The sequence below is a fragment of the Globicephala melas genome, chromosome 6 (genome assembly GCF_963455315.2).
Source record: "Globicephala melas chromosome 6, mGloMel1.2, whole genome shotgun sequence".
NCBI lineage: Eukaryota > Metazoa > Chordata > Mammalia > Artiodactyla > Delphinidae > Globicephala > Globicephala melas.
This window is the reverse complement of record NC_083319.1, coordinates 10,500,673-10,622,568: the sequence shown is the minus strand read 5'-3', so window position 1 is coordinate 10,622,568 and position 121,896 is coordinate 10,500,673. Positions and strand designations below refer to the sequence as shown.

At 43.4% G+C, this 121,896-nt stretch overlaps 1 protein-coding gene, 1 non-coding gene and 1 pseudogene across 6 annotated transcripts; 2 read left to right on the top strand and 1 right to left on the bottom strand.

Moving 5' to 3' along the window:
- The first annotated feature begins 970 nt into the window (after window positions 1–970).
- On the top strand, window positions 971–74,207 carry GAPVD1 (GTPase activating protein and VPS9 domains 1). Of its 5 annotated transcripts, XM_060300437.1 has the most exons (27): window positions 997–1,105; window positions 25,985–26,011; window positions 26,284–26,501; window positions 27,299–28,142; window positions 29,664–29,750; window positions 31,640–31,774; window positions 31,921–32,110; window positions 36,137–36,297; window positions 38,540–38,669; window positions 39,761–39,886; window positions 41,849–42,022; window positions 43,882–44,022; window positions 45,301–45,435; window positions 45,898–46,017; window positions 49,412–49,489; window positions 49,619–49,989; window positions 53,305–53,392; window positions 54,380–54,460; window positions 57,845–57,967; window positions 59,412–59,541; window positions 61,636–61,745; window positions 62,435–62,594; window positions 63,619–63,806; window positions 64,285–64,498; window positions 66,695–66,767; window positions 68,038–68,235; window positions 70,180–74,207. In XM_060300437.1, the coding sequence occupies exons 3-27, from the start codon at window positions 26,317–26,319 to the stop codon at window positions 70,318–70,320; spliced, it is 4,383 nt and encodes a 1,460-aa protein (XP_060156420.1). In that variant the 5' UTR covers window positions 997–1,105; window positions 25,985–26,011; window positions 26,284–26,316; the 3' UTR covers window positions 70,321–74,207. The 5 variants fall into 5 exon arrangements, with proteins under 5 accessions (XP_030714534.1, XP_030714532.1, XP_030714537.1 ...); XM_030858674.2 differs by lacking the exon at window positions 25,985–26,011 and having other exon boundaries at window positions 971–1,105; window positions 38,540–38,606; XM_030858672.2 differs by lacking the exon at window positions 25,985–26,011 and having other exon boundaries at window positions 971–1,105.
- Window positions 74,208–100,809: 26,602 nt separating this feature from the next.
- Window positions 100,810–100,900, bottom strand: LOC115854686 (U6 spliceosomal RNA; annotated as a pseudogene).
- Window positions 100,901–120,996: 20,096 nt separating this feature from the next.
- Window positions 120,997–121,113, top strand: LOC115854693 (U5 spliceosomal RNA). Its single transcript, XR_004040097.1, has one exon. It is a non-coding gene; the product is annotated as a U5 spliceosomal RNA (small nuclear RNA).
- The last annotated feature ends 783 nt before the right edge of the window (window positions 121,114–121,896 follow it).

Below are 121,896 nucleotides of genomic sequence, written 5' to 3'. Positions count from 1 at the left end.
GAGGATGACTGAATGGAAAGCAGTCTGGGAGCTGAATCAAATCTGAACTTGTTGCAAAACTGACGCCTTTTTTTTTTTTTTTTGGTCTGGAGACTCCTAGTGTTGGACGATATAATCATTGTGTTCAATTTTTTGAAAGACTATCAAGTGCAAAACATTCTATATTGCTCCAGGCAGCATAACAACTAGCAATGGAAGAAAGTAAAAGGGAAGTAGATTTTGTTCAGCAGAAGAACTTTCTAACATTTAATGCTGCCCAACAGTTGACCAGGCCTCCTTATTTAAGGAAGTGAGCACCCTGAAATTTGAACTGTTTGAAAGAGAAGTTGGATGACTATCTGGCTGGAGTTCCTGCCTGGGCCGGAGGTGGACTAATGACCTTTAAGCTGTCTTCCAATTCTAAGGTTTCTAGGACTGTTCAGCTCAGTTAACTTTATATTTGAATATATATGAATTGTTTTTATAAAAAATTTTGTATTAGATAAATTGTCAATCGCCCTAAAAAACTGTATGGTCAAGTAAAATTTGATAAAAGGAGTGGGAAATCAGATTTAAGACTGAAAATCCAGATAACACAAAGGCAATTAATGACCCTTTTGACAGAAAGGAAGAAGAGTGGTGTATGGGTGTGTGTGTTTCAAATGATGTGTTCTGGCCAAGTGACACTTGTTATCTAAAACATAAATGCTCTAAATTGTTTTACTTTACACATACTTGCTCAGCCGGATTATTCACATCCAGCAGTACCGTACGCGGAAGCAAGGGCGAGTGTTTGGTGAACAATTTTCCGGAAGCCGTTTCGCGGTACCCCAGTAGCTCAAGACGGCTCCAGCCTTGCAGCGGACTTGGGTGGTAAAAGCGGAAGACGCACCGCTGGCTGCCGGCCTGAACTACTAGTCCCAGGGGCCCCCGCGGCGCCGCGCACGCGCCATGGCGTGGCGGCAGCGGCGCCGCAGGACGCAGGGAAGCCAACTAGCGAGTGGCGGCGGTGGCGGCGGCGGCGGTGGCGGTGGCGGTGGCGGTGGCAGTTCGCCGCGAGGGCAACGGCTCCGAGGCCGAGTGGCGGTCCTGCGCAGACATCGGTGCCCTCCTCCGCATGCTCTTGGTGAGTGCATGTCCCCGATCCAGCTGCGCGGAGTGCGTGGCTCCTTGCCTGGCGGCCGTGTTGCTTCGGCCTAGGGCCGCAGCCTGCGCTGACGGTGGGCCGCCGGGTCCAGCTGACCCCTGGGCCCTTCTCTGCAGTGAGGGGAGAAGTGGGGGTGGGGGCACACGGTTAGGTCCAGGGAGAGATGTGGCGGCGCTCAGGGGCCAGGGCAGCCTGGGGCGGACTGGAGGGAGGGACGCGTGGGGGATGGGATGGGAAGGGACAGGAGGACCGCGGGGTGGCTTCGGGTGAGAGCCAGAGGCGAGCGACCTGGCAGCCAGGGAACTGAGTATGGGAGGCGAGGAGGAGGTGGAATGTCTTCTGAGTGCCGCTGGTGAAGATGTCTTGCTTCGGAGACTCTTGACAAGCTGGACTCACGGGTCGGGCAGCCCACCTACCAAAAACGTACACACCATACTTGGCATCTTTATACTTCCTGTTGGAGGTCTGTAAGTGAGGAGCTGTTGGTTGCTTCCATCTCCTTTCCTTCAATTTCGCCTTTTATTGACTGGCAAAATTTAAATGGGTGCTGGATAGGCAAGTCATAGAAATAAACAGGGTTCTGTGTATACATCTGCGTGAAAACAGGGAGGCATGGTGGTATGTTCAGATGAGAGCTAGATCAAAGGAGAAATCAGTGTTTTTATTTTAAAATTTGTGGCAAAAATCAGTTTGAGCAAGGTTTTGAACTAGAAAGGATTTTTAACCTGGGATTCACCAGTTGGTGGATAGAAATCAGGGGCTCCTTGAACTAGAATGGGGATAAAATCATGTTTTTATTTTTATTATCTGATAACTGTATTATCATTTCCTTCAATAATGAATGTAAGCAACAAACCGCAGTAGAATTAGCAATGCCTGTGACTTTGTCACCAATAAAAATTACAGATATTTTTGTGTCATGTTTACAGTTGTTGCAGATATCTTAAAATATCATTTGTGATATACTCCAATAAACATTTTAAAAATATCATTTATGCTTATAATTTTTTTGAATTATGGTATTACTGAATCCACTGTTAGATCTTGTTACTTAATGTGATAATAAAGGTGTACATATATTGCAATATCAGGGTTTTTTCATTGTTTTGCTAATATTCAGTATAATTAGTTGTTTTTGTAATCGCATATATTTAATTATGCATTTAAAAGCAATCTGAGAAGGGGTCCATAGGCTTTACCAGACCACCAAAGAAACCCATGGCACAAAAAGATTAAGAATTCCTGAAGTAGAAATAAGTTTTGGGGATCTATAAGCCTGCCTGGAAGAATATGTTTCTCATTAGATAAGAAAAAAGTCAAGGCAGATAGGACGATAGTGTCGATGAAAGAGGGAATTTTGTAATCAGGGAAGTAAGAGAAAAGATTTGACTGGGATCAGAGTAATAGTTTTCAAAGACAGAATAGACCACAGATATTTCTTTCAGGGTACTGGGGAATCAGCAAAATAATCTGAGGAAGAAAGGGAAGTGAGTACTTTGGCCCTTAGACTTTTGTGTTAAGGCATCTCCTAGTTCCAAGTGATTGAAGGGGTTGAGCCCTCCAAGCTCTTGTATAAGCCTGTGAAAGAAAATTTTAGCATGTGCTGGTTTTCTTTAAGTCATGTAGATAGTGTGGCTTTTAAAGGAGTGAGGATATTCTAATTTTTCTGTCTTTTTTTTTTTTTTGGCTGTGCCGTGTGTGGATTGTGGGATCTTAGTTCCTCAACTAGGGATCGAACCCCTGGCCTTGGCAGTGAAAGCTCTGGACTGTCAGGGAAATCCCCATCTATCCTTAAGTGAAAAACTGCAGGATCTCTCTTCAAGTATATTTTCCTATTGCCATTCTTCTTTCCATATATGATAGAAAGTAAACTTGCAGATTATAGAGTTGAAGAGTTGATACGTCATTTTCTTGAAATTCCATTTTAAATTCTTGTAGTTCAGCTTCATTTTGGCATCAGACTTCTCACTGACAAATCACTTTTAACATTTTTTCAGAATATTCGTGATTTGAAATTTGCACCTGTTTGTAAAGCACCTGTCAACATCTTGTGTGAGATTTTTTTTTCCTCTAAAAGAATAGCAGTAATGAAAAACCACTACGGCAGACTATTTGTGGAAAAGATTAAGGGGAGGGTATGGAGAATTGAAGAAGAGTATTTTGTGAAACAAATATTGGTGCCGAAATAGTTTGTGTTGAATTAAACACACCGTATTACAAATCACTGCCTTGGAGAGGTCTTGCCTGATAAACCTTCTGGGTCCTTACACTGCCCCCTTGGCCATTCTTTCTCCCCTGCCCCTTTATTTTATTTATAGCATATATCTATCTGGCATCATATTATTTGTATATTTATTTTATACATAAAGGGTCAGGAAAATTTAGATTGGGGATACTACTACTGAATGAGAGAGTGGGAGACTGGGGAGTGCTGTGTGGAGATGGCATTTGAACTGGACCTTCAGTCATAGATGTGATTAGCTATAGGGATATTGGAGAAGGGCTTCAGGTGCAGGGAAAAACTTGAACAAAGACAAGGATAGAGGAGTTTGTAAATCAAATAAACATCTTAAGTCAGCTTGCCTCCCTCCCTCCATCCCTCCCTTCCTCTCTCCTTCCATCCATCCATCCAGTGTGTTAGGGCTGTAAGAGGGAAAACGGGAGAAAAGATTATGTATAAAGGTGGCTTGGGACGAACAAAGGCTGAAAACTCTAGGCTCCCCAGGTGATAGCATGTGACCGTTTGCCTCCAGGTGGATCTCTCCCTCCTAGAGCCCACAACAGTGAAATTGCTCACAGGGAACCTGAATTCTATATACTGAAGAACCAGAGAGGCAGCCTGGGGAAATGAAAAGAGTCTGGGCTCTGGAGTCAGATAAATCTAGTTTTGAATTCCTTGTTTGCTTCATGATAGGTGAATGATTATGCAGTAAGTTATTTGACTTTTCTAATCCTGTTTCCTCAGCTGTAAAATGGAGGTTGATAAATAGCTATCACACAGGATTAACTTCAAAAATAATAATATATGTAAAACCTCAGGAACATGGCTTTCACTCAGTAATTGGTAGTTACCTTTTGGTGTTCCAGCTTTCAACCTGGTTTCGTCCTTTTCTACCTTCATACCACATCCCTGACTTTAAAACAAGTGCTACTCTTCTGGTGCCTTCCTGGCCACTGTCACAGCGTTGTCACTTCCCACTTCACCCAGTTGGCTCCACTGTGAGTTTGTGAGCAGCTTTCCAGTGATGGCACTTATCAATTTACCAGGTGATGCTGCCTGATAATGGCATTCTGGAAACAGCAACAATATGTATTAACTCTTATTTGGTGAAACTAACAATACAAAATTTGCCACTCTTTAAACATGATGCGCTTTAGTTTAAATTGGTTTATTTGGGAAAAGTACCCCTGATATTTGCAGAAAACTGAAGCAGGGAAGTGGATATATTCCCAATTGTAAGATGTTTCACTTTTACTTATTATTATTTTTTTTTAGGAGTGAGAGTATTGGGGAGTTGGTTATACATTACAATTCTCCAAGATAAAGTATGATTTTTTTTGGGGGGGTGGCGGGTAAAAGTCTGATGTAAGTGGAATTCTTCTTACTTGCTTTGGAAAGACCAAAAAAAATTGAAAAAAATTTTTTCTTAAATGATTAAATTTTCCCCTTCAACTTTATGGTTTTTTCACCCACACATTTCCTTCTCTGGAGTTAATTTTCTCTTAGGTAAGAAGGATTTCAGTTATGTGTTTTTTTACATTTGAACTACCTAAACTTGTGTTTGTATAGAATTATTTGTGGCCTAAACTCTTTAATCCTAATCAAGATATTTTCATTTGTAAAGGAACTAGGATCAATACTTTCTGTATTGTATACACATTTTAGATGAAACTTTAGACACTAAATTGTTTGATTTCTGGTTTTTAGAACTATAGATAATTAACGTGTCCTTCTTTATGTTTACCTATATTTCCTTATTTTTTTAAGTATGTTTCAATATGTATTATGATTTTTTTTTTTTTTTTTCGGTAGGCAGGCCTCTCACTGTGTGGCCTCTCCCATTGCGGAGCACAGGCTCCGGACGCGCAGGCTCCGCGGCCATGGCTCACGGGCTCAGCCGCTCCGCGGCATGTGGGATCTTCCCAGACCGGGGCATGAACCCGTGTCCCCTGCATCGACAGGCGGACTCTCAACCACTGCGCCACCAGGGAAGCCCTGTATTACGATTTTGTAAAAACATTTTCAGAAGGGAAGTTCTTCATTGCTTCTAAGCTGAAACCCAGTTTTGAACTTTGCAATGCAAAGATCAGAAGAAGTGGTGAACATCTGTTGATACTTCAAGTTCTCATATTTAATATATATAAATGAACAGTTGAGCAAATGTTTTTAAAAAAAATACAGACTTCTGAAGTCTGTATTTTTTTTTAAGTTTGAAGATGAACCAGATAATTGATAAGTATTTATACCTGAAAGGAAAATATAACTTAATACTAACGCTGTAATTAAATTATGTATATTAAGCCAAAATTATCTTCATATTCACCTTTTTTGTCAGCCATTTTAAAAAGATAAGGCTCTACATAAAACAAATGAAATATTGCCATTTGCAGCAACATGAGTGGACATAGAGAATATTGTACTTAGTGAAGTAAGTCAGAGAAAGACAAATATATCACTTATATGTGGAATCTAAAAATAATGCAAATGACTCTATTTTCAAAACAGAAGCAGACTTACAAATATAGAAAACAAACCTATGCTGACCAAAGGGGGAAGGGGGTGGGGGGATAAATTAGGAGTATGGGATTAACAGATACAAACTACTATACATAAAATAGATAAGCAACAAGGATTTACTGTATAGCACAGGGAATTATAGTCAATATCTTATAATAACCTATAAGGGAAAATAATCTAAAAAAAGATTTATATATCTAAATCACTTTGCTGTACACCTGAAACTAACACAATATTGTAAATTAACTATACTTCAATAAAAAGAAAAGAAAAAAATATAAGGCTTTAAGCATACTTTAACTGTAAAAACAGGCAAGATGTCTGTTCATTAATCTAAGATGTCTGTCTGAAAAGATGCTTGCTTGGGCTTGCACCCATGTAATGCCTGTACACCCACGCTGGAGACTAGTGGGAAGCGTGTCATCAAACATGTTCAGTTCTTCTTTTTTTTTCCCTTACCTAATTTATGTTTTTAGTTTATTTTCTGTGAATTTTTGAAAGGATTAATATTGGAAAATTTAAAAGACAGAAATTTAGTTGGGATATTAGCCTATTTCCTTTTTTTCAGGATCAGAACCAAATTATCTTCCCAAGCAATCTAAATTTTATCCAAATACATCTATTTTAAAAGTTTTTAGGACTTAGGCTAAAGTCATCTATTTTCAACCCACTCTGAACTGTCTCCTTTCATTTTCGAACGCAGAACTCTGACCCATTTCTTGATTTTACTTTCACTGTTTATAAATCCTGACTACCTGACAAAAATACATTCGGTCTAAACGTCATAGCACTTAAGGCAGAAATGCAAAATGTTTACAAATATGGATTTCTATGTCAGAAAAGCTTAGGAAAGAATAGATTAATTCTTTTCGCAGACTTTATTTCATCTTTACCTCCTTTAGAACCAAGGAATCTAACTTCGATTTCTCTAAAATAAAGTGCCTTTTAATATCTAATTATTCAGGGGTGTGGTGGGCCAACTTGGATTCTGATGGAACGTAACTTATTAAGTAAGTCTCCCTCTGAGTAAGTTTCTATTCCATCATTCCAAAACATCATAATAACAGTAATGACAGTAATCGCTAACATTTATTGACTTCTATTTATTTACTTTTTATTTATTTTTATTTTTTTTGCGGTACGCGGGCCTCTTACTGCTGTGGCCTCTCCCGTTGCGGAGCACAGGCTCCGGACGCGCAGGCTCAGCGGCCATGGCTCACAGGCCCAGCCGCTCCGCGGCATGTGGGATCTCCCCAGACCGGGTCACGAACCTGCGTCCCCTGCATCAGCAGGCGGACTCCCAACCACTGCGCCACCAGGGAAGCCCAGACTTCTATTTATTTTTGAAAAGGTATTTAACTAACAAGATTTTCTTCCTTTTTTTTTTTGTTCTGGAAGGTTCCTTGTAGGTAGAACACAGTGATAATAATGCTATTTGCAGTTTAATAATAAATAGTTGTAATTTTATGAAGTACCATTCTGGTAAATGTGATGACATAGACATGTCAGTCTGCTGTTTACATGCTTTCCTTAAATTTGAGGGTGTACCCTTGGATCTTGAAACAGGCTTTACCAGTATTACAGCTCAGCAAAAATGCAGCTGAAGCTCAAAGTCCTCTTTCTGCTCTTATGTTTGGTAGTTTTGTACACCCACTGTATATATGGAAGAAGCTAAGTTTATGCTGGGGACCAAAGCTTCCTCAAAGCATGTGGGTGGTGAAATCTTCCTCTCAAGAGTTCTAAGGGTTTTAGGTTTTTTTTTTTAACTATTTGGTTTATCTTGATCTCCAGATTTATATATGTCTTAGTGAGATGTCATTAGAGATTGTTGAATAAGAGGGAATTAGATTTGGTGGTATATAACTTCAGACTAATAAAATTAATGAAGGTTTAAATAATTGTGAAAGTTCCTGATATGCATTCCAGATTAGGTGGATATTTTTGTGTTACTTATTGCCTTTGGGGAAAAAAAAGGGGTATAATTTTAATACCATTGCAGTTCTCCTTGTTGGTGTGTAGCATGTTATTGTTGAATTATACCGAGAGATTAAGTATTGTGTCCTTTTTGTTGGACTTGAAAATTTCACATTTTTTATTATTCACAGAATTTGTCTGGTCTTGAGTGTTTAAGTAATTGTACTAGCAGATCTTTCAGCAGGGGAGCTCTTAGTGCCACATTTTTATTATGTTTTCCTTTTTTAAAAAATTTAAATTACTACAGTAATAAATGTTCTTTGTTAAAAAAAAAAACAACAACTAAAAGCAATGCAAAAATGAAAGCTTTTTTCCCCTGCATGTATATGCATATGCTATATGATTTGGATTTTTTCTTTCCCCCCCCCAAATTATAGTTAACACTTGTTCTTGCTAAGTGTTTTACATATGTTAACCTGTTAAACCCTCACAAACTTATGAACATACCCTACGAAGTAAGCTTCAATTTTACATCCATTTGCAGATGAAGAAACCGAGGCAAGGAGAAGTAATTAGCCAAAGGTTGCTTAGCTAGTGAGCAGCAAAACCGAGATTTGAGCTCAAGTAGTCTTACTGTGGGGTTTGTTTTTTTTTTGGGGGGGGGAGGGGTTTTGTGTTTTAACACCTGTACTGCCTCTGGGATCTTACCATGCATATCGTTCTGCAGTTTGCTTTCTTCACTTAGTGGTACGTGGTAGATACCTTTCCATGTACCTCTACCTCCTTCTTAATAATTATGTAGTATTCCATGGTAGGGGTGTACCGTAACTTACTTAATGTCTTTCAAACTTAATCTTGTTTAAGAGTCCCATTAGTAATGATTTCAAGTAATATTTTAAAAAGCCAAGGTTTTATAATGGAATAGTGAGGGTACATTAGTATTTACTAAGTAATGCATATTAGCTGTCCAAGTGTTTTGATATTCTGTCAGTTGTGTGGTCTAATAAAATCTGAGCTTAATCCACAAGCCATTTATTATGCATGAATTTCATTATTTTTGTGGTTTGTCTTTTTTAGTTCTGGAAAATTAATTAATGTATTGGGGGTAAAATTGACATCTGTGTTTTATTCACTTTTGGTAGGGTCTGGAGTTTTCTGTAATAACAAGAAGTCTTATACTGTTAATTTGAATTTTGGATACTATCTAGCTTTATATTATATACTTATATCTTCAAAGTAGTGTGCCTTTCAGTTCCCTGTACTTGTGCCAGGAATAGTTGATACTAAGTCCATTCTTTTTTCTACAATGTTTTACTTTTGTTTCAAAAATACCAACTAAAGATATTAAAGTATCACTTGTTTCCATTTTTTTCCCCCTCTCATGATACACGTTTCTTGATTGTGAGGAAATATCTTTTTGGTACATTAATAATTATTTCAAACATGCTCATTGGGAAGTTAGTAGATGTTTTCAACTTAAATTTAGTTACTGTTCTTCAGTCATTTGGGAGCTGCGTTAGCAGCAGCTTGACTGATTCCTAACTGGGATATTGCTCTTCATCATTCAGTCACTTATTTATTAATTTTTTAATAAATTCAGACATTGATTCAGCACCTGCTAAATGCCAGTTCCTCTGCCAAGTAATGGGGATACCAAGATGACTATGTCCCTACTTTAGGGAACTTGGAGTTTTGTTGAGAAAACAACATTTTGTTGCAAATAGTCTATGAGAAAGTATCTGAGTCAAGAGATTGGTAAAGGCTCCTCAGTTTGAGCTGGGCCCTGCTGCCTACCTGGGACTCAACTGACCACTAAAAGGAGTAGGCAAAGGATTCTAAATAGAGGGTATGCAGAAATCCAGTCTGTGACAACGACTGAAAAGTGTCATTAGAATGTCATGTATCCCTATGAGAATGTGGGTCCCTCAAGAGCAGACCTTAAACTGTCCCGTTCATCAGTGCCTAGCACTTCGTAGGTGTTTAATAAACATTTTTTGAATGCATGAGTGAAGGATGTATGTTAAAATAAAGCTTACTGTGCTTGTCTGTCCATTTTTTGGGAAAAGATGAGTTCATTATTTTTAATACCTAATGATTTTTAGAGTTTGTAATTTAGCAAAACATAAAATGAATAAGAAACTGTTCCTGCATTGGAGGAGGTAAGTCTTGTAAGGGGAAACACATTTAGACAAACCATTGTAATTCAACATGATTATATTTATAAAAAAATATTTGCAAAGGACACCCATCTCTGGTATGAATTGGTTAGGTCCCTTAAAAGTGGTGGGTAATTAAAATAAATCTTCAAATTATTTGATTGATAAAATACAGCTAACATTGTAGTAGGTCATTAAAAAATGGCAGTTAGGTCCTTTTTTGCCCTGTCACGTTAGTATAAATAGTACATAAATACTATGATGAAATGTACCTGTTTAATGAACAAAAAAAGTAACTGACAGTTCTGTCAAGGTGTAGGCATCAGTATATAACAATGTTAACCATGCTTAATCCTTGCGTAACATCATGATTTTTCCCAAATCTGCAAACTACTTATACTATTGTTTATTTAAAATGTCTTTTTTTTAAAATTTGGACACCTTTAAAAATTTTTTTAAAGCTTTATGTTATTACCATAATGAAAGGCTACCATCTCTTGCCCTAAATAGAAAGCAACTTGAATATAATAAAAACAAAGCAGTGTTATAAAACCTAGCTTGCTACTGTTTGCAGAAGGTGCTGAGTTTGAGACCTCTGTCTTTAATTAAAAGAAGAGTTTAGCAAGTGTTAGGGAAGTGTTGAAGACAAATTGGCACCTTGCTTAGATTTTCTGCATGATGTAAACAGAAAAACTGAAAGAGACTTTAAAATGGGGTAACTTTCCCACTCAGTGTCATAAGGGAGGAAGGATGCACCCTGTTTGTTGTCAGGAGCAGTTCTCCTAGAGCTTCACAGAGGGAAGATTTGGGGGCTGGGCCTTAAAGGAGAAATCTGAGTTCACTTGAAGATAAGGAAGATTTGAGCCCCTTAAGCCTAGATAATAGCATCTGCAAATGTTGGAGACTTTAAGATATAGTATGGCAGCAAAATCCGATTTTGGGGAAGTGGAGAGATGGTGGGAGATGAGATAGGAGTTATAAAAAGAGGGATTTATGGTTGAGAGCTTGATACCCTGTAGCATATTTTAGACATTATCCTGTAAGCAGTGGAGAGTAGCATGACAAGGTTTGTGCTTTAGGAAGATTGCTTCAACAGTAGGAAGGAGAGACCAGGAAGGAAACTATTGAGATGATGAGACTCTAAATAGTTTGAAGGATTGGGAGGAAGATGATAATCTTGAATTTTCCGAACCTTTTCCAATAAAGGGCCATTTTGATCTTATGCGCTCCCACATTGGAAGAAGGCAGATGATACGCTAAGAGTATAGATCACTTTGACAATATTGGTTACTATCTGAGGTTACCTGCTCACAGAAAATCCCTGTTAGCTCATAGAGAAAGAGAGTGAGGTGACCAAGAAGTTCTGGAACCATTTAGGGAACTTGGATCTATTTGGAGATTCGTAGAGTGTAAATTATGGGAAAGGAATGGTACCCATAATTCCTTGTTTTTCCATTGAAAAACTGAATTCCAGAAAGATTATATTAATCACTAGAGATTATATAGCTAGTTTTGAGCTCATTGTATTTTACTTTAGAGTGCTATACCCAGAACTGTTAGTACATTTACATATTTTTTAAATGTTTATTTATTTATATATGTATATATGTATTTTTTTTTGGCTGCGTTGCGTTGGGTCTTCGTTGCTGTGTGCGGGCTTTCTCTAGTTGTGGCGAGCAGGGGCTCCTCTTCGTCGCGGTGCGCAGGCTTCTCGTTGCAGTGGCTTCTGTGTTGTGGAGCACGGGCTCTAGGTGCACAAGCTTCAGTAGCTGTGGCTCACAGGCTCTAGAGCACAGGCTTCAGTAGCTGTGGCTCGCAGGCTCTAGAGCACAGGCTCAGTAGTTGTGGCGCACGGGCTTAGTTGCTATGTGGCATGTGGGATCTTCCTGGACCAGGGCTGGAACCCGTGTCCCCTGCATTGTCAGGCAGATTTTTAACCACTGCACCACCAGGGAAATCCCACATTTAAGTCTTAAAAGATACTTTAGATAGGAACTTCCCTCCTGGTCGGGGAACTAGATTCCGCATGCGTGCCACAACAAAGACCCAGTGCAGCCTAAATAAATAAATAAATACTAAAAAAAATTTTTTTAAAAAAGATACTTTAGATAGCACCTGCTATGTGTGTGTGTCTTTAATTATCAGGGTAATAATCTAGATTACTCCCTAGTAACTTTTTCTAAACTTTCATATACCATTTCTTTAGTAGAATTTAGGTTATTTAGTCCTGAAGTCCAACTAAACCTGACTTTGCCAGGCAGTTTGAAACTTTCCAAGAAAGGGGGAGTTGTTCAGCTACTGACTGACATATTAATAGTTGTTGAAAGAGTGGGGTGATTAGAAGAAGTAACCTTGACTGTAAATTAAAGCACTCACTCTTGGGAGGCAAATGGCTTGGTGGGTAAAAGCTGGGTGAACCAGATACACCTGGATTCTAGTCGCAGCTTTGCTAGTTATTAACTTGACCTTGGGAAAATAATTTAATTTCCTCAGTTTCCTCATCTGTAAAAAGTGGCTAAGAATACTTACCTTTAACGAGTGTTACACAGGTTAAATGAGAACGTCCATGTAAAGCACCTGGTTGGTGCCTAGTACATGACGAGCCTGAAATTCATGGTAGTTATTATTGTTTTTATTTCCTAAGCACCTATATGCTTTACTACCACCAGTCAAAACTCTCGTCTTCAGGCTCAACCATTACTGCTTATAATGGCTTTTTTAAAAGTTTGATATTAAATGGAAATTAATATAAAAACTGGCTTTTCTTAAACAATTCTGGCTAGGAAATATATTTGCCTTGCTTCAGTTGACAAGGATTTAGTGCAAAATGTAACATAGCTGTGGAAATTTTGTGTTAGGAAGTTTCTGTATTTCGTTTCTGATCACAGTGAACTGAAAGATAAAATATTCTTAGTGTGATAGTTTAAACATCGCAATGTGTTACCAGATGTAAATGGGTTCTGGGACATCATGGGATACCTGCTAATCCTTCTAGATGGTGGTTGTTGGAGACTGCTAAATTACAGTGTTCACATGCATTTCTCAAATTTGTATATCTTTTTCATACTGAAAAAAGTTGCTAAATTGGATGCTTGGTTTTAGAATTATGTTATTTATGTAGTTTATTTATTTATTTTTTGGCTGTTTTGGGTCTTCATTGCTGTGCGAGCGGGGGCTACTCTTTGTTGCGGTGCATGAGCTTTTGATTGCAGTGGCTTCTCTTGTTGTGGAGCACAGGCTCTAGACGTGCAGGCTTCAGTAGTTGTGGCACATGGGCTCAGTATTTGTGGCTCGTGGGCTCTAGAGTTGTGGTGCACGAGCTTAGTTGCTCTGCGGCATGTGGGATCTTCCTGGACTAGGGATCAAACCTGTGTCCCCCGCATTGGCAGGCAGATTCTTAACCACTGCGCCACCAGGGAAGTCCCTGTTTATGTAATTTTTTTAAAAAATCATTTATTTATTTATTTATTTTTGGCTGTGTTGGGTCTTCGTTTCTGTGCGAGGGCTTTCTCCAGTTGCGACGAGAGGGGGCCACTCTTCATCGCGGCGGGCGGGCCTCTCACTATTGTGGCCTCTCTTGTTGTGGAGCACAGGCTCCAGACGCGCAGGCTCAGTAGTTGTGGCTCACGGGGCTGGTTACTCGGCGGCATGTGGTGTCCCCCAGAGCAGGGCTCGAACCCATGTCCCCTGCATTAGCAGGCAGATTCTCAACCACTGTGCCACCAGGGAAGCCCCTGTTTATGTAATTTAAAAAATTTAAATAGACTTTACTTTTTAGAACAGTTTAAATTACAGAAGAACTGAGATGATAGAACAGGGAGTTACCATATACCCAGAATCAAGTTCCTGTTATTATTAACATCTCATATTAATGGTGCATTTGCTACAATTAGTGAGCCAGTATTGATAATTATTATTAACTAAAGTTCATGCTTTATTCAGGTTTCCTTAGTTTTTTTTTTTTTTTTTTTTTTATTTTTTATTTTTTTATTTATTTTTTTTTTTAATGTTTTTATTTTATTTTTAAATTTATTTTTGTCTGCGTTGGGTCTTTGGTGCTGTGTGCGGGCTTTCTTCTAGTTACGGCGAGTGGGGGCTGCTCTTCATTGCGGTGCGTGGGCTTCTCATTGCGGTGGCTTCTCTTGTTGTGGAGCATGGGCTTTAGGAGCGTGGGCTTCAGTAGTTGTGGCGCGCAGGCTCAGTAGTTTTGGCTCACAGGCCTAGTTGCTCTGCGGCATGTGGGATTTTCCCGGCCCAGGGCTTGAACCCGTGTCCCCTGCATTGGCAGGTGGATTCTTAACTACTGCGCCACCAGGGAAGCCCTCAGATTTCCTTAGTTTTTACCTGATGTCCTTTTTCTGTTCCAGGACCTCATTCAGGATACCACGTTACATTTAGTTGTCATCATCTATGTAATTTTTAACTGGATCATCTTACACACATTAATTTATTTGCAAAGCATGCTTTATTCTCACATTTCAAAGCCATACCTGTGTGTGGCATATGATGTTACTAAAAACGCTCTTCGATTGAAGATAGTTGGCCTTTAATTTCACTTCTAATAAGCCTTTTACAAGTGTAGGTTTCATCATGTTAGCAAGTTGTCTGTCTCACCTCTTTAGTTATGACTCTGATATTTACCACTTATTTTCATGGGAAAGTTCGTTTCGGTCACTTCTGTCATGTGATGGACGTGGAGTATGTCTCATTGTGTCCTAGTGAAATGATAAAAATTACCCCACCTCTTTTTTTGGGTGGGTGGTACCTGCGCCGCACGGCTTGTGGGATCTTAGTTCCCTGATCAGGGATTGAAGCTCGGCCCTCTGCAGTGAAAGAACCGAGTCCTAACCACTGGACTGCCAGGGGATTCCCTACCTTACTTTAAAAAAAAAAAAATTATTTATTTTTATTTTATCTTTGGCTGCGTCGGGTCTTAGTTGCGGCACGTGAGATCTTTTTTTAAAAATTAATTAATTAATTAATTGCTGCTTTGGGTCTTCATTGCTGCGTGCGGGCTTTCTCTAGTTGCAGCGAGCAGGGTCTACTCTTCGTTGCAGTGCACGGGCTTCTCATTGTGGTGGCTTCTTTTGTTGTGGAGCTCGGGCTCTGGGCACGAGGGCTTCAGTAGTTGTGCCTTGCAGGCTGTAGAGCGCAGGCTCAGTAGTTGTGGCGCATGGGGTTAGTTGCTCCACAGCATGTGGGATCTTCCCGGACCAGGGATCAAACCCGTGTCCCCAGCATTGGCAGGCGGATTCTTAACCACTGCCCAGGGAAGTCCCTTGGGATGCTTTTAATTAGAAATTTTCATCAAAGAAAATATGAAACATAATTCTCATTCCATAAAACATTTGAAATAATTTCCCCCTACTTCAGAGTCCTTCTTTTGAGTCACAGGGGTTTGTTCAGGCATAGTTGCTAACATTTATAATATGTGTATCCTCCTTGGAACTTTTAATGTACTTTCTAATTCACGCATTTCACCTTATCAGGTTGTGCCTCCTCTCCATGCTCTGTATTACCGTAGGTATACTTGCTTATCAGCACTTGACAGGCTTTTTCTGTAAAAGGCCAGCTAGTAAATATGTTAGGCTTTGTGGGCCATATGGACTCTGGAGGACTATGGCGACTATCTAGCCATGCAGCATGAGAACAGCCACAGATAATACATAAACAAAGGGGCATGACTGTGTTCCAGTAAAACTTTATTTATACACGTAGGCAACTGGTCAAGTTTGGCCCACAGGCTGTAGTTTTCCAGCCTCTATACTGGTGTTGGAAGGATACAAAAACTCCATGCGCTTCACTACTTCAACTAAAATCTCCCTGCTGGGCTCTCAGTGATAAGTCTTCATGAGTTGAAAAGCTTAAAATCTGACTTGACATGTATGGGTATAATTGCTTTTATGTTTGTAGAAAATGTGGCAAGTGCAAGTGAGCTTTTATAGAATTTTATAGAATTTCAAAGTCCAATTTTTGACCACTCCAAAAAGAAATTATCTAACTTGGAAAATGCTGGCAAATTTCAGGGAAAAAAAAATTCTATTATTGTGAAATGTGCCTAATGTTAATTTAAAAATCCTTTGATTTTACTTATGTTCTTTTTCTCAGAGCACCTTGTGACAATGCAGTTAGCAAAGATATGTGAGAACTTCTTGTGTTTGGCCGTGGTATTGGGGGTTGGGGATGCATAGGTCTAAGAGATGTTCTCATCCTTTGACGGGACCCTTCATTCTTGCTGGAAGGACAAGATATAGACACTAAAGATGAAAATAGGGAATTCCCTGGCGGTCCAGTGGTTAGGACTCGGTGCTTTCACTGCTGAGGGCCTGGGTTCAGTCTCTGGTTGGGGAACTAAGATCCTGCAAGCCGAACACCTCGGCCAAAAAAAAAAAAAAGATGAAAATAAAAATTAACAGTTCCAATTTAATGGTATGGATAAGCACTGCTTTAAGAGTTCAGAGTTGGGATTTATCACAGGGGCAGACTATATGGTTGGGAAGGAAGGTTTTATTGAGCCAGGCCTTGGAAATTAGAAGGAGCAAATAAGGTGATGTAAATGTAAACATGAAGGTCAATTAAAAATAAAAATGAAAAGGCAGATTTGCTGGGACAGGAGGGTTCATATAGGGAAATAGTGTGAGATAGGACTGGAGGTGTGGGTTAAGGCAAGGTTGGCCCTTAAACATTAGGTTAAGGAGTTTGGAAATTATCCGCTAAGAAGTAAGGAATAAATGTAAATTTTGAGCACTTTTGTTTTTCCTTTAAGTCTTTCATGAAACTTCCACATAGTATATTTAATGTTTTCAGTATGGTGTGCTTATTTTATTTAGCAGCTATTGATAATTTCATAGTGTTTACCTCTTCTTTTCCTGTCCATCAAAGACTACACCTCTGTTCCTCCTGTGTTATTTCTACCTCTGCTTATGATGTTTCTAACGTGAATAGGTTATTGAAATACCTCTTTTTCATTCATATATTTATTCAGCAAATGTGTACTACTGAACGCTAATGATGTGACGGGTTCTATTCTAGTCAGTGTGAATAGAGCAGGGAAGAAATTAGGCAAATATCCCTCTTCTTAGGGAGTTTACATTTTCTTGGGGAAATGGACAGTACATAAGATAAATAAGTGAAATGTATAATACGACTAGTGCTAACAAGAAAAACTAAAGCAGGGAGAGGTAGTATGTGTGTGTGGCAGGGCAGGGGTTGGAATTTTAGGTAGGGTAACCAAGAAAGACCTCACTGAAGAAGATGACTCTTGATGAGACCCAAAGGAAGTGAGAGACCTGGGTGGTGAGCAAGTACAAGGGTACTAGGGTGCAAGTATACCTGGCATGTTGGAGAATATGGCTGGAGCAGAGTGAATGAGGGATCTGGTAAGAGAGTGGTCGTATGTCCTTGTTTATGTCTCTTGTCTCAATGAAATTATTAATAGTGTCCGCTTTCACTCCCAGTAGTGTCCTAGTTTGGATGGTAAGTTGTATGGTCTTCTGGTAATAGGAGGTGAGGTCAGAGAGGTAGGGGGGATGGAGGCAGACCATGGAAAGCCAAGGAAAGAAGATTTTGGAGGATTTTGAGCACAGGAGTGATGTGATTTGACTTAGGATTTCACAGGCTCACTCTGGCTGCTGTGTTGAGAGTAGGCTGAGAGCAAAGACTGAAGCAGGGAGCCTGAGGAAAATCTCTTCTGATGCTTCAATTTCCTCAGTAAAGTAGGAAGCAAGGAGCTGAGAATAAGGAGAGGGGAAGAGGCTGGAGATTTGAGGAGAGATGGTGGTATGAATTAGTTGCCTGGGAGAGTGGGGGAGTGATTGATGGACGGGGGAAGTAATAGTGTGCGTATCATGCATCAGTAAGGGCTCGTATAGGGTTTGTGATCATGAGTTTAAAGTGATATTTAGCATAGTTGTGTGTGTTGGTTTTCTCATACACAGGTATAAATTAGGAGTAGGCAGAACATTTTCTTTTTTCTTTAAGATTTTTGGATATGGACCATTTTTTTTTAAGTCTTCATTGAATTTGTTACAATATTGCTTCTGTTTTATGTTTTGGTTCTTTGGCCCTGACGCCTGTGGGATTTAGGTTCCCTGACCAGGGATCGAACCCACACCCCCTGCATTGGAAGGCAAAGTCTTAACCAGTGGATCGCCAGGGAAGTCCCGCGTTGGATTTAACTGGGATTGAGGTTTAGACGAGTGAGGGGGCAAATTGAGAGTACGTTCAGCCAGTGATCATAATGATTGACCATGGGGTTTATGCTATCTGGGTAAGGAGGGAGCAGAGACAGGAGGAGAGTGAAGGTTAGCAAAAAAGGTGGTAGGATTAATGGCTTGAAAGTCTTGGTAGGGTCAAATGATCATTGGAGTTTGGGGGTGTTGAAGGAAGGAGAGAAACTATAGTATATGATGGCAACAGGGGTGGGTAGTAGGTCATATAGTCTGATGAACTTGATTAAAGAAAGAAAATTTAGCAAGTTATCTAGTGTTCTGGGTTTATTTAAAATATCTTTTAAAAAAATATTTATTTATTTTAGCTGTGCCGGGCCTCAGTTGTAGCACATGGGATCTTCATTGCGGCATTTGGACTTCTTAGTTGTGGCATGCATGCGGGATCTAGTTCCCCCACCAGGGATCAAACCCAGGCCCCCTGCAATGAGAGTGCAGAGTCTTACCCACTGGACTACTAGGGAAGTCCCCTTATGTAAAATATCTTTATGAAAATGTCTTTGAAGACATTTGGGACCACTGAAGGGTTTAGAAGGTGAGTTCTTATGTAGATCAGGTGGAGCGTTGCTTTCGTGTGTTAATTTTTTTAAGTGAAGCTATATTTGAAGGTTTTAATTTCTAAATTGCATAAATTGATTCATATTTTGCTATGTCATTGGAAACATTTTATGCATCCTATCTTGAACAGCATTTTGGTTGTAATTAGACTGTGAACTCCTTGAGATTAGGGGACCTGGCTAGGTTCCAACAAGTCAATAACGTATTTGTTGAATTAAATTGTATTAAGGTAGCAAGAAGGATACGGCTTGAGAATTTCTAAAGGATTTTCCTCTATCATTTTATAATGAAAAAATTCTAACCTACAGAAACTGTTGAAGAGTGGCACCATGATCACCATATACCCACCAACCAGATTCAACAGTGGTTTACATTTTGCTGCATTTAAAAAATCTTTTAGTTTTTTTGAGCCATGTACAAGTGAGTTCCAGACATCTTAACAATTTACTTCTATGTACTTGAATGTGCATCTCTCAAAAATAATTCACCTGTGTAACCACACGATTTCTGAGTCATTCTTGTAGAGATCAGGACTATAATAATAGTGTACTGGCTCTACCACCTCTCACCCCTGTGGCCTTATGTAAGTTACGTAATATCCCTGAGCCTCAGTTTCTTTTGTGGCAAAGTACCTGTCTCAGAGGGATGTTATGAAGATTAAGTGTGTAAAGTTCTTAGAACCATACCAGGCACAATTTTCAGTTTATAAAGTGTTTTCTCATATGATACGAAATTGTGGTGAATAACACCACCCCCAACCCTTGTCACCAGAGTTGGAAACTTCTACCTCGCCTTCCCCTAGTGTAGGTGTCAGCAAGTCTATTTTCTATCTCCAGTATCTCTCAGATTTGTCCTGTTCTTTCCATTGCCACTGCAACATTTCTTTTTTTGTTTGTTTGTTTGTTTTTAACACCTTTATTGGAGTATAATTGCTTTACAATGGTGTGTTAGTTTCTGCTGTATAACAAAGTGAATCAGTTATACATATACATATATCCCCATATTTCTTCCCTCTTGCGTCTCCCTCCCTCCCACCCTCCCTATCCCACCCCTCCAGGCGGTCACAAAGCACCCGAGCTGATCTCCCTGTGCTATGCGGCTGCTTCCCACTAGCTATCTGTTTTACATTTGGTAGTGTATATATGTCCATGCCACTCTCTCACTTTGTCCCAGCTTACCCTTCCCCCTCCCCGTGTCCTCAAGTCCATTCTCGAGTAGATCTGCGTCTTTATTCCCATCTTGCCCCTAGGTTCTTCATGACCTTCTTTTTTTCTTTTTAGATTCCATATATATGTGTCAGCATACGGTATTTGTTTTTCTCTTTCTGACTTACTTCACTCTGTATGACAGACTCATAGTGGCCTTACATTTAGGTCTTTTTTTTGTGTGTGTGGTACGCGGGCCTCTCACTGTTGTGGCCTCTCCCGTTGCGGAGCACAGGCTCCGGACACGCAGGCTCAGCGGCCATGGCTCACGGGCCCAGCCACTCCGCGGCATGTGGGATCTTCCCGGTCCGGGGCACGAACCCGTGTCCCCTGCATCGGCAGGCGGACCCTCAACCACTGCGCCACCAGGGAAGCCCCATTTAGGTCTTTAATCCCTTTTGAGTTTATTTTTGTGTGTGGTATTAGGGAGTGTTCTAATTTCATTTTTTTACATGTAGCTGTCCAGTGTTCGCAGCATCACTTATTGAAAAGGCTGCCTTTTCTCCATTGTATATTCTTGCCTCCTTTATCAAAGGTAAAGTGACCATATGTGCATGGGTTTATCTCTGGGCTTTCTATCCTGTTCCATTGATCTATATTTCTGTTTTTGTGCCAGTACCATACTGTCTTGATTACTGTAGCTTTGTAGAATAGTCTGAAGTCAGGGAGCCTGATGCCTCCAGCTCCGTTTTTCTTTCTCCAGATTGCTTTGGCTATTCAGGGTCTTTTGTGTTTCCATACAAATTGTGAATTTTTTTGTTCTAGTTCTGTGAAAAATGCCAGTGGTTTTTGCCTATCAACAATTTCTTAGTCTTCATCTACTTCCATCCAAACCACCTCATCTTTTTCTTTACTGCCAAAGTTTATGTTCTCAAATGTAAATTTAATCATGTTAATCAGTTTAAACTCTTTTCCCATCTCCCACAGTGCAAAGTCCCAGTTTGGTTTTTTTTAAATTAATTAATTAATTTTTGGCTGCGTTGGGTCTTCGTTGCTCTGCGCGGGCTTCCTCTGGTTGCAGCGAGCGGGGGCTACTCTTCGTTGTGGTGCGCGGGTTTCTCAATGCGGTAGCTTGTTGCAGAGCATGGGCTCTAGGCGTGTGGGCTTCAGTAGTTGTGGCTCGTGGGCGGGCTCTAGAGTGCAGGCTCAGTAGTTGTGGAGCACGGGCTTAGTTGCTCCATGGCGTGTGGGATCTTCCCGGACCAGGGATCGAACCTGTGTCCCCTGCATTGGCAGGCGGATTCTTAACTGCTGTGCCATCAGGGAAGTCCAGTCCCAGTTTCTTAACACTGGCTTCTGTGTACGTTTGGTCTCTGTAGCCTTATCTCATTATACATTTCCTCCCCTACCCCCTGCCTCACTCTTAACACACACAACACATGCCCCCAAACTGTAGCAAGCCATGTGTAGTTCTCTGAATGTACTGAGTCACACACTTCTGTGCCTTTGCTTGATTGGCTGCCTGTATCTAGAAGTCTACCGCTACCAATTATCCTCTTTATGTCTGGCAAATACTTATCCCCCACCCCCATACTTGTCTTTTAAGACTAGGCACAGGTACCTAACTCCTCAGTCATTCCTTCTCTTTTGTCTGTACTCTACGTTGTACAGCCTTCATTCAGCCATAGCATTATACCAATAACATTTTGGGGAAGCCATTTGCTTGTGTGTCTAACTCGTTTTATTAGATTAGGAAGTGCTTGAGAACACATACTAGATTTTATCCTTTTTTTGTATCCCTAGTACCTAATATGTTGCTCATGCCAGGCACAAAATAAATGTAGATACTGTGTCCACATTATATGGATGAAAAAACCCCTGAGGTTCACGGAATATGCATTATATACCCAAGGTAACAGAACTAATTAATTAAGCATACAGATCTTTTTTTTTTTTTTTTTTCCGGTACACGGGCCTCTCACTGTTGTGGCCTCTCCCGTTGCGGAGCACAGGCTCCGGACGCACAGGCTCAGCGGCCATGGCTCACGGGCCCAGCCGCTCCGCGGCATGTGGGATCCTCCCAGACCGGGGCACGAACCCGTGTCCCCTGCATCGGCAGGCGGACTCTCAACTACTGCGCCACCAGGGAAGCCCCCAGATCTTTTTTTAAAAGATTTTTTGATGTGGACCATTTTTAAAGTCTTTATTGAATTTGTTAACAGTATTGCTTCTGTTTTATGTTTTGGGGTTTTGGCTGTGAGGCATGAGATCTTAGCTCCCTGACCAGGGATCGAACCTGCACGCCCTTCACTGGACCACCAGGGAAGTCCCCAAAGCATACAGATCTTTAAGAGCCCATTTCAGTACTATTTTCGTTAACTATAATATTTCTCATAGTTACAACCATTTGTTCAGCGATTCTGTTCTTAGTCTGTGGATTTAGAGCCCCCTAGAGGATGTTAGAATTCCCTCATGAAAGTCTGCAAAGTCATGTGTTTTCTTTCGGCTGAGTTAGTAAGATTATATATGTATGTATGGCACCAATTTGTTTGAATGTACTCGGATGCTTTTGTGAGTTAATAGTGAACCATCTTGGTGAAGTAGACATATTTAAACCTTTTGAGAGGAAAGCACTCTGAGGGTTTTAATACAGGAGACTTGGAATAATAGCTTTGTATAGTTTGCTAGGGAATTGATAAGGTACAAGAAAGTTTTTAAAGCAGTTAAATTCAAGTTAGATGATAATATCTGAAACTTTTCTAGTCATCAGTAGTTCATTAAAATAATTTCTGTAATCAAACTTAATTAAAAATTGTTGAATCTATTTCTTTAAATAAGGTGGCTTTAAATATATTTCCATCTGCTACCATATGCTTAACTCTTTCTTTTAGTCTTAGCACCAAAAAAATTTATTTCATATATATGAACATATTTTCATTGGATCTGTAAACATATTGAGAGTTCTCTGAGCTAGGTTGTCACCTCTTTCAGAATCTGAATTCACTACAAATTGTATTTTATCAATTCCAAATAAATCCACTATGAATCCGATTGGCGGGGACAACTTCTTTTTTTCTAACTTTATTGAACTATAATTGACATATAACATTGTAAGTTTAAGTCATATAATAATGATTTGGTACACATATATTGCAAAATGTTTACCACAATAAGGTTTGTTAACACATCCTTCACCTCATGTAATTACCATTTTCTTGTTACTATGGTGAGAACACTTAAAGCTTTACTCTCATAGCAGTTTTTAAGTATATAATCATGTTTAATTCTTTTTAAAAAATTTTATTGAAGTATAGTTGATTTACAATGTTGTGTTTAATTTCTGCTGTACAGCAAAGTGACTCAGTTATACATATATATATCCCTTTTCATATTCTTTTCCATTATGGTTTATCACAGGATATTGAATATAGTTCCCTGTGCTATACAGTAGGACCTGTTTATCCATCCTATATGTAATAGTTTGCATCTGCTAATCCCAAACTCCCAGTCCTTTCCTTCCCCACCCCTAATGTTTAATTCTTAATGAGAAGCATTTTTCTAACTTAGTGACTGCTGCCTCGACACAATGTTGTATTCTGCTATTTGGCCCACAAGCACTTCTGTTGCTGAGATAAAATGTTTGTGGTCTGGCAGGCATTCTAGCTTCAAGGGTGTAGCTTAAATAATAATGCTTTAAAATATGTGTGCTATTTTTATCAGTTTGTTTAGCTACTAGATAAACAAGAATTGTGTGATTTCATTCATTCATTTAGCAAATACTTATTCAACTCCTGCTGTGAACCAAGCCCTCTCCTCAGCCCTGAAATTACAGCAGTAAGTCGACAAAACAGACAAATCTTGGCCTTGGCGGCCCTTGCCTTTCAGTGGGGCAGCCATACTCTAAGCATGATGAACATGCATGTAACAACAACCCATGCTGAGTTGGGGCAAGTGCTTTTTAAAAAAAAAAAGGCCAGAAGAGGGAATAGGAAGTGATATTTTCTGTTTTAGAATGATTTGTCTCAGAAGGCCTTTCTAAATAGACATTTGAGCAGAGACCTGAATGAATTAAAGGCACCAGCCTTGCAAAGCCATCTGGAGGAATAGCCTTCCAGGGAGAGGGTTCAGCAAATGCAGAGGCTTTGAGGAAGGGGCATGCTTGATCTGTTCAAGAGGAGGCCAGCGTGTCTGGAGCTGTGTGAGCAGGAGTTAGAATGGCAGGAGATGAGGTTGGAGGAATAGCAGTGTTAGATCATGTGGGACTTTCAGATTTCATTCTAAGTGTAAAATAAGCCTTTGGACAGCTTCTAGTGGGGGAATGAAGTGGTCTGACTTAAATTTAAAGGATGTTCTATGCTATGTAGATACTTCAGTAGTACAAGAAATGAAGCAGGAGTTCAGTTAGGAAGTGGTGGTTAGAGACCTTTGGGTGAGAGATGATGATGGAGGTGGTGAGATGTGTTTTGAAGAAAGAGTCAACAGGCTATGTTGATTGATTGCAGTGTGAAAGAGAGCAGGCAAGGAAAGTCCAGTGTTGATAAATAGACACGGGACTTTTTTTTCTTTTTTTTTTTTTTTTTTGCAATTGACAAGGAAATTTAGTTATTTCTGAGATATACATTTTAAAGTAATAACTAGAATTATGACTTATAACATTATACCAGAACATATAAGATTTTTAGAAATTTCATGTAATGTCTGAAACATTTATATTAACATATTTCCATACAAATAACCCAAAGAAGGGTTAGTATTAGTTTTTGTTTGATTTTTTTTTATACTGCAGGTTCTTATTAGTCATCAGTTTCATACACATCAGTGTATACCTGTCAATCCCAATCGCCCAATTCAGCACACCACCATCCCCACCCCACCGCGGTTTTACCCCCTTGGCATCCACACGTTTGTTCTCTACATCTGTGTCTCAACTTCTGCCCTGCAAACATTCATCTGTACCATTTTTCTAGGTTCCACATACATGCGTTAATATACGATATTTGTTTTTCTCTTTCTGACTTACTTCACTCTGTATGACAGTCTTTCGATCCATCCATCCATGTCTCAACAAATGACGCAATTTCGTTCCTTTTTATGGCTGAGTAATATTCCATTGTATATATGTACCACAACTTCTTTATCCGTTCGTCTGTCAATGGGCATTTAGGTTGCTTCCATGACCTGGCTGTTGTAAATAGTGCTGCAGTGAACATTGTGGTGCATGTGTCTTTTTGAATTATGGTTTTCTCTGGGTATATGCACAGTAGTGGGATTGCTGGATCATATGGTAATTCTATTTTTAGTTTTTTAAGGAATGTCCATACTGGTCTCCATAGTGGCTGTATCAATTTACATTCCCACCAACAGTGCAAGAGGGTTCCCTTTTCTCCACACCCTCTCCAGCATTTGTTGTTTGTAGATTTTCTGATGATGCCCATTCTAACTGGTGCGAGGTGATACCTCATTGTAGTTTTGATTTGCATTTCTCTAATAATTAGTGATGTTGAGCAGCTTTTCATTGCTTCTTGGCCATCTGTATGTCTTCTTTGGAGAAATGTCTATTTAGGTCTTATGCCCATTTTTGGATTGGGTTGTTTGTTTCTTTAATATTGAGCTGCCTGAGCTCGTTGTATATTTTGGAGATTAATCCTTTGTCCATTGATTCGTTTGCAAATATTTTCTCCCATTCTGAGGGCTGTCTTTTTGTCTTGTTTACGGTTTCCTTTGCTGTGCAAAAGCTTTGAAATTTCATTAGGTCCCATTTGTTTATTTTTGTTTTTATTTCCATTACTCTAGCAGGTGGATCAAAAAAGATCTTGCTGTGATTTATGTCAAAGAGTGTTCTTCCTGTGTTTTCCTCTAAGAGTTTTATAGTATCCAGTCTTACATTTAGGTCTCGAATCCATTTTGAGTTTATTTTTGTGTATGGTATTAGGGAGTGTTCTAATTTCATTCTTTTACATGTAGCTGTCCAGTTTTCCCAGCACCACTTATCGAAGAGACTGTCTTTTCTCCATTGTATATCTTTGCCTCCTTTGTCATAGATTAGTTGACCATAGGTGCGTGGGTTTATCTCTGGGCTTTCTATCTTGTTCCATTGATCTATGTTTCTGTTTTTGTAGACACGGGACTTGAAGGATACATGCAAGGTATTTACAGTGGCTGCCTCTGAGCACTGGCCTTATTAAGAGCTTTTCTCTTCCTTTTTTTTTTTTTTTTTTTTTGCTTATCTGTATTTACCAGTTTTTCTGTACTGAACCTATAATGATTCTGTTGTAAAATATATAGAGAGATAGATTATTTTAAAACTAGAGCTAACCATGATACTAAATGTAGCCTAATATTTAATGTGTTCTCCTACCCTGTTTGGTTTTTGGAAAACAATTTAAGTGACATAAAAATTTTTTCTTTTTACTCTTAGTGATCAGCCTTTGTACCTTCTCCACATTTGAAGATGGTGAAGCTAGATATTCATACTCTGGCCCATCACCTCAAGCAGGAACGCTTATATGTAAACTCTGAGAAACAGCTCATTCAGAGGCTCAATGCAGATGTACTTAAGACAGCTGAAAAGTTGTATCGCACAGCATGGATCGCTAAGCAGCAGAGAATTAATTTGGATCGGCTTATTATAACCAGGTAAAGAAAAGGTTTTGAGGTCTTAATTGTTACAAACCACCATAATTCTGCTTATAGCATTTAATAATTGCTAACTGCAAATAAACAAATCTATTTCCAACAAAGTGCATGGTTTAAGATATTTTAAATCAGCATCTCAATGGTGAGTCTTTGCTTATTTTGCTTAATTAACCTATTAACCTAAGCACAGTTGTAGAGAATTATAACTTAAGCATTAATATTTTATACCCTACCAGTTAATTTTGTATCTTGGCATTATATAAAATTTTATTATTGTAGAGAGTAAATTATCTTGTGTCTGCTTTTCTCCTAATATTATTTAATATATACATTTGCATGTTTTGCTATCGTATATCTACTTTTCAGTTTTAGAAACCTCATTTTTTCACTGTGTTAATACCTGATTGTTCTGTTGTTCCAAGAAGCAGTTTTTAAGTCTAGAAATAGTGGTGCTGTGGTATACTGTCAAGAAAAGAAGTCAGACATAGAAGAGTACATACTGTATGAGTCCATGTATATGAAGTTCAAAAAGAGGCAGGACTGATCTTCAATGATACAAGTCAGAATAATGGTTATTTCTCAACACTTTTCATTGAACCTGACTTAATATGAAGAATTTGTCCTACTTTTTGGTTATGACTTTCTTTACACATTTAGATGCTGGTGGTCTAAAAGATTTTAGCAATTCTGAGTGATCTCATTGCCATGACTATCATCAACTCACATTTCCATGTTTTAGTATAGTATATTATTATTGTTGTTGACTTTATTATTTTGCTTCTTTGCTTGTTTTTTAGTGCTGAAGCTTCCCCTGCTGAATGTTGCCAACATGCCAAGATTTTGGAAGATACACAGTTTGTTGATGGGTATAAGCAGTTGGGATTTCAGGAGACTGCTTATGGAGAATTCTTAAGTCGATTAAGGGAAAATCCTCGTCTTATTGCCTCCTCTTTGGTTGCCGGAGAGAAACTTAATCAGGAGAACACACAAAGTGTTATTTACACAGTTTTTACCTCTCTCTATGGCAACTGCATTATGCAAGAAGATGAAAGCTACCTCCTTCAGGTGTTGAGATACTTGATTGAATTTGAACTTAAAGAAAGTGACAACCCCAGGCGACTTTTGAGGAGAGGAACTTGTGCCTTCAGCATCTTATTTAAACTTTTTTCTGAAGGACTGTTTTCTGCCAAACTTTTCCTCACAGCAACTTTACATGAGCCAATCATGCAGCTGCTTGTTGAAGATGAGGATCACCTGGAAACAGACCCAAACAAGCTAATTGAGAGGTTCTCCCCGTCTCAACAGGAAAAACTCTTTGGAGAGAAAGGCTCAGATAGATTCAGGCAAAAGGTTCAAGAGATGGTGGATTCGAACGAGGCCAAACTAGTGGCTTTGGTGAACAAATTTATTGGTTATCTCAAACAGAACACATACTGCTTTCCACATAGTTTGAGATGGATTGTGTCACAGATGTACAAAACTCTCTCCTGTGTAGATAGACTGGAAGTTGGGGAGGTCAGAGCAATGTGTACTGACCTCCTGTTGGCCTGCTTCATTTGTCCTGCGGTTGTCAATCCAGAACAGTATGGAATAATTTCTGATGCTCCAATTAATGAGGTGGCAAGATTTAATCTGATGCAGGTATGCTTTTGCTAGGCATTCAGTTTAAAGTCAGTCGATTGGGCAGTGGGAGTGGGAACAGAAAATATGATGACATTATTCATATATTCTTACCATTCCTTTTCCCCAAACTGTCCTAAATATTTGCTTCTTACATTGTGTTGGTTTTTAAATGGAGTCCTCATACACTTGAATGCATAGTTGAATTTGATTATCTAGAACAAGCCCTTACCCCTTTCGCATGATTTCAAACTCCAGAATGATTGAAAATTGAGTGTCTTTTATACTTCACTTGGTAACAAAACCTAACCTGAACTAATATGAGGCTATTTATAATTGTTAGTTATTCCATTTCATGTTCATGAATATTCGTGTTTTGCTGAAGGAATGTTAATATATCTGATTATAGGAAGCCAGCCTAAGTACTAGACATGTTACATGTATGCAGTAACCAACCTTTCTAAAATCTCCAAATTTTGAAATCTGAAACTCCTCTGGAACTAAAAGTTTCAGAAAGAGGATTTTTGGATCTGTGTTAGTGCTTTTTCCCCTAATCATCTGAACTACTGAAATCATGTTATTATTTCTTTAGGGATTCTTTTAATTATATCTTATCCCTAGAAATACTGTGAGGAAGAGACAGTTTATTTGGAATAGAATATGTCTTGTCTTTGGATGACTTTTTTTTAATGATAAGCTTTTTTTCATGATCAGTTCTGTCATATTGGGGTGTTTAGAAATTAACTATATAGACATCCCTGAAATAAAATTTTTTTATCATCTCTGAAACACTAAATTTATTCTTATGATAATGTTGTTATAGTTTTATTTTTGTCATTCCATTGGAGGTTGAATCATATCTTTTCAAAATGAGTGAAAGGGGGATTGTCCTAGGTATGAAGATGATGCTGTATGATAATAACTTTCAGCAAAGTGTCTTTAGAGAGAGTGGATTAACAGTTCACTTTTGGCAGTAAGGAACTGGCTCTGTGAATTGATATTTACTTTCAAAACAGCTTATGTTCTGAAGGAATTCTTTGCTTTTAAGTCTAGAAAAAAAATTTACCTTGAGTACTTTATGAACTATAGGGAAAAGTACTTAATAACTTGAGATAGTTTGAGTCAGCTTTTACAAATTAATTAAATTTCTAAACACATGAAAAGTACAGCAGCAGAAACAAAGGTGTGTACCTTCATTTCCTAATGTTGTAATAATATGAATTAAAGACAAAGCAAAATTTTCTACTTATTCTTTATAACTCAGTCTAAATGTAATAAAATATAGTAAAAGCTGACATAGACAAGATGCACATTTTATTTGGGATCCTATTTTGTATGCCTGGTCAGGTGGTGTGAATATTCTTTTTTTTTTTTAATTTAATTTAATTTTTTTTTTTATACAGCAGGTTCTTATTAGTTACCCATTTAGTGTGTTAATATTCTTATGAAATAGATTTGTAGAATGGAATGGAAGTGCTTTCACAGTGAGGACTGTGTAAGTGTCTACAGCCTACGTCTTCCCACCTCTGCTCTGGGTTGCAGGTTGGCCGCCTTTTGCAGCAATTAGCAATGACTGGCTCTGAAGAGGGAGATCCCCGGACAAAGAGCAGCCTTGGAAAATTTGACAAAGTAAGAGTGAATACTATGTCGTGTGAAGTACTGTTTATAGAAGGTTCTGCTGAAGTATTAGTCAACCTAACTATTCTCCTTATTAAATCTTGTCCCTAGGTGATGTGTAAACTAAATATTCTTTTCAATTACCCTTGGTTTGGCTATAGAGGATACAGTGTTGGATCAGCAGCATTTAAAGGAAGATGTCGTCTGTATAGCAGATTCACTTTGCTGTACAGCAGAAACTAACAAAGCATTGTAAAGCAACTATACTCCAATAAAAATTAATTAAGAAAATAAAGGAAGATGTCATCAAAGATTACTAATTCTCAAAAAATATATATATAAATACCAATTATACTTCAATTAAAAAAAAAGATTACTAATTCTCACTTATAGAAATGTTGAGGAGATGCCGTTGTAATGAGAGCCAAAGAGCTATTAAGATTATTTTTAAAAGTTTGATTTAGGGCCTTCCCTGGTGTTGCAGTGGTTAAGAATCCACCTGCCAATGCAGGGGACATGGGTTCGAGCCCTGGTCCGGGAAGATCCCACATGCTGCGGAGCAACTAAGCCCGTGCGCCACACCTACTGAAGCCCGCGCACCTGGAGCCCATGCTCCACGGCAGGGGAAGCCACTGCAATGAGAAGCCCGCGCACTGCAATGAAGAGTAGCCCCCGCTCACCGCAACTAGAGAAAGCCTGCGCGCAGCAACGAAGACCCAACGTAGCCAAAAAATAAATAAAATTAAAAAAAAAAGTTTGACTTAAAAAAATTGTCACTAAATCAAGTCTGTGAATATATGAATCAGCAATAAATGTATAATTTTAAGTGTATTTCATAAGTTAACATAGCATTGTTCAGTTGGTATAACTGAATAAAAATTTAAGGGACTTCCCTGGTGGTCCGGTGGTTAAGACTCCACGCTCCCAATGCAGGGGGCCTGGGTTTGATCCCTGGTGGGGGAACTAGATCCTGCATGCATGCCACAACTAAAGATCTCACATGCTGCAACTAAAAGATCCCACACGCCACAGTGAAGATTCTGCATGCCGCAACTAAAGACCTGGCGCAGCCAAATAAATAAATATTTAAAAAAATAAAGGAATTTAATTTATCACACTTTGAGTAGGCTGTACATTCAACCTAAAATTCAAAGGTTAGATAGTGAAGTTTCCCTTCCACCTCTGATCTCTAACCTTCATTTCCTCCCTAACTGTTCTTCATGTTATCAATCTTTTGTCTGTCCTTCAAGAAGTCTGTATGTATACAAGCAAATTCCTAATATATTTTCCTAATTACGAATGGTAGGACTGTGTGCACTGTCTGCCTCGTGTTTGTTTCATATACCAGAATATCTTGGAGATTATTTTACATCAGTTCATAGAGAGTCTAATTTTTTTAAATGTTGGGTTTAATATAATTTTCAAGAAGAAAAACTTTCTACATGCTTGTCCACCTCAATCAGAAATTTTATTCCCTTTATTTATTTATGTTTAATAAATTTATTTATTTATTTATTTTTGGCTGTATTGGGTCTTCATTGCTGCACACAGGCTTTCTCTAGTTGCGGCGAGCAGGGGCTACTCTTCATTGCGGTGCGTGGGCTTCTCATTGTGGTGGCTTCTCTTGTTGCAGAGCATGGGCTCTAGGCACACGGGCTTCAGTAGTTGTGACACGTGGGCTCAGTAGTTGTGGCCTGCAGGCTCTAGGGCGCAGGCTCAGTAGTTGTGGTGCACGGGCTTAGTTGCTCCATGGCATGTGGGACCTTCCCAGACCAGGGCTCAAACCCGTGTCCCCTGCATTGGCAGGTGGATTCTTAACCACTGTGCCACCAGGGAAGTCCCTGTTCCCTTACTTTAAAGAGGAAGTATTTCACTGTGATTTTTTTCTCCTGTTTGGACAGAGCTGTGTTGCTGCTTTCCTTGATGTGGTGATTGGAGGCCGTGCAGTGGAGACCCCGCCAATGTCCTCTGTTAATCTTCTGGAAGGGTTGAGCAGAACTGTAGTTTATATAACCTACAGTCAGCTTATTACTCTGGTAATGGCTTTATTCTTTAATAGGACTTTCTCAAAAGTCATTTATCTGAACATGGGCAGAGTCCTAGATGAGTACATTGTGTGAGAAATACATATTGTGTTTGAAAAATTGATTTCATAAGCTAAATGCCCTTTTACTTTTGCCAGGTGAATTTTATGAAGAGTGTGATGTCTGGAGATCAACTGAGAGAAGATAGAATGGCTCTTGACAATTTATTGGCAAACCTACCCCAGGCAAAGCCAGGAAAAAGCAGCAGTTTGGAAATGACTCCCTACAGTACTCCTCAGCTGTCTCCAGCAACCACTCCAGCAAATAAAAAGAATCGATTGCCTATAGGTAAAGAGAATTTCTCATATTGAGGCTTTCCTTTAAATTTAATATTTCTTTCTTAGCCTTTGTTATTGCTTAGCATTTGGGAATATAGTTTTAAATAATTTGGAGAAGTTCTTCTCTTCATTTTTACTGGTGGTATTTCAATTTTTTTTTGGCTGCCTTGGGTCTTTGTTGCTGCGTGAGGGCTTTCTCTAGTTGCGGTGAGCGGGGGCCACTCTTCAATGGGGTGGCTTCTTTTGTTGCGGGGCATGGGCTCTAGGTGCGTGGGCTTCAGTAGTGTGGTATGCAGGCTCAGTAGTTGTGGCTCGCAGGCCCTAGAGCGCAGGCTCAGTAGTTGTGGCGCACAGGCTTAGTTGCTCTGCGGCATGTGGGATCTTCCCGGACTAGGGCTTGAACCCGTGTCCCCTCTATTGGCAGGTGGATTCTTAACCACTGTGCTACCCTGGAAGCCCTAATTCAACTTTTAAAATTAAAAAAAAAAAAAAAAATTGCACCAGATTAGTTAAGGTTCATCCGTAGGCTTAAGCTTTTTTTTTTTTTTTTTAAATAAATTGATTGATTTTTGGCTGAGTTGGGTCTCCGTTGCTGCACGCAGGCTTTCTCTATTTGCAGCGAGTGGGGGCTATTCTTCGTTGCGGTGCGCGGGCTTCTAATTGCGGTGGCTTCTCGTTGCGGAGCACAGGCTCTAGGCACGTGGGCTTCAGTAGTTGTGGCTCGCGGGCTCTAGAGTGCAGGCTCAGTAGTTGTGGCGCATGGGCTTAGTTGCTCCACGGCATGTGGGAGCTTCCCAGACCAGGGATCGAACCTGTGTCCCCTGCGTTGGCAGGTGGATTCTTAACCACTGTGCCACCAGGGAAGCCCAGGCTTTAGCTTTATCTAGACATACTTGTTATAATTAATTGGAATCATGCCACTTGCAGTATACTTTGTTTACTTTAAGTCATCATTTGAATTATGTACTGTCATCATTTGAATTATGTAGCCCTGTTCTTTCCACAGAGTTCTAAATAATATAATAAAATAATATTATTTGAGAAATTTCTATCAGTAAAGTTGAAAATATATAGTTACTATTTTTTCATTATTATTAATAGCCAGTCTTTTATTGACTGAGTTAAGATCTTTGTTATTTTATAAAATAAGGCAAAACTTCTGTTTTGTCAATTTTAAGAAATAGGTTTAATTAAGCCTTATTTCCTTAGTAAACATTTATCCATAATAAATCTATATAATCTGTAATAATATCTATATAAATCCACAAACAAATTGAGCATATGTATACTATGTACCAGGCACAGGGTAAGCATTTTCTAAATGTTCTTTCACATTTAATTCATGCAAAAAATCGACACAAAAAGTGGTCTGATCACTGTCCTGCAGGCGGGGCACTGTGTTCAACACTGGTCATACAAAGACCCGTAAGTCAGGCCCTTACACTTAGGTTAGTTGCTGATAGTCCAGTTGGGGAGAATGAGAAGAGACCAGTACCCTTCAGTGTACTGAGTGTCTGATGGAGATAAGCGTAGAGGGTTATGGGGACACCTAACTTAGTGGTGTGGTGATGCTGTCAGGAGAAGATTCGGGAGCAGGTGAAGGCTGCACTTTCTCTTGGAGGATGAATGGAAGTTAGACAAAGTAAACAAGACACAGAGAGAGTGTTTAGACCGAGGGAGCAGAGTATTTTAGTGCCAACTTTTTAACGGTCATGAGGAGCTCAGCAGCAGTTAGTGAGCGTGAATAGTTATTATATTTTATACATTCTTTTTTTTTTTTTTTTTTTTGCGGTACGCGGGCCTCTCGCTGTTGTGGCCTCTACTGTTGCGGAGCACAGGCTCCGGACGCGCAGGCTCAGCGGCCATGGCTCATGGGCCTAGCCGCTCCACAGCATGTGGGATCCTCCTGGACCGGGGCATGAACCCGTGTCCCCTGCATCAGCAGGTGGACTCTCAACCACTGCACCACCAGGGAAAGCCCTATATTTTATACATTCTGAATAATGGGATTTCATTTTTAAACTCCCATGAGCTGATTTGTTAAGAATTGTCAGTTTCTTAAAATTAATCTACCTTACTTTTAACATAATATGGAATAATATTATCAACAGGAATGTGGCATCATATTCTTCAAGTCTTTGGCTTTCATCATCTCAAAACGTCAATTTTCAGAATTATAAATAGAAAAAAAAATAAACTTGACATTGAATGATTTTTAATATTATAGGCTATTAGCACTTTTTTAACATGAAGAAATAAACGATTTTTGGTAAACCAGAGATTCTTTTTTCCATGATTCACTTGTGTTCTTTCGTTTCTTTTCATCCAGAGTGTCATTCATTAAATAAGAGTATAATGGAAAGTAAATTTCAAATGTTTGCCCAGTATTATTTTGTATAGTCATGTGACCTGGTCATTGAACTTATTTCATATTTTAAAAGATGTGTCCATTATTCAGAGGGTTGATTTTCTTTCTGTTTAATGCTTTCACAACCCAGGACAACAGTTCGCAGCCATAACTGTCTGGGATTCCTTAGCCACCAATCTTACTGCTCATATTATTACTCTAGTAACCCCTTTTGGTGGGTAATAGGCTGTTCCTTTTCTTATGTAACTTTTATTTAAGAAATAGTTTATGAACTTTTGCTCCATGTGCATGTTGCTTTTGCTTCATGTAAATTGGTACATAAATTTTGATTACTTGCATTTTTATAAATTATGAAGTTTGTTCCTTAAGATTCACGTAGTTGTTCATAAAGTTGAAGTTAAGTTTACAATTCAAGAGAAGACAGTGAGGGTCAGCAAAGAAAGGTGTAAGTGAACCTATTTTAGACTTTTGGAAGTTGATGTGTGCTTTGAGTTTTGAAAGTAAGAGTGATTGATGAACTGATCTACAGCATTGTGGAGAGAACATGATTGTTTATAGTTCTGTCTTCAAGTAGGTCAGCTTTCACCGAAACTGAAGTTGAAAGACTTTTATTATAATTGAGTGTTTGTGCTTGATGTCTGCACTTCTATTTGCCCTGAAGGAGTATCTATTTAGTATTCTGGTTGTACTGAATCTTATTGTCCTCTGAAAACAACCTGACACTTATCACAGAAGACTAAAGTTCATAGAGAAATTGTCACAAACTATCTAAATCTTTCAGTTTCCAAAAGTTCTTGTAAGGGAATTCCCTGGCAGTCTAGTGGTTGGGACTCCGTGCTTTCACTACCGAGGGCCCGGGTTCGATCCTTGGTTGGGAAACTAAGATCCCACAGGCCGCTCAGTGCAGCCAGAAAACAAAACAAACAAACACAAAAACCCACCAAAAGCAAAAGTTCTTGTACGATCTATAGGATGGATTACTTTAGAAAAAGGTATTACTTCTTTACTTATAAGTAGGGGAAAAACACCCCAAAGTAATCAGATCCTTCATTAATTTAGAATGTTCCCATAAAGCAGAAAGGAAACTTATGTTCAAACAAAGAGAACTCTTCTGCATCGTTAGGAAGAGGTTAATACATTTCAGGAAAAACTGTGTTTTCAAAAACTGATTCTGGTTTTGTCAGCAGTTGCCGACGTGTATAACTTTTTATGGCTATCAGATTTCTATATGAAATTTTCTAATGCTTTTAAGTTTAGTTATTAGTAAGGGAGACCTGTGGCAGCTAAATCATTTTGTTGGAGAAATAGTTGAAGTTATTATACCTTGAAAAGATAAGGAATAAAGTAATGCTTTTCTTGTCACTCCCGAGTCTTAAATTGATTGGGACGTGTTTGCTGTTCTGCACGTGTAAACTGTGTCACTCCCTGTCAGGTGAACATGGATCATTGTTTCTGTTGATCAGTTTTGAAGGAGAATTTGTATTAGTCATTAGTAGAGTAGCTGGGAAGATTTGGGTTTGTTTTTTTTTTTTTAAATTCATGTTCTCACCACTCTTTGTGCATGTGCAAATGTTCTACATTAATAGAAAATATATTTTTGTATTAATGTGCCATTTTCTTCATTTTGTCTTTTTCTCTAAATTATCTTACTTGAAATTGTTTTATTAGCAACTCGGAGCAGAAGCCGCACCAATGTTCTGATGGACTTACATATGGACCATGAAGGATCAGCTCAAGAAACCATCCAGGAAGTGCAGCCAGAAGAGGTGTTGGTCATTTCCTTAGGAACAGGTCCCCAGCTTACTCCAGGGATGATGTCAGAAAATGAGGTATGACTGTATTGTTACCCTTAACTTGTAGCTATTAATGTTAAGAACTTCAGATTCTTTTCTTCTCAGTAAAGGTCACTTGCTTCTATAAATCAGTATACATTTAACAAATATTTTTCATTATCTTCAGTGGGTCTGCCATGATATCCCATCAAATGCTCAACTCCCTGTGAACAGTTCTGGAGGTCCTTCACATTAATAAACCTGTGGCACTGTAGTTGATAACCAGATCCATACCAAAAGGAATTTTCCTAATAGTAGTAGAAGAGGCAGGAAGCCAGGAAATTGTGTTATGGAAATTGAAGAGACTTTTCCAGTGACTTGTAGGAAATATTTTATGTTTCTTTTCTTTTTAATGATATAGTAGTGGTATTCCTGCTTTAAAGAGCCAAACAGTATTTAGAAATAATTTCTGTTCTTTAGCTGGTTGGGAAGAAATGGAAGAGATAATTGAAAGGAAAACTAAGTAAAATATTTTAAGGAAATGGGGTTGGGGATATGAGAATCAGTTTTAAGATATTTGTAAACAGAAGAACTTGGGACAGAAGCAAGAGGAAAGAAGTTTTGACTCTCTAAACATAGGATCCTCTTGTCATAGATTGTGACCTCTTGAGAAAGAAGCATTTTCTTACCTTCAGCAGTGCCTGCTTATTATTCAACAAAGCCTATTCCTGGCCTGGGAAGAAGGGACCCGTTATAGTGGTTGATACAGTGATGATGGTGGTTGATTAAGTGGCATGACTTGTAGGAAAGAGGACCATCAAAATCCACAACCCTGTCCCCCCACACACATTCAAAGTGAATAAGCTGGCAAAAACTGTCAGAATCAACTTTTTGGGAACTCTAGAATGTAATAAACTTGTGGCAACCAGGGGAAATGCTTAATGAAGAAAAGAACTGCTGCGTTTCAGTAAGAGAGTCTGTGGCATTTTACTCCCCCTGTTACCGTCCCCCGACCCCCCCACCCCAATGGCAGCCTTGAAGACAGCCGCCAGCATTCCTGCGCAGGGAAATATCTAGATTGTGCTATGATCCTTTTGTTTTTCGTTAATTCATACCACTCTCAAGGCCTTTAGATGGATTTTTCCTGAAGATTCATTGCACATTGCTCACTCTGATGAGTGGGAAGGCTCAAGTTATCTTACAAATACAAAATGTAAAATCTTTATGTCTGCATTTAATTTCAAGCAAACAGGGAAAAGATTCTATTTTTAAATGACCTTTTAAAAGCATCACATGAATAAATAGATGGAGCCATTAGAAAACCTTTAATTTACTTATTTAAATGCAGGGTCAAAACAGCAACTTAAGGGTTTTCTTTCTTTTTTTTTGGCTTTGTGTTGTTTTTTCTTTTTAATTGAGGACACTCTTCTTCACATTCCAGCAGCAGCCTAGGAACCCAGTGGTTGTGAGTTCAAGTTCCAGGTGTGCTTAATACATGCTGTGACATCCAGCAAAGCACACAGTTCTTCATTAAGTTGGAGATACACATACAGAGCTGAGTTATGAGGTTTGTGGGGAGTGAGAAGTAATTGTTATTTGGAAATCATCTAACAGATAGAAAGCTCTGTAAAAAGGCAATCAGCTCTAAGCTAGATGTGGCATAGAAGTCATACTTCGGCTTCTGGTATGGACTTTGTGGCCGTGTGTATGGTGATCAAGTGGAGGTTCTAACTAGACTGATTAATTCTGGTACAAAATAATTTGTTTACATGTTTTTTTCCTATTAATTAGTTTATTAACTTTTAGAAAAATGCACACAAAATTAATATGTCACTTTACTGTGCCAAATGCTTTATGTGCATCTTTTTGTTTAATCCTCAACAACTCCATGGCATATATACTGTTACTATCACCATTTTATAGATGAAGAAGATGAGGCTCAGAGAGCTTAAAATACTTATCCAAGTTTACATAGTTGGCCCATGGCAGAACTGGGAGGACCGGACTGCTGAGTCTGAAGCCTCTGACACCTGCAAACCTAATCACTGCTCATCGATGTCCAGTTGCCTGTTCAGTTGCTGAAACTGGTAGGGTGATGGAAAGACATAGGCTCAGTTCTTCTAACTGGTACACTTTTATCCCAGGGGTACTTAAAAACTTGATTGGAGCCCTATAAATGGGTTTTCAGTTAAAAATGATAATTTAATATTAAGATGAACTTAAATATGCATTTGCCATGGTTTGTTTTCTTATCAAGAATCTCTCAGTTGTGATAAACTAATGGCATTTTATTTTTCAGGTCCTAAACATGCAGCTTTCGGATGGAGGACAAGGAGATGTCCCTGTCGATGAAAACAAACTCCACGGTAAACCTGATAAAACCTTGCGCTTTTCCCTCTGCAGTGATAATCTGGAAGGAATATCTGAAGGTGAAGGGTTACTTCATTCAAGGAGTTGTGTGATTCAAGTAATATTTTGTTTTGTGTTCTTTAAAGGAGCCTTAAAAATTACAATTATGCCACCTGTGCCTCTCACTGAGGAGCGTAATGAAGTTTTCCTCTAATGATCTTGAACAGTTGGCTGTAAAGATTGTTTCTTTGAATAAAATTGACATTGCAAGAGACCTTTGGTCATATAAAATGGAGACGATCTAAGTCTGCTTTGAGACTTGAATAATACCAAGTTTTATTTCACTAGTATTAACATATACCAAAGCTTGTAGAGCTCCTTTAGAGGGATATAATGCATGTCTAAATGGAAAAAAATTGACTCACTAGTATTTCAGGGTGTTGTGTATACTGCTAATGTTTTAATGAAGCAGAAAGATACAATGGAAGTAGGATAGGAATAAAAAAAATTAAAAGGCAAGATTGTAAAGTGAGAATATGTCACTCCATGCGCTAGAACAAGCTTTTTTAATGAAAAAGTTTCAGTTTGACTAACATTTTAAAATAAACATAGATGGTAATAACTTTTCCTTTTTTTCTCACTTTTGAAAACATAAGTAGTGTACATTCATTCTAGAAAATGAAGGAAAAATTGAACCATCTGTGACCCTACCATTCTGTTAATAACAGTTAACATTTTGGTTTATTTATAGCAAAATTAGGCTTAGGCTGTTTTGTAACCTTTTTTTGTTTAACAATATAACAGTAACATTTCCCTTTGTAATTTAGCATTCTTAAATAACATGGTTTTTAATGTCTATTTTCTTTAACTTCAGTTGGGCATTTATCATAACTTAAACATTCTTCTGTGATTACACATGTAGATTGCTTTCACTTTTCAGACATTGTAAGAAGCACTGCAACAAGCGACCTTAGGTGAATTTTTGATTAGTTCCTTAGGATAAATTTCTAAAAGCAGAAATTCTGGCTTAAAGGGCGTGTTTATTTATAGGGCTTAACAGTATTAAAAGCACTTTAATCAGTCTTTTTAGTCTCTTATCAAGGCATGAAAAATTACATGGTGGCTTATGACTGTCAAAAAAAGCTCACTCACAGTATAAACGTTTCTCTAGGTCCTTCAAATCGTTCTAATTCAGTATCCTCACTAGACCTGGAAGGGGAATCTGTATCAGAACTTGGAGCAGGACCTTCTGGGAGTAATGGAGTTGAAGCTCTACAGCTATTAGAGCATGAGCAAGGTAAAGTGAGGTTGAATTCAGCTGTTCAAGCAGCAAAAGAATTTACCTGGTTGCAGAATAAACAATCTGTTTCCATGTAAGTTGGCTGTGTTCAGTTGATTATATAATGACCATTAAACTTGCATTTACTCATAGTTCCTTCAGGTCTTAAAAATGTGTTTAGTTGGCAATTCCCTGGCGGTCCAGTGGTTAGGACTCAGCAGTTTCACTGCGGTGGCCCAGCATCAGTCCCTGGTTGGGGAACTAAGGTCCTGCAAGCCTCGCGGCTTGGCCAAAAAAAAAAAAAAAAAGTGTGTTTAGTTGCTAAGTGGATTATTCAGGCTAAAATTACATAGAATAGTTAAAATGAATTGCTTGAATTCTGTAATATATGGTGTTTCAATTCTGTAATATTAAATTTTTAAGGGATACTAAGATAAATACGCAGAGCTCAAGGAACTTAGAATAGGGAGAGAATGGTACACAAATGATTAAAATTATCATAAAAGTGCTTTGGCAGTTCTGAGTGAGAAATACATGTGGTTGAAAGTGTAGGGAAAAGCTTATTGGGAGAAAATAAAAACCTCAAAGCCTGGCTGGCATTGCATTGGCTGAAACTAGAGATATTCTAGGTGAAGGAATAGTAGTATAAGCAAGTCAGGGAGGTGGGAAGCCATAGTACTTACTCAGGAACTGTCAAGTAGGGTAATAGGGTGAGGTAAGGCTGAAAAGTAGATGGATCCCTTTTGTGCTCTAGCAAGATTAACATGAAAAAGTCCTTTGGATTTGTCCATTTACAGATCAGTGGTGGCTTTCAGAGGAATGTTGAGGGCAGATGCCCTCAACTGGATTTGAGGCAGTGACTTTAGTGTGTGTAAAAATCACCTGGGGAGTTAGGGGGAAAAAAAAGGCATTTCCCATGTCTCATTTCTAGAAATCCTGGATCAGTCTGTTTTTGGAAAGGAAAAGAGTATTGCCAACTGGGTTATGTGTGGGGTGAATAAAAGTAATGCTATGTTTTTGCTGGATCAGTTTGTCACTGTATTATTTAGGATTAAAATTTCTGCAGATAACAGAAACCTAAAATAATATTAGCTTAAGATAGAGAGAATATCACCTCTTTAACAAGCCGTCTAGGTGATTCTGATATGGGTGGTTGGCAGTTTACACTCGTGAATACTAGGTTAAGAAGTGAGTGGGGACTTCCCTGGTGGTCCAGTGGTTAAGGCTTCACGTTTTTTTTTTTGTTTTTTTTGTTTTGGTGTGGGTTTATCTGTTAATTATTGCCACAATAATGCTGCATAACAAAGCACCCCAAAACTTGGTGCCTTAAAACAATAAACATTTATTTTTGGTCTCAAGTCTGTGGGTCAGCCAGGTGGTGGTTCTGATTTGGACCGGGCTCATTCATGCATCTCTCGTCATCATGGTTGAGTAGGGAGCTCTGCTAATCTTAGCTGGGGGTCCGTTGGTCACTGGGGAGCTGGCTCATCTAGGATGACCTTTGCTTTGTTCCATGTGGTTCCTCATCCTCCAGCAGACTGGTTTCAGCTTGTCCTCATGAGAGAACAAGGATGAGAAAGAGCAGAGGTTTCTAAGTTCTCTCTTGAGGCCTAAACTCACAACTGGCACACTTCCTCCTTACCTTTTGGACAAAGCAAGGAACCAGGCCTGTGCAAATTCAGAGAAAGGGGAATATATCCCAATTCTTGACCAAAGTCACACTCTAGAGGACAGGGAGACAACTGATTGCATGGATGGCCCCAGTTAATTTACTGGAAGGGGGAGGACATATGCAGAACTCAATTCAGAGAGGGAAAGAGTACATCCGTGAGGGAATAATTCAGTGTTTTAGTACTATGTGCTGAGTGTTAATGTTAAAATATGTAACTTGAAGTTCAAAGACAAAAAGGTCTTTAAAGTTGATATAAAAAATGATAGCTGTGCTACCATTTTTTAAGTGCTTAATTTTGTTTTTGATAGCTACAACCCAGGATAATCTCGATGATAAGCTAAGGAAGTTTGAAATTCGTGACATGATGGGACTGACAGATGATAGGGATATATCAGAAACAGTGAGTGAGACGTGGAGTACAGATGTCTTGGGAAGTGATTTTGACCCTAACATTGATGAAGATCGCTTGCAAGAAATCGCAGGTAACTGCTATTTAATGTCTCTGGAAGATTGCTGTTTATTCATATCCACCCACCCCTCATGGGAGGGAACTTCAGTGCTCTGACAAACATGGTGTGTATGTTAGCAGTAACTGGGAAACTGAGGTAATTGTATGTGACAAGGCATTTGTGTATTTCTTTTTTCTTTACTTAAATATAGGTAGTATTTTCCCCTGTCTACATTTAAGTGCCCCTCCCCCTGCAAAAAAAGAAAAAACAGTCTTTTGAATCAACTTCTTGTCAATTCTTGTTTGCAGGGCATAGTATATGTTCTTAGTCTATGATTAACATATTCTTCTTTTGAGACTAAACACCTTGCCCTAACATGAAAATTCTTACAGGTTATAGCCATAAAATCTTTCAGAATAATATGATACTGAGATTCTCTAAAAACCGGATTTACTTCTGGAAGATTTAATTCAGTTCCAAAGAATGACCAGTGTTTTCTTTTTTTCTTTTTTTTATATCAAGTTTATCGAGGTACAATTTACATACGTTAAAAGTTACCCTTTTTAGGATATTGTTCTGTCTGTTCTGAAAGATTCATACAGTCTTGTAATCACCATCTTTATTTTCTTTTTAAATCATGGAACATTTCAAACAAATACAAGAGAGAGCAGTATAATGAACACCATGTACCCATCACTCAGCTTCACCAATTACACATACATACATGGCCAGTTTTGTTTCATCTCTTCTCCCACCTTGTTATCCCCTCCCCCGATTATGTAATCACAGGTTAATCAGGCAGGTTCCAGACATTATTTTATTTGTAATTATTTCATGATGCATCTTTATTTTCTAAATTTTTAAATTTAACTTTTATTTTATATTGGAGTATAGTTGATTTATCAATACAGTGTTGTCTTAGTTTCAGGGGTATAGCAAAGCGATTCAGTTATATATATATCCATTCTTTTTCAGATTCGTTCCCCATATAGGTTATTACAGAGCATTGAGCAGAGTTTCCTCTGCTGTACAGTAGGTCCCTGTTGACCATCTATTCCATATACGGCAGTGTGCATATGCCAATCCCAAACTCCTAATTTATCCCTCCCCCCATCTTTCCCCCTTGGTAACCATGACGTATCTTTAAAAGGTACCTTTTACCAGTTTTTCCAAAGGTTCTTCATCTACTGAAATAAGATTGTTCTTTTATTAGGTTTAATCAGAAGTAGTGGAGCATTCTGAACTTGAGTATTTTTAACACAGGTTTACAATAATGTTTAATCTTTCTATTTGTATTTTTAAGCAGTGTAAATAGATTTCTCAATTGGTTTTGCATTATTTTGTTCCAGGTGTCAAAGTACAATAGTATTTTTCCTGGCAGTGAGCTGTATTTGGGCAATAAGCTGTATTTGCAGTTGAATGAGTGCTACAGAGGAGATGTGTGTTTTCCTGCAAATATATTTTATTGCTCTGAATATGTGGCTAATGTGCCAGAAGAAAACATATTTGGCCAGTATAACTCTCTATGGTTAAAAGTCTCTGTTTGAGTGTTTTTAATCCCTGAAGGACTAAAATATTAGATGTTAGGGACACGTAAAATTTGCTAAAAAATCAAGGTGAAAACTAGTTGAAATGACTTGTCCTAATGATCTGTGTTTTCTCGATGGAGACTAAGGTGAACAGTAGGAAACTGATGAAAAGGAGCTTGTGTTATTGTGACCAAAGTGGGAAATTTATGTTTTTAGTGGTATTATTGATTGAAATTACTCTTTCCTTGGCTTCTTTCTTGTGAGTAGAGAGATTTTGTTAGCTTAGTGTTTGGCTTTTTTCCATCATCACTGCTCTTTCCCTGAGGACGTTTGTTAACCCTTTACTCCCCACTGGTTATACAGGTGCAGCAGCAGAGAACATGTTAGGCAGTTTACTGTGCCTGCCAGGTTCAGGGTCAGTGCTTCTTGACCCCTGCACTGGTTCTACCATATCAGAGACAACAAGCGAAGCTTGGAGTGTAGAGGTATTGCCAAGTGACTCAGGTTAGTATGCTGTCATTGTTTGCTTTTTGATTTGCACAGAAGTTTTAAATATAAGGTATCCTAGCTTCTATATTATGTACATTTTGTCAGATATACATTTGACAAGTATGAGGCCATCACATTGCTAAGAATTTCAAATGGAAAATTAGTTTAGGGTATTTTCTGTCCATCAAGAAAAAATGCAGTGTTGGATGGCATAGGCTAAGATGGCAGGTGCTTTCTGACTCTGTTCAGTTATCTTGGAAGCAATCGTTAGTAACTCATCAGGATTCTATGTGGGACATTGAGTTCAGTATCTCCCACTAACTTATCACAACCACTCTGAGTGGTTGGATGCCTGGTAAGCATGTTTAGATTTGGAGAACTTGACCCAAAGATACCTAATGTATTTTTTTTTTTTTTTTTTTGCCGTACGCGGGCCTCTCACTGTTGTGGCCTCTGCCGCTGCGGAGCACAGGCTCCGGACGCGCAGGCTCAGCGGCCATGGCTCATGGGCCCAGCCGCTCGGCGGCATGTGGGATCCTCCCGGACCGGGGCACAAACCCATGTCCCCTGCATCGGCAGGCGGACTCTCAACCACTGCGCCACCAGGGAAGCCCCCTAATGTATTTTTGAAATGCATTGACATTGAGGCTCTGGAATCCTGAGAATTATTTTGTGCAAGATTATTATAAACATATATAAAGTATTTTGTACTTTCTCTTATGTATTGCATTTCTGCTTTTTTTCTGATTATGAATATAAATCCTTGTCTTCAACTAAATGTCAACTACCAGAATGCAAATATAAGTAACTATATATCTGAACTACCTTCTTTTTGATCGCTTGGCTCAAGAATAATGAAGCAACCTTGATATGTGTTTTTTAATGTTACCACATTCAGACATGCTAACCTTTACATAAGGAGACAGTAGGATTAGCTCAGTATTGAACATCCATAGGAGTTATTTTTTAGAAAGTGGTTGATTTAATGCTAAGCTGTTCTGTATTCTCTTGTTTAGTTTACTTGTTAACCAATAGAATACTGTATGAGATTAGTGATCTGGAAGCAGAGTTTTCATCTGCGCACAGTGAACTGGCCTGTATTAGGATGAAAATCACAACCTAGACCTCTTTAACACTTGATCTAACTAACTTTGCTAACTGGCCCAGACTTAAAAGTCTGTTTACACTGATTTCATTCATGCCCTTGGTAGCTTTCTTCATCTGGGTTGCAAAAGTTGAAACTGTGATGTGCTAGTAGAATCACTAATGTGATACCTCACTTTTTCTGTTTAGAGGCCCCAGATCTAAAGCAGGAGGAGCGACTGCAAGAACTGGAGAGCTGTTCAGGACTGGGTAGCACATCTGATGATACGGATGTCAGGGAGGTCAGTTCCCGCCCCAGCACACCAGGCCTCAGTGTTGTGTCGGGTATGTCTGGCTTGTTTTAAGGAATAAGGATTTGAAGGTGTGTTCCCACCTCCCCATTTATAAAGTTGATAGCAAAGAGATGTATTTTATTTAAGATCTGAGTAATTTCCAGTAAACTTATTACTGTGGGACCTGACATCTATGAGAAGTTAATGTGTGCCGTTATAGAGCCTGTCAAAGTAGTTGACAAATGGTCTGTGTGTGTTCCCTCTATAACTCTATCTGTTCTTGGTAACCTCTGCTACTGTATTTAGACATCACATGATAATTCTGATTATGTTGTACAAATCAAGGTAAATATATTTAAGCAATTGTACAATAAAGGATATAATACCAAACAACTCACATGTAAAGAACTGAGATACAAAAAATGTGAGAATGTATACATTTCTCCAAACTTCATATACTTTTTGTGTGGTTATTTTGTTCTTGCTGTTTATTTTTTACCATTTTTTTTTAAAGGCATAAGTGCAACCTCTGAGGATATTCCCAATAAGATTGAAGACCTGAGATCTGAGTGCAGCTCTGATTTTGGGGGTAAAGATTCTGTCACTAGTCCAGACATGGATGAAGTAACTCATGGTAAGAAGGGGAAATGAGAATGACTTTTAGAAATGATCACATCCATGGCTGAAACTGGCAGCCTTTGACACATTGCTGGTGATAGTATCAACTGTTGCAGCACTTCAGGGTGTAGTTTGGCAATATGTGTGTAAGGCCTTAAAATAAGGTTCACATGCTAAATTTGGTTCAGTTAGCCCACTTCAGGAATCAGTCATAAGGAAACAGTTCATGTATGGAGAAAGTCTTATGCACAAAGATGTTCTTCATAATATTTATATTGGCAGAAAATTAGAACCAACCTAAGAACTGAAAAATAGAATGGCTAAATGAATTTTGATGTAACCACTTATTTGAACTTATACAGCTATTTTTAAAATGCTTTAAAGAATATGAAATAATTTGGAGAAATACCTAGAACATAATACCACTTGGAAATTTTATTTTTAAAGAATTTTATATATAAGATAATAAAATGTTAAAAAACCTATCCTAAAGAAAGCACTGGGAAGAAATACCAGAGTGCTAGTAAGTAGTGGTTTTATATATTGGGCACTGGGTTTGAAGTACGTTTTTTGTTTTGTTTCGTTTTTTACATTTTTGTGTATTCTAAACCAGAGTTTTTTATCCTCAACACTATGGACATTTTGGACCAGGTAATTCTTTGTTGTGGGGGCCTGTCCTGTGCATTGTAGGATGTTTAGCAGCCTCTCTGGCCTCTGTCAGAAGCACACCATCACCCTCCCTCTCGTGCAGTGATGAAAACTAAAAATGTCCCCAGACATTGCCAAATGATCCCTTAGGGGGCAAAATAGCCCCAGCTGAGAACCATTGTTCTAAACCAGCAGTTTTCAAGTGTAGTGTCCATGGACCACTGAGGGCCCTTAAGACATTTCTGGGGGCTGGGGAGGTATGAGGTCAAAACTGTTTTCATGGTAATAAAAGGTTATTGTCCCTTCTACCATATTGACGTTGCAAAGGTGGGTAAATTTGCTGAGACCTTAGCATGAAGCAAGGCAATGGCACCAGACCAGACTAGCAGTCACTGTATTCTTCGCTCACAGTTTAAAAAAGAAAAACAAACTTTACTTATGAATGTCTTTGATGAAGCGGTAAAAATTATTTAATGCTATATCTCAACCCTTGAGTACACATCAATCTAATATTGTGAAGGAATAGGAAGTACCCCTCATGCATTTCTGCTGCATTCTGAAATACGATGAAGTGTCTCAAGGAAAAGCACTTATCTGATTGAGTTGAGAGCTAACTAAGTAGCTGCCTTTTTTTCTTGTTTGTTTTTCATGAAATACCATTTTTACTTGAAAGAATGACAAACTGTAGTTATTCATACTTGGATATTTGTCAGGCATTTCTTGAAAATTAACAAAATGAGCCTGTCATTTCAAGGAAAACAACTGACAGGACAGAGTTTGATGCCAATGATAAAATCCAAGCTTACAGATAAAAATTAGAATTTTGGAAAACTCGTGTCTACCTCCACGAGCTTGACAACTTCCTGCTAGTTAAAAACTTTTCTGGTGAGATGGGTGGTGATATCAAGAATGTCATTTTTTTTGATGTTACATGATGAAATGTGTCAACATTTGGAAGATCTGCATATCTAATGGAGCCAGTATTTTCCAGATGATCAATGTATGATGTTACAGAATCACGCTTGGGTAAAAGATCCATTCAAAGTGCAAGACAGACCAATTAAATTTTAATGTAACAGAGTACATTAGAGTGATTTGGTTTCAGATTCCAAATGGTAGCTAATCTTTAAAAAACTTAGCAAGATTTGGTAGAGTATGAAAGAATAATATCCACAGTTTTCTCAAAAGGCTGTTAAAATATTGTCTCTTTTCTACCTGCATATCTTTGTGAGATCAGCTTTTCTTTATATATACTTTAACCAAAACAACATGTGCAACAGATTGAAAGCAGAAGCAGGTATGAGAATCTAGCTGTGTTCTATAAAGTTATACATTGAAGGAACTTGCAAAAATGTAGAAGTATCACTCTTCTGGTTTATTATTTTGGAAAATATAATTATTTTTCATTTAAAAGGGTTATTTGTGTTACCATTTAATAAGTATATTTAAATGAATTAACATAAAATTTTAATATAAAATTTATTAAAAGTTTAAAATTTTTATTTATATATTCTTTTCAGTTTTAATTTCTAATATGGTAATTATCATTAGATATAACCAACATAAGTAAGCTTTTAGGGTCAACAAATTTTAAGAATGTAAAAGTGTCCTAAGACCAAAATTTTGAGAACTGATATTCTAAGCTATCTTTCATAATGATACACTATTTCTAATTTTTTTAAATGAAGGTAATTATAAGACACAGAACAAAAGGAAAATCAAATGGCAAAATAGTACTATTATTCATTATCAAAAAAGAGCTCAGACTCAAAAAGTTTAGAGGAACGGTTTCTTTTATATATTTGTAAGTTTTAGTCTCTGCATATTTTAATATCTCTGATTTTGGTTGTTTATAGACATATGCTTAGAGGAGTCATCTTTTACTCTGTAGTTTTAAAATATTGTACTTTAGAAGTTCAAGTTTGTTTTGTAGTATAATGTAGTATTACTCATTTTTAAAATAAATTTATTTATTAATTAATTTATTTATTGGCTGCGTTGGGTCTTCGTTGCTGCGCGAGGGCTTTCTCTAGTTGCGGCGAGCAGGGGCTACTCTTCGATGCGGTGTGCGGGCTTCTCGTTACGGTAGCTTCTCTTGTTGCGGAACACAGGCTCTAGGCGCGCAGGCTTCAGTACTTGTGGCACGCGGGCTCAGTAGTTGTGGCGCATGGGCTTAGTTGCTCCACAGCGTGTGGGATCTTCCCGGACCAGGGCTCGAACCCTTGTCCCCTGCATTGGTAGGGGGATGCTTAACCACTGCACCACCAGGGAAGTCCCGTATTACTCATTTTTGTTATGAGTTATCTTATAAATTGTCTTTTGCTGAGAGCAATATTAGAATTTCAAATTTTACAACTTTTTATTTATACTCCTTCTGTAGGTAGTATTGCCCCTAGTTTTATAGGTGGAGGGAAGGTGAGATTCAGGGAACTTGTGACATTCTGAAAATTTTGATGATTTACATCTTCTGGCTCTGCTCTTTGCATTAACCATAGTACAGTTTGGCCATTAGAAGTAATAGGCAGTGGATGCTAGACTACTTAAATGTAATTAAAATCCATGTAAATATGTAGACAAAAACATAAAATGAATTTGAGGTAAGCAGAATATGCTATTTAGTAGATCATGTTTTTTCTGATATGCCCCTCAAGTTGTAATTGGTCAAAAAGGAAGACTGTGGAAGAGAACCTTTTTCACAGTGTTGTAACTCCTACTGAGTCATGAGTTCTGACTTGGTAACACAGTTTGCCCATCTCTTCTAGGTGCCCACCAGCTGACCTCTCCTCCTTCTCAGTCAGAGTCTCTCCTTGCCATGTTTGATCCACTGTCTTCACATGAAGGTAAAGTAGTCACATGAACTTTTTGACTCTTGTTTTATCATGGACAGAAGAACAAAACCAAAACCCTTTGTTCATGCCTTTGTTGGACTTTGTTGTGTCTCAGCTGCAGACTTTTCTTCTGTGTTCCAGGGGCTTCTGCTGTAGTAAGGCCAAAGGTTCACTATGCCAGGCCATCGCATCCACCACCAGATCCCCCAATCCTGGAAGGAGCTGCAGGAGGAAACGAGGCCAGGTTGCCAAACTTCAGTTCCCATGTCTTAACTCCAGCTGAGATGGAGGCATTTAAGCAAAGGCATTCTTACCCCGAGAGATTAGTTCGCAGCAGGAGCTCTGATATAGTGTCTTCTGTCCGGCGACCTATGAGTGACCCCAGCTGGAACCGACGTCCAGGGAATGAAGAGCGAGAACTCCCCCAAGCCGCAGCCATTGGTGCTACTTCTTTGGTGGCTGCACCTCATTCATCATCTTCATCCCCGAGTAAGGACTCCTCAAGAGGAGAGGTATGGGACGCAGGCCTTGTAGAAGAACTTGCTAATTATGGTCAGCTTTAGTGTTCCATCTGCCTAGTTCTCTTGATACCTGAAATTAGTGTGGAATATATAAATCTACGATGAAGGGTGAACAGTAGTCATGATTAAAGGTGATTTGTCAATCCTATATGTCCACGACCGTAACCCATAAAAAGCCTTTACTCTGGTTTTGTAATAATGTATCTTGCATTTTTATAATACTTTTAACTTTCCTCCAAGCAATTTTGTATCTCATTTAAACCTCACAGTTTCCTTCAGAAATGGTTAGAGGAAGTACTTTTTTTCTTTTTTTTCCAGTGCGTTATTATTTTTAATTTTGAAACAATCACAGAGTTACTAAAAAGTTGGAAGTAGATACAAAGAACCTCCCCCGCAACCATGTGAGAGTAAGTTGCCAACCTAATGCTCCAATGCTCCATCACCTATGAATACTTTAGTGTAAGTTTCCTACAAGCAAGCACCTTCCCCTACACGTCATAGTACAACCATCAACATCAGGAAATTAAAATGCATACATTAATAATAATGTATCAGCACTTCCCTGGTGGCACAGTGGTTGAGAGTCCGCCTGCCGCTGCAGGGGACACGGGTTTGTGCCCCGGTCCAGGAGGATTCCACATGCTGTGGAGCGGCTGGGGCTGTGAGCCATGGCCGCTGAGCCTGCGTGTCCGGAGCCTGTGCTCCGCAGCAGGAGGGGCCGCAGCAGTGAGAGGCCTGCGTACCGCAAAAAAAAATTAAATTAAATTAAAAAAAAAAAGTATCAATATATTAATGATAATTTTCATACCCCATTCATGTGTCTCCTGTTGTCCCAGTAACATTCTTTATAATGAAAGGATCACATTCAAAATCACATCTTGTATTTAGTTGTTATGTCTTTTTAGGCTTTTTTTCTTTCTTTTTGGCTGCGTTGGGTCTTCGTTGTCGCGCGCAGGCTTTCTCTAGTTGCAGCGAGTGGGGGCTTCTCTTTGTTGTGGAGCACGGGCTCTAGGCGCACAGGCTTCAGTAGTTGTGGCATGCGGCCTCAGTAGTTGTGGCTCGCGGGCCCTAGAGCGCAGGCTCGGTAGTTGTGGCGCATGGGTTTAGTTGCTCCGTGACATGTGGGATCTTCTTGGACCAGGGCTTGAACCCATGTCTCCTGCATTGGCAGGCGGATTCTTAACCACTGCACCACCAGGGAAGTCCCTTTAGTCTCTCAGTCTAGGACATTTCCTCAGTTTCTCCTTGACTTTCACGACCTTTATACTCTTTTTAAAAAATTAATTAATTTATTTTTGGCTGCATTGGGTCTTCGTTGCTGTGCGCGGGCTTTCTCTAGTTGTAGTGAGTGGGGGCTACTCTTCATTGTGGTGCACAGGCTTCTCGTTGTGGTGGCTTCTCTTGTCGCAGAGCACGGGTCTAGGCGCGCAGGCTTCAGTAGTTGCAGCATGCAGGCTCAGTCGTTGTGGTGCACGGGCTTAGTTGCTCTGCGGCATGTGGGATCTTCCCGGACCAGGGCTCGAACCTGTGTCCCCTACATTGGTAGGCGGATTTTTAACCACTGCGCCACCAGGGAAGTCCCTATGCTCTTGAAAGTTACAGGCGTTATTTTCTAGAATGTCCCTCAATTTGGATCTGCTTGATATTTTCTCATGATTAGATTCAGGTTATTCATCTTAGGCAGGAATATCACTAAAGTGACACTGTGTTCATTTCACTGCATGCTACCAGGTAGCACACAATTTAAATTTGTCCCACTACTCTGGTGTTCACTTGGATCATTTGATGAAGGTGTTGTCTGCCAGGCTTCACTACTGTAAGTTACTCTTTTCCCCTTTGTAATTAATAAGTATTTCTGGGAGGAGAGAGGCCGTTGAAAATATGTAAATATCCTGTTCTTTCTCAAATTTTAAATTTATCCACTTATTAATCATATCTATGGTCTCATGATTTTCTATTTTTAGTCAATGCGTTTGTTACAGCCATTTATTTTGAAGCCCAGTTGTCCCTGATTTGGCCAATGGTCACCCCTTCAAGCTGGCTCCTGTGTTCTTTTGACATTTGGGTATCTTTCTTTGAGTATCTCTCTGCTTTCTGGAACAAAACGTTATAAGCTTGTATTGTATTGTGTCTGCTTTAGTCCTGGAATCAGCCATTTCTCCAAGGAGCCCTTGTTCCTTTTAGTAGAAAATGGTTTTTAGAAATCAGGATCTGGCTATTAGGTGTGCTCTTTGTTGTAGGGGTGTAGCTGTTCCCAGGACCTCTCAGTTGACAGAGCTAGGGAGAGAGTGTGTGTGTGTGTGTACATGCACATTAACATGTGTATTTATTTCTATATCTTTCTTTTTATATGTATAGAACCATTTCCAGTCTAAAAACAATAGAATTCATTTCATCTTCCTTCCATTCCATATTTGCAGTTCCCTTGTCCAGCAGTGAGAAAACTGCTTTCATTATTCTTCATGTATGTACTCATTTGATCAGTCCCCCTGTATGTAATCAATATCCCATCCCCACCACTAAACCCTCCCTGGATGCCGTTCCTCTGCTTAGGTTCTGATATCCCATTCACATGGATGCCCTTAGAGAAGGTATTTTTAGTTCCAGTTTTGTAGATGAAAAAACAGAAATAAAATGATTTATCTAAAGTCACATGATAGGTTAGTACAGGAATTACGGTTCTGCCTTTTGACATGTGTCTTAATAATAACTCATTATAATTGGTGATCAAAACATGAACTTTGAAGTTGGTCAGATCTAGGTTTGAGTCCTGGCTGTGCCCCATATGGTCTGTATAACTTTGGGAAGATGAGGAGATAACCTTCTTTAGCCTCATATTTCTCATCTATAAAAAGGGCTTAATAACAGTATTTATCTCTTAAGGCTACTGTGAAGTTTAAATGAGATAATATATGTCCTTACATTCAGTGTTTGGCACACAGTACATACATAGTTTTATTATTAATATTACTGCTACCATCTCTACTACCCCTCTAGATTTTATGTGCATTGCATTTATTCATGCCATATGAGTATTTATTGAGTGCCTACTCTATGCTAGACTCTGTATTAAGCTTTTGGTTTACTGACAGTAATGAGATAGTGCCTACCCTCAAGTGATCCATCATAGTCTGATGCTTGAAAGGTATACATCCCTGTTCCAGAAGTTGCCTGTACAACAATAAGAACAGTTTTGCTTTGAAGAAAAACTAGTGGTTTTTGTATTTCACAGACTAACTAAAATCCTTTTGATAGTAATTTATCCTGCTGTCCAACTCCAAATAAAGCATCAAACTTTTTCTACAGACTGAAGAACGCAAAGATAGCGATGATGAGAAATCAGACAGGAACAGACCTTGGTGGAGAAAGCGTTTTGTTTCTGCCATGCCCAAAGGTAATTTTATAAAATATCAGAATGTGATATCAGCAACGAGAAGTAAAGCCCCAAAATCTCTTTCAGAGAGCCAAAATCTGACCTCCTCCGTGAGGCCTGTGGGGCCTCAGTTTCTTGCTGTTTCGAGGGTATGGAAAATGATCTCACTCAGATGAATGCCAAGGTACAGCTTTGGAAGTGACAGTTCCTGTTCTTTGCAGGAAGTGGCAGCGGTTTCATAAATGAAAGGCAGGCAGGTCACGGTTGTTTAAATATCATATACCATTGAAGTTAAATATACAGGACTTTTGACATACGTATTGCTAATAATTATTTCAGGAAAAAGGGATGCTTTTAGTAAACAAACATTGAAAATTTATCCTTTACATTCCTGGAATAAACTTAAGCTTCTTATGTTTATGTTCATTGAGAATGATAATACCCTGAATATTAGTGTTTATTCTGGAATGCAGTTGTGTAGAATTGTTTGCTTTTCTTGTGAATAGCCTGACATCATACCAGTAGGTATTGAAATTTGAGTTGGCAAAAGCATCTCTTCCAGGAAGGAGAGATCATGCAGGATTAGAGGGAAGGGCTTCTTCCAAAGGCCTCTTCTTGGCTCTGTGATGCTCAGGAGCCGCGGAGCACCGCTTTCACGCCAGACTCAGCCCACTTTAGGAGGAGAGACTGAGGCTCAGAGCTTTGAATGTGTCGTGTTTTGAGCAGAGGTTAAGAGGCAGTGGTTTTGATTCAGTCCCAAGAGATTCCTGTTAAATCATTCTTCCTGTGGCAGATGACCCCAAAGCAGATTCTGGAAGCTTCTTTAAGCACCTTCAATGCTATTTTAAGAATGATTATCAGTTGACACTCGGGATTTCTTAGCTTTTAAACTTTTCACCTTCCTTCCACTTAGAAATGTTGGCACACCAGTTAACTCCAGAATGACTGCTGTCTTCCGAGTAGTGCAGTATGTTATATGTCACACTACTGACTTTATTTAATTTCCAGCTCCTATACCATTTAGAAAGAAAGAAAAACAAGAAAAAGACAAAGATGATCTGGGGCCTGACAGATTCTCAACACTCACAGGTTTGTAGACCCATGGACTTCCTGGCTCCTTCATTCCCAGAGCACATATTTCATAACACTTTTTCTTGGGTGCCATAAGCGTTGCCTTCTTAGAAGAGTGTGTCTGTGTGTGTACAGTGGGGAGTATGTTCTTCATAGCTCTGTGGTTTCCAGTTGGCGGCCGCAGTGAATCTCAGTGCGCTCTTCCTGCAGACCGCCACCACCATCATCATCCTCATTACCATAACTTCCGTGTATGATGAGGCCCCTGATCCTGAGCCTCTAGGCCTACCCTAGAACCCGACATTTTAGTGGGATGATGACACACAGTGCCTTTTAGGAAAGTGTGGTGATGGTTTTAGTGCTATGCATGCCATATCTTTGGATCATTGACTGAATAGTTTTCTTTAACGTTGATCGTAGAATTCTAAATTTATTTCCATCTATAGTTCTTGATTATTCAGGATCATTGTGAAATTCTATTTTACCTAATCATTTCCTTTTTTCGTGATAAGTGTTCAAACAATATCGTAAATTTATAAACTTTACCAATTTTTTACAGCTTGAATCATTTTAACATTGCTATCTGACCCAAGGAAAATACAACTAGGGGTTGGGTTCTTACCTCATTCAGCATTTGTATTTTTGCAGCTTCTTTTTGGCATATTATGAATGAACACCCTAAAAGGAAAAAGTATGAGAGGCAGTGTTGATGACCCAACCTTGAGTTTGATAGCTGTATACTGTCTCCAGTGACTGAAGAACGTCTAGAGGGAAATTAATTTCTCACCTCTCTTTTTCTTGTCTTGATTTTAAATTATGTTATCCTACTAAGGTAAAATGAAGACTTTTATTTAAAAATGGGATAGGTTTCAAAAGAACATCCTCCTCAAAGAGCTCAGTGTAGTACAGGTAGAATCCCATTTCAGTGCATAGTTATTGTCATGTCAAGTTCTAAAATAAATGTAGACGTTTCCATGTCCTAGTGTACATCCCTGTTTATTGGATGAGGTGACTTGCCTGGAATAAAGGGTTTTAAGCAGCAGGAGCTGTGCTTTGAGGCCAGGTTCCCTGCTGAAAGCAGTCAAACCTATCTCAATCAGTCAACAAATGCTTGTTGAACATCTGACTCATGCCAGGCACTGTGCTAAGTGTGGTAGGTGTTCAGTCAAATCACACATGACTCTTGTTCTTTAGGGACTTACAGCCTTATTGAGAAGCAGTGGAAAGGCATCCTTTCGGCAAGATTTTTATGTTTTCTTACCATGCTCCTGGCTTTAGAACACCACCACCATTCACAGAGTAGAATGCTCTTAATAAAATCTCAGGTTTTCAAAATGTTGAATTAATAACTTTGGAGAAGTTATAAATTATTTTTTTACTCGTGTCTTTAGGCAATACATTTTTCTTAGTCCTTGGTGCCTAAACTGTAAGCTAGGTAGAGTAAGTTTTTTTCCATAAAATATTTCGTTTTGTTTGTGTTTGATTCAAGCAGTTTAGCTTCCCTACTGGTGCAGAAATTTCTACCCACTCCTAATTAATGACCCAAAGAAAAGTATCATTAAGTCAATTTTTTTAAATGTTATGAGAGGGAATTTCTTAACAGTCTGTCCATAATCTCGCCGCCTTAATTTTCTTTTTTCCATGTTCTCTCCCAATCTTTCCTTATCTATACATGGCTTTTCATGATGAAATCAGAGTGTGTATGTAACTTTGTATTCTTTTACCACATGTTATTTCATAAACCCTGTCCCAATTTCTGCTTGACATAGTTGGTTTTTTAATAATTTTTATTGGCTCTGAGATCATCTGTCATTATTTTATTGCGGTGTGAACATTCTCTTGCTTTTTCGATATTTAAATTGTATCCATTTTTTTTTTACTATGAAAATACTGCTCACAGCTTTGTATATATAGCATTTTTTGTCTATTTTAATTGTCCTCAGATAAAAATTTTAAGAACGGTGTTACAGAAATAAAAGTTATAAGCAACGTTATTGCTTTCACTATGTTTAACCAGTTTTTAGAGCCCTCAACAGCACTCAAAACCAATAGCAAAAAAAAGATTTTGTAATGATAAAGGTTTTATCAGTTTACATTTTGAAGAAGATCAGATTTTATTAGGACTCTATTATCATGCATTCAAACATCATTGTAGCAGAAAGATTATATTATTTTGGAAATCGTTTCTCCCTACAGTTACCACAATTTTACGGAGACATGAACACTAAATATTTTTTTCATGGAAACAAAAGAAGAGCCTATGAGCATACTACTTAACCTCTTTCTACCTTGATTTCTTCTTCTTAAAAATGGGGGTGATAGTAGTACCTCCATGTAGGGTTGTTGCGATGATTAATTGAGATCATTCATATAAGGTGTTTAGCACAGTTCCTGGCACGTGGTACATGCTCAATAAATGTTAGCTGCTGTTAATATTAGCTGCTATTAACACGTACACGTATATAAATTCTAGTGATTTTTATCTGTTTTAAGACTTTTTAACAAATGGGATTCTACCAGAATGTAGACATTACCTGCTTGGCCTAGATCTGTCTCAGGAGTTTGCATTTCACTATGGAACTGTATTTTGTCCCATAGATCTGTAGCACTTCTTTGCTTTGTTAACTGTTAATTAGTGACTCTGCCATCTGACTCCAAGAAAACATTTTGATGTGCTGATTTTGCTGACCGGATAGTGGGCCAGTCGGTAACCAGTGCTGCACCTGTGATTGTGATAAGCTTTTTCTCTGTGCACCCCAGGTACAATTCCAGCACTCCCCAACAGTGTCTAGATTCTCTAGGAGTGCCTCTGACACCATTGCACGCACAGAAGTGCTCTAAATCCAGCAGCTGTACTGTCATAGTGAGATTTAGTAAGATAGAATGTGAATATCTGAAGTTTCCAAATGTGGTGTAGTGAGAGAAGGAAGAGTGGAGGAAGACATTTTAAAAGTATTATTTAAAAGGCTTTAATTTGAATTTGGAGTACTTTTTTTCCTCCTTCAGCATAGAGATGTCTGAATAAATGAAGTCTACATATAAAAGTGCAGTGTTGGAAGTTCTGGTAGCATGAATTGATAATAACAGTGATTTGAGTGTAAACACTTTAGAAACCCATCATCCATTCAGTCTGCACTGAACTTTTTGACACTGTCATGCAGAATTCTGACAATGATGAGAAAGTGGAGTAATCCTCCCAATTTCGTGCTTTGGCAAGGCTCTCAGACCTAGAAATGGGATGAGTAGGCAGCTGCATGGTGCCTCTTATAACATTGAGATATGTGCTCTTTTTAAGTCTTACCTCCTAATCCGCCTTTGGGATTATGCTACTGGTGTCGTACTAACATCAGAGTGGGTGAAAACCAAGGGGAGCTAATTCTCTCCCTCTCCTTTCCCCTTCAGATGACCCGAGCCCTAGACTCAGTGCACAAACTCAGGTTGCTGAGGATATTCTGGACAAATACAGGAATGCCATTAAACGAACCAGTCCCAGTGAAGGAGCACTGGCAAACTACGAAAGTGCAGGTGATAATCATGATAAAGAATGGAATAGTAAACTTCGTATCACAGTGATAAAGGTGGTCCGAATTAAAAGTAACCTTGTAATAACTACTTTTGAACAGTTATCAGAAAAATATGGTACAATTCCCAAGATAAATTAGAGTATCTCTGGAAGAATCTCTGATAAACTGATAACGTGAGTTGACTCGGGGGGGGGGGGACTCATAGGGAGCCTGAGAGGAGAACTTCCTACATTTTTTTTTTAATTTATATTTATTTTGTTTGTGCCGGATCTTAGTCACGGCACAAGGGATCTTTGTTGCAGCAGGTGGACTTCTTAGATGCGGCATACGGCCTCTTAGTTGCAGCATGCGGGATCTAGTTCCCCAACCAGGGATCGAATCTGGCCTCCCGGAGTCTTACCCACCGGACGACCAGGGAAGTCCCATCCTACACCTTTTTTTTTTTGTTTTTGAAAAGTTTTAAAATAACAAAGAAGTTGAAGGAATAGTACAGTGAAGGTCTATATTCCATCTACCTAGACTTATCAATTGTTGACATTTTGCCACATTTTCTATATATATTTTTTCCTGAGGCATTTGAAACTATCTCCTAAGAATAAAGATATTTTTTCTACGTAGACACAGTATCTTTATTACACTAAGGAACTTTTATTTCTTTTGATTTTATACATGCATGTATTAACTAAATTGATTCATTAAAAACATAAAAACAACTGTGGGAACCACAGGTCTGTCCTGGCTGCATTTGTGAGTTCGTACCCAGCTCATTCTCAGGCAGTGGGAGCAGCCCTGGTAATGAGGACCGGAGACCTCAGTGCAGCCTGGCCAAGGGGTTCACAGCCAGCTGTTTTCTGACTGGGCAGGATTCCATGTCTGTAAAATGAGGGTGTTATGTGAAATGATTTTTTTTTTTTTTTTTTTTGCGGTACGCGGGCCTCTCACTGTTGTGGCCTCTCCTGTTGCGGAGCACAGCCTCCGGACGTGCAGGCTTAGCGGCCACGGCTCATGGGCCCAGCCGCTCCGCAACAGGTGGGATCCTCCCGGACCGGGGCATGAACCTGTGTCCCCCGCATCGGCAGGCAGACTCTCAACCACTGCGCCACCAGGGAAGCCCTGAAATGATTTTTGAGGCCCCTTTTAGTTCTGTGGTTCAGTGATCGTGATTACAGAGTATTATCCGTATTAAGTTAATAAAGACTTTCATTGTTTTAGATTAGGATTCAGATAAGAAGTAAAACTATTTTCAACAACTGCTCTCTTGATATATTACCATTGCTATCAATAATTTAGTTAAGTGTTTGAAGTTCCTTTTTTCTTTTTTCTTTCAAAGAACTCTTGTTGGAAGGCACAAGTTAATTTATTGTTGAGTTGTTCTGAATATCTACCAGTGCCAGAATGTTCCAGATTAACCTGCTTATCCTTTTGGGGGGCTGGGTTTTGTTTAGAAGTTATGGGTGACGGTGAAAGTGCGCACGATTCGCCTCGTGACGAAACCCTGCAAAACATCTCAGCTGACGATCTCCCAGATTCCGCGAGCCAAGCCGCCCACCCTCAGGATTCAGCTTTCTCTTACAGGTATTTCTTTTATAGGATTTAGGACCTTTGGGTTTGAACTTTTCATCACCATTGCAGTCACTTCAAGTCAGGTGTTTCATTGAGTCACTTAATAAGTGTGTAAAGCAGAGAGATAAGAATGAAATACTATTCACTGAGAAGACTTTGCTTCCCTTGTGGATGTTATACAACAAAGGCTTTAATTCAGGGATTGAAAACAAAAACAAGAAAACCTCATATGCTCACAGGGGCCACATAAGTAATTTATTTTATTTATTTATTTATTTATGGCTGCGTTGGGTCTTTGTTGCTGCGCGTGTGCTTTCTCTAGTTACGGCGAGCGGGGGCTACTCTTCGTTGCGGTGCATGGACTTCTCATTGCGGTGGCTTCTCTTGTTGCGGAGCACGGGCTCTAGGCACACGGGCTTCAAGTAGTTGTGGCATGTGGGCTTCAGTAGTTGTGGCTCGAGGGCTCTAGAGTGCAGGCTCAGTAGTTGTGGCACGTGGGCTTAGTTGCTCCACAGCATGTGGGATCTTCCCGGACCAGGGCTTGAACCCGTGTCTCCTGCATTGGCAGGCGGATTCTTAACTGCTGTGCCACCAGGGAAGCCCCACATGAGTAATTTAAATGGAACAGTGGCAGTGCCTGTGCCTGTGCAGAATTCCCAGCTCTGTGTGTGAGAGGTGCTAGGGCAGGACTGAAGTAGAAGGAGGGTCCGCTGCAGAGTTGTTGAATGACCCACTGTCCCCAGTAAGCCTCCCAGTTTGTCATTCTCCTCATTACCTGTGCAGGTCTCTCCATTTCTAACAGGGCTTGAGAAAGAAAATGACTTTAGGAACCTGAAAAATTTGCTTTCGTTTCACAGGGAACCTGTGTTTTTCCAGACACGGATTATCACTTTTAAAGCACTAATCATCCGTCCATCTCTTTGTTTTTATCTATGACTTTGCCTCTGTCTTTCTTTCTCTGTTTTTAAACTTTTTATTTTAGAAATATTCAAGTATGTACAAAAATGGAAGAGTACAGTGATGTGCCTGTTACCCAGATATAACAGTTACTAATACGTGGCCCATATTGTTTCATGTTTACCTCCTCCCCCAATTAATTTAAAGCAGACTCTAAGCAGCATATCATTTTATTTTATTTATTTACTTTTATTGAGATATAGTTGATATATAATATTATATAAGTTTCCGGGGTACAACACAGTGATTCACAATTTTTAAAGATTTAAATTTTTATTTTCTAGCCATGACTTTACTGTTATATAGATTCGGAGTCTCTGAAAAGTAGGCAAATATTACATTTGTTTGGGTTGATTTGTAAGTTACTCGTTTTAGAGGAAGCAAACCAATAAGGAAGGACTCAGAACTAGTCAGATGAGGTGGACAAGTGATAATCCCGCAGGAGGAGCAAACTCTGGCTTGTTCTCGGAGGTGTTTCGACTCCTTTTTTTGGATGGCAGCCTTGGACGCTTTGAAGAAGCTCTGGTCCACGCCCTACATTCCCCTCCCAGTATGAAGGGCTGCCCTGCTGTGGAGGGTGACGCCTTACTGAAGGGTGCTCTGCCTGGTGGTGGCAGGTGGTTCAGTGGCGGAAGCTGAAAAGAAGCAGGTTTTGGCTCAACACAAAGTTTCAAGCAGCAAGGCAACAGATAGGGCTTCTTGTCGGGGGTCAGCTTGTCTTGTGGCAGGATCAACATTCCTCAAGAGATGTGGTAGAAGGCTTCCTAAATGTGGGTGGTGAGATGGATCTGACGACGTCTGCTGACTCCCTCCCAGCCTGGGCGTAATCCAGCCTTGACTCTCCTCGTAGTGCTTAGCATAGAACTCAGCGTATGTTAGAAGGTCAAAAAGGATTTGTTTGATTCTGGTGACTTTACCAAATGGTCCTTGCCCAGAGCACTTTTGCAGCCTTGCTTCTCAGGTAACTAGAAAGCCCACTCCTTAAGTGAGGTGTCAGTAAGTTGAAAATTATCTTTTATTTATGACCACTTGAAACATTTGAGTCCTGACGTGGTAGCCTATTGATTTGTATATTAAATATGATAATAGTTCATAAAATATGACCATATGTGAACAAAGAAATTAATGTATCTTCAACTCATTCTTCAGAGATGCAAAAAAGAAACTGAGGCTCGCTCTTTGTTCTGCGGATTCTGTTGCTTTCCCAGTGCTAACCCATTCAACAAGGAATGGTTTACCAGACCATACAGACCCAGAAGGTAAGTTGCTGCCTGATAGCTTATTTTTTCCTATATTTATACGTTGAACCATATGAATTGCCAGTATTCAACTGTATTTAAACTATACAGCAGGGCTTCCCTGGTGGCACAGTGGTTAGGAATCTGCCTGCCAATGCAGGGGACACGGGTTCAAGCCCTGGTCCGGGAAGATCCCTCATGCCGCGGAGCAACTAAGCCCGTGTGCCACAACTACTGAGCCTGCGCTCTAGAGCCCCCGAGCCACAACTACTGAGTCCGTGAGCCACAACTACTGAAGCCCACACACCTAGAGCCCATGCTCCGCAACAAGAGAAGCCACCACAATGAGAAGCCCTAGCACCGCAATGAAGAGTAACCCTCGCTCACCACAACTAGATAGAGCCCGCACGCAGCAACGAAGACCCAACAGTCAAAAATAAATAAATAAAATAATAAATTTATTAAAAAAATAAAAATAAAAAAATAAACTCTACAGCAGTTCTGTACAGTTCAATGTAATACATTTATATTAGCTATCAGTTAAGGGCACTTTGATTATTGATGGCTCATTAAAATGTTCTCTGATTGATACTGCTTAGTTCTACTGATACAAGCGTAATTGACATCCCAAAGGCTGAGGGATGACCTTCAGCTTATGAAAAGCCTGTGGAAATTCTCAACAATAACAGAATTTTTATTTTTTTATTTAGACAATGAAATTGTCTGCTTCCTAAAAGTTCAAATAGCAGAAGCAATTAATTTACAAGATAAAAACTTAATGGCTCAACTTCAAGAAACAATGCGTTGTGTGTGCCGCTTTGATAATAGGACTTGTAGGAAACTACTGGCTTCTATCGCCGAGGACTATAGGTAATTATACCCCACGTGTTTCACTTATACACCTCTTTTCAGCTGCAGGTATTTTCTTCTCGGTCCTTATTTCGGAAATGAATCTAGGCTCAGCACAAAGTGCTTGGCTATGTTTACCTGGATGTAGATCTCCAAGGACTACATTTGGATATTTAGTCTGGAAATGTAGTTACAAATGAGCAGCTCTTCCTAACACAGAGTGCAGTTTACTTCAGCTTTGCCCCGCCTTTAGCGGAGGGGACACCAGGATAACTAGGATATCATTTCCCTGTTTTAGAGGGATAGAAAAGACTGCTTCCTTGGACCAGGGAAGCAGGTGTAGGTCTTGGAATCACTGCCCTTTGTCTGTTGCCAGTCCCTTGCTGACATTAAAATGTAGTTGAGAAGCTTAGGAAGTAAAGAGTCTTAGGGAATGGGTGCTCTAATGATTGCTACGTTTAGACTATAAGCAAATAATTAGTGGTATGTTTAATGATCTAGCAGTATATTAACCTGTATTTTGTTGTCATTTTAGTCATTGTAGCAGTCAACTTCCTGTTAAGTATGAGGTTCTACCAGCATGGAGACTGCTCCAAAATAGCAGACCAACGATGCAAAGGGACTTAGCGATGTTTAGGGAATTAAGGGGCTAAGTGTTCAGCCCAGTAGATGATGTTCTTGACACACATGCAGAAGAGTTCTGTTTCTTTCTTTTTTTAATTGTAGTTGATTTACAATGTTATATTAGTTTCAGGTGTACAACATAGTGATTCGCTTTTTTTTACAGATTATACTCCATTTAAAGTTGTTATAAAACATTGGTTCTATTCCCTGTGCTGTACATTACATCCTTGCATCTGGTTCTGCTTCTTGATCTGGAGCATAATTAGTCCTCAGGATGGTTGTCTGCAGCCTGACATGCTAATTTGTAAAACCAAAGTCTTTGGAGTAGTTTTTTCATTTAAGGAAAAATCAGGACTCTTAGTCTCCGAAGAAAGTGTGCACCGTGTATGTCTGATGTCCTGCAGAGCATATTTCCTTTTAGGAAAAGGGCCCCCTATATTGCTTACCTCACTCGTTGTCGACAAGGACTGCAGACCACGCAGGCTCACTTGGAAAGGCTACTGCAAAGGGTTTTGCGGGACAAAGAGGTGGCCAATCGATACTTCACCACTGTCTGTGTGAGGTTGCTGCTTGAGAGCAAAGAAAAGAAGATCAGGGAATTCATTCAAGGTAACTAGAGACCTTTAGGTTAAGCTGTATGTTATTGGGAAGATTTGGGAATTTTTCTTTTGCTGCTTTTTTTGAGTACCTACCTGTCTAAGAGAAGTTCCTTAAATTTGCAATTATTTCTTAGTTATTAAACCTTGATGTCAAACCAATAAATTCCATGTTTATCCTGGATTGAATATCTATAGTTTATTAAAAAGTTGGGAGAGGGCTTCCCTGGTGACGCAGTGGTTGAGGGTCTGCCTGCCGATGCAGGGGACACGGGCTCGTGCCCCGGTCCGGGAAGATCCCACATGCCGCAGAGCGGCTGGGCCCGTGAGCCACGGCCACTGAGCCTGCGCGTCCGGAGGCTGTGCTCCACAACGGGAGAGGCCACAACAGTGAGAGGCCCGCGTACCGCAAAAAAAAAAAGAATTCTAATAATTTCGTATTTGAAATTATTCAAATACTGTATTTTAAAAATTATTATTTTGCATTGGAGACTTTCAGAAACTCACAGCAGCTGATGATAAAACTGCTCAGGTGGAAGATTTTCTGCAGTTCCTGTATGGCGCCATGGCCCAGGATGTCATATGGCAGAATGCGAGTGAGGAGCAGCTTCAGGATGCCCAGCTCGCCATTGAGCGAAGTGTGATGAATCGGATCTTCAAACTTGCCTTCTACCCTAATCAGGACGGGGACATACTCCGTGACCAGTGAGTGCTTCTAAGTGTAACGGCCTGTGTTGGACTAAGTAGCAATATACCAGCCAACCCCATTATTTTAGACAAGCTATACGTGAGACTTAGTGTCTGAGTAGTGAAGGAAAAAATACATGTTACCTTTTTTCACCTATCAGAGTTACCAGAAAGAATGAAAATACTCTGTTTTCAGAGATGTGGGGAATCAGGCTGGAGGGTGTATAAATTGGTACGGCCTTTGTGGAAGGCACTGCTGTTTACTCCTGTCTCAGCTGTTCTTCCCTTCTTTCTTCTCCCTACTCTTATCCTTCAGATCTTCACTCAGACATCACTTCCTCGGGGAAACGTTTCCTGGCCTTTCTGACTAGGTTAAACGCCCTGTCAGCCCTCCCTCAGGCCTGGATACCTTCCTTTAGCACCTGCCACAGTTGCGGTTTTACATCTGTTGGAGGCATGGTTTCTCAAGCTGGCACTACTGACATTTGGGGCCAGATAATTCTTTGGAGTGGGAGGCTGTCCTGTGCATTGTAGGACATTTATCAGCATCCCTGGCCTCTACATGCTACAGGCCAGTAGTACCCTGCCAGGTGTGAGAACCAAGGGTGTCTCCAGACATTGCCAGATGTCCCTTGGGGGCAGAATCGCCCCTGTTCCTGGCCACTGGTTTGTGTGATTGATTGATGAATGCCTGTATCCCCCACTGGATTGTTCCCTTTGTGAGAGCAGCAGCATAGTGCTTTTATTCATCACTCCATCAGGGCATCCAGCACAGTGCGTGACTTCTATTATACTATATGCTTATTATTTGTTTGGAATGAAAAGTTATATATTTGAAAATCAGAATATCTGGAATTGTATGGTATATGAATTATATCTCAATAAAGCCTATTCTTAAAAGTAAACCTAAAAAAATTAATCTTGAAAAAAAAATCTGGAATGATAACAGTGGTTATTTTGGGGTAATGAGGCTATGGATGACTTAGCTTTTTTTTTTTCCTCTTCTGCATTTTCTTGACCACCGCTTTACGATGCTGTTTCTGCCCCAAGCATGTTGAGATGGCCACCGTGCCCCCCAGCAGTGACATGGGCTCTCTCTGTGGGCGACTCTCAAGGGCCCATGTAATAGGGTGGGGCATTGGTTGTTTCCATAAGATTTTTTTTTTCATGGAAATTTTACAATATTGTATGTACATTTGAGAAAGTTCACTTTCCTGTGGGTGGGTTAGGCTTATTCCAACCTGCCTCTCTCGCTTGTTCATAGTCTCAGAGGCTTTTTACCCCTCCCCAAGTTTCTGTGTGGAATTTGCCAAATGGGCCCTGTTTTCTTTCCAGAGCACCAGTTTTTGGCTTCCACAGTGGGATGAGGAATGGGGACATTCAAACTGTACTTACTGCAAAGAGCACCTTTGAAGCAGGTTCTTCCTACCCTCTCTTGCGTGGTGTTTCTGTGGGTTTGTAGAGTGGAGAGTTAATCCTGTTCTGGAAAGAACACTCGAAGTCAGGAAAGCTGGGTTTAGTCTCTGCTCCTAACCACTGTGTGGCCTTAGGCAAATCCTTCTCCTTTTTTTTTTTTTTGCGGTACGCGGGCCTCTCCCACCGCGGAGCACAGGCTCTGGTCACACAGGCTCAGCGGCCATGGCTCACGGGCCCAGCCGCCCCACGGCACGTGGGATCCTCCCGGACCGGGGCACGAACCCGCATCCGCCGCATCAGGTGGACTCCCAACCACTGCGCCACCAGGGAAGCCCCCTTCTCCTTTTTAAGCCTAGTTATTGTCATCTCTGAAATGAGAGGTGGAGTGTCCTCAGAGTCCCTTGTCTAAGCATCTCTGATCTTTGGTTTCTGACCCCTGATCCCTCTACTTCCTCTTGGCCTATTTACCAATTAGTTGTCCAATTAGCTTCTAGAGTAAGGGCTCCTCTGCTTTCTCCCTTGGAATGCTGTCCTAGTCCAGGAAAGGAGGGCTTCTTTACTCTTCTCCCTGCATCCCCCTGGCTTACTCAGCATTTCTAAGCAGATCCTAAATAGGAGATTTTTTTTTTGACAAGACAGAGTACTTACAGCTAAGAGATAGTCTCAACTGTATTTGTAATCTGTATCTAGAAGTAAGTTTAAAACGTTTTAAATGTTTTGAAAAACATCAATTATGACTATCGGTGTACCTTATTTTCTGAAATATATATTTACTTATGTATTTTTTGGGGTTTTCAGAGTTCTTCATGAACATATTCAGAGATTGTCTAAAGTAGTGACTGCAAATCACAGAGCTCTTCAGATACCAGAGGTAATACAGGTTTATATAGTGTGGGTGGTATTATTTAATTAAAAATTGCTTGGTATACCATGTGCATGTTACCAGTTTTTCAAGGAAGCAGAATGTAATAAGTTGTACAACACCACTTGCACTAGATGCAATTTGGTCTAACTGTAAAGTTCTCAAAGGTCCTTCCACGGATTAAAATTCCCTGGCATGGGAAGGGACCTTAGTAGTGGAGAGGAGGGAGGGCCAGCATGGAGGAGGCCCTGCCCTGATGCCAGCCCCTGCAGACGGGTCTTCCTGTCCATAGCTCTGCTCCTCCTGGGGCAGCAGTGCTCTGCACTGATGCTTTTATAGTCACGTTTCTGCAGGAAAGTCCCATATGAAGAAGGGATCCGGTGGTACTTCAAAGAGTGTGAAAACTACTGTCCAGGAGAGGGAATTGAATCTGAATGTGACCTCAAAATTACCTTTTAGTTATTTATATTAGCATTTTTATCTGTCATACAACTCTTACAAACTCTGAAAATAGGAACGTTTTAGGTATACGAGTTTTCTGGTGGTTTTATTAAAATCCAAACATGAAGGGGACTTCCCTGGCAGTCCAGTGGTTAAGACTCTGTGCTCCCAGTGCAGGGGGCACGGGTTCATCCCTGATCAGGAAACTAAAATCCTGCATGCCGCATGGCGTGGCCAAAAAATAATAATAATAAAATCCAAACATAAATTGGCATAAAATTTTTAATTGTCTTCGATTTCTAGAACTACTGCAACAAAGGTACATGTTATTTTTAAAGTATCTTAAAAGTAGCTTGTTTGTGCTTTTGGAATCAGCTACAATACAGAGATAAGTTCCATTCTAGCTCTTTAAGAAAGATAAACGTTTGAAATTTTATGAGTTCTAGGTTCTGTGTTATCATATGCCTCTATTAATATATATCTGGGTGGTTTTTTTGTGGGGGGCCATGCCCGGGGCTTGCGGGATCTTAGTTCCCCAACCAGGGATCAAGCCCAGGCCCGTGGCAGTGAGAGCACAGAGTCCTAACCAATGGACTGCCAGGGAATTCCCTTGGGTGGTTTTATCTTAAAATGCAAAGCAAATAATTTAAAAGTTTAAAAGTTAAGCTTCGATCCTAAGCGGGAGGACGGGGAGGAATCGCGATTTGGTTTTACTGGAAAAAGGGAAAGGCAACAGCCTTACCCTTCGGCCTCCTGATGTGGAGGTCGCTCTGTTCGCTGCACGTAGTTGCCGCTTGATCCAAGATCTGTCTAACTGTCTCTGTGTTGTCTCACTTAGGTTTATCTTCGGGAGGCACCGTGGCCATCTGCACAGTCAGAAATCAGGACAATAAGTGCTTACAAGACGCCCCGGGACAAAGTGCAGTGCATCCTGAGAATGTGCTCCACGATCATGAACCTCCTGAGCCTGGCCAACGAGGACTCCGTCCCAGGAGCAGATGACTTCGTCCCTGTTTTGGTTTTTGTGTTGATAAAGGTGGGTCCCTCACTACCGTTAGTGAGAGTAGTTTATTGGGTGTCCTGAGTCGGGTGGTGCAGATGTCACCAGATGTTAGAGACTTTGGCTCTTTTACAAGTTTCAAGCTCTGTGTTACCCAGAAAGGAAGTATCTAATGTCAAGTTTTGTTCTGTCCAGAAGTTAGGATTTTCAGAAGAAAGGAGGGGAGGACTAGATTGCTAGAACATTTTCAGCTTTTAAAGCAGTACCTGAAGGCCTTGGTTGGAACTCAGATAATTACTGAATGAAAAGATGAATGAGGGCAAGTTCTTTTTATCATGTTTGTTTTTTTAAGTAAATTTATTTATTTGTTTTTGGCTGCGTTGGGTTTTCGTTGCTGCACGTGGGCTTTCTCTAGTTGTGTCGAGTGGGGACTACTCTTCGTTGCGGTGCGTGGGCTTCTCATTGCGGTGGCTTCTCTTGTTGCGGAGCACGGGCTATAGGCGTGCAGGCTTAGTTGCTCCAAGGCATGTGGGATCTTCCCGGACCAGGGCTTGAGCCCGTGTCCCCTGCTGGCAAGCAGATTCTTAACCACTGCGCCACCAGGGAAGCCCTTATCATGTTTTTACCATCTTCTTTCTCATTGAATTCTTCATAGTACTTATCACATAAACTACTACATTTACCAATCATCTTTCTCCTCTTTTAGCCTCATATTTTGTAATTGTACCTTTTTTTTTTTTTTTTTGCGGTACGCGGGCCTCTCACTGTTGTGGCCTCTCCTGTTGCGGAGCACAGGCTCCAGACGCACAGGCTCAGCGGCCATGGCTCACGGGCCCAGCCACTCTGCGGCATGTGGGATCTTCCCGGACCGGGGCACGAACCCGTGTCCCCTGCATCGGCAGGCGGACTCTCAACCACTGTGCCAACAGGGAAGCCCTACCATATTATTTTTAAAAGTACTGACATTTCTTTTCTTTTTTTGACTTTAAAGTTGCATCATTTAAACGGTTTATTTTGAACATTTTGGTCGGGGGGTGGGGAACCATACGGTTTGGGTGCACACAACCACCAAATAACTGCATCACCCATGTGCTCCAGTCAGCTCAGCCCTCTGTTGATGTCTAAAGTATATTTGACATATAGCTTACTAATTCTTAATGTTTGCAGTATTTCTGCAACCTGAACTCTTATCTCAGAGCCAGAACCTGTAGGATCAATGTGTGATCAGCCTTCATAACTTTTCCTGTTGCCCATTGCGCCTCTGTCTTCCACAGGTGATGTGTTTAGTCTCTAGGCAGAGCCAGTTTAAGCTCCTTTGAAGGAGCAGGGCTTAGCCTGTCCTCCTAACTTAATACACCTGTGTCCTTTCTCTCCACATGAAGGTGAAAAAGCAGGAAATGTTCTGTGTTACCTCTTGCAGCAGAGGACATACTCTCTTTTTTAGTTCCCTCCCCCCCCCCCCCCGCAGCTGATTCTAGCTGGACTTAACGAACCAGATATAACTCAATTTGCCTACAGCATTTCTTTCCTTATCTAACATTCTGAAATCCTGGGATGTTGAGTAAATCCACTGGGATTAGTTCAGCCTCTTTAAGGACCAAGGAGGTCAAGTGCTTTGTTAGGATAGAAAGCTCTAGATAGTTCAGCTAGGATTAGAACCTGAGTAGCCTTTCCAGTACTGTCGCTACTCATAGTAGCTAGGGTTTACAGATTAGTTCCAGAAAGGATTGGGGGGATTATTTTCAAAAAGACTGGTATCTCTCTCTCTTTTTCTTTTTTTTTTTGGCTGCGCTGTGCAGCATGTGGGATGTGGGATCTTAGTTCCCTACCCAGGGATCGAACATGTGCCCCCTGAAGTGGAAACATGGAAAAAAGACTAGTATCTCTCTCCACAGAAAAACATTTGAAGATGTTACTGTAAACTATATTTGCAGAGCTATACAGCTGAGTAACTGACTCTTTTATTTTTCACTTCTCTAGGCAAATCCACCCTGTTTGCTGTCCACTGTTCAGTACATCAGTAGCTTTTATGCCAGCTGTCTGTCTGGAGAGGAGTCTTATTGGTGGATGCAGTTCACAGCAGCAGTTGAATTCATTAAGACTATCGATGACCGAAAGTAACCAAGACCAAGGCCCACCAAGGCAGCAGACTGTTAGGGGGGCACACGGATCTCTTAGAAAATGTACCAGCTGCTTTGAAGGCTGAAGATTGTTTTTGTATAATATTGTACAGTGTTGAGACCTTTTAAAACAGATCTTTACTAAACAGATTAATGAGCTAACAAGCAGGTTCTCTTTTCTTTGGGCTCTTTTCCTTTCTGAGTTGCATATTTCATTAATTTCTTGTCCCCAAGTAGAGACTAGTACTGCAAAAAGGGACCACATTTTTCAGGTATTTTGAAATACTGAAAAACAAAACAGAATCTCCTAGAAAATTCCTAGATTTCCGTTTATGGATACCCATTGTTTCTTTTCATTTTAAAAAAAAAGAGAGAGAGAGAATAGTACACCTCTTTTAAGGTGCTGTCTAATCTTATATGCATCTAATGGAAGGAAAATACCAGTTGCACTGAGGATTATAATAGTGGTGACATTAGTGGCATTATCTATAAATATACTCACCTAAATTGAAAAGCTAAGAAGTAAATGTAAATATAATATATATTTATATTTGATGTAATATGGACATCTTCAGATTCTAATAAACAAGGAATATTGCTGATAGTAGGTTGTCATGTACCCTCTTGTGAAATGGTTTCCTTGACAAAATTTAAGCTGAGCTTAAAAGCAAAAGACGAACAAATACACAGAAGTATTTATTAAAGTGTAATACAGTTTATTGAACTTTCTAGGTGTGGAATTTGATGCACAGGGCTGCCTTTGATGAAGGGTGTAGAAATCACTGAGTACATCGCTTAGACATTTCTCACCATGGATGTCTTTGAGCCCGCAGTAGGAGATAGACTCTTTAATTGCCATACATTACATACAAAGGAACAGTAGATATCTAATACGTTCTTGTGGTACTTCTCATCTGAAATGCTAAATATAGTGTAGAAACCCCAAACAGAACTCCTTACAAACCTTTAACTGTAATATATTTTTGATGATGATTCACATTGAATGCACATACCAGGAATTCAGTGAATGTCATTTTATTAAAAACTAATTTGTATTGTCCGCTCTAGTGATACAAGTTTTACTAGTGATAAACTATTTTAATCAACCATACTATTCTTATGGGAAAAAAAATCTATTTTGGCAGGTTTCTGTGCCTTTGTTTCCCTCTTCTGAACAAAAGTATGTGTTTCTGTATTTTGGTTTGATTTTATGTTGATAATTAATCAGGAATGGGTTTTGGTGTCTGAGAAACTGGCCAAGGAAGCCCACCAAAGCTTCAAGCACAAGTCTTATACATAGGTCATCACTGACTGGTTACACTTTTTATGTTTCCTAAACATGTTTAGCTTCTTTTATAAAACTTGGTCCCCTACTTTGAGTCTCTTGTTGCTGGCAGCATTTCCAGGCATTTTTAAGGGAACTGTGGCCAACAGCCTTGAGCAGATGGGTACAGAGGCTGTCTCCTCCCTCTCTCCAGGAACCGTGTGCTCCATTGTTCCTAGAGAAGCTGGGTTTTCTTTATGCCTCGACCTCTTCTTGTTCCTTTATTCTAAAATGCCGAGATAACAAGTTGCATAGGAGTGTGGGATGTGGTTTCTGCCTTTTAGGGGGAGATCAAAATTAAAGTAGTACTAAAAAAATGTCCTGTGAATGTTGGATCAAAAAATCTGTGTTGAGTCATGTACTTCATGGGCTGTAACTGTCAAGCTTGTCTAGGTCTTAGAAGTCAAATCCCATCATAAATACTTGACAAGACAAACTGTCTACCACTATTTCTAAGGCCTAGGGGGAGTTTCGCATTTGACTCAATAAATATTAAGTCAACAGAAGACTTGGAATAGTTGAAATTCACTGTTTTGGGATTTAACTCATAGGTCAATGAGAGATTTCTCTCCCCCATGATGGTTACTAAATCTAGTCCATGTTGTCACTGTGGAAATAAATATGAAGATGTAGACATTGCACAGGGCTCTTTCCTGTGGCAGAGAAGGTGGTGAGTTTGGGGTGGTGGGTTTGTATTTTGTGGAGGCAGGAGATTGGACTCTGCAGTGGGCTGGAGATTGGGCTTGAGACAGTGTTGAGGGTAGGACCCCAGGGCTTTGGCATCAGAGTTACACCTGAGGCATGTGGTGGCAGAGAAGCACAGCCCAGCTGTCTAAGCTGTTTTCCTCTGGAAACCTGTCAGGAGTGAGGACCACTTCAGCATAGACCATCACTGGTTTAATTTCATGACAGCGTTTATTATAGTGTTGATTTCTGAGTTTAGGAATTGGTAACTTTCTGCATGGCAGTGATGGGGTGTGAGATAGGGAGTAATTTGATTTTGCTCTTTCAGGAAAGAGGAATAGTTGTTCTTTAGATGTTTCTTATCACACTTCCTCCCGGTACATAGTTTATATGAAGGATTGTGCAAAAGTATAAAATCACATATAGGAAACATTCGGTAGCCACCGATTATTACATGGAATTTACAAAGGTAATAAATGTTAAATGTTCACTGAAATCTTGTGGAATTATGTAATGAAAGATCAGTTTATATTTTGTATTAATACTCTGCTTCTGGAGACAAGTAATAGAAATACAGATTGAAGATTGTCCTTGTAAAATTATTATTTTTTAAATCTAGTAAACATTTTGTTTTCTTTCTCTACTTTAGGTCAAATCTCAGCCACAGTTACTGATTTTTCCTGCTTTTTCTTTTTAAAAACCTGCTTAGGAAAGCCTTTTTTATACAGATATGAAATTGCTGTAAGAGGATTAGGCTTTGTGAAGGGTCGAAAATAGATGTGGATGTGATGCATGGTTTTTCTTTCCCTGTTGTGTCCTGGAAGCCTTTAATGTAGACTTTCAACATACATGTTCCTGAGATGCATAAGTGAGAGAACAAAAACCCGCGCCAGACCGTGAGGAGGCCACGTTCTGGCCACGAGAAGCTGTAGCTGACTGCGTGCCAGTCGGCACCGTTTCCCCATTGCCTGCCATGGGAATTCCATGGGCCAAGTGAAGGTCGATGTTGTGAAGTTGTAACACTTCCTCTCTCTGATGAGATTGAGTGTGAAAAAGGAAGGTAGGAAACACTTGCTCAGAATTGTTAATGGATTGCATAGCAGTGATAGAAACGTTAGTGGACTCAGCTTCCTCCATTTATGTGTGTCCTAGACTTTCTCTTCCCTCCCCATTCCTGCTTTATTTCTTAAGGAAAAGTCTGCCCTCTTTTTAGTTCTTTTGACTCTAGTAAGTTTATCCTATGTGTAATGGCCATACTTTGGGGGGCGGGAGGGTGGGAATCAGAAACAGTCTTGAAGCTCAAAGAATTTTCTGTGAGTAGATGAATAGTGATGAGCTATTTGAGATCCTTTGAATGCCAAAATGCTTGAGAATGTTGCCAGATTAATAGTCATTTAATATATTTTATAGTGTAGGTTACCCAAGGAGTAAGGGTGACCGGGAATAGCTTTATTACTCTTGAGAATACTTGGAGAAAGGAAGATGCAGTTTGCTTCAGCATCAAGGTGGGTGCAGTTGAGCTGTGGGGTCACCACGGAGCTGCGTGTCCTACAGGCCTGTGCTCAGCGCAGGTTAACTTCACGAGAGAGGAAGTCCTCTACACTTGGTTAATGGCAGACAGCGTGGGCAGGGGCCACACGCCTTAAGAATTCACCTCTGCTGAGTTGATATCCTGTCTTGTCTACTGTATTCTTGTGCTTCACCTGTATTCAATAGCTCTGTACTGCCTCCTCTCGAAACTGATAAAACCTTATATAAGCCTCAGTTAACGAGCTTGCACCATCTTGTATATGTACAGGAAACCCATCATGTCTCCTAATGTGATTACTCATGTATGATATCATTGTGTAAAATTGATTAAAAAAGGGAGAGCAGTTGAATTCATTGGGTTTTTATGTTTCCATCATCTATTTTGTATTCAGAAGCGTTTCTGAAAATTTCTTTGACTTCTCAGATATTACTGATGTTCTCCATGAATTCACACCTGTCTTTTTCATCTGAACATCTAAGGGTATTTGTGAAGTGCAGTACAGGAAGGAATTAGAATCATCCAGCAGTTCCTAAAGAGATGGTGAACGTTTACTCTTTTAACCCGGTTCCCGTCTGACCCCTGTATCTGGTAGCTGTTCATCAGCCCTAGTTCTGAGCGCAGAAGTTTAAATCACGGTGGTCACCGAAGCCCATATTAATCTCAGCTGAGGGGAGTTTCTGTTAGCCAAGGAGCCCTTGTATCGGAGGCAAGCTCACTCCACTCGCTGGTGGAAAGGCGCTTTCCCCATATTGATTGCACTTCATTTGGAAGGGAACACTTAAAAATTGGATTAGGGCTCAGTTTTCATTCAGTCTGTTCAGTATTAAAATTAATACTGTGACTTGCCTAGAACTGAAAATAGAATTCAACGTTTCTTGCCAACTTGGAATTACCTATGTCACCTGGACTCTTGTTATATTTGTGCCCACTCAACACTCTAAGTAACTGTCTCTGCAGCTTTTCCCAGAGGATGCAGAGCTAGTGATGGTGTTTAGCTAGGCCTCCCTGCAGTGCTGCCTGGAATACGTGAAATCAGGACGGAAGCTCCTCCTGGCTGTAATGTGTCCTCTACCTAGAGATTTAAGTATTCATTGAAAAGCTTTTGCTTCAGTCGTTTCATTCCAGAAGAATCCTACTCCATCTTCTTAGGGTATCAAAATGCAGTACATAGACTTCTAAAAAAATTGATCGAAGAGGCTGGAAAATCTCTGGTTGTGGGGATCCAGCAAACATCTTTCACATTTTGTGCTAAAATGGAAAAAGCTCTCAGTTCCCAGTCACCGAACCTGCTGTAGACAGTGCACATGAAAACCATGGTAATCTTATCTCTGTTAACTAGGAATTCAGCATATTGCTGGCCAAAAACATTAAATTTTATGCTCCTGTGAAAAAAAGTATCCAGTGTGATTTTTTAAAATAGAACATTTCATTTCAGCTCTCCTTAGCCCTCCTAGTTTGTAGTTTTGACAAAACTTTTGTTACCAAGGCTGTTGGTTAATATACATAACTGCTGATGTTTCATATCAATAATTCCTGGTGAATTCAGTCAAGGGATCTATCTGATCTGACTCACTCTGACCAAATGGATTATAACCTTTGGGGGTAGCACCCGAAACAGGTCCATTATTAAGTGCCCTAGGGAGTTCTAGAAACCAGTGTTTTCCAGACTTCACTGTTGAGAATCATCTGGTACTCTTGGTAAATCAGAACCCATAGGGGATGGGACAGGAATCTTTCAACAAGTACTCCAGGTGACTTATTCTCACGGAAGTTTAAGGAGCACCGTGAGTCAGCATTTCACGAAGTCTGGACCAGTGGACCACCTGCACCGTCCACCTGGGGATGATAAACTGCCAACTCATTATCCCACCCCAGGCCCATTGAATCAATTTTGGGAGAAAAGCCTGGGAAAAAAATCTGCAGGCCTAGCAAACTCCCCTTCCGACTCAGATGCTCACTAAAATTTGTGATCTGTGAAAAAGGTGTTCAATTGCTAAAGACTTAGTTAGCTCCACGTCCCTAAGGGGTCTGAGGGAGGAAGTCCCTTTTAAAGGATAAAGGACCTGGCATCCAGTCCATATCCTTTAATGACAGTTTTTTTTTTAATTTGCTTAAATCTAAGTATTATCTGTATTGATAATCTGTCTGGTTATGTAAAAACTTTCTTTCCCAAACCTCAAACTGCTAAACATCTGATGATCTTGGTGTTCAAATTTCTGTATGAAAACTTATTTGTCTAATCTTCCTCATTGTTTTAGCTTTTAACGTGGCTGTTTCATTTCTGTTGTGTTTAGTTTCCATTCATAAGTGGTGTCCCATGTAAAATAACAGCATTGGTTCCAGCAGCCTCTGGCCTCCAAGTGGACTTTTGCCCCCAAAGGGCAGCCTGGCCTGCCCCCTGCTGAAAGTGAGAGAACCTGTAAGCAGCGAGCTTCCCCTCCTATTTCTGGTCCCCTCAGTCGCTATGTGGGTTCCAACTCCTCCCTCTTGCCTGCTCACTTTTTGATCAGTAACAATCCCTGTTTTCCGTGTTGTGGCTGTGATGGTGACAGTTGAGGCTGAGTCTGCTGCAGCTTAGGGGTAGCAAGCTGGGAGTGAGGAGGAAAACTGGAAGGAGGTGCGTGCATAAGAAAATAACAGGCGATAGGAAGGGGAGGTGCTAAGGCCATCCTCCTAGCACAGTGTCACAGTGATGCCCAGAAACACCTCCTCCACAGCAAAATTGGGCCACACCAATGAGACTAGAGAAATGTTTTCCCTTTCTGGATCACTCTTGCCACTTACTGGAAAGCCACAGGTTTCAAGTGGTGTGTGGTTGTAATACCAGGTCCAGGGGCCTGAAGACGGTTCTAATCTTAGATCTGCCACTAACCAGGTCTAAGGCAAGTGAAAACCTCTTTGAAGGGCTTTTTCTGAGTTGGGCTTTATTACCTTAGTGATCCTGGACATCCAGTCTTGGTGAATATATATGTATATATGTACATATACATATGGATGTATGAATATGTATATATATGCATATATGTACGTGTATACCTGTGTGTATATACACACACGTGTATATGTGTGTGTGTGTATATATACACACACACACATATATGGTTTTGAAATATTTCTCCCATGCTATCATTTAACTGAGCATTTAACTGAGGGATGTAGTAAACTGCAGTGACACTGCACAAGTTGCCATGGGTGTTTGGAAGCCCTGATGGGAGAGGCTGCCCAGTGAGCTGACTCAGGGAGGGACTTGAGACTCCAGCCAGTGAACACAAATTTAGGCACCAAGCTTCTTTCTAATCTGGTTTAATGAACTTGAATCAGGACTGATGTATTTTTTTTTTACATCTTTATTAGAGTATAATTGCTTTACAATGGTGTGTTAGTTTCTACTTCATAACAAAGTGAATCAGTTATACATATACATATGTTCCCATATTTCTTCCCTCTTCCGTCTCCCTCCCTCCCACCCTCCCTATCCCACCCCTCCAGGCGGTCACAAAGCACCGAGCTGATCTCCCTGTGCTATGCGGCTGCTTCCCACTAGCTATCTACCTTACATTTGGTAGTGTATATATGTCCATACCTCTCTCTTGCTTTGTCACAGCTTACCCTTCCCCCTCCCCATATCCTCAAGTCCATTCTCTAGTAGGTCTGTGTCTTTATTCCTGTCTTACCCCTAGGTTCTTCATGACATTATACCCTGAGAAAGCCATAATTCAAAAAGAGTCATGTACCAAAATGTTCATTGCAGCTCTATTTACAATAGCCCGGAGATGGAAACAACCTAAGTGTCCATCATCGGATGAATGGATAAAGAAGATGCGGCACATATATACAATGGGATATTACTCAGCCATAAAAAGAAACGAAATTGAGCTATTTGTAGTGAGGTGGATAGACCTAGAGTCTGTCATACAGAGTGAAGTAAGTCAGAAAGAGAAAGACAAATACCATATGCTAACACATACATATAGAATTTAAGAAAAAGAAAAAGGACTGATGTATTACTGGTGACAAGACACAGGCTGGGTAACCCTGGAGTAGCACTCCTCCCCGACAGCAGCCAGCGGAGCACAGGGGCAGCACTGGCTCTGCCTCAAGATATCCCAGGAACACACGAAACACCTGTGAGCACAGAAACCACTCCACCTGTTTTTAACTAAAAGGTTCCCTTGTGCGCTTAAGTCTGTGCTGCTGTGATCATGAATAATAAAAACAGTGACACAGTTTCTGAAACTTCCCTTTATATTGTTGACTGAAAAACAAAAACCACAGCATGAGAGCTGTGAGTCCAGTTTTGTTTGGGGACTTACTAAGGAGACAGCTCTCAAATAGCTCTGAGGAACTGCTCTGAAGAGTAAGGGCAAGGTCAGTATATGTATGATTTTGGTGGACCAAGCACACATCTCCGTAGAAGGTTGCCGCTAGTCAGGAAAAGCGAATGTGTCCATCAATGATTTTAGTGCTTTTCTAGGTATGAGAAGGTGCAAGAAATTGGGTTCATAAACTTTTCTCCTGAAACTACCTGAAGGCCTGTTCTGCCAGTTTTCCTAGAGCACAGAGTGCCTCATTCCTGATCTCCACCCTGAACTCCTTTCAGGGCTGTGTTGAAGGTCAGCGACTGCAGTGGCTAGTGACCTAATTATAGAAACAGATGGCGAGTGACTTTTTAGTTGTCAGTACCCTTCTGGATTTGGATATTTCAATCCTTAAGTGCCCTACCCCATCCCGCTTCTCCTGTTCCTCACTGCCCCCAATCCCTGGATCGCTCACGCCCCCTGGAGAGCCTACTGAGGAAGCATCTCCAGTGTGCTCACTACCACAGCTTTTTCTCACCTCCATTATCACAATGACCCCCCTGACTGGTTTCCATGCCTCCCTTCCCCCACCCCTTACCCCTTCCTCCTAGAGTTAGTCAAGTCTGATCAGATTCCTCTTCTGCCCAAAAGCTTTTCTTTCCTATTTTGTTTCCAATCTGGATTTTCATCCTATGCCTCTGTCCCTTCTTCCCCTCCAGCTCCACTCTTACCCCTCAAACCTCTCATCTTTACCCCAAAGTAAATCATGCTTTGCCTGCATCAGCTACAAATTGGCACTTGCTGTCTGCCTCTACAAGGATCAGATTACGAGCCGCTGCCGCTGCTGACCTTCAACACCACCTGAAAGGAGTTCAGGGTGGAGGTCAGAAATGAGGCACTCTGCGCTCTGGGAAAAAACTGGCAGAACAGGTCTTCAGATAGTTAGATATTTTCAGGAGAAGATTTTATGAGCCCAATTCTTGTATCTCCTCGTATCTAGAAAAGCACTAAAATCCTTCCTGGTGACGTCTGCTCGTGACTAGTAGTAACCTTCACTAGAGACTAGCAGAAACCTGCAAAAAATACGTGCCTGACTGCATTCACTCCCCCTTCACCAAAATCACATATATACTGACCTTCCCCCCTACATCTTTGGAGCAGTTTCTCAGAGCTATCTGAAATGCTGTCTCCCGGGCCATGGTCCTCATTTTGCCCCAAATAAAACTTAACTCACAACTCTCACGTTGTGCTTTTTTTTTTTTTCCGGTTGACACCTGCCTCTGAGCCTCCGGCTTTGCTGACACCTCTGGTTCCAACACTCTCCCTAACTACCTTCTCCTCCAGCCTCCAATGGCTCCCTGGGGAGGAAGACTCCCCAGATTCCGCCATCCTTCCCGTTCTCTCCAAGTAGGCTCATCCCCTCTACACTTCTCTACAACGTAGTGCTCTCTCTGGAGCCTGTGCTCTCTTTGGGGACGTCCTACTCCAAATGGCAGGTGTCCCCAAATGTCTGCAGACGGGGGTGGGTGAGAAGCCAGACAGTAGCCCTTGGATCAAGGATTCCGCTCTCTTTTCCTCCCCAATTCGGCCCCTGCTGGGACAGGGGCTCTCCCTCCCCTACCTTCATGTGGTCCGGGGCCGGGAGCTCTTCATGTCCTCAGGAAAGAAGACACTGCACCCCAAGGCCTCCATCTCCACCGGGGAGTTGGAGGTGGGTGCAGCCTCGCGGCAGCCCCTCCCCGCCGCTCGCGCGTGTGTCCAGCCCGGGCTCCCTCCCGCGGGCCGCCGCCCGGCTGGGACCACGCACCCCCCCGTGGGAGAGGACGGGTCACCGAGGTGGTCCCTGCCCAGACCCGAGCTGGATAAGGAGCGCGGCACCCAGCGAAGTGCGGGCACAGCGGCGCCAAGTCCCTGGCGGCGGGGAGCTTGGGGTGGGGGTGGGGGTGGGGTCAGGCTGGCCGCCCAGGATGCCCGGGTTGTCCAGCTCCAGCCGGCCCGCAGGTCTGGAGACTGCAGGACCCTTGGCGGGGCCTCGGCGGCTCCTTCTGCGTCCTGTGTTGCGCTCGGGGCCGCAGGCTGCCCCCGGGGAGCCGGGGCTGGGGTCATGCCCTTCCTACCCCTCTTAGCAGTCCAGATCCCGGCGCCAGGTGGGGACCGAGGATATGCCACACTGTCGCCTGTCCGGTGTCTGCTCCCCGCCCCTTATGAAGCACGGGGCTGGGATGGAGGATCCCAGGTGCCCTGTGGAGCCCGGCTGCAGCAGCCCTGAATCAGGCCACGTGCGGTTGTCTGTTTTAACTGCCTCCCCATCCTCTTTGTTCCGCAGGCGGGGGTTAATCCTACTCTGTGGAGAAGTAGGATTAATTATTATCCCTATTTATTTATTACTTTAGGTGGAGTCTACAAACTGGTGTCCTCTGGGGGCAACAGTACCATGTTCAGTAGGAAATCCTGGGATTTGAACCCAGGGCAGCATGGGTTCTTCCCCAGGGGCATCCCAGAGGTTCCAGTGGTGGTGAGAGAGGGCTGTGGCCGGACCTTGCTGTTCCCTGAGTTGACGTCTGGACTGGCCGGTTTCGAGGCCCCTGCTTTGCTGTTGCTTGGGTGACATCTTGTGGACAAGGACGGGTACAAACCATTGGTGGCAAAGGCTGTGGCGTGAAGGCCCCTCTCAGGCCTCTCTGGACGAGGCGTCAGACTCCTGGACCCAGAAGCCCCAACCAGCCCCCCTTAATCGGGCCTTTCACTGAACTCTTTACTAGGACAGCTCTAGGTGGACCCCAAGACTCACCTGTGTCCCCTGCTCTAGATACACAAATATACCAGGTTTGTCTTGGCCCACCCCTTGTTGGGGCAAATAATAACCATTATTATAACAACCTAATGACAAGGTTATTATTCCCATTTTACAGATGAGACATCAGCCCCGAGTCACATAGTCAATGAGTCACCAAGGCAGGACTTGAGCCCAGCTCTGTCAGGCTCCAGCGCCTCGCCGGACACAGGGCTGAGAACTGCGGGGGTCCTTGCACCCCACTCTCCAGGTGGGTGCTGCTGAGGGGGAACGTATTATTGGTCACAGGAATGCCTTGAGTTTGGGGACCGTTTTCAGGTGCCAGGCACAGAGCTGTGTGATTTACACGTCTCCTCACAGAACCCTCACCTGTGAGCCCCATGTTACCGATGAGGAATCTGAGGCTCAGAGAGGTGAAGTGGCTCTTCCAAAGCCACACAGAAAATAAATGGCAGAGTCAGGGTCTGATTCAGGTCTAGAGGATTCCTGAGTCCTTATTGTTAGCTACTGTGCTTCTTTGCAACATAGCATCCTCATAGGACTATGGGAGAATCATATAAAGCGGGAGTGGACGGAGCTTTGCAAACGGCGCCCCTGATGGTGCATTACTATCCTGATCCTGGTGTGCACTTCCCCTTGTGTGTGTGAGCCCCTTGAGGGCAGGGCTGGACGCCTATGGCATCCCGGTACCCAGCATGGAGCCTGGCACCCAGTGGGCACCAGCAGTTGGACAGAATTTGAATCTCGGGAGCAGGGAAGGCCCACTTCCCCACCCACCCCTACATGGCCCAGGTCCACTTCCTAGTGTTCAAGGCCAAGGCAAGGATAGTCAGTCTCTACCTCCTGATTCACTTCATCCAGAGGAAGGGGTGACCTTGTCTTCCTCCTTTGTTGTAACAGGCTGGCACCTGGACTCCCACGCAGGGCCCAGAGGGAGAGGGCTTTGTTGCCGGAGATCCCTCGCGGCCCCGGAGAAAGCAGCAGGGCAGGCGGAATATGAATGTGCCTGTGAACGCAGAGGAACAGATGAGAGAGAGCCTCCAGGTGACTGGGTGGAGAGGACCCACCGGGGCAGCCGCCTCCTCTCTGCGCACAGATTGAGCCCATGATGAAGATGAATGGAAACCCCTTTGCTGGAAAATGTGGAGGCAATCAAGACGGCTACCTGTGCCGAAGGGCCCTCCCACCAGCTCCGCGCAGGGAAATGTTAGGATTTGGAATTTCAGCTCCAGCCACGTGGTTAGCACAGAAAGCCGGCAGAACTCATGATAAGCAGCCCCAATTACAGGCTAGATGATACAGGATGCCCGTTAGCTTGGCAGGAGTGTGTGGACTCAAACAGTGGCTGCAGGTGGGTGTCAGGCAGCCCCTGCAAACAGACGACACCTTACACAAAGAAAGGCAGCCCGCATGGGTGAGGACCCTGGCCCCCGCGTGGACCCCTCAACGAGGCGGTCGTCACGACCAGAAGCCTTTCCTGAGAGCAGCTTTGGGGTTTTAAAGTCTGGATGAGGGTGAAGCGGGGAGATGATTTTGTGGGTTATCTAGCATTTGCTGATGAAAACAAACCGAACTTGTAGCTTCCAAATTCCACACTGGGAGGCAGGGCTGATGAGGACACTGTGTCTTCATCTTTCCGTGCTGAAAAATCCCAATTTTTCTCAATTTGTCCACTGCAGAGCAATGTGTGATCATTCGGTCTCATGCACCTTGGACCAGGAAGAAAGGTTTGCCTGGTGTATTAATATTGTCGACCAGATTGCAGGGGGCATGTTTAACTCACTTCAGGTGCTCTAGAAGCATTCGCACAATGGATCAGCTAATTACAAATCATGCCTATTTATTCATTAAACAGGGCCTGGGGGAAATTCAAAGAGGCAACACTGTCTTCACTTCATTCAATTTGCAGTCTGTGATTAAACGGAACACAGCTGCAAGACTCCAGAAATGCTGCCTAATATCCACCTTTTTCCTGGTTCAGACGGACCCCTTCTCTGGGGGCCATTTCCACCCTGAGGTGGGGCCTTGTCATCATTGCTCAGCTCTTCAGACGCTCACCGGCTGCTTGTGACTCCGGGCAAGTCCCAGCACGAGCCCGTGACTCAGTTTCCTCATCTGTAAAGTGGGTTCGTGATCTTCTGGCTGTCGGGATGGGTGTTCAGTGGCTCTTCCAGGCCTCAGCCAGTAGCTGGATGGTGAGGGTTCCTTCCCTGCCCTCCTCCTCTGCCCCCTACGTTCCTGGGCTGTCATTAAGAAGCAGGCCCCAGGGTCACCCAGACAGCCCTTGACAAGGAAAATCTGTCTGCTGCTACCCTGGGGACCCAGCACAGAGCCCAGCACCCAGGGACTGCTTGTTCAGCGCTGGATGGGACTGGCCTGATGTCTCCCGTCCATGACCCTGGGCATCCAGGTGTCCCTCTGGACCGTCTCAGTTTGCCCAGGGCTGTGGGCTTTCCTGGGATGTGGGGTTTTTGAACTAAAACAGGGACAGTCAGTCACTCTGCTCTCAGAGCCCCCATGAAACTCTCCTTTTCCAAGTTCCCTAAAATAAACAAAAACTTGAGCTAACTTTACCTTTGAGCCTTGCAAACGTCTGGGAGGCCCAAGAGTTATTTACTATCATCAATAAATTATAAGAACCAAACAGCCAACATTTGCTTAGCGTTTTCTAATCCACAGACTGCTTTTAATTTACAGGATGAGAGTTTCAGGGCTTCCTTTCCATTTACTCAGTGTCTGTGGACTGAGCCCCCAGGGCTGATATGGGAGATAGGACTTCAGGAGCTGAGGCAGAAGCACGCTGGTCCTCTGTGAGGCTGCGGAGCCAGCAGCTTCTTGGATTCTGTGACCCTCAGCTCAGGTCACGTTTCTGTCCCTCCCTCCTGCCTCCGTTAGAGGCTTCCACATCTAGAAAGTATCCCTAGCCAGGAAGTAGAATATTAGCCTGAACCCTATGAAAGTACCCTTTTAGTGGAGCCCCAAAAGTCAAATATTAGCATTTTCATATGGTTCAGCCTAAGAGAGTAGTGGTGAAGTTCAGGCCATGATGCAACTTGAGACAACTTACTTAATTTTTCTGAGCTTCAGTTTCTCATCTGAAAAGTGGGGCTCTTACTAAGTTCCTACATCCCAGTGTTGCTGTTGGAATTACACAAGATCATCCATGTATGGCATTTCAGTAATGCCTGGCACATAGTAGGTGCCCTCTGAATTAGAGCTTTTATTTTCAGACTGTATCTGTCATGTCGTTCATCTTTCTGAGTTGCCTGTGGTCAACCACGCAGCAGGCGCCTGACAAATGTTGATTGAATGAAGGAGTGGAAGTAAATGTGGCTCCCTCCGCTGGTGTTTCCCAAATGACCTTGAACTCAGATAGGCTGCTTCCCCCTCCGCCAAGCAAGGGGCTCTTCCTCTGCCCTCCCCCTTCTCTTGTGGCCTCTCTGTAAAGCACCCTGTTTCCCCACCCCCCACCCCATGGCTCCCTGCGGGGGGTACTGATGGGTTGCAAGACATGTTTCCATCCCCCCTATGGTTTCTAAAACATACAAATCATTCTGGCTGCACTTCTGTGTTTCATTACAAGGAATGCACATTTGAAAACAACAGAGGGTGAGGTTTAAAAGCAACATGAAATTTTTATTACATATATCTCCAAATCTGCCATTAGGCCTGTCCCCGCAGTGTTATTGACCTTGATTCTTTCTCATTTGCATCCTGCATTTTTCATCCTTTGGAATATGGTGTTTTGGGACTTCTCCATCATTAAGTGGATTTACAGCAATTTCCCTGTGTGTTTTCTCCAAGGGATTCTGTTATGAGATGCACATTAAATCTCCATTAATACCTCATTATCCGACTGATAAGATTACCATGATAATGAGGCAGAAATTCTAATTGTTTCACATCTTATTGTGCCTTCCATTTAATCCTTTACTCTACCTGGAAGTTGGTCACGAGCTGGTGAGCACCAGGCAGAAAAAGACTTCCCAAATGGAGGACCGGAGGCTGGGATCATCGTGATCTATAGTGATTGAGAGAAAGAAAGGAGGTAGAATAGTGTTTAAATGAAGTTCCTGGGCCAGAAGTTTGGCGGTGGAAAAGCCATCTGGGGTGGACCTAGTTGGATTGACAGAGCTCCTCTGCTCCAGGTCCAATACACACTCACACACATGCACATGGATGCACACGGACACATGTGCACATACAGACATGTGCTTAGACATACGTGCATGCACTCACACACACATAACCACTCACACGTGTGCACGTAGGACACACACACACACACACACACACACACACACACACACACACACACACGGGCCCATACTCCGAGTTCAAAAGAGCCCAGCCTCTTGACCTCACGTTCCATTTTCCTACTGGCCTGGACCCCCTTCCAGTCCATCCCTTACTCTGGAGCTTTCCGTGAGCCTGCCTTCCAGACAGATGAGCTAATTTGACAGAGTCAGAAGCACGAGGCCAGAAGACACTGGGGGAGGAGGAGGGAGGGACAGAGACAGGGGGAGAAGAGGCCTCTTCAAGGGAGAGCCTACCTAGGACCCCATGTGAGGGCTGCTCACCCCAGGGCATCTCCTGGCCCTCAAGTGTGCTCGTCTGCTTCACATCAGCTCCCTCTGTCTCTTGGGGAGGGACGTCCCCTGAGAATCCAGGACCCTCAGGACCCCTGAGGTCCTGGAATCATTCCTCCACGGCTGTTCTGCTCAGCAGCATTGAGCTTTGCACAGTCACCAGGAAATCCCCAGAGCGGGGGTACTTGGGCCACAGAAGAGCCTCTCTCTTGGACTTTATCCTGCCTTTCTGCTTGGAGAGCAGGCTCTCAGCCCTGTGGGAGCCCTACCTTGAGGCAGAAAGAGCGCATCCAAGCCCCTCCAGAAGGATGATGGATGCCAGTGGCGTAGTGTCTGAGACTGGAGAAACAGCGTGTCTGAGAGCCCAGTTCCTCAGGTGTCCTGAGGCCAGGCCTGGCCTGGAAGGCAGGAAGCTGAGCCACTTCCACAGATGGGAGCAGCGGTGTGACTGCTGGACAGGGACGAGCTCGGTGGTGCCAGACATTATAAACATCGCAATAAAAATGCAGTCTTTCTACAGTGATCTTAGGTTTAATGGCAAACTGGTGCTAGTATTCCGGTTTCCTTCTACATTAGTTTCCTAGGGCTGCCATAACTAAGTACCACAAACTGCGCGGCTTAAAACAACAGAAATGTATTCTCTCACAGTTCTGGAAGATACAAGTCTGAAATCAAGGTGTCAGCAGGGCTGTGCTCCCTCTGAGACTCTGGGTTGAATCCTTCCCGGCCTCTAAGCTTCTGGTGGTGGCTGGCAATCCTGGGCTTGTAGCTATATCTCTCCCGTCTGTGCCTCTGTTGTCACATGGCCTTCTTCTCTCCGTGTGTCTCTCTCCTTTTCTTATAACGACACAAGTCATACTGGATTAGGTTCCACACTAACGACCTCATCTTAACTTGATTACATCTGCAAAGACTCTATTTCCAGATAAGGCCACATTCACAGGTACTGAGGGTTAGGACTTCATTGTATCTTTTTAGGGGACACAATTCAACCCATAACACCTTCTGAAATATATCCATGTAATTAAAATGTTAATATTAGGTAAATACTAGTACAATTGGCAGAATTTATGAATAGGTTCTCAGATGTCGAGGTCAAGGTCTGGCCCAGATCTGATGACCCTCGCTATCCCATTTTCCATGGCAGTTGTAGAACCAGATTGGTGGAACTGGAAAGGCTTCCTGAGACCAACCAGTTCAGCCTTATCATCTTCTTCATTGTACTTTAATTATTTCAACCCCCTCCCAAATTACATAAGTACATAGTTTACAAAAGTCAAATAGTACTAACAGCTCCTAACAAAAGCCAGCTGTCCCTTGACCCGTCCCTACCTCCTTCCTGAGTCCCTTTCCCCAAAGCCAATTACTTTAAAACAATTTATAGGCACATAATTCATATTTGTCAATAACATGTTTATACCACTATTTCACAGCTCATCAACTTTAGACATTATCTACTCACTTCCTGTAATGGAACATGAATATTTAGTTCTCTTATTAGCCTGCCTTCAACTTTCTTTTCTCCATGCTCACAATGTAGGTATATAACAATATTTGTTACATCAGTACTCAGCATCTATGTAAGTGTTGTGCACATCTGAGCCATGTAGGAAATTCTGATCACGTTTCCTTCCATGGGTAGCTCTTTGGATCCTCATGTTTTCATTTGATTCGTTTTTTTAATGTCCCAATTGTTAATTCTTCCCCAACTTTCCAACTCCTCTGAAGTCTGTTTTCCATGTGATCTAATAGAAATCTTGCAAGTCTGAAAATGGCTTTATTCCATGCTCATGTGTGATGGACAGTTTGGCTGGGTATGGTTTCCCAGGTGGGAAGTCATGTCACCAGATAATTTTGAGGTTTATTCCATTGTCTCCTACTTTCCACTATCACTGTTGATCTGGTAAATGGTATTTAAACCTGGAAATGAACACACTTCTTTTGCTAGGCCTTTCCTCTGGGGATTTGAGTCAGTCTATCCAGGAGCTGAGCTGAGTTTGGATCGTGTTGTTATGGTTACCCTCAGTGCTTCACAGTCCTGAGCATTACCTGGCTCCACTAAGCATCATTGCATGTGCTTATTTGCCATACTCGTATCTTCTTTGATGAAATGTCTATTCAAATCTTTTGCCCATTTAAAAAACATTTATTTATTTATTTGGCTGCACCAGTCTTAGCTGTGACAGGTGGGCTCCTTAGTTGCAGCACATGGGCTCCTTAGTTGTGGCACACGAACTCTTAGTTGCAGCATGCGAACTCTTAGTTGCGGCATGCATGTGGGATCTAGTTCCCTGACCAGGGATAGAACCCCGGCCCCCTGCATTGGGAGCGCAGAGTCTTAACCACTGTGCCACAAGGGAAGTCCCTGTCCATTTTTTTCATTGAGTCACTTTATATTCCTCCAGCGTTTTTGTGTTTTTAGGGTTGGGTTTGATTTGCCAGAGGATTTTTCTCAGTGTCTGTTCCACCCTCAGCTTTCGGTCTTCCCTCTGCTCTTGGCTCTGCAGCCCTGCGTGGTCTTGCCCCTCCTCCAGCGGCAGCTCCTCAGCCTGGCTGGGGGAGGGGCATTCTCTCTCCATTCTTTGGTTCTGCCTCAGTGTTAGGCAGGAGCTGGGTGTCAGCGATCCTGCCCCTCCCACAGTGGCAGGTGCGGTCTAAGGGTGTCAGCCCAGGATGTATTTCCACCCCTCACCCAGAGTTTGAGGGTTTTTGTTTGAATACCCCAACTGCGATGGGTCTTCACCTGTACCCTGAGGGCTTTTCCTGCCCTGCTCTCTGATGCTTAAGGCTCTGCTCTCTAGGGGAGAGAGTGAAAAAGGAGATAGTGCGCGGGGCTTCATGACTTTCCTACAGTGACTGCCTTCTAGGACCTTCTAGGGCCTCTTGCCCTGCCCTCAGTCTTTCTTATGTGCACTGGGTGAGATCCTTGGAGAAGAGCCTGCGAGTGGGTGGGAATTCCCGTGTCTGCAGCTCCTGGCAATTCTATACCTCACACTAACTCACACTTCGCCTTTAGCAAGTTGCCCAAATTTCTAGCTAAATTCATCCTATCAACTTGTATGGTGTCTGTACCATGGGATCCCATCTCTCCTTGGAGGCTGTGATTTTTGCTAATTATTCAGGTTTACGGAAACCACAAGTCTGGCATTGTGCTTTTTCAGTGACGTCAGCATGCCACTCTCCCCTGGGCCCAGAAGGAGACGACACAGAGCAGGTGCCCTCATGGGACACAAAGCTGTCCTGGTGGATCTCACTGGAGGCTCCCAGCAGCCTGAGCCATTAGGAATTGCTATCTCTACTGTACAGTAGCAAACCTGAGGCTTGGGACTTCCCTGGTGGCACAGTGGTTAAGAATCCGCCTGCCAATGCAGGGGACACGGGTTCGAGCCCTGGTCCAGGAAGATCCCACAGGCCACACAGCAACTAAGCCCGTGCGCCACAACTACTGAGCCTGTGTGCCACAGTTACTGAAGTCTGCGCGCCGAGAGCCCGTGCTCCACAACAAGAGAAGCCACCACAATGAGAAGCCCACGCACCGCAACGAAGAGTAGCCCATGTTCAACGCAACTAGAGAAAGCCCACGCGCAGCAATGAGGACCCAATGCAGCCTAAATAAATAAACAAACAAATAAATTTATTTATTTAAGAAAACCAAAAAAACCTGAGGCTTGGAGGAGAGGACCAGCCCATCAGAGCTGGGGAGGCACTTCCAGCCTTGGCCCAACTCCTTGCCAGGTGCAGCTGGGAGCTGAGCCCTGCCTGGGGCTGGTGACTGGGGCTGCAGTCACTGGACCTCCTCTTCCCTCCGCCTTACCCGCCACTGTGTGCTCTCAGCCCCACAGGAGGTAGACTGGGCCCTGTAGTCCCTTTGTGCAGCTGAGTGTGAAAGTTCAGGCTCAGGGGCGAGGTTGCCAGGCTTTGAATCCTGGCCCTGACACTTATTAGCTGGGACACCGTGGGCAGGTGAATTCCCTCCTCTGAGTCTCAGTTTTCTCACCTGTAAAATGGGAATAGTTTATACTTACCTTGCGGGTGGTTGTGAGGGTCAAATGAGGGGATATGTGAGGTACCCACAGGGCCAGGCCCCTAGCAAGGGCAGAGCTGGGTGGAGAGGAGTCCGCTTTGCCCAGAAGCTGCTGTGCTGGTCTGTCAGGCTCCCCTGGGGGTGCCAATGGCTGTCCACCAGACTTCATCCAGACAGGGCAGCCTGGTCCTCTGCCTCCTGAAGGAACTGAAAGCAGCCTGCTGTGAATTTAACAGGGGAACCATCCAGGGAAGATTTGGAGCAGAGCAGGGCCAGGTTAGCAAATCGGTCCCTCAGTCACTGTTATAGGTTGAATTCTATCCCGTACGAAATTCAAATGTTGAAATCCTGACTCCCAGGACCTCAGAATGTGACCTTTTTGGAGACAAGGTCTTTACAGTGGTAGTCAAGTTAAAACACTTATTCTGGGCTTCCCTGGTGGCGCAATGGTTGGGAGTCCGCCTGCCGATGTAGGGGACACGGGTTCGTGCCCCGGTCCGGGAAGATCCCACGTGCCGGGGAGCGGCTGGGCCCGTGAGCCATGGCTGCTGAGCCTGCACGTCTGGAGCCTGTGCTCCGCAACGGGAGAGGCCACAGCAGTGAGAGGCCCGCGTACCGGAAAAAAAAAAAAAAAAAAAACACTTATTCTGTGTGTGTGTGTGGGGGAGAAGTAAGTGGGGGTCCTGGTGGAGGGGTGGGGAGAGGCTGGGCTGGGATGAGTTGAGCACGAGGGGTGGCTCAGAGAAGGGCAGAAGCAGGCCTGAGGCTCTGCAAATGTGACCACTCTTCCCAGAGGAAGCCTGGTCTTGTGGGATCTCGGATGATCTAAGGGGCCAGAGCAGGGGAGTCCAGGGATGGGAAACACCTGGGTGCCCCGGTGCCGGAGACCCCCTCATCCCTGACTCATCAATAAGGAGTCCGGCTCACACCACCCATCACGCAAACCCCAACGCTCATGGACGCCTCCCCTCAGAGGCACAATGTGACGGTACCTCATCCCAAGTTAAAATACTTGATTGCCTCTGTAAAGTTAAAAAACCTGATTCCCTCTATAAAGAGCTTGTCTTCAAATAAGGAAGTCATTAGTGTGGGCCCTATTCCAGTCTGAGTGGTGGGGACTGGTGTCCGATAAAAAGGAGAAATTTGGATGCAGAGAGCATACCAGGAGAAAGGCATGTGAAGAAGGAGACAGAGATTGGGGCGATGCTCCTACAAGCCAAGGGACACAAAGATTGTCCCCAAACCACCATAAGCTGGGAACGGATTCTCCCTCAAACCCTCAAAGGGAGCCAACCCTCCTGACACCTTGATCTCAGGCTTTTGACCCTCAGAACTGTGAGACAGTACATTTCGGTTTTAAGCCACCCACTGTGTGATACCTGGTTACAAGGATCACGGCTGATACGGAAGCCCTAGGAAACAGAGCCGCTAAGCCACACTGCCTTCACTGGGAAGGGCTGGGGAGCCGGGCCCCAAAGTCACTGGGCCATGTGCCTGGAAGTTTGGAGGGGAAGGGTCCCCCCTTCTGCTCAGCCTGGGTCTGCTGCCCACCAGCCACCTTCCAGGCCTCAGACATGGCCCAGGGCCTGGGGCCCACTGTGGGGCTGCCCAGGGCCAGGTGCCTGCCCCCAAGACTTGAGTGAGGTGTGGTTGGGTGGGAACACCTGTTCTGTTGTTGTTTTCCTGTAAGGGTCTCTCATCTCCCAAACCCGCTACTTTTCATAAGAGACTCAGCAAGTTTGGAAGCTGGAAAAGCTCCTGTAGATGAGTCTTCCCTGCTTGTGTACAGTGGGAAAACAGACGCATAGATTGGCAGGGCCTGGCCCAGGGCCGCACAGAGAGGCAACGGCCAGCCTGGGACCCGGGCAGGGGGCGGCCTCTGTACCCACTGTGGGTGCCAGGCGGACCTCACAGGTGTTGGGCTGTGTCTCACTTGTTCCCTCCTGCAGCAAGTGCTGGCTGGCGTGGGCCTGGAGGCCTGGGGGGACCAAGACCCTGCTCTCCACAGCCTCTCCTAGAGCTGCTCCCTCCTGCCCCCCCCCACTCCAGGACACAGACAGAACGCCTCCTCCACACACACTATTGCCTCCAAGCCTTTGCACAGGTGTCCCTTGCATCAGTCAGTCCATCCAGGGCCACTGGGTCCTGTGGGATAAGGGGTTTGTTTAGGGTTAGGCCTGATGTGGTCGTGGAAGGACCTGGGATAGTGACAATCCAGAGGAGAAATTGGGGGATCAGGGGAAGAATCACCAACCAGCCAACCTGGGGCTCAAGGCCCACCTAGCCATCCAGCTGCTGACTGTGAAGGGGGTGCTTGGTGGGGCGGGGGCGGGGTCTACGAGGTGTTGCCAGTATGTAGCTCCCGCCTCTGTGGCTCTGCAGCCACGGGATACACAGGGCACACAAGGGTCCCTCCATCCATCTCAGGGGATGTTTACTCCTCTCCCAGCTGTGTCACACTTGCCCTTTGATACACTAGAACTAGAGCAGTGATGCAAGTTTAACTGCTATTAGTGCATTCTGTGTTACATAATAGAGGGATGCGAGAGGGAGAAAAAGGAAAAGGAAAAGAATTGATCATATACATAGGTATACTCATAGGTAAACAAGGAAATAATATTAGTGACTACTGCAGTCCTTGTTTCTACAACAGGCCACATGGCTAGAGCTGGAATAAATTCCTCTTCCATCACCATTCTGCATTAGGCACCCAGCTGGTTGTTGTTCCATGCCTGCTGGGGGGAGCCAGACCTTCCCTCCTGAAGGTCTCTGTCAATGTTCCTACCTATGTTAAGTTATCGTAATTTCCATTCCAGATATATATATATATATATATATATATACATATATATATATGTGTGTGTATATATATATATATATATACACACACACACATATACATTTTGGGGGCACACTGCATGGCCTGTGGGATCTTAGTTCCCCAGAGGAACAATTGATTTAGTGGAAATATTATTGTGTCCCCTGGTGGGAATGTCTCTCCCTTGGGAATTCAGCATTGCAAGGATGGGAAACAAATATTTTGCTAGTGGGCCACTAGGGATAACAGTGAGAAGAGCTACTCCCATTTCTATCCAACTTTGACTCCTGGACTCGTGAGTCCTGGTTGTGGGAGAAACAACCCCACAAGCTGAATGTTGATGCAGATCACAGTCTGCACCCTGGAGGATGCTGCCCCAGTCCTGCGAGGTGTTGCCCCTCTCTGGTGCCATAAGGGGGTCTCCAAAAGGCCATCCCACCCTTCTATAAAGCCAGCTGCGAGATTGGTTCAAGATGGCGGAGTAGAAGGACATGCACTCACTCTCTCTTGTGAACAATCATCAACAGGGAGACACTGGAACTCACCAAAAAAGATACCCAACATCCAAAGACAAAGGAAAAGCCACAATGAAACAGTATGAGGGGTGCAATCACAATAAAATCAAATCCCATAACTGCTGGTGGGTGACTCACAAACTGGAGAACATTTATACCACAGAAGACCACCCACTGGAGTGGAGGTTCTGAGCACCATGTCAGTCTTCCCAACATGGGGGTCTGGCAACAGGAGGAGGAATTCCTAGAGAATCAGACTTTGAAAGCTAGCGGGATTTGACTGCAGGACTTCAACAGGACTGGGGGAAACAGAGACTCCACTCTTGGAGGGTACAAAGTAGTGTGTGCATCGGGACCCAGGGGAAGGAGCAGTGACCCCATAGGAGACTGAACCAGACCTACCTGCTAGTGTTGGTGGGTCTCCTGCAGAGGTGAGTGGTGGCTGTGTCTCACCGTGAGGACAAGGACGCTGGCAGCAGAAGTTCTGGGAAGTACTCCTTGGCGTGAGCCCTCCCAGAATCTACCATTAACACCACCAAAGAGCCGGGTAGGCTCCAGTGCTAGGTCACCTCAAGCCAAACAACCAACAGGGAGGGAACCCAGCCCCACCCATCAGCAGACAAGTGGATTAAAGTTTTACTGAGCTCTGCCCACCAGAGCAACACCCAGCTCTACCCACCAGTCCTTTCCATCAGGAAACTTGCACAAGTCTCTTAGATAGCTTCATCCACCAGAGGGCAGACAGCAGAAACAAGAAGAACTACAATCCTGCAGCCTGTGGAACAAAATCCACATTCACAGAAAGAGAGACAAGATGAAAAGTCAGAGGGCTATGTACCAGATGAAGGAACAAGATAAAACCCCAGAAAAACAACTCAATGAAGTGGAGATAGGCAACCTTCCAGAAAAAGAATTCAGAATGATAGTGAAGATGATCCAGGACCTCGGAAAAAGAATGGAGGCAAAGATCGAGAAGATGCAAGAAATGTTTAACAAAGACCTAGAAGAATTAAAGAACAAACACCTAGAAGAATTAAAGAACAAGCAAACCGAGATGAACAATACAATAACTGAATTGAAGAATACACTAGAAGGAATCAATAGCAGAATAACTGAGGCGGAAGAACAGATAAGTGACCTGGAAGACAGAATGGTGGAATTCACTGCCGTGGAACAGAATAAAGAAAAAAAGAATGAAAAGAAATGAAGACAGCCTAAGAGACCTCTGGGACAACATTAAACGCAACAACATTCGCATTATAGCGGTCCCAGAAGGAGAAGAGAGCGAGAAAGGACTCGAGAAAATATTTGAAGAGATTATAGTCAAAAATTTCCCTAACATGGGAAAGGAAATAGCTACTCAAGTCCAGGAAGCGCAGTGAGTCCCAGGAAGGATAAACCCAAGGAGAAAAACACCAAGACACATAATAGTCAAACTGACAAAAATTAAAGACAAAGAAAAATTATTGAAAGCAACAAGGGAAAAACAACAAATAACATACAAGGCAATTGCCATAAGGTTAACAGCTGATTTCTTAGCAGAAACTCTACGAGCCAGAAAGGAGCAGCACAACATATTTAAAGTGATGAAAAGGAAGAACCTACAACCAAGATTACTCTGCCTGGCAAGGATCTCATTCAGATTCGATGGAGAAATAAAAGGCTTTACAGACAAGCGAAGGCTAAGAGAATTCAGCACCACCAAACCAGCTCTACAACAAATGCTAAAGGAACTTCTCTAAGTGGGAAACACAAGAGAAGAAAAGGATCTACAAAAACAAACCCAAAACAATTAAGAAAATGGTCATAGGAACATACATATCGATAATTACCTTAAACGTGAATGGATTAAATGCTCCAACCACAAGACACAGGCTTGCTGAATGGATACAAAAACAAGACCCATCTATATGCTGTCTACAAGAGACCCACTTCAGACCAAGGGACACATACAGACTGAAAGTGAGGGGATGGAAAAAGATATCCCATGCAAATGGAAATCAAAACAAAGCTGGAGTAGCAATACTCATATCACATAAAATAGATTTTAAAATAAAGAATGTTACAAGAGACAAGGAAGGACACTACTTAATGATCAAGGGATCAATCCAAGAAGAAGATAAAACAATTATAAATATGTATGCACTCAACATAGGAGCACCTCAATACATAAGGCACCTGCTAACAGCTATAAAAGAGGCAATTGACAGTAACACAGTAATAGAGGGGGACTTTAACACCTCACTTACACCAATGGACAGATCATCCAGACAGAAAATTAATAAGGAAACACAAGCTTTAAATGACACAATAGACCAGATAGATTTAATTGATATTTATAGGACATTCCATCCAAAAACAGCAGATTACACTTTCTTCTCAAGTGCCCAAGGAACATTCTCCAGGGTAGATCATATCTTGGGTCACAAATCAAGCTTCAGTAAATCATATCAAGCATATTTTCTGATCACAATGCTATGAGATTAGAAATCAATTACATGGAAAAAAATGTAAAAAACACAAACACATAGAGGCTAAACAATATGTTACTAAATAACCAAAAGGTCACAGAAGAAATCAAAGAGGAAATCAAAAAATACCTAGAGACAAATGACAATGAAAACACGACAATCCAAAAGCTATGGGATGCAGCAAAAGCCGTTCTAAAAGGGAAGTTTATAGATATACAAGCCTACCTCAAGAAACAAGAAACATCTCAAATAAACAATCTAACCTTATACCTAAAGGAACTAGAGAAAGAAGAACAAACAAAACCCAAAGTTGGTAGAAGGAAAGAAATCATAAAGATCAGAGCAGAAATAAATGAAATAGAAACAGAAAACAATAGCAAAGATCAATAAAACTGAAAGCTGGTTCTTTGAGAAGATAAACAAAATTGACAAACATTTAGCCAGACTCATCAAGAAAAAGAGGCAGAGGACTCAAATCAATAAAATTAGAAATGAAAAAGGAGAAGTTACAACAGACACCACAGAAATACAAAGCATCCTAAGAGACTATGACAAGCAACTCTATGCCAATAAAAGGGACAACCTGGAAGAAATGGACAAATTCTTAGAAATGCACAACCTGCCAAGACTGAACCAGGAAGAAATAGAAAATAGAAATAGAAAATAGGAACAGACCAATCACAAGTAATGAAATTGTAACTGTGATTAAAAATCTTCCAACAAACAAAAGTCCAGGACCAGATGGCTTCACAGGTGAATCCTATCAAACATTTAGAGAAGAGCTTGCACCCATCCTTCTCAAACTCTTCCAAAAAATTGCAGAGGAAGGAACACTCCCAAACGCATTCTATGAGGCCACCATCACCCTGATACCAAAACCAGACAAAGATACTACAAAAAAAGAAAGTTACAGACCAATATCACTGATGAATACAGATGCAAAAATCCTCAACAAAATACTAGCAAACGGAATACAACAACACATTAAAAAGATCATACACCATGATCAAATTGGGATTTATTCCAGGGATGCAAGGATTCTTCAATGTAGGCAAATCAATCAATGTGATACACCATATTAACAAATTGAAGAATAAAAACAATATGATTACCTCAATAGATGCAGAAAAAGCTTTTGGCAAAATTCAACACCCATTTATGATAAAAACTCTCCAGAAAGTGGGCATAGAGGGAACCTACCGCAACATAATAAAGGCTGTATATGACAAACCCACAGCCAGCATCATTCTCAATGGTGAAAAACTGAAAGAATTTCCTCTAAGATCAGGAATAAGACAAGGATGTCCACTCTCGCCACTATTATTCAACATAGTTTTGGAAGTCCTAGCCACAGCAATTAGAGGAGAAAAAGAAATAAAAGGAATACAAAGTGGAAAAGAAGAAGTAAAACTGTCACTGTCTGCGGATGACATGATACTATACATAGAGAATCCTAAAGATGCCACCAGAAAACTACTAGAGCTAATCATTGAATCTGGTAAAGTAGCAGGATACAAAATTAATGCACAGAAATCTCTTGCATTCCCATACACTAACAACGAAAGATCAGAAAGAGAAATTAAGGAAACAATACCATTCACCATTGCAACAAAAAGAATAAAATACCTAGGAATAAACCTACCTAAGGAGGTAAAAGACCTGTACTCAGAAAACTATAAGATACTGATGAGATAAATCAAAGGTGACACAAACAGATGGCGAGATATACCATGTTCTTTGACTGGAAGAATCAATATTGTGAAAATGACTATACTACCCAAAGCAATCTACAGATTCAATGCAATCCCTATCAAATTACCAGTGACATTTTTTACAGAACTAGAACAAAAAATCTTAAAATTTCTATGGAGACAGACCTGAATAGCCAAAGCAGTCTTGAGGGGAAAAAAAAGAGCTGGAGGAATCAGACTCCCTGACTTCAGACTATACTACAAATCATACAGTAATCAAGACAATATGGTACTGGCACAAAACCAGAAATATAGATCAATGGAAGAGGATAGAAAGCCCAGAGATAAACCCACGCACCTATGGTCAACTAATCTATGACAAAGGAGGCAAGGATATACAGTGGATAAAAGACAGCCTCTTCAATACGTGGTGCTGGGAAAACTGGACAGCTACATATAAAAGAATGAAATTAGAACACTCCCTAACACCATACACAAAAATAAACTCAAAATGGATTCAAGACCTAAATGTAAGACCGGACACTATAAAACTCTTAGAGGAAAACATAGGAAGAACAGTCTTTGACATAAATCACAGCAAGATCTTTTTGATCCACCTCCTAGAGTAATGGAAATAAAAACAAAAATAAACAAATGGGACCTAATGAAACTTAAAAGTTTCTGCAAAGCAAAGGAAACTACAAACAAGATGAGAAGACAACCCTCAGAATGGGAGAAAATATTTGCAACGGACAAAGGATTAATCTCCATAATATGTAAACAGCTCATGCAGCTCAATAGTAAAAAAACAAACAACCCAATCCAAAAATGGGCTGAAGACCTAAATAGACATTTCTCCAAAGAAGACATACAGATGGCCAGGAAGCACATGAAAAGCTGCTCATCACTAATTATTAGAGAAATGCAAATCAAAACTACAATGAGGTATCACCTCGCACCAGTTAGAATGGGCATCATCAGAAAATCTACAAACAACAAATGCTGGAGAGGGTGTGGAGAAAAGGGAACCCTCTTGCACTGTTGGTGGGAATGTAAATTGATACAGCCACTATGGAGAACAGTTTGGAGATTCCTTAGAAAACTAAAAATAGAATTACCATATGACTGAGCAATCCCATTACTGGGCATATACCCTAAGAAAACCGTAATTCAAAAAGAGTCATGTACCACAACGTTCATTGCAGCACTATTTATAATAGCCAGGTCATGGAAGCAACCTAAATTCCCATTGACAGATGAATGGATAAAGAAGATGTGGTACATATATACAATGGAATATTACTCAGCCATAAAAAGGAACAAATTTGGGTCATTTGTAGAGATGTGGATGGATTTGGAGACTGTCATACAGAGTGAAGTAAGTCAGAAAGAGAAAAACAAATATCATACATTAACGCATATATGTGGAACGTAGAAAAATGGTACAGATGAACCGGTCTGCAGGGCAGAAATAGAGGCACAGATGTAGAGAACAAACCTATGGACACCAAGGAGGGAAAGTGAGGGTGGGATGAATTGGGAGATTGGGATTGACATATGTACACTAATATGTATAAAATGGGTAACTAATAAGAACCTGGTGTATAAAAAATAAACAAAATAAAATTCAAAGATTCAAAAAAAAAAAAATTAAAAATGCTTTGCCAAAGAAACTCTTTGGCAAGCTCGGAGACTTTTAGAGCATGAGCCACCCATCTCCTTGCATGGCCCTGCAATAAACCTCTCTCTTCTCAAAGAAAAACAAACACACTAGGGTGATCTGAATAAGCTATGAACTTTAGTTAGTAATAATGTACCAAGATAGGTTTATTAATTGTAACAAATGTACCATACTAATATATGCATAGCTGGGTAAGGAGGTACATGGGAACTCTCTGGACTATCTTTTAAATTTTCCTGTAATTCTAAAACTATTTTTAAAAATAAAATTTATTTTAAAAGTAATAAAAGCATGAATGCAAGGGCACAAACTTTACCTTCCACTTTGGGCTCCAATATGGCTCAGCTATCACTGGCTCTATCCCCGCCTCATTTGAATGGAAGGTCCCAATATTTTGTATATTTATTTCAAGATCATAGATGTGTTTCCACTGAATTTCAGGCAGGATTTTTCCCCAGAAGCAATCCTGAATCTGTAAAAATACTACAGTATGCTATGATACCAAGCAGTCAAACCCCTCAATAAATGAAAACTTTGTTTAAAAAAACAAAATCAAACATCATCTACAAAGAAGAGCCAATTTGAAATTCAGTAACTATAAAATGATACTTTGGAAAAATTGCTGGTAATTTTATTTTAAAAATTAAAAATCATACACTATTAAAAGTGTCTTTAGAAAAAGTCACATGTATCAATGTTCATCTTTGCAGTTTTTTTAATGCTAATACACTAAATATACACTAAATGCTGCCATTTTTTCCCTTCCAAATAAATATTTTATACATACACCCCCCCCAAAAAAGCCAGCTGCTTTAGACTGATAGGGAATTCCACAGTGAATCAGCGAATTCCACGGACCAATCGCCAGACTTAATTTGCTGCACAATGTGTGCCCTGGTTGAAGCAATGTTTTGTGGAATACCATGTTGGTGGATAAGGCATTCTGTAAGTCCAGGGATGGTGGTATTGGCAGAGCATTTGGGCTGGGAAAGCAAATCCATACTCAGAAGAAGTATCTATGCCAAGGAGAGCAAAGTGCTGCTTCTTCTATGATGGAAGTGTGCTCTGTAATCCGTCTGCTACCGGGGACGCTCTGGTCTCCCTGGAGAGTGGTGCCATATAGCAGGCTCAGGGGACTATTGTGATGGCCTGTGGAAGAGAAAGGGAGTCCAGGTCCCTGTGGTCTAGACTATGCAGGAGGGCCGGAGAACTGGTGAGGGTATATTACTGGCCCTGCCCACTGGATGTAAACTGCTGCTGCTAAGAGAAGAGGTACCAGATGTACTGATGAGCTCCAGCCAAGAAATGACATCAGAACAATAGCTGCGATTAGAATCACCACCTGATGGGACTTCCCTGGTGGTCTAGTGGTGAAGAATCCGCCTTCCAATGCAGGGGACGCGGGTTCGATCCCTGGTCGGGGAACTAAGATCTCACATGTCGCAGGGCAACTAAGCCCACGTGCCACAACTAGTGAGCCCGAGTGTCACAAACTACAGAACCCACACACCACAACTACAGAGCCCACATGCCACAACTAGGGAAGAAAACCCGCACGCCACAACTGGAGAGAAGCCCATGCGCTGCAGGACCTGGCGCTTCTGAAGAGGGACTCCAGAGCCAGGGTGTCTGGGCTCAAATTCCAGCTCTACCACGTACCAGCCTCATGACCTTGAGCAAGCTACCTCTCTTGGCCTCAGTTTCCCCATCTGTAAAATTGGGATAATAATAGTAGCTACCTCACAGGGTTGTGGTGAGGATTAAATAAATTAATATTTGTCAAGAACATAGAACAGGGCCTGGCACGTAATAAGTCCTGTATTAGCATTTGTTTACCCCCACCCCCCATATATATACAATTATTAGAAAATGTTTGAGAGTAATTTGAGCAGCACATATCAATTTTTTTTAAGATTTATTTTTTATTGAAATATAGTTGATTTACAATGTTGTATTAGTTTCTGGTATACAGCAAAGTGATTCAGCTTTCTATATATACATATATATACATACACACATACATATATATATTTTTTTCATATTCTTTTCCATCATGGTTTATTACAGGATAAAAATATGGAACTCTTCTCGAATGTGATGTCATCCTTGTGCTGATCTTCTCTAACTTGTTCCAATTTTCATATATGTGCTGCCAAAGCAAACATGCACATAGAAGGTTTTTAAATGTGCGGCAGCCACTCCGCAACCCCTTTGTGGAACCTCTCTGATGGACGCCTTCAGAGTATCCATAGTGACAAATATTTAAGAATGCTTCTTGGGCTTCCCTGGTGGCGCAGTGGTTGAGAGTCCGCCTGCCGATGCAGGGGACACGGGTTTGTGCCCCGGTCCGGGAAGATCCCACATGCCGCGGAGCGGCTGGGCCCGTGAGCCATGGTTGCTGAGCCTGCGCGTCCGGAGGCTGTGCTCTGCCAAAAAAAAAAAAAAAAAAAAAGAATGTTTCTTGGAGCATTATTTGTAAGGACAAAAAATTGGAAACAACACAGAAGTTCATCAGCAGGGGAGTGGTTAAATAAATTCTGGACATCCCCAGATGGAACACCATGCAGGGATGAAAAGAGTGAGTCGTGTGTATGAGGCTGAATCATCTGAAATTGCTGACATTTGGCCATTATTGATTTGCAAAGTAGTGATGGCAATTTCAGAGGATTCAATCTAATACTGTGAACTTGTATTAGAGTAGTTTGAGCTGTGGTGACAAACAGACCCAGAAGTGTTATGGACAAACAGAACAGAAGTTTGTTTGCCGCTAAAGTAACAGTCCCAGGTTGGGGGGATGAAATAAATGATGGGGGGGGACGTCTTTTCCATGAGGTGATTCAGGGACCCAGACTGAGGAAGAGTCTGGTATCTTCAACGGGTATTTTTCCCAGGCTATGTGTTAACTCCGGCCAGAAGGGAGAAGGAGCGCCCAGGCGCATGAGGGAGGCTTTATGACCCTGGCCTGGACGGGCACCCCTTACTTTGGCTGGCACTCCATTGCAGACAAATTAGTCATATGGCCACACCTACCCACAAGAAGGCTGGGAGATGTGCTCTAGCTGTGTGTATGGGAAGCAGGAAAGGTAGGTTTTTGTGGATGGATGGGTGCCTCTGCCCCATTACTCTCTAAGCCTCAGTGTCCTTATCTTTATTATGCGGGTAATAATAGTAGCTACTGCACAGTAAATGGCATAATATGTGTGCATTCAGCAGAGCCCTTGACCCACAGTGAGTGTTCCGTAAATATTCAGGTGGCAGGCTACCTCCCAGAGGTCCCTTCTGGAATCGAGTTCCAATTGCCCACAGGCGTAACTTGCCTGACTGTGGCAGACAGCATTTCCCCACATGCTCTTGTTACGGTGGGTCACTGACATTCCCCTATCCTTGAACCTGGGCAGACCTTCATAACAGGTGGTGGAGGTGATACTGCCTGACTCCTGAGGCTGGTCCTAATGGGCAACATGGTTTTTGCTTGGCGTTCTCTCTCTCTCTCTCTCTCTCTCTCTTTCTCTGTCTCATGCATGAGACGGTTACTCTTGGAACCTAGCCACCATGTTTCTGGAACCTAGACCACCTGAAGAGGCTGTGTGTGGGGATTTCAGCTGACAACCCCAGCTAGGCCCCCAAAGGACAGCCAGCATCCACTGTCAGATGTGTGAGCAGGGAACTTTCGGGTGACTCCAGCCCCAGGCTTTGAGTTTTCCAGCCGAGGCCCCAGACATTGTGGAGCAGAGATAATTCATCCCTGCTGTCTGCATTCCTGACCCACGGGAATCAATAATCAAATAATGATTGTTGTTTGAAGAGACGAGATTTTGGAGTAGCTCGTTATTCAGCAATAAATAACTGATAGAGTGATGCACTTTTTAGTCTTCCCTTTCCTTGTCTTATTCCCCACTCCCCTTCTTGTTTCTCCTGGGACCACCTCCCACATCACCCACCTGCACCCACCTGTCTCAGGGTCTGCTTCTGGGAGACCCAGCAAGGCAACACATTATTTGGAGAAGATACATGTAGAAAAATGACAAATGGAAAATTATTGGATGCCTCTTCGGGAATGAGTTTGAGAAGCAGAAACTTTACTTTTTATTGAATTATTTACATGTTAAGCAATTCTTCATTATAATTTTTAAAAGTATAAAAAATTTCCATAAAACCTTGAGTCAGGTCTCATCAGATCCAGTGCTGGACCCAGTGAGCGGATCTCTGAGCAGGTGAACTTCAGACTTTTTGTACTCGCCGGCAGTGGAGCTGGGGTGTGGTGACATTTTCCTTTTTTCAATGCTTTAAATAAACTTTAAAAATTGTGGGGCTTCCCTGGTGGCGCAGTTGCCGATGCAGGGGACACGGGTTCATGCCCCGGTCCGGGAGGATCCCACATGCCGCGGAGCGGCTGGGCCCGTGAGCCATGGACGCTGAGCCTGCGCGTCCGGAGCCTGTGCTCAGCAACGGGAGAGGGCACAGCAGTGAGAGGCCCGCGTACCGCAAAAAAAAAAAAAAAAAAATTGTGGTAAAATATACATGACATTTACTATTTAACCATTTTAAAGTGGCTTCAAGTATATGCACATTGTGGTACAACCATCACCACCATCCATGTCCAGAACTCTTTCATCATCCCAAGCTGAAACGCTGTACCCTGGCCCCTGGTGGCCACCATTCTCCTTTCTGTTTCTGTGAATTTGACTCCTCTAGGTCCCTCATATAAGTGGAATCATACAATATTTATCTTTTTCTGTCTGGCTTGTTTCACTTAGTGTGGTGGTTTCTTAAGTGGTCCCAGGATAACTTGCCTGGTCACCGCCATCCATGACCACACTTCCTGGCACGAGACCTGTACTCGCGCTGCACAGGTATGGCTGGTGGGCATGGCTGGCAACGTGGCAGGCAGACGGACTGGTCCAGACTCTTTGCTGCAGACGAGCTCACGGTGCCTCCCCTTTCCCAGTTCCGAGCAGAATTGCTGGGCGAGGGTTAATCAACATTCAGTCATGTTTCCAAGTTTAAATGGAGCATTTGTTTAATTATGTGTAAGTAGCAATACATTGTGGCCATTATCTAAATCACTATTTTATTTCCTGGATGTGGTTTCATAATGCAGGGTTTCTGCTCCAGCCTAGCATCATTAACAGAGAAGTTAATGAATATAAAAGCGTAAAGGCTAATTACACTTTAATTTACAATCATGGTCTCATTTTGGGACCACATGAAATCTGTTTTGAAAACAATTAAAAAAAAAAAATCCGCTCTTGCCCTGGTAAATGGAGGGACCCCGGCCAGGAGCCCAGCTCTGCCTGCCACGTAGTGGCTGAGCGGCATTGGCTGGCACCGATCCCCTCCCTGGCGCCGTTACTCGGAGGCTGGTGAGGCCAAGTTCAGCGCCCTGTGACTCTGTCTTTTGTTTCCAGCAATTTTCCTCTTGCCTTCTTGTGGCTGCGGGGAAGAGTTGGGGGAGCCCCATCTGGGGCACTGGTGGTCTGACCGTGCAGCTCTGATGTGGCATCACATCGAGCCATGACGGTTGCAGTTACTTAGTGGTTTTAAAAGTGGTGGTGATGGAAATTGGTGGTGGTGATGGGCGAAAAGCTGACATTTACTAGGTTCCTACTGTGTGCCAGGCACTGTTCTGGGTACTTTTATATATATTATTTATTCCTTGAAATTGCTCATCAATGGCAATTAGTCTCCCTGAAATTTGAATTCATTCCTCTGAAATGTTTAATGAAACTATGGAATCATTGTTAATTTTCTTAGGATAATAATGGCATTGTAGTTATGTAGAAGAATGTCCTTATTCTTAGGAGACGAAAAGAAGTTTGTGGGTGAAGGGTCATGATATCTGCCACTCACTTCCAAATGGCCCAGGAAAAAATATTATATATGTATATATATTTATATATAAATGTTATATATTTTAATATGTATATATATTTTATACATGTATAGAGAGAAAGAGAGCGAGAGAAAAAGAGAGAGAGAGTGAGAGACAAAGAGACAGAGATAGAGACGCAGAGAGAGAGACAAAGAGATAAAGGGCAAAATACGAATCGGTGTTGAATCTAGATGGAGGGTATACAAGTGTTCATTGTGCAATTCTTTCAGCTTTCCTCTTTTTCTCCCAATTGAGGTAAAAGGTCCATTTAATTAAGCCCAGCATTTGTCCGTATGATTTTGCATTATGGATTACTGGAGTCTGGAATAATAATTAATCAGGTAATCGAATAATAATTAATTAAACAAATATGCAAAAAAGCAAAATAAAACCACAGAGGGGATGGCCCGCAGTGGGGCTTCTGAAACCCTCAATTCAGGCTTCCCTCGTAAAGAACAATCATTTAAGAACATCCCACCAGCTCCTGAGCATTTATGCTAGGGCGGGCAGCAAACGGCCCTCTTAGTATTAGCTGAGCCACCCACAGGAATTCATCCACAGGAAATATCGGGGTAGGGCTCCAGCATTATTCATGTTAAACTTAACAGTAGGGACAACGGAAATAGAAGAATCTGAAGAGAAAACAATAAAGTGCATTTTAAGACTTTCTGTAATTTCTACACACGTTTGGGGGAGGCTCTGCGTTCCCCACCCACGTGGGGCGGGGCGGCTGGCAGCCGTATGACTCCACCCCCTTGGCCATAGCTGATTGGATCAGGACAGACCCTGGTACTCAAGCTAGGCCAATCAAAATGCCTTCCCCAGGAATTTGGAAAAGGGATGAAGGAATCCCGATTCAGTCTGAATCTGGGAGCTGTCAGCTGCAGTCTTCTGCCGGGTGGGCTGAGGAGCCTGTGTGAAGAGTATGCAGCAGCCCTCACGGAGAGAGCCGGAGAGCCCTGAGGGAGAGCCCTGAGGGAGACCCAGCAACCTTTCCAGGCCATTGGTCCTGTCCTTGGATTTCAGGAGACTCCACTGTAGTGTTCTGTTAAACTCCTTTTTTGTCAGTCTGGCTTGAATGGGTTTCTGTTACAACCAAAATAGTCCTCAGATAGTAAGCATGTATTATTTTAATAATATGAAGGAAAGGAATAGAAATCACAGCCATTTACTGACTGGGCTGGGCACCTGGTGCTGTGCGTCCCTGGGCCTGTGCAAACGCCCTCAGATCCATGCCTGGTTACTCCCGCTCTGCCCAGGTCCCTCAAATGGCCAGTGGGAGGCACTGGGGGAGACAGGAGAGCAGGAGAAGGGAGAAGCCAGGGTATCTTTTCCCCCTGTTGCTGTGCCCTGGGCAGCCTCTGGTAGGGACCATGCTTCCTCTGCAGCTCCCCTCTTCCCCACCATGGGCCCTCCTTGGTTCCAGCTTCCACCCCGTGGCCCCTGTGAATCCCATCTCCTCCTATTGTGCTCCCCACACAGGGGGGCAAGTGGCTACCTACTTCAGTAATCTCTGGGTCTCTGCCTCATCCCGTTTGGCTTCTCAGCTCTTATGTCACCTGTGTAGTTAATTCCCTGGATCAAATTCCCCCTGTTGAAATACTGTTTTCCCGGTCTAATGCTGACTGAATCACATATATTATCTAATTTTACTCTCGAAATGCCCCTCTGAGGGAGATATTAGGATCCCCACTTTGCAAATGAGGAAGCTGCTGCTCAGAGACGCTAAGTAACGCGCCCCAAAGTCACACAGCTTTGCCACGACACTCAGAAGCTCTTTGAACTCATTACTATATCGTACCAGAATGCTTTGTATAGTCACCTCGTAGTTAGAAAGAAAAGTTATTAAAGACAAACAACAAGAAACAAATCCTGGGTAAGTGCAGTACTGATACAGAGTGTCTGGGGTGGCCTGCAGGTCTGGGAAACTCTCTCAGGCAAGTCCAGCCTCTCTCAGCCCTGGGAGAGCACATGGGCGGGACCTGGAATCCCAGGCCTCAACTTAGTAGCCAGAGCCCCTGGGCATGAGCCTCTGAGCCCAGTTCTCTCCTCCATCATGACAGAGAAGTCAAGTTCAAAGGTCAGTTCCCTGCAGAGCTGGCATGAACACACCTCAGGCAGCGATGGCTTTGTGACTGCATGGTGGTCATAGTTCCTGCCTGTAGCCTGGCATGGAGTCACCCCCGATAAGCCTGTTCAGGTCTCGTGCCTGTGTCTCATCGCTCTGGGGCCTCAGCCAGGAGTGCAGATGCAGAAGAGGGACATGGACGCTGGGTCTCAGCACTGACCCACCCCTGTCCCTCCAGTTCCAGGACCAGTTCCACCTGTTCTCACTGACTTAGGATTTTTCTTGCTTCAAAAAATATGTTCATTTTTAATATCTGTGAATGGTTTCAGCTTGAAGGGCTGGTTCTATTTTTTCCTGACACATATGAAATGAAATGTGTAACTACCAAAGGAAAAATGCTCTTGAGAGATCATGGGAAACAGCCCCTCCCAGGCAGGCACTGATGTAGGGGCCAGGCAAACTGTGCCCCCCCTGTTAGTGGAATCATCCTGGACAAGTGACTTCTCCTCTCTGGCCTCAGGTTTTTTACCTGTAAAGTGGGATAACCTTGGTCCCTACCTCAGGGGTATTGCCAGGGACCCTTCAGCTAATTCAGAGGCCTGGGGGATGGGCACCATCTATGGTTATTATTTTGTTACTGTTTTGTTATTATTGCCAGCAATCTGTGGCCTGAGTTGGTCCCTTGTGGCCTAGGGAAGTATAGGCCCAGAGTCCAGGGCCTCCCAGATGCCCCAGGCCAGGTGCTGGGGTGAGGGGTGGGCAGCCTCCCTGCCACGGAGCTGCAGAGGGAAGTGCTGCTGGGTGCTGGCACAGGGACTCTGCAGCCCTTACTGAATGGCCTCCAGTCTGGGGCAGTTGGGAGGCTGCTCCTGACTCCCTGGTGACCTTCTAGCTCCGGCACCTGGCAGCTCCTTCTTTCAGGTCTGACCCCTTTTGTGCATCCAACACAGATTCCCCCTTTGGGCACCTAGGGAATTAGCTTGAGCCTGCATTTTGGCATCAGAGGGACCTGGTTGCAAGTCCTGTCCTGCCATGCAGGAGCTGTGTGACTCTGAGCATGTTGCTTAACTTCTCTGAGGCTCTGTCTCCTCAGGTGACATGGCAGTGATGATGATACCCACCTCCCGGGCTCAGCCACGTAACAAGTCCTTACTATTGGCTGGGCCAAGGTGGGTGTTGGTGAAATGATGGGGATGCAGCCCGGAGCAGAGGGACCTGGCAGTCTAGAGGGGAGAGTTGCTATAGTAACAGTAAGAATGGCCACATTTATTGAGCTCTCACCGTGGGCAAGGTGTACTGCTAAGTGCTGGATGTTGACTGACTGTCCCACTGTTACCAGGAACTTATGGGGAGAGTGGATTGCCTCACATCAAAGCTTACACGTTGTGAGTGGACAAGCAGGGATTCGAACCCAGGCTGGGCTGACTCCAAGTGTGGACACAGAGTCCTCTGTGATACAGTCTCCAGCTGTGTCAGTTTCTTCCACTGGACCCCGTTGCAGGGTTAGGTGAGGATTCATGGTGACATCAGTCACTCCTTGAGGGTTGTGGTCCAATGGGGGAGACTTTGGTACCTTTGAAAGTTCTGAATCTAAAACATTTGGGGATGGGGCACATCTGATGTCACCCCTGGGGGCAGTCCCCTTGCACCCCTCTGCTGGCAGGAGGCCCCCTTGTCTTGCTTAAGCCTCTCTCAAGGCTGGTGGGATGGGCAGCTCCTTGCCCCTTTTGGCTTGATTCTCCTAGAGCTGCAGTACAGTTATCAGGGTTGCACGCAGAATGACCCTATGGGCACTCACGACCCCAGGGGCACATATCATAGACATGGCAGATTTTCTGAAGTTAGGACAATTTTCTGAAAGATGGGAATAAATTGGAAGTAAAGGTGCCTTTCCTAATTCTCACAGACATGCCATGTGAACCAGAATCATTTCTACTTTGGGAGAATGACACCTCAGTCCAGTGAACTCCCACTCATCTTTCAAAACCCAGCTCCAGTAATCCCTCCCTGGGAAGCCTCTACCCTCTGTGTAGGAGTCATTGCCCACTTCTCCACCTGGGGCTCCCTCAGCCCCTCCCTCCCCTCTGCCAGGCTGAGAGCTGCCGGGTGCAGTGATGGCTGCATTGGATGGGACTCCACTTGCCCCCTAGCCCTTGCCTGCCCCAGGAGAGAGTCCATGGGCATCCCAGAAGGCCAGCCTGGGCCTGAGCTCGGGGGCCCTATGGAGTTTCATGGGCACCTAAAAAGTTGGATCCACTTCCATCCACTCCCATTTTGCAGATAGAAACACTGAGGCCCACAGCAGGGAAGGACTTGCCTGAGGTGTCACAGTGAGTTGGGGGCCCAGATCTCCCGACTCCCCACCGAGGCTGTGGCACCACTCCTGGTGGGGAGGCAGCCAAGGGACGTGGGACAGGCTGGCAATGGGGACAAGGACATGAAGATACCTCCCCCACCCCCTCCCGTGGTCCTGGAAGTAGTTTCCAGGCAACTTCCTGGGGGAATTCCCCACATGGAGCCAGGATGTCCGACTCCTTGGAGACCGATTCACTGGTGGAACTGTAAAGGGAGCCGGTGCTGGAGTCTGGGCTCGGGGTCTGGGGGCAGAAGTGAAACCTTACCTGCAGCTGCCCGGACCCAAAGTGACCCTCCTCCCCTGCCTGCCGAGAACCCCCCATCTCTAGCTTCCCTACTCATTCCATTCACTTCATCCTTCTGAGATTTATTCCCGGGCCTCGGAGCCTGAAAATAATTTGCTGACAAAGCCCCGTCCCGGGCAGGTGCTTTAATTGGTTTTGTGGGAGCAGGTCTGGGACCATCTATTTAGAAGGAAATAGAAATTATGGCGGTGCTGCCCGTCCTTTCCCTGTAACGGGTACTGTGGAGTGTGTCTATGTGTGTGTGTGGTGAGGGGAAGGGCAGCTACAAGGAAAGCAGAGGCCTGGTCACAGGGGATGCAGTGATTGGGCGGGGGTGTCTGGGGACACGGGGCAATGACAGTAGGGGCTGCAGGCCGGCCCCCTCCTCAGCCCTGGCCCAGCATTGGAATCAGAGCAGGGCAGCTTCTCAGCCTCACAGAGCCCACGGCGAGGAGAAGGCATGGGGACTAAGGGGGCCCAGGGGCAAGGACACGGCTGGGCTGAGCTCTCAGGAGCCTCGTCCCCGTCCTTCCTCAAGGACACCCTAGCGCCTGGCCGGTGGGCACCTTCTAAAACACAAATCACATTTGTAACTGCCCCGCACCTTTTTCTTTTGGCTGCTCTGCACAGCTTTCTGGATCTTGGTTCCCCGATCAGGGATCGAACCTGGCCCCAGCAGCGAAAGCGCCAAGACATAACCACTGGACTGCCAGGGAATTCCCACGTATTTGTAACTCCTAGACTCAAAGCCCTTCCATGTCGCCCCACTGCCCTCAGAATGAAGCCAAGTTCCTTAGCTTGACATTCAAAGTCCCTCACAGCCTGTCTGCCTTCTGAGGACCTCTCCAGCCACATCATTCTTTTCTCCTGTCCCCAGCTGCTCCCTACCATGGTCTCTAGTCGCTCTACCAGGTACCTTTGGTCCCATCCTGGCATCCCGCCCCTTGTTAACACTTCAATTGCCCCATGACTGAGGAGATCATCATTACTCTCATTTTATAGCCTAGGAAATGGAGGCTCAGAAAGATGAAAAGTTACCTGCCAGAGGTCACACAGCAGGGCTGGGACTCCAACCCAGGCCTATCCAGTGCCCAATCCCATACTCTGAACTACCAAGGTGTACATGGGAACTAGCCCAGTTCCCTCAGGCCTCTAAGCCCCATGTCTTCCCCTGAAATATCCCTGCTTGCATTTTTTCCACTGGCAAACTCCTGTGCATACTTTAAAGCCCACTTGATGTCACTTCCTTGGAAATCCTTCCTTGACTCATCCCTCCCATGTCCAGTCTCTCCTTTGGGCTTCCCCAAGCCCCAGCCAAGCCCTCACCTCAGCTCTGATCTCTGGGTTTGTCAGTGTCTGTCTCCTCCACTTCATTCCTCCCCCCCCAGACTGAGAGCTCCAGCTGAACTGTTGACCCTACAGAGTGGGGAGCACAGCCCTGAAGCACAGATGGGTCAGATCCTGGGACCTGGACTCTTTCCTTGTCTGAGGTATTGAGTAGCCTAGACCACAGCTGTTCTGTGTGATTCCGAGCAAGAACCTGTGTCTCTGTGGACTCAGTTTGCCCATCTGTAAAAAGGGAAGGTCAGCCTGGAGGCATCTGACACTTGGGGACTCTGAGGGCCAGGCTTGGGCTGGAGTCTTACACCATGTGACCAATGTGATTTGTGACTCTCGTGATGTATGTGTGTGGGGTGGCCACTCCCCATGTCAGGGTGGGTCACATCGAAAGGCCAGTGCTGATGCCTAGCTCAGCCTGGGTTCCACATGGTGACTGTAGACTGGGCAGGCAGAGCTCTGAAGTGAGTCTCAAATTAGGGCTGCAATCGCAGCTCTGCCAAGCCTGCCGACCTCGATGAGCCCCGGTTTCATCTGTAGAACGGAATAATAATAACACCACCTCACAGGGTGGATTTGCCGTGAGGATCACAGGAGAGATGCACAGGGCCTGGCCCAGAGCACGTGCCCCAGAGGTGTTCACTATTGTCATGGGCGCAAAGAACTTTGGGTGCCATGTCTTCGCTGGCACAGTAGGGGGTGGCAGGGGGTGCCTGAAGGATCTCAGTCTAGACAGACAACCAGACTGACTCACAGAGACCAGGCCAGAGCTAAGGGGCCTGCGTGGGGCTTGTTTTCCTGGCCCCAAGGTAGCCAGTCAGGCTGGGGCTCCAAGGGGCTGTTTTTCCTGGTGACTTTTTTCTTGAAGACGCCAGGACATGTTAAATGGGTGGGGGCAGTTTCTGAGGACAGATGGGCAGGGTGTGTGTGGGTGGCTCAGAGGAGGCTTGGGGCGGGCAGAGCTTCCTGGATGAGGCAGGTGGTACCCGGAGGAGACCAGTATGGTCAATGGCCCAGGAGGTGGCCGGCCAGGTTCGGGGGCCCCCATTCACATGCCCCAGAGTCAAGGTCCCGTCCAGATTTCCCCACTTCCAGGCTGTGGGCCGAGCCTCAGTCTCCCGCTCTGTCGAACGAGAAAGCAGCCCCTGCCAGTGGCCGCGGGGTGTGGCGCGAGCATCGCGGGCCCGGGAGGCCACAGCCGTAGGGCTCTGGCCGGGCTCCCGGGACCCGCGCGGCGGCAGCTCCCGCCCCTTCCACGTGGCCGGTCCGAGAGGGCGTCTGCGCTTCGGCGGGCCCCACGGACCCGGGAGACGAGGAGACACCCCCCTCGGGTGCGGCTCAGTGCGGACCGCAGGTGGCGCCAGGGGGCCGCGGTTGGGCCTCCCTCGCGGCTCCGGCTGCCCGGCCGCGGGGCGGCGCGGAGCGGGGAGGCGGGCGTCTCGGCCGCTCTCGGGCCCGCCTGTCGGGCACCGCGGCCGTCGGACGGTCGGGCCGCCGAGACCCCGGTGGGTGTTTGGGGCGCTGACCCCGGCCGAAGGAGGCCAAGGCCCAGGCGGACGCCCGTGCATCCCACCGCCGACCCTCGAGCGGGCGGACCCGCCTCCTCCCCATACACCGGCCACCTCGCAGGGCCTTCCCGCCGCGTGTGTCCGGCTCCGCGCGGCAGCGGCTGTGCGCGGGGTCCGGGGGCTGTGTGTGTCAGCCCGTGCGGATCCACCGCGTGAGACAGTGGCCGCGGGCGGGAGCAGGGACGTGTCCGGCTGGTGTGTCCGTGGGGAGACCTGCGTGTGGCGGGCCGGGTGCGAGTGCGCGGGGTCCTGCTGGGCTGGGAATGTTTCCTTTGTTCCCGGCCCTCGGGGGGTCCCAGGCCGGGAGCTGCTAGGGACGGTGACAAGGGCAGGCAGAGGAAGAGGGGCGTTCTCTTCCTCCCCCTCAACTTCCCACCTCCGGGTTCTCTGGCCTCTTTCTGGAGTTGGTCAGGATTCCTACTGGAAGGAAATGGAGGGTGTGTGTGTGTGTGTGTGTGTGTGTGTGTGTGTGTGTGTGTGTGTGTGTGTGTGTGTGTGTGTGTGTGTGTGTGTGTGTGTGTGTGTGTGTGTGTGTGTGTGTGTGTGTGTGTGTGTGTGTGTGTGTGTGTGTGTGTGTGTGTGTGTGTGTGTGTGTGTCTTTGTCAGAGTAACTCCTTGACTCTTGGGCAGAGAAACCTTTTGATCTCTGGGGCTTCCCTGACTCCAGGCCCCAAGGGAGAAAGAAGCCTCACCACAGGGATGCCCTGGGGCAGCGGACTTGAGGGTTGGGAATAGGATTGATTTGCCCCAAACCAGCAACAGAAGAGAAGGGCCTTGGAGCTGGTGAGCTGTCTGTGTCTGGAGGTTTTTGAGCCCCAGGACTTGTAGGTCCTTTCCAGTTCATTCCAGAATCCACACAGAACCCTACCAAAAGCAGTTGCCCTGAGCCAGACTCTGCCCTGGCAGAGAGGGTTTTTGGGGTTTTTTTGTTTTTTATTTTTTTTTTATTTGTGGCTGTGTTGCGTCTTCGTTGCTCCTCACGGGCTTTCTCTAGTTGTGGTGAGCGGGGGCTACTCTTCGTTGCGGTGCACGGGCTTCTCATTGTGGTGGCTGGTCTTTGTTGTGGAGCGCGGGCTCTAGGTGCACGGGCTTCAGCAGTTGTGGTGCGGGCTCAGTAGTTGTGGCTCGTAGGCTCAGTAGTTGTGGCGCACCGGCTTTGTTGCTCCGAGGCATGTGGGATCTTCCCAGGACCCGGGCTCGAACCCACGTCCCTGCATTGGCAGGCGGATTCTCAGCCACTGAGCCACCAGGGAAGCCTGGAGAGAGGGTTTTGAGATGACTGAGGCCCCACCCAGGTCAGGTAAGTCCAGTCCAGCAGAGCAGGTAGGATGTATCGTATGGTTGGTGGCTGCACATCTAGGAGGGATGTGGTCAGAGGAGGAAGTGGGAAGTGGGGTCGACTCGCAGGAACCAGGGCTCGGAGGGCCTCAATGCCAGAAAAAAGGAAATTTGGACTTTCTCCCACAGGGGCCAGGAGAATCTCCCCGCCTACGCCCCCACCCAGTGCACCCCCCCCCGCCACACACACACACACACACACACACACACACAGGTTCAGAGAAAGGGAGCAAGAGAAAGGGAATGCTGTGTGATCTGGAGGGTTGCTTAACCTCTCTGAGCAGTTTGTAAAACAGGCTTTGTAGTAACTTGATTTTGAGAGGTCCCACAGTATTTCCCCCTTCCCTTGTGGTAGCAAACCGAGCTCCCACTACCGAGTACAGGGAAGAAAGCACCGTCCAGGCCCAGCCAATCAGAGTTCCCCTTCCTGGCGCTGTGACTGGTTCAGGATTGGGCGTGTGACCCCCCTCCTGGTCAGAGGCTTTCCTGCTGGTTGGGCTGTAGGAACTCTCACTCCCTATTCTTTCCATGGCTTTTGAGCCATAAACCCCTTATTGACTTTAGACGGTTTGTGTTTTTGTTGTTCTGCTGTTGGGAAAATCTTGAGCAGTTCAGAAATACAGACAGTGCTTCTTTGTGTGGAGGTTGGTTCATTGATGCCATGCCCAGTGTGAGCCGTGTTGGGCAGCTGCAAGAGCCAAGGTTGGGAGTCAGACAGACCTCGGGGGCCTCATCTCTGCAGCTTCTCCCTGAGTGACTCTGGACATGTCACTGCCCCTCTCTGAGCCTCAGTTTCCTGTGTTTAGAAAGGGGTACATAGTTCCCCTCTCCAAGCAGCTGCAAGGACAGTCCTGGTAATGGCAGCCCGGCTGGAGGGGCAGGAATGACTGTCCCAGGAGCATCCAGGGAGAGGCAGGTGATTGGTGAGCAGTGTTCCGAAGGGGTGGGGGGCTGGGGCCTGGGTCAGCGTGGCTGCAGTGAGGGGCTGCAGGAGTGAGGGAGGGCAGCGGTGGAGGCCGGGAAACCCCATGCCTGCCTTTCCCAGATCAAGGGTGGCGGGCAGCAGTTTCCCTCGGGACAAGGGGACGAGGACCTGGGGAGGATCCAGCAGGAGAGATGGGGAGGCAGAACAACTGCTGGGCTGGACCCAGGTGAGGGGAGATGCCGCGGCAGCTGCAGGTGGGCTCTGAGTCTCAGACACCCAGAGCCCCAGACACCCAGAGCCCCTGCCAGCTCAGGTCACCAAGCCCGCCAGTGACTATGTTGGTCGCATCCGTGAGGTCTCCTGCTCATTTCTCCCTCCTCACCCCTTCTATCTCTCTCCCTGGCCTCTGGTTGCCTCCTTCTGCCCTCACAGCCTCAGTCTCTTTCTCTCTTATTCACTCGACACAGGACAGCCAGGCAGCCCTTAAACCCAAACGTGAATCCCTGTTGCCCTTTGGACCAAGTCCTGAGTCCCTTATCCACCTCAGGGCCCTGCCTGCCCCTCAACTTCCCTGTTGCCGCGCCGCAGCCTTATGTTCTCGGTTCTCCCAACCCCTGAATGCCAGGCCTGGAGCAGTGGTGAGGGGCCCAGCCTTTGGTGTTGGAATCAGGACTCTGCTAGCTGTGTGCCCATAGGCAGGTCCCACCCTCTCTGCATCTCAGCTTCCCAGTCTGCGGGATAATAAGCACCTACCTCAGCTGGGAGGTGTGGGCACCAGACCTGTGCAAGGCATGATTCTCCTGTTATCATCAGTGCCTGTCCAAGGAGGTCCTCCCAGCCTCTTAACCCAGCTCTCTAGGAATCTCTGGCTGGCCAGTGTCTCCACCCAAGGCTAGCTGCCCCTCTTCTTTCATCCCTCAAGGCTTTGTTCCCGCAAGTGTGGAAGGACCGGAGTCTTTGCGGGGGGGCTGTCATCACCCACTGGGGCTGCTTGTGTGTCCAGCTATCCTCCTAGGAGCTCTGACCTGCTGGGGAAGGGAAGGGGCACACCTGGTCCCGGGGGCTGAGAGCCCTGAGAGGGATCCAGGGGATAAAGAGACAGCATTTTCAAATAATTGCAGCGATTAGGAAGGACTCCCCATTCTATCCTGGACAAAGAGAGGAGGACAGCTGAGTCCTGAGTGAGGCAGAATTTGACCTGAGCAAACCAGCTTGGGCAGAGAGGTGCACAGACACTAGCTAGAGAGAGGTGACACGGTTAAAGGGTCATTGTTAATGAGGTCCTTACCAAATGCTTGGTTTTTCATTGTTTTTGTTGTCTAGGTTGATGGAAAATGTACTCTTTTTTCATCATCAGAGAACAAGAGAATGTTCTGTTTACCGCACACCAGGTTTCTGTCTGATCCTGCTGCTGACAACCATCAGATGTGGCTGGGTGGGGGTGGTATTTGGGAGTCACGGAGGGGTGAGAGATGCGGTGCTGGGCCCAGGGAGGAGATGGTAGAGCAGGGAGAAGTGGGCAGACTGGGCATGTGTTTTGCGTTGGGGTGACGGCACTTTGCTGAGGGATCGGTTGTGGGGTGATGGACAGGAAGTGCGAGGGCCCTTCAAGGTTTCTGGCTTGTACAGCCAAGTGGATGGAGGCACGGCTGCTGCGAGGAGGAGCAGGTGGGGCCCCCCGGGCTGGCCTGATGGGAGCCCTGTGAACCTTTGGCCCTGATCCATGCCAGACGCTGGGAATCGGGAGCCCAGAGCGGCCTGTCTACCTTGGACAGGTGGGCTGTGGTATGTGGCTACGTGGGCCTCAAGATGTTTCTCATCATTAAAGAATGTGAGTCCTGGGCAGGTGGGTCTGTGGACATGGCCCTGACAGGCTGCTCTGCCGGGAGAACTCAACTGCCTGGGGTCTCTCAACCCCATCCAACCCCTGTCACCAAGGGACACAGGCCCCATTGTTAGAGGAACAGGAAGGGACTGAGGAAAGAGGGAGGGCCGGGCCAGGTGGGTGTGCCCATTCTCTGGGCCCCCTGATGCAGACATGGATTCAAAGCCAGCTGGTCCCCCCAGCCTAGGCCATCAGGGGAAGCCGGGATTGGGTCCAGGTTAAGCAGGGTGTGGAAGGGCATTGTCTCTGGAGTCAGAGAGACTGAGGTTCAAATCCTCCCACATACTGGCTCTGTGTTGGGCAATTGCCTCTCTGAGCCTCAGTCTCCTCATCTGTAAAATGGGAATAATGGTAATTCCTACCTCCGTATGGGGTTGTTAGAAAGATTCAAATCCAAGAACATGTGTGAAGTACATGACACCACAGACAGCAAGTGCTCAATACATTTTAACTCATTATTATTATTATTGTAATAGATCTTGGATGCAGCAGTAGATGTTCTACCTCCAGACCTTTGCAAGTTTTGTTTCCTCCACTCAGAATGTCCTGGTCCGGGTGGTGTACCCCTCCTCATCCTTCCATGCTCAGGTCAGGGGTCTTGTCTCTGGAAGCCCTTCTGAGCTTACCCCAGCACCCAGCTGCCCTGATGCGTCCCTTCGTATGCCGCCCCGTGCCTGGTGTGCATCAGTTCCTCACCAACGACTGTCTCCCTTCTCCCACACTGGCCACCACAGGTGCTGGGTCTGACTTTTTTTGTGTCTCCAGGGCCCAGCCAGAGGCCCCACGACCCCCCAGACCTAGCTTTCTGGCTCCCTACTTGAATTCCAGATCTCTTTCCCCTCAGATGAGCAGAGCCTGGGCAGGGCCCAGCAGTGGGGTGTGGGATGCCAGGCAGTTTAGGAGGGCAGCCAGGTCCGTGCTGCCCTGGGCTGGGCTGGGGGTGAGGAAGCGGTCCTGGGAGGCCCAGGCTGGTGGAGGTGGAAGGAGGTTGAGAGTGAGGGAGCAAGGTGGTGGCCGTCTTTGCCTGGGGCATCCTTGATCACAAATACAGGTAACGAGGGAACAAGAAATGTGGGAGTCCCTCTGGGGGGGCCAAGGCCCAGGCAGGCCGATGGCATTGGCCCAAGGGCATGGGCAGTCCAGCCAGGCCCATGCCCCACTGGCCCTGGGCTCAGGTCAGTTCCAGGCCTTTCTTCTCAGCCCGAATGTGGAATCCTGTCGGCCTGGTGTTGGGTTTCGAGCGGAAGGGAGGGATTTTATGGCCTGGGTGAGGGGAAGTGGCAGACAGGCAGGGGGTAGATGGCTTTCCCGGAATCCCAGATCGCACTTTAATAATTTGTTTCAGAATTAATGTCCATTCGCTCAGTCTTCACTGTTCCAGCTCACTGGAAGATTAAATAAAAACCCGTGCCCCCCTCCCCGCCGCCCCACAAATGGAGGGAGACCAACCCCATTCTCTCCGGCTGGGCTGGCTGCCTGAAGCCAGCGCAGGAAATAAATCTCTCAGAGAAAACCACTTTGCTCACACGATTTCAATCCAGCGGGGCATAGTGGCCCCAGTCACTCCTTGTTTTATTTAGCTGATAATCTTTCATTGTATCAGGAGACTCTCGCAGAAGCACCGCGTCTTTACAGGCCTGAGGCCTCCCCAAACAGCTGGGCCGGGCCTCCTGAGGAAGCGTGGGCTCCCCCTTCCTGGGCACCCTCCCGTTGCGCAGGTGGCAGTCCCGGGTACCCAGAGAGGTGGGTACTCAGGTGCCAGGACAGGGAGTGGCTGTCCCTGGCTGCAGGGCACGGGCAGGGCACAGGCAGGGCACAGGCAGGGCCTCAGCAGGGCTGGAGCGGTTACACTTCACCTCTGGGGACCAGACCTCAGGGGCCCAACCCAGGGAGGCTCTGCAGCCAGGGAGGCCATGGGCAGAACTCCAACTGAGGCATCTTCCATTCGTTCATTAGTCAGTCAGTCAGTCACTCCGCAAATATTGTGAGCCTTCCCTGTGCCAGACTCTGAGAATCAGGGGTGAAGAGACAGACAGACAGACAGGTCCTGCTCCCCTGGAGTGACAGCCTCTCCTCCAGTAGTTAGCCTTTGTCTCACTGCGTCACCTGATTGAACTTCCCTGCTCTTGTACCATCTTCTCTGACTCAGGCATAGTTTCATTCTTTGTTTCCACTTGGTTTTTATTTCATGTGGATTATCAATTACAGAAGCCAAGATATTAATTTAATAATACTTAGAAATATTAGAAGCTGACAGAGTATTCTAAAAATAAGTAAAAACAAGTCTTCACATCAAAGAGGGACATGATTAGATAAAGGTAATGAAAATCCATCAATCTTGGGGTCAGGAGAGAAAATCAGCCAGCATTAAGATACTAGGTAATTACTTTATCCAATTATTCATTACTTATTTATTAAATTATTTATTTATTTATTATATTTCCACTAATTATCCAATATTTATGATTTTTTCCATTATTCCTTTCATCTTGCCTTTTTTAAATTTTAAATTGCCTTTTTTAAAATAATGTATTTTATTTTATTTTAATTAATTAATTAATTTTTGGCCGCGTTGGTTTTCATTGCTGCATGCGGGCTTTCTCTAGCTGCGGCGAGTGGGGGCTACTCTTCGTTTTGGTGCGCAGTCTTCTCATTGCGGTGGCTTCTCTTGTTGCGGAGCATGGGCTCTAGGCGTGCGGGCTTCAGTAGCTGTGGCACATGGGCTCAGTAGTTGTGGCTCGCGGGCTCTAGAGCGCAGGCTCAGTAGTTGTGGCGCACGGGCTTTGTTGCTCCGCGGCATGTGGGATCTTCCCGGACCAGGGCTCGAACCCGTGTTCCCTGTCTTGGCAGGCAGATTCTTAACCACTGAGCCACCAGGGAAGTCCCCATCATTGCCTTTTTAGTATCAGTTAAACTTATTGTGTATTAATAACTTTCTCACACAAAGTTCTTTGAGTTTATAAATCTTATCTACTGTATCTTTCATAGTTCAACCTGGGGCACCAGGGTATTTTGTATTCTCACTGGGGTTGAATAAACTTCATGTAAATAAAGAATTTGGTTCTGATTTCTTCAACACATTTCTTGTTTTATATTTTTCTCAAATTTTTCTTATTTTGAAGTTAATTATAGACATAGGAAGTTGGGAAAATAGTATGGAGAGTCTGGGGTACCCTTCCCCGCAAAATTCCCGCAAAGGTAGTATCTTGCATGGCTGTGATACAATATCAAAACAGCAGAGTAGGCAGGTCTGAGCAAATTTAGGATTGGACAGTTTGGACAATTTCAAATTGCCTTGTGCTCCTGGGCCTCATTCCTGCTCTGCACCCCTTGACTGATTGTACCTGCCTTGCAGGGTCCTCAGGGGAACCCTCAGCATCGCCAGGACGGTCGAGAGAGAGTGTGGGTGAATCTGACAGGACCCTGACTGCATTCATTGTGGGCCTTCTCTGAGCCAGGCACTGGCAGGTGCTACAGAACCTTATGGCGGCCAGACAGGCAAGGTTCTTGTCTTCCCAGGCCTGCTCTGGATTAAGCCCCAGACTCTGGGGCTTTCTGGTGGGAGATGGTTAAACACCCTTTATTATGGGCTGAAATGTATCCCCATGAAATTCATACGTTAGAGTCCCAACCCCTGTACCTTAGAATGTGACTGTATTTGTAGATAGGGTCTGCAAAGAGGTAATTAAGTTTAAATGAGGTCATTAGGGTGGGCCCTGATCCAACATGGCTGTTTAAGAAGAGGAAATTAGGACACACACAGAGGGATGACTGCGTAAGAACACAGGGAGAAGGGGGCCATCTACAAGCCAAGGAGAGGGACTTTATAAGAAACCAACCCTGCTGATACCTTGATCTTGCACTTCTAGCCTCCAGAATGGTGAGAAAATAAATTTCTTTCGTTTAAGCCACCCAGTCTGTGGTACTTTGTTATGGCAACACTAGTAAATGAACACGCTCCAATATGTTAATCTGCATTTGGGGGAGTGAGGGGGACCGCCCCCAGGAGCTGATACCAGGTGAAACACAAGACACCCAGTTATATTTGAATTTCAGATAAACAATGAATAATTTTTTGGCATATATTGAATGGGACACACTTATACTAAAAAAATTAAATGTTTATCTGAAATTCAAATTAAACTGAGTGTCTTGTATTTTCATTTGCTACAACTGGCCACCCAGCCTTAGAACTAAGGCAGTGGCTCCCACCAGGACAGAGGCTCAAGGACACACAGACCAGCCCTTGCTGCCCAGAGGGAGTGAGAGCTGGAGGCTGCTTCCCAGGCCTGAGCCACTCTTCCCAAACGGTTCCCATCTCCCGCACAAACATATTTATTGGGCTTGATGGCAAACAGATTATGCTTGTCCCAGGAAGGGCAGCTCGAAAGAGAAAACCTCGAAGTCTGGGAAATAATGAGGGGAAATTAAAGTGCATTAAGACCCTTCCGAGAGATAGCGTCAGGGTGAGTTACAGGCCCGATAAGGAACCGGGGGCTCACACAGGGGGCTCAGAAAGGTCGCCCAGTGGCACGCAGAAGACCAGGAATCATAAATATGGGGCAAGATGCCCAGCTGGGGTCGCCGGGGTGAAAATATTGGGGTCATTCCGGAAACAATTATCCTGCTTGGTTTGCTCTTCAGGTCCTGTAAATCTTTCACCTTTTATAAAAGATTTCTGGGGAAAGAAGCACTTTGGAAGCTTTAACTGATTTTTGTGGCCAGTTCTTGGTGGTTCTGCTAAAAGAAAACAGACAAAAGGGAAAAAGTAATTACCCAGCATTCTCAGGGGCACAGGGGTAGGCTGACTGGCTTCTTCTTATTCCTGGGAGAGCTTAGGCTGCCCCGGGTTTTGACTCACTCCATTTGGAGTCTGGTCACAGTTTAACGATTATTTTCGTTTGTTTGTTTTGAATCCAGTCGCAGTGGGGCTCTTGGTACCCAGTGGATGCTGCTTTTTGGGGCAGACGTGGCAGCTGTGTGGCGGCCATCTTGACTGGTGTGCTGGCCATCGTGAGTGTCGAGGCAGTCAACTTGAGTGGTGTGGCAGGCGTCTTGACCTACATGTACCAAGGCTCATGTGCCCACACAGAGCCCCTGAAGCTGGAGAATGTGTCTAGGCTGTGCTGGCTTCAAGCACACAGCTCCAATCCCCACTGTTTTCTCATTGTCTCTCCAAGGGAATGCTTGTTCAAGCTCTGTGCCTCTGTGTCTCTCTGTCCATGTTCCGGGACAGTTGGCAGCACCAGCAGAAGGTAATCATTCATTCCACAAAAGTTTATTGAACACCTGTTATATGCCTCTACCTCAGAAATCTCCCTCCCATCTACTAGCTCGTTTAATTCTCATGACCCTGTAGAGGAGGAATTATTAGCCCCATTGTGCAGATGAGGAAATTGAGGCTCAGAGAGGTGAAGTGACTGGTCTAGTGTCCTGCAAAAATAGGGGGCGAGGCAGAGCTAGGATTTCAACCCAGATCAGAATTGTGGTCTTCCCAGTGTCCCATGCCTCTTAGTTAAGAACA

Bases quoted from the DNA above. Each gene is read 5' to 3' on its own strand.
- GAPVD1 (XM_030858672.2), top strand. From the start codon at position 26,317: ATGGTGAAGCTAGATATTCATACTCTGGCCCATCACCTCAAGCAGGAA. The intron at 29,751-31,639 runs GTAAGAGTGAAT...CTGTTTGGACAG, and splicing joins GCCTTGGAAAATTTGACAAA to AGCTGTGTTGCTGCTTTCCT. The intron at 31,775-31,920 runs GTAATGGCTTTA...TACTTTTGCCAG, and splicing joins ACAGTCAGCTTATTACTCTG to GTGAATTTTATGAAGAGTGT.